Below are 139,079 nucleotides of genomic sequence, written 5' to 3'. Positions count from 1 at the left end.
TGCAATCAGCTTATGTAGACCTTTGCTATTAACAGCTATTCAATCCATGAAAGTTTTCTTCAGGAACAAGGAGGAAGCTCAGTCTCTAAGAATAGCCGACTTGGGTTGTGCAACCGGTTACAATACTTTAGCTACAATAGATATGGTTGTGGACGCCTTGAGACAACAATACATGAGCCAGTGTGGCTTCGAGCCTGAATTCGAGGCCTTCTTTTCTGATCTCCCTTCCAACGATTTCAATTCTTTGTTTAGATCATTGAGCAACCCTGGCATCTTATCTGACAAGAAAACTAAGCAGTATTATGCTGCTGGTGTACCTGGATCCTTTTATGCTCGTCTCTTTCCCAGAGGAAAGCTTCATGTCGCCGTTAGCTTGAGTGCCTTACACTGGCTTTCTCAGGTATACAATATATATATCAAACTCATACATAATCAAATCACTCTCTCCTCATATCACATGCAATTTACTATTCCATTGGCACTAGGTCGCTTTGCGAGCATACTAGCTAGCTACATATACATGTGAACTGGATCTCATATAAAACTCAACCGAAAAATAATAAAGATAGTGAATATCAATCAGATCCCAGATGCTGTTTTGGATAAGAGATCAGCAGCCTGGAACAAAGGAAGAGTGTGGATTGATGGAGCAAAGAAGGAAGTAGTGGAAGCATATGCGAAGCAATCTGAGAAAGACTTGGAGGACTTTTTGAGTTGCAGGAAAGAAGAAATAGTTCAGGGAGGAATGCTGTTTTTGCTGATGGGAGGGAGGCCTGCGTCGCAGCAGCCCAAGAACCAGTTAGGTGATCCAGACTCAAGAGCCAAGCATCCTTTCACCACTTCCTTGGATCAAGCTTGGCAGGACCTAATAAACGAGGTACATTACATTACATAATACATATATATATATATATATATATATATATATATATATATATATATATATATATATATATATATATATAGTTTTCTTTCTTTTGCTATGATTTGCTTCATTGGAGACATACGTAGGGCTTGGTCGATGAGGAGACGAGAGACGGATTCAACATTCCGGCATACATGAGAAGCACGGAGGAGGTGGAGAGGGCAATAAAAAGATGCGGTGGGTTTGAGATAGAAAGAATGGAATATAGGAGTATGGAGGAGCATTCACAGGAGAAGCAAAAGCAATGGATGAGGGATCCCATTTCCTATGGTAGAGCCAAAGCCAACTTAGTACGTGCCACCCTCGGACCCTTTGCTGAGGCCCACCTGGGTCCCTATCTTTCTCACCAACTCTTCATTCGCTTCCAAAATCGGGTCTCCTCTGATATTGCTCTTCTCCATAAAACCTGTTTCTATGGTGTTGTTGTTGTGTGTGCTATCCGAACGTGACACAAATTATGAAAACCTTCATCCGAGTGATTGAGAGCTATTCGCATTTGCTTATAATTCAGGACAATAGATTGTAGGATTATGTTTCAACTTGAAAAGTTTATTCGAATATTTACTTTGTAATACAAGAATTAAGAATTTATCGAATATATTCTTGAGAAGCAACTGCCTAGTACTGTGATTTGGAGCCAGACGTTAAATTAAAATTTCCTCTTTCTGGAATTGGAGTTGCTTTTCATTTTGAAACCCTAGCTAATAGTGTGCCATCTGTGCTCACTATCTTAAGACACTATGGAAAAAGAAGACATGCATATTCTTGAAAGTTATTATAATAATTAAAATAAATTTTGCATTTATTGATTTATATAATTTGACTATATGATGATTAATTTTATTTGAATTAGTAATAGTTATATATATTCATGCATACAAAGGTTGCAGAAGGATTCAATAATTTTACTTACAAGGGACAGAGCAAATTGATTACAAGAAAGGGCAAAAAAATATCGAAAAGGATTAGCACATAAAAAACTTCTCACCTGATCACCATTTGTGATCAGAGGACTCAGCTGGGAATATGGCACATAGTGGCTAGGATGGTGATGTGCAAGTTTAAATGCAATACAATGAGGGCTTTGGTAAGTCTTTGACGAGCCCACACGGCAAAGCGTTGTCAGGCATATTATACTCATCCCTCAGAGAGCGTGCTGGAGAAAGAACACTTACATAAAGCTGTTGTCCAAGGTAGGTTTTCTCCCAAAACTCGGACCTGTATTCCACATTCCTGCGCTGTCAAATGTCAAGAAGATGGCTGCCCAGGATTTGGGAAACACCTGAACTTTGGTCCTGCTAACTGCATCAAGAAGATTGCAGTTCTTCCTCTTCTCAGGAGTCCTTGTTCCAGGCTCCACGCTGTATCTCCAAAAGTTCACCAATTTACATTTGATTAAAATTTAGGAATTTTAATGTAGTTAATTGATCAATTGAAAAAATTACTTACGCTGCTGCGAAAGGAATACCCATCCAAGTGCCACGATTGCATGCTTGTCTCATGATTCTCAAAGATGATCTCCACGGAGTTACGGAAGGTCATGTTGAGGACATTAAGCTGTGTCACAATCTCGGCGATTTTAGCAGGAGGGTTGTCTTGAATTGTGTCGCACTTGAAAACCTTGTCTGCAATCCCGTAATACTCAGAAAGTTTAAGTGGGGTCTCAGGATCAGTGTGAGAAACACCATTGATGGCATAACGAAGCTTGCCCCGTGCCCTGCTTACTGAGTTAACGAGTTTGATAGTACAGGTGAAGTTAATGGATCCATAATGGTAGGAGCCCTGAGGATTTGGCCTGGCGGCACTGGTTGTGAGATTCCAGTGGAAGAAACGGAATTGATTGACAGCCAAGCCCATCTCACAGGTGCCTCTGGGAGCTCAGGCGATGCTGGTCCCTTGCCATTGATGTATCGAATGATGCCTTTACCCGTGAGGACCGTCTTTATGAATCGAGTGGAAGCGACCATATAGTAGTATTTAGGTGCCTGGTTTGCTGTTACAAGCACGCTCAAGCATTGACCTACATGCACGTCAAGGGACTCGTACACGTTTTGCATCAGACGGGAGCCCTCCATCTCGACAAGCTTCATTGTGTGGCCTTGGATCCTAAAATTGATGGAAGTCTTGAGCCCAGCATTGCATATCCTGTACTTGTATGTCTTTCCCGGCTTCATGATGAAGAGAGGCTCATCATTGCCATCACCCCTTGCGGTTTTGCCATTGATGAGAACACCATCCGGCCTGCTAATGGTCCGTCCACTATCCAAGAAACTCCTAAGAGTTTTGTGGCTCTTGATGTACCAGTCATTAACAATGACAATTTAGTCATCCTCAGGATCAGGATAAGGGACAGGGATTAGCAAACGGCTATTGATATGGATGCCACCAAAGGCACCACCTGCCCTGTGCAAGGCTGTGCATGCGTAGTAAAGGAAGCTTCCAATCTGGTCCTTGACTTGGAAATGATAGGTGTAGTTGGTTCCAGGGGAGATGGGGCAGTTGTTTCCTAGCACTCCTTCCTGCCATAAGTTCTTTCTTTGTTGGACGCCGCTCCTGTAACAATGTATTTATGGTATAAAAATTGGATAAAAATAATGAAAAGCATTAAAAATTGAAGAAATGAAGTTTGGGAAAATTTAATTAGACCTAATTCATTATAAATTCAATGCACAAATACATAAATTCCACCTACTTTACTATAAGTCTCATCATTCTTATTGCGTCTAGAATCAAAATAACGATATCTAATAAGAATTTCTCATCAAGTTTACCATGTCAAAAGGAAAGGCTCATCAAGGTTATTGAATACATTGATGACAAGGTTATTATTGCTTGTGGAGTTTATGACAGGCCCAGGAAATTGATTGTTGATGAGAATCACTTGTTGGGGAACTCCCAAAGGAGACAGGGTGCCATAGGTGGTGTTCCATGTGAAAAACAGATAAGGGCCTTCACCCCTGACCCCTAGCATTGCGCTGGCTGAGAGTTCAATTTATTAAGTTAAGTTCGAAAAGTTTTAGGCTGGCAATTAGAATATTGAAAAAAAAAGGGGATCAAAAGGAAATTTTGCTTAAGTGGAAAAGTGAAAGACCCTTTTTCCTCTTACAATTAACCCACGTGATTTTATCTATTCCAACAAATAAAATAAAATAAAAATAAGAAAGAAGGATGAAAGTGTTTAGAATAATAAAATTATATTTATATATATTATAATAAAACAAAAGAAGAAATAATTAAAAGTGCAATTGACCAATTTTTTTTTTGGAGAAAGAGAACAATCGGGAGCGTTCTAGATAAGGATAATAATAATAATGATAATAATAATAATAATTATTATAATTAAGAGAGGCACAAATAGGAGAGGAAAAGAAAGAGAGGGAGAGAGAGTGAGAGACACAGGGTTTAGCTAACCTGTTTTCTTTCCCTTCCTCTCTCGACCATTTCCCGCTTTCATCATCCCAACAAATCTTTTGTCCTTCCTTTCCATTTCTCTAGGATCAGTATAGCTGTTGGAATTTCCAACATGGAACACCGAAATTAAGCAAGGAAGGAAGATCCCCTGTTGTTGTTTATGCATTTTCGGCAACATGGATGCCCACCGAACTCTTCTGTTCTTCCCTTCAAATTATGAAGGTATGCTACCATGAATTTGCTAAATATATCAAGATATTTGTTTGTTTATACCTTAGAATTATAATTTGGAGCTAATTAAGTTTAGCTAATGATTTTAATTTTGAGCAATCTTAGTCATGTATTTAGGTAATAGTTTTATGAAAGATGTTGGAGGTAGTTGTTTTGTTCTTGGTTTGCTTATCATATGGACTTCCTAACTCTTAGAAATATAGTGGTTATATATGAAAGAATCCTGAAAAGAGATAAATGGTGAATTTATACTTAAAATGGTAGTAAGAGTTGTATACAGTTTGCCTTGTTGGAAAGCAAGATAAAATGCTTATTTTTACTGGATTAAGAAGAGTGCATTGTTAGCTTAAATTTGCTAATTTAATCATATGAAATAATTAAAATAATAAGTTTAGAAGGAAGAGAAAGGTTATAAATAAAAGGAGAAGGAAAGGGAGAAGGATGGTGAATAGGAGCAGAAATAAGGGTTGAGCAAGCATAGCAACTTTGTCTTCCGTCCATGTGAGTTTGGTGCATCCTTCATCGTTGATTTTTTGATATGTTTGAGGTCTATATGTCTAGAAGTTATGGTTAAAATTTGGTAATTTTTCATCGGTTGGATTTGGAGAAATAAATTGTTGAACATAGGCTGTCTGTATTGGGAATTATGAATTTTGGCTACTGAAATTTGATAAAAATAAATAGTTAGAATGTTTAGAAAATTATGAAATTTAGTGGAGATGATTTTTAGGATGTTGGGGCTATTGTGTTAAAATTTGGTGAATTTTGAATTTGTAGTTTATGAGATATAAATTATTTTGAGTGAGTTGTCTAAGTAAGTATTAGTTCTGAAAAATTCAGAATTTGAAGGGGTGGATAAATATGTTGATATCTCATGATGTAGTGATAATTGGATGCTAAAAATGGTATTGATATTGTATATGGATGTCTTGAACATATGGTTAAAATTTTGGATTTATCTGACGGTTGGATCATTATATATTAATTTGAATGTACAAAGTACTAAATTAGGTATTAAGGATTGACTTAAATTGAATAAGTGATTTTGATAGAACTAAAATTATTTTGAGATGGGATATAGTGTTCATTGAATTATTAAGTGATTGTAGAATATTTTTGAGAAATAATTATGTGTGTTTAGTTGGATTTTAGTGATATGAACATATTTTGAATATTTGGGTTGAGATTTGGGTATAAAATGGTGTCATGTATGATTCCTATGGGGCCTTTAAATTTTATATACTTAGTTGAGAGTGGAAAATTCATATTTGTGAATGGTTAAATTTGGGGTGAATGTGAGCATTGATAGTTGGAAAAATGATTTGATGTTTTTGGAACCAATTATAATTGAAGGAAGTAAATAACATTAAAATAGAAATTTGAGTTTATGGAGGAAGTGGTGGTGAAATTGTGACTTTAGTTATGCAAGTTAATCTGTTGATATAATTTTGGAATTGTGAATTTGAGTTTTATGACAGAGAGTTTAGTTAAATTTTAAGAGGGGATACTGTTGAATTTTCATTAGATATTTAATATGGAACGTGAAGTTTATGGTTGATTTTGATCATTAAATTGTTATGATTTAGGGGGAGCTTTTGGATTATGATTCATATGGATGGAAAAGTAGCATATGTAAGTTGATATCTTATGATACAGGCGAGTGGTATTTACAATATATAGTATGAATTTATTTCTCAATTAATTCTTGATCTTTGAATTCTGATATTTTGATTCCTCATTATGAGTCACCCTAGTTTTAAAATATAATTATTCATTTTTTACTCTAATTTATTTTATGCATATCAGCAAGTCTAAAGAGAGAAAGTCAGAGGTTACGAGAAAAGGAGAAAAATAGCAAAAGGCGATGAGATTAGTATCATGTTATGGAGAGATAACATCAAAGTTTAACATATATGGTTTAATATTTTGGAATTCTTTGAAATATTATGAGATTGTGGATTAATTTGATAGTGATATGGAGATTTTAGAATTGCATACATCCATGTTGAAATCAATTATCTATTTTATTCAACTTGTTCTAAAATTTTTATCATTGAATCTATTTCTTTAGCTTTTGTAGTCCTCTCTGCTGCATGATGTGTACTAATAATGCCAACTCACTGAACTTTTCTTTAGAAGCTCACCTCCCCCAACTCACTAGTTTTGTGAGTGATATAGGATGAACAGATGATTATCAGATTGAGGTTTTAGATGCTCCGATTGGCTAGACTTCACAGTCTTAATAAGCCAAAGAAGAATGATTTTCAGTAGAGATAGGGGTATTACACCCTCTCAAGCAAATATTTAACTGTCTCTGATGGAAGAAGTTATCTCTTTTCTTATATGTTTTGTTTTGCATCTCTATCTTCCCCTCTATACCTCCATGAGCAAAATACGATCCACTAAGTTTTCGCATATTTGGGTGAGCTGTAATCAATTTTCTGTGTTCCTCTTCATTTTATGACAATTTAAGCATTTTACTAAAAAAGATATTTCTATTTTTGACCTCCACTGGCTAGCTAAAATCTGTGTGTCCCCTCCTCTGTCAAGCCTAATTCATTGTTTTTATTACAGTAAACTACTTCAGTATGATTTACACTTATAAAATTAATTAATTTTATTAGCAGTATCCTTTGATTTTAATTTATATGGTAAAAAATCATAAATTTTAATTTGGGTATCATTAAAATCCTTAAGCTGCTATAACCGATTTATACTTATGGATAAATTTCACTCACCGTCCTGCACATCAATTTAAGTCGAGTGTCATACACATCAATTTGAGTCGAGTGTCATTCTAACTTTTAAGCAATACCTTCATCCATTTAATATTTTCAAATATTTGATTATTTATATATATAATTAATTTATTTTATTTGCATTTGAGTTTATAATTGTTATATCTAAATAATTAGATTAACCATGACATAATTTTTCATAAAAATATGGCCTAATTAAAGATATAATAATTAATTTTTAAATTTCTTATAATAATAAAATTTTAATTAATAAATATGTTATTTATAAGATTAAATAAATTTAATTTGAATTTAAATAATTAAGTTTAATATTTAATATGCACATATAAATTAGAACTAAAGGTATTTAATACAATTGCAACACATGCTTTAAAAACTAGCATATAATAATTATATAGTGTTATCAATTAATAATTATAATTTAATTAAATTTAAATGATTTAAAAATCGATATATTTTTTCATAATGTCAAATAAATCTTTAGCAAAATATGAATCAAAGTTGAGATAAAAGTAAAAATATTATACTAAATTTGACCAAAACATATTTTTGAATCCAACAAGAGGTTAGCTAGTGCGCACTTAATTTTATAATATTATTAAATATAATAATTATATTTTATTTAAATTTTAATTTTTTATATATAAATATATATCATAAATTTACTATTTTATATTTAATTAATATATTTTAAAAATAATCATTTAATTAATTTAATTAAAATTTCGTTAACTAAATTATTAAATTGATTACTTTATAAATATTAAAAATAAATATAAAAAAATCTAAATTTAACGCCTTTTTATTATAAAAATTAATTATTTAAATTTATGCACTTAACAATGTATAGGCTTTGTCAGAAACGGGCCATGATGATTATGGGCTTGATGTGAAGTATTGCACTATAATGGAAAAATAAAACCTTGGCCGGAGCTAGGAATCCCCAAATATACGGCTAATAAATAGATTCTCCCCTACGCCACGCCAGAGAGCGTGAATTTCATATAATTATAAGAGATGATGTATAATTTTATAATTTCTCCAACGTTATTAGTGAAGTAAACCTATATGATTGTTTGGAATGCAATGTAAATCAATTTATTTTCTCATGTTCTATTAGTATTTGAATTTTTTTTTTTTAAAGCAAAATTTTGAAGCAAGCTGATACTCTCAAATTGCCTTTTTTTTTTTCATTTTTTATATTTTCTTCTGATTCTAATTATTTTAAAAATTTAATAAGAAAACAACTCAAAATTAATATCAAGAGAAACTTAACACTAATAAATTAAGTATTAAAATTGCACATATTTAGAAACAAAGTAATAAACATATATTATTGTAATTCAATTTCCCCAAATCAACTGAGAAATATTGTTTCCGGTGAACTAAGTGCGTAATTACTTCAAGGGCAACCATGAATGAATAGAAAATAAAAACTTGTGTTCAGTACAATCGAGCAAATCTAGTTGCTAGCACCTCTGAGATTTGCTTTTATACAAAGGTTAGGAAGATCATCCTGGTGGCCAATGTAAGTCGAAGAGCTCTGTGGTAACATCCTCACACTGTGGGAGAGTTGGGCTTTGTTTCGTGAAATCTCTGCAGGTTGATGCTAGGTTGTGATGGGCGTTTGGCTCTTTTTGTTTGCTGGCAGTATGACTATCTTCGATCATGGTATAGAATCTCTGGTGTGACAAGCCTTAGGTGGTCGACGTTCTCACAGTTGTTTCTCATCATTGTATCTAGGTCCTCTAAGTCAAGAGTGAATACGAGGGATTGGGTTTGGTTGGTTTTTAGATGGTTTGATTTAACTTATTTGGGCTTTTAGTGTGGATTTCAGTTTTTCCCCTTTGTTTATTAGACCTATTTACTAGATAGATCTAAATTGTAACTCTTGCGTTTTATAGGTTTTTAAATGAAAGACTTGCGCAGGCGCGCACACACACACATATATATAATTATGAGCAGTTATTTATGGTGATTTTTTTTTTCTAATCAGTTGAGTCCTAACTGATTTTTCATGACTTAAAATTAAAATAAACAAAAAAAAATCGATTGGATTATTGTGTGCATGTTTATTAAGAACGTTGTTAGAATTCAAGTAATAAAATAAATAAAATTTTTATTTGGAAATAAATTGTGAATCAACTATAAGAAAAGAAAATTTTATTCGTTATTTAATTTCGTCATCACGTCAAGCTAATACGACTATGAATTCTTTAATAAAAGTGACATTGTTACGTGAGTGTATAGAATAAATTATATGTTTTTAAGTTTTTTTAATAAAATTATTTTTTTTTTTAAAGAAAATTTTAATTTCATTTCATTGCATAGAAGGAAACAAAAATTTGGTGGCATTTTGAAAGGGTTTGAAACGACCAAGTGATGATTGTCCCAACCACTATTATTGTGTGCCATCATCTATCCTGAGTTCTTGCACAATCACACAAATATGTCAAATATTTGATCCTTCCAGTCACGCTCCTCTATCACTATCGATCATAGAAAGTTTAATTAAACGCTGTAAGGTTGGGGCTTCGGCATGTCCTTCACTAAACCACATAGCAAAGCGTTGTCAGGCATGTTGTATTCATCCCTCAGAGAGCGCGCTGGAGAAAGAACACTCATATAAAGCTGTTGTCCCAGGTAGGTCCTCTCCCACAATTCAGACCTTAGGTTCCACATTCCAGCGTTGTCAAATGTCAAGAAGATTGCTGCCCACGATTTAGGAAATACCTGCACTGTGGTCCTGCTAACTGCGTCGAGAAGATTGTAGTGATTCCTCTTCTCAGGAGTCCATGTGCCAGGCTCCACACTGTTGATCCATTTTAATTCATTGTTTAATTTACGAGCTGTCAGTTTAATAAGTCAGGCATTGATGGATTTAAATGTATACTTACGCGACTTTAAAGAAGGAATACCCATCCAAGTGCCATGATTGCATGCTCTTCTCAGGATTCTCAAAGATGATTTCCACAAAGTTTCGGAAAGTCATGTTGAGGACGTTGGGCTGTGTCACAATCTCGCCTGTTTTAGCAGGTGGGTCGTCAGGAATGGTGTCGTACTTAAAAACCTTTTCTGCGATCCCGTAATACTCGGCTAGTTTGAGTGGGGTCTCTGGATTAGTGTGAGAAACACCGTTGATTGCATAACGAAGCTTCCCTCCTGCCCCGCTGGCTGAGTTAACGAGTTTGATAGTACGGGTGATGTTGATGGATCCATAATGGTAGGAGCCCTGAGGATTTGGCCTGGCAGCACTGGCTGTGAGATTCCAGCGGAAGGAACGAAATTGATTGAGAGACCAAGCCCATCCCACAGGTGCCTCTGGGAGCTCAGGTGATGCTGGTCCCTTGCCATTGGTGTATCGAATGATGCCCTTACCAGTGACGACGGTCTTCAAGAATCGGGTTGAAGCCACCATATAGTAGTCCTTAGGAACCTGGTTGGCGGTCACAAGCACACTAAGGCATTGGCCAACATGCACATCAAGGGACTCGTAGACGTTCTGCATCACATGGGAGCCCTCCATCTCAACAAGCTTCATTGGGTGGCCTTGTATCCTGAAGTTGATGGATGTCTTGAGCCCAGCATTGCAAATCCTGTACTTGTAGGTCTTTTCAGGTTTCATGGTGAAGAGGGGCTCGTCCTTGCCATCACCCTTAGCGTTTTTGCCATTAATGAGGACTCCGTCCGGTCGGCCAATGGTGCGTCCACTATCCAACAGATCCCTGAGAGCTTTGTGGCTCTTGGTGTACCAGTCATTAACAATGACAGTGTAGTCATCCTCAGGATCGGGATAAGGGACAGGGATAAGCAAACGGCTGTTGATATGAAGGCCACCAAATGCACCACTTGCCTTGTGCAAGGCTGTGCTTGGGTAGTAAAGGAAGCTCCCAATCTGATCCTTAACTTGGAAATGATAAGTGTGGTTGGCTCCAGGAGGGATGGGGCAGTTGGTTCCAAGCATACCCTCCTGCCAAGAGTTCTTCCTCTGTTGGACGCCGCTCCTGTAGCAAATCCAATCAAGATATAGAGATCCCAATTTCTATATGGTGAAAAAACAGAATAAAGAATAAACTAGTATACCATGTCAAAAGGAAAGGCTCGTCAAGGTTATTGAAGACATTAATCACAAGATTGTTGTTGCTTGTAGAGTTGATTTCGGGTCCTGGAAACTTATCGTTGATGAGAATAACTTGCTGGGGAACTCCCAAAGGAGACAGAGTTCCATATGTGATGTTCCATACGAAAAACAAGTAAGGGTCTTCACCTCTAACCCCCAAGATTGTTATGCATAGTAATATAATTAACATCACCCAACCCATCTTTCTTTTATGATTAATATATAAATATTTATATATAATATATATAATTTTTATACGATTATCTTTCGAGTAAGCTCTTCTTCTAAGGAAGAAGATTCTTTGCCTTCTTCTACATTCCTAGTTATTTATTTGGCCTTTCACTTTTATACCAAGGAATCCTATTCCATGGAGAAATGCTAACCATTCCTTCCATTGCGCTCTTCCTCACGCTTACTGTTTTTATTCCTGGAGAAACGCATGCTATTTTTATTATGTGGTTGACCCCAGCCCTTTTGTCCTTGAAACTCTTATTTAGATTCTGCGTATCTCAATTCTCTTTTGTTTATGCATTACAACAATTAAATTCAAATTTTCAATTCCAATTCATTATTCCCTCAAGTTCTCCTCAACTAAATCATTCAAAAACTTCAGATGTATATATATATTCAAAAACTAATTATACAATTTTGTTTTTGGTATAAAAGGTAACTCCATATCTATTTAAGAGTTCACAAAAGAATAATACCTTCAAGGTTTGGTTGTCCCTTTCAATAATATATTTTTTAATTATTGAACTTGAGTTTTCCTTTTGAGAGTGCAATAGACCTTATCACTGCACCTAATTAATTACATAAATTTTAGTTGTATGGTTTTTTTTTTCTTTATTATTATTTTTTTTTAAAAAAAAAAAAATTTAAGCTAACACATCAATGAATTAAAAAGAATTGCTATCATAAAAATTAATACAATGTACATATCGAAATTTCAAACTTACAAATTTATTATCAATTCGTTAATAGCTTATTCATTAGGGTGCTTGTTATAGTTTCATTACCTTAGGCCATGTTTGAATTTTCTTGGAGAAGGAATAGGAATGGAAATAGATGATATAGAACGAGGGAGGTGATACACGCCAATTCATTCCAACCACTGAAGCAGCCTCCTGACAAGAACACGTAGGGTGAACTTATTTGTTGATTTTAGTTTAATATGTAGAGAGTTTATAAATTAATTTGATCATTTCATAAACTTTAAAAAGTTGACATGTTTATTTATAATAATTTTTAATTTTATAAATTGAGTTTAGAACTAAAAATAAATAAATTTAGAGGGACTCGACTTTTTATTTTGGTATTTATAAACTTTATATTTATAAACTAGTTTAATTAAATATTTTATATTTTTATCATATTATCCTAATTTAATTTTTAAAATTTTATTATCAATCTTATTTAATATATTTTTTTATCATTTTATTAATAATAAATATGTTTATAAGCTATTTTTATTAAACACATTAACTACTTGTTAATCACTTATAAGCATTTTAATTAAATATATAACTGTTAAAAAATTTAAATATTTATAAGTTTCAATTAGCTGCTCATAAGTTAAATCGAACACCCTTTAAATTGAATCACGAGTCTCCTTCGATTTTAATTTTGATTTGATTTGATTTTAATTTTAATTTTGATTAAATTTAAAGATTTAAAATTTTTATTTTTTAAATAAAAAAATAAAATTTTATATAGAATTGCATCAAACCAATTTTAATTTTAATTAAATTGAATTAATCTAATTTCAATTCTAAATCAAATCATGACTGGACCTACTTAAATCCACATATTTATTTAATTTATAATTAGTATATTATTTAAAATTAAGGTGAGTTCTTCTAACAATTATAATAAGTTTTACATAAAATTATAATATATTAATTTCTTATTAAATGATTGTATAAATTAATAAAATTTTAAGAATATATTTTAAATTTATTTTAAAATAATTTAATAAAATTTAATGATAATAAAAAGTGTTAAAATGTGTGTTATTTTAAAAAACACAAGATATTTAAATATAAATATATTTCTAAATAAATAAAATATGGAAAATTAGTTTAAAAATGGCTTTAATTTAATAAAAAATTATGAAAAAGAATCTACTAAAAAAGTAATTTGATCCTTATTGTGTCAAAAATAACATTTTTAATCTATTAAAATTTATTAATAAATCAATACTTTAGCCTTTAAACATGAACTATAATTTTTCATTATTTTTTAGTCCATAATATGATAAATATTTGGTTTTTATTTATTTTATTTATATTTTTATTATTTTCAATATTAAATAAATTATTATTATTAATTATTTTAACAAAAGGGCGGACAGGAATTCTTATTTATTATTTATTTATTTAGGGTTTGGGGTCTGGGAGAGGAGCTAGGGTTTGGACTATTTATAACCACACAGCCGCAGGCTTTGCTGTTTGGATTGAAGAGCAGAGCAACTCAGCGGAAGGGGAGGTAGGAGAAGACTCTTCACAAAATGGTAAGATTTCTGCATCTTTTCTTTTCCTTTCGGCTTGTATTTCAAATTGATTCTCTACTTTACTTGCAACGAGAAACTTCTTCTCGATTGCTGAGAAAATTTAGGGTTACAGCGAGAAGAAGCTTCTTTCTTTAAGTTGATTCTTCTAGTTTGGATTTTGAAGTGGAGGCACATTACCTATTTGTAAATTTATTTGAATTATTAAACTGCTGATTCAGTTACTTGTGTTAGAAGATCAACATTAACAAGTTGCTCGAAATTTCCATTGAATCTTTAATTTTTGGTGCATTTCAGGCAAGAGGGCTGAAGAAACACTTGAAGAGGCTTAATGCCCCAAAGCATTGGATGCTTGACAAGCTTGGAGGTGCATTTGTATGTTAGCTAAACCTTGTGCTTATTTTATGTGATTATTTTCTGATCTTTCTCATTCTTTGAATTTACATTGTTTTATGATTTGTTGTACAGGCCCCAAAACCATCATCTGGGCCTCACAAGTCAAGGGAATGCTTGCCATTGATCCTTATTCTGCGAAACAGGCTGAAATATGCTCTCACATATCGTGAAGTTATTGCTATTTTGATGCAGCGACATGTTCTTGTTGATGGGAAGGTTCGGACGGACAAGACGTATCCTTCGGGTTTCATGGGTTTGTCACTTCACCATCACCATTATGAGCTCTTTTTTTTTATTTGTTTTAAAAAAATTAGATCTCTATATGGGCTAAAATGTCGTTTATTTCTCTTTATGAATTGGGGCTTGGGATATCAGCTGTACAGACTTCTTGATGGGAGGTGGTCATTGCATGTGATTAGCATTGAGGATACCATTTTGTCCATTGAGTTATATTAATGCGATCTCTTCTTTATGCATTTTTGTCCCTTGAATGATGTGATCTTCATTTGTATCACAAGCTGTGTTTTGTTCTCTATTAACAGATGTTGTGTCAATTCCCAAGACAAATGAGAACTTCCGTCTCCTTTATGACACTAAAGGCCGCTTCCGTCTCCACTCCATCAGAGATGATGAGGCTAAGGTCTTTCTGCTTTTGTGCTGTGAAATATTTTATCCTTCCATTACATTTTGCACTTATGTTTTTAATAATGAAAATACTGTGAATTATACTAGTATGTGGTGTTTTCTTGATAGTGCATGGCTTCTTCTTGATGCCATTTATGGGTTAATGCTTTTCAGTTCAAGCTTTGCAAAGTCCGATCAGTTCAATTTGGCCAAAAGGGTATCCCTTACCTAAATACCTATGATGGGCGCACCATCCGCTATCCAGATCCACTCATCAAGGCTAATGACACCATCAAACTAGACCTAGAAAGTAACAAGATTACGGACTTCATCAAGTTTGATGTGGGAAATGTTGTCATGGTCACCGGAGGAAGGAATAGGGGCCGGGTTGGGGTTATAAAGAACAGGGAGAAGCACAAGGGGAGTTTTGAGACAATTCACATTCAAGATGCCACTGGTCATGAGTTTGCCACTCGCTTAGGCAATGTTTTCACTATTGGAAAGGGAAACAAACCGTGGGTGTCTCTCCCCAAGGGCAGGGGTATCAAGCTGTCAATCATTGAGGAGGCTAGGAAGAGGCTTGCAGCAGGCCCAACAGTTGGGTAAAAATTTTCTTGAATTATTTTGTCTTGAAGAATTTTCTCATGATGGGGAAATTTTTAGTTGCTTTCCATTTGGTGCACAAGAATTTAATGTTCTATAGGGACAATTTTGAATTATGTTTGTCTAGATATTTTTTTTTTAACTATATTTATATTTGAATTTTAGTCTATTTATTCTTGTTATTGAGATGAAAACAAGCTTTTGTGTTTGTGAGCATTATGCAAGCGTGCGAGATTTTTCCTTTTTGGTGGGTGTTGTGCAGGCGTTTATGTTGTGCGGGACGATTGTTATTCCTTTTGGCTTAGGCTTTGCAGAATTGATATCAAAATTCTCCTAGGAAGTATGATATAAATTTATTTGATATGTAAATTAACTTTTCAAGAATAATTTGCTTTTAAATAATAAAAGACAATAACACTCATGTATAACAAATTAAAGGATAAGTCGATAAATTATATTATACTTAATTAAAAAATTACAACTTATCAAGTTTCACTTAATTTTCTTGCACGGGAAAATTAGAAAGTTTTACTTTTTTTTATTTTTTATTTTATTTAGTTATCCTCGACCAAAGAAACCCTAAGTAGAGTAGGTTGAAGCTTTTAAGAGCTTGGGCCATGCTTAATGTCCTCTTCTACGTATTGTTCATAAAAGAAAAATGTTCAATAATGTTTTTCTTAGCTTTGAATGGAAAAATGTTGATTTTTACACCAAGAAATTGTCAGTTTAAATCCTCTTGGTCTTGGATCCCAAGGAGCTCGGTTTGTATTCCATGAGGAGAGCTTTTATACTATTTTTATTTTTTGTTAATTTTATTTCATATGGTCTGTGATCATTATATAATCACTCGCTCAAGTCGCGCCCTTAATAAAGGATATGAGCAAATTAATCCCATGACTTAAAGCATATAAAACAATAATTTACTAGAAATTTGTTTGGAGAGGATTTCTGCTTGACAATAGCATGGCAGTTTCAAAAGCAATAGCAGCATAAGAATAGACTTTTAGGCGCAGTTAAAGAGAAGTCAACAACTACGAAGAGAAGCTGATCCAAGAGCCGACCGAGTCTTTTCTCAGCTTCAGGAATTTTTTTTTTTTAATAGAAATATTTCAACATCTCCAGTAGCCTTAGCATTTGAATAACTAGGCATTATTTTTTTTTACTAAAAAGTTAACTTGGCATTCTTTTTTTATTAAAAAAAAAACGCCCCACTCCCCAACACCAACTTCAATCGCACCATCCGCTTCTTGAGTTCAACAATATCGTCTAGCCTCAACTATTCATTCAACTGTTATGCTCTTAAGTTAGCTAATCCATCTACAAATCTATTTTGAAATTTTCAAATATCTCCAATGGCAATTAAGAGAGAAGGAAATCCAAACTTCAAAATGCCAATTGGTTGAATTTAGCACTCTTTCGAAGAGATTAATAAAAGCCTCGTTTGTGTCAATCAATATAAGAGCGGCATTATCTATCAATACACACCTGCACATGCAAGCAAACAAGAAAACGCAAAGAGAAACACAGGCAAGCTTTTCTAATAATTTTGAGTAAAGGAGCGGGCACAAGCATGCTCTTCTAAGGAAAATACAGTTAGAAATGTGGCTTGCTGCCCTAGAATAGCATTTGCGATCCCTAAAAGTTTTCCTTGATTTACAATAAATATCATCTGAACCTATTTCTAGAGTGTCATCAGCCACAACCTGAAGTGAGACTATGAAAGTAACAACATCAATTATATGCTGAAGGGTGGGGTCTTGGTGGCACGCAAAAAGAGTTGCCAATGTCTATTGTAGTATGCAAAAATGGGTTCCATCTATCAAACACAATTCGTCCACCTCGACCAATTCTTCCATGGAATCTGTATGGAGGTGTCGATGCACAATTCTTTGATGAAGAATCTACTGGTGGCACAATGCCTGCAGCTGCCAACTTTTCTGGAACAAGAGGCTTTGTGAACAACAGAACTGGCTCCAGAGGATCCTGCATTTACTCCAAGATATAAAATTCACCTATGATATTGGATATTCCAAGACAATGAAGTTAGGTTACAACATGCCAATGGCAATTGGCAATTGGCAAGGTCAACCATTGGCAATTTACAGCAGTTAATTCTTTCGAGAGTTTGGAGTACCATTTTATAGCAAATTGTACAATGAAAAAGCTTTGTGCATACCATTTTATTAAGCCAACCATATGGTGTATGTCGCCGCCTAAACTCTTGCTTCATGCTTCCTGCAGGCACTGTAAGGATAGAATCTGTTAAAGGAGGATTTTGAACTGCAGCAGTTTGGGCACGTGGACGGCTGCTTGCTAGATCATCTGAATCCACAAATTCATCTTCACTTGAAGCAAACTTGGAAGACAAAGGCGTGAATCCAGGAAGGGCCAAGCTGTACTCAAGGAGCTCAGTTTCATGCTGAGAAAATGCCACACCCCAATCAAATAGAAGATTTCAAACAAGACAATAGGCAAATAAACGGCACTGTTAAGTCAAGAAACAGAATAGCTAAGAAAAAAGAAGTCCATGCAGATTAAAATCTATTAGACACCATGCCTTGAGGCTACATGTGCCTGAAGGCACACAATTTAAAGCACATAAGAAGTCAGAAGGACTATCACTGGCTCTGAGAATATCTGCTTCCCAGCCTTTCCAAATTTTTTTATAACGAATTTCCTTTTAGTTTTTTTCAAATTCATTTCATAAAATGGTTTTAGATTTTTTAGTGCTATACAACTCTTACCCACATTTCTATAAACATTATTAACAAATCTTGCACATGCCATTCATTATGAAAAAATAAAATGAAAGAAATAGAGTAATATACCATTATAAAGCCAGATACAAATAGAAAGCTATGGGCAGGATTCTTGACTACTAATAGCAACTAAATATGATCATCATTTACCCTTCTTTCGGATAGTGTTCACCCAAAAATTTTGGATAATAAAAGGATGATCCAATAAAAGAAAAGGGAAAATAGAAAAGAACAAGAATCACAGATTATGCATGTGGTAACACAAACATACCTTGTACTTCATTTGGATTCTTTGGAGGCTCACTTCAGTCTCCGTCGCCTCTCTTTTTTTCTCCTCCCGCTGCATGCATATTTATTTGCAGCCAATGAGTGCTTCCTTTGACAATGAAACTCATTTAAAATTCAGAGATATTTGGTATTTTCCAATAAGAGATCACCTTAATAAGAGCCTCAAGTATTGTTTTAGCTTGGTTGAGGTTTCGCCTAACCTAAAAAAATAAACACAAAAGAAAATCAAAATGCAAATATACAGTAACAATATGAGAAGTGATCTAATTTATCTCATTTATTGTTTTGGAAAAGTAAATTCATCATTAACCATCACCAATTTGTTGAAACAGAATAAACAAAATCCACAAAAGCAATAAGGGGCTTTTCCTCTCCCTTAAAGGTTCTTTCTTTTCAAGTCCCCCAAACAAATCAAAAAATGCAAATGGGATCAAACTAACAACTTTCTTTTTTTCTGTAATAGGTGCAGAAATAGCACATCACTTGATGCACTGCGATTGCAGCAGGAAATGTGAGAGCTGATTTTTCCTTTTTCAGCTATTGGTATTTCCCCAGTTAACAATGATTTTGGTCCTGAATAGGATAACAGCTTAAAGGATATAGGATGTCCCGAATAGGATAATCTTTCTTGAGTAGTACCGATAGCACAAAAAAAAAAAAGAGGAAGAAGAAGAAGAAAGAGAAAAGATATGGAAGAGAAAAAAGAGGAAGAGAAAAGAGACCACCATTTAGTACATCTTTCAAACTACCTCATTATCTAAAATATTATGTTGGGAAGTACTACACTTTTACATGCTCTTCAGATACAATAAGTATCAAATACTATATTGATTATATTTTATTGATAAGCACTATACTTTTTTTGTAAATAATTAATCCAAATCACAAGAAAGCCTAAAACAAATTGTATAATTACTGTACAAAAATGTCAAAATTAAGTTTACAAAATTGCCATTAATGATGCATGTTTTTATTCAACTGCATTTTTATTGATTTACTCATTTCAAAATTTTATTTCATACCTTGGCAGAATCAAAACAAAAAAATTGAAGTGATAAAAAAATGAAATAAGAAAATTGCAGGCTCACAATCCCACTTCAGTCTTTAAAAAATGCTATCATATGAATAACCCTTCTTGCTTCTAAGGGGAAAAGGGAATTATGATAAAAAAGGAAAAAAATTCAACTTCATCAACGTTATCAAGTATTCAAAGCCCAGCATGCTAAGTGTACAATAATTTACTTAATATGTTTGAGGAAAAATTTAATCCTGACTAGAGTTCTTGGATTCAAGTCCAAAGACGACTGATTGAACCAGGGGCAAACTTAATCTATTAGGATTGTGTTATGAATCTCTTTATTTAGAAGGCTCAAGTCCTAATGATGTTCAAGACCTTACTCTAATAGGATTTTAGGCTATAAATAGGGTCATAATAATCAGTTTAGAGGCAAATTTCTCAGATAAATAAAAACCAGTAACTGGCAGATACATTTTTCTGGTTGTGTAACCAGAAATTCAACCTATTTGGTTGATCTTAGATATCTTAGTTCTCTCTTTTTCACTATTCTCTTGTCAATCTACAGCTTAATTTAGGGTTAAGATTACTACCTACATCACTGATTGATGTAGAAACAGCAGAGTTATGTTAGGGGTGAGAGACATTCTCAAAGGATAGAAAAACACATTCTCAATTGGAGGAGAAACACATTCTCCATTTTATTAGCTCAAAACATTCGTCAATAATAGCAAAAATCTCTCTCAATAAAATACCTAGACATAGGTATTTAGAGTTTATCAACTAGTCCTATTAGTAACTAATTAGGAATACTAAAACCAAAACAAATTATGAATACTAAACAAACTCAAACTTCCTAAATAAAATGCTAAACCTAATACAACTCTCAAATATTCGTAAATAATAACAGAATTCCAAAACAATAAAAATGTAAACTTTCTAATTCTTTAATGAATATAATTCCTAAGTTGACTCTTCTTCCAATACCGTATCACTGATTCTCCTCTCAAATTCAGTTTCATTCACAGCACAGTACTAATCTTATGTAGTTTAATATCCTACACTGTACCTAGTAAGGGACAACAACTAACCCTATCATCAATTTATTTTACCAACATGTCCACCATCTAGAAATCAAAATTATTGTATCCAATCCTGGTGAAAGTTGACTAACGAGAGTGTGAACTCAAATTATTTTTATATTTTCCAAGACCACATCCACAATTGATTTTCCAGATGAAGAAAGTTAAAAATGATTATTGAAATACTCTAGATGTTCACTTTTTATAAAACTTGGCACATATGTTTCCAATGTGCAGGAACAAATGTCAGCATAAGATACACATTGATAGATAGGGAAGATAAATAGACACCAGAAAAAATGAACAACTCAGGCTGCTGTGCAAAATGAAATTGACAGCCACTACCCCTCATGCTTCATGAATAAATAGTTTATTCATGCACTTTCCTTTAATCGCTTAGTGACTATTTGTTATTGAGAATGCAACTACTATCTGAAATGGTGATGTTTCAAATGAGTTGTTTCAGACAACTTTGGTTAGATGTTTTGGAGTTTTTATGACCAAGTCAAAATCTATATTAAAAACAATTTGTTTAATTGTGCTTAAGTCAATGTATTTAATCATCGTATTCAAATTGGAGCTCTTCTTAATAGCAGTTACAGCAATGCTGAACAGACTTAATATATGAAATTCATTGCCATTTGAAAGTATTGCACTTGTAAGCAACGGAATAAAGAACAAAAATCCCTGAATTTCAAATAAAATAGGAACAAATTCCATAATCAGAAATGTAAACTCAAAAACCAGTAATTGAAAAGGAACACATGTATAATTCACATAAAAGTTCTTCTATGGCTTTCTGCTTCAGGGGTTTTAAAGAGGTGTCCCTAGGCAATAACAGTGAGATTTGAGGGCTTGGCCTTTTCTTTTCCTTTTGTTTTTTTTATCTTTTGCATCAATTAGAGGAACTTCCTCAAGTAATTTCCATTCTCTTACTAATAAATTATTTCTTTTCATCTAAAAACAATTAACATTAGGTATTTGGGTTAGTAACCAACTGAAAACGACACACCAACTCATAGTATATAGTACAAACAAAAGACTGAAGCTAAATTATGTTTCTTTAAGAAAATGTGACAAAAGTACAAAACAACTATTGGTGGCACTGAACACAAAAGACCAAGCAGATACTTGCTTCAATCTGGATGACAATTATAATTCATGGGGATTTAGTCCTCTAAATCCTGATTAAGAACCAACAATGAAGCAAAGAAGAAATATAAGTTCTGACCTGGCGAAGCTTTTCAAATGACTGCACATTATTTTCCCTCCTTTGCATCTGTACAAGAGAACACTGACTTAAGACACCAACAAATAAATGAACTTATGCAAGGTTTAAGCAATGAATATCTATTATTCAAAATTCACCCAACAAATTCATAAAATGCAAATCACCTACCCTTCTTGTGTGGAGTCTGTGAGCTTTTTCCCTTGGCCTGAAGACATTGTACGGATTGGTGTCATTAACTGGTGGAGGAGGCTGTGACCAGAGGGGGAAAACAAAGAGAGAGAAACAATAAATACATACATGCATGTAAATGCACAAAACGGGATAAATGTTAGTTTTTAACATCTCACAACCAACCCCAATCAATTTTTGGTAACAAGATATTGATGGCTGCTTTTTGCAATTGAGACAGTTATGATAGATCACAATAGAATGCTGAGATCATTCGGCCACATAATTACAAGCAAATTTAGCAAAAATCCTAAAATATTATTAAATAAAGTCTTACCAAGCAAGAAAGACCAAAAATAAAGATGCCAATTAAGTGGGAACTCTGAAATGAATATTTTCTACTGTAAACATGTTGCTTGGACTAGATTGTGGGCATCTTATGTGGTACAATTACAAATGCAAGAGTTTGACATATGTAATGTCTAAACTCCACAGGGACTAAAAGCATGCTAGGTTTAGCAGTAGCTGTCAGCAGTGGCAGTAACCAATCAATGGCCAAGTGTTTATAGTCAACAGTTGTAATTGATTGAAAAACATTTTGTAATTCAGCAGTCGAGGTAATCGTCCTATCATAAAATTACCAAAAAGGAATTCTTAATTTTCACATGTTATATGACAAATTTTATTTATTATATGCAAATGAATTCTCTTTCAACATTTTAGCAATATAGATAATTAACAAACTTTATTTAATATTTTTATATTTTAATTAATTATTTTTATAATTTTAATGAATTAACATGTGCTTGGCTACTTAAATATACGTTTATACCAAAAAGGTTAAAAATTAAATTATTAATAAGTATTAGCTAATTATTTTGAAATTAAATGGCATATTTTTCTGAAAGCCAACTTTTGATTCTAAAAGCTTTTAAATTGCATAGTTTTTGCAGCTTTTAGTTATAAAAATCAATAGCCAACTTTTAGGGTTTCAATTACTAGCTTTTGTTTACCAAATGCCTATGGTCTAGCGATTGAAGTTTCAACAGTCAACCACTGGCTCCAAGAGTTAAACCAAATGAGCACAAAGCAACTGGGTCCAAATATTGAATATGAGCATGTGGATATGTTACATAGTAAAATAATATGAGGATGCAATACACAATTTCCACATTTCTTTTAGAACATACATGCACATACACTAACAAAAATATAATTGACAGATGAAGTAATTAAGGGGTTTGTTTCTTTCATAGAAAATATTTTCCAAATTTTTCGGTGCTTGGTTTTATAGGAAAATTGGAAAAAAAAAAAATCATTTTCCTTGATATTATGAAAACTAAGTCATTTTCCTCTCTGAAACCATTAGTCATCATCGATTGCCAGGAGTCAGAGAACACCATACTTGACATTTCAGTTTTTTTTTAATCCTATTAAGCTACAAATGGGGGGAAAAGGAATCATGATTTTCCTCATTAAATCAAAATTTATTTCTGCAAAAAAATTCAAATGCTAGAAAATCATTTCAAGATGATTTTTATAGTTACAATCAAATAAGAGAAAATATTTCAGTTTCTCATAAAATGTGGAGGGGGGGGGGGGGGATGGGGTTTTTGGGGCATGTGGGTGGGTGGGTCGGTGGGGGTGGGGGTGGGGGTAAATGGTTGGTTGTCGGGGAGGGAGAGAGTCTTAACGATCATACAATTATAATCAAATAACATAAGATGTCTTAAATCATGTACCAAGTACCAACAATCACATTTTGAATAGTATTCCAACGGTGAAATGTAATACAACAAAATTATTTACAAAGCCAAGTGATTAAACTAACCTGCAAGTGTCGCAGAATAGGCTTCTGCCATCTTTCGCGCTGCCCGAAATAGGAAAAAGATGAAGCACCACTTATCGATTTGATTTTTAAAAAGAAATAAGCAAAGAGAAGTGCACAAAATTTTTAGGTTATAATATAGGCAAAAATGAAACCCAAGTGAAGCAAGAAATCCCAGGGAAGACCAACAAAAAATAGTGCAGTCATAAATTTAGAAATAAAAAAAAAATTAAAGAGCACCAACACTTATATCCCATCTCCCACATAACAAAAGAATAAGTAAACAAATAAACGTATCCTGTTCAACTTGGATGCTCTGCAAAAATAGTGCCCATTTCAATATTAGAATGGTAAGCACATATAGAAGTTTCACATATGCACTGAAAAAGGTAGTGGCTACGACGAAACCATATACTTGGTGTCACTTATATGAAGTATGGAACTGTAGGAACTATTTGGACGTATGAGAACGAGCCATACAAATCATGCCATACCTTCAACCAAGCTAGGTTGAACTAGCCAAAAGCCATAATATTTTTTCATAAATAATCATATCTTGCTTCATTTGCAAGATCAAGAAGACCACATCACCACATAGCATTGTGAATTCTTAATTGTCAATGCATGAAGGACCTCATTCCATGTCATTCATTCTACAAACTATGCACACCTAATACAATTAAAAATGCAGAACGTGACTAGTACTTTCTCTTTGTCCAAACATAAGACCATTATCGCAAACCTTCCAGCATTGTTTAAATTATCAGGTAAAAAAATTCACTTTTTTTGCCTAAGATTTCATGGTTCAATGAGTAAACTCTACAGCAATTTAAAAAAAAAGAATACGTCAGAATACTGAATTTGATCATGAATCTTATAATTTCACAAAGCTGACTTATAATTCATACCTTTTGCTTCCAATAATTATAAACAGACAGTAAAACTGCATGTCGGGCGGACTGACCTTGAGCTTGCATGGCCTAAATATGTCAAAAAAAATTAATTGAAGAAAAACTCAGAAACAATAAATTAAAAAAAAAAGCATTTGTCTAATTATTTGACAAACAATCATTATAAGTGAAGGCATTAATTGTCAAACAACCACTACAAATAAAGCATTAAAAGAAAAAACAGGGGATTTCATTCTGAAGCTTTTTTATTAACTCATATATACATCTTTTGTCAGATATACACTGAAAATCAAAATGCATGAAGCCCGGCATAATATGAATTTGCAAGGAAAATCAAACCTGTATATTTTTCATTGCCAATCCTAAATATGGATACTACATAGTCAATATAATAAAATAGGAATTCTAGACATTATGAATGCAAAAGATTAAGACTGAAATATAGCATCAAAATTTGCAAGGAACCACTCAATGAAAACAGTAAATCACCTCAATTGCAGAATCAAGTTGTAGAAGTACAGGGATTGGTGAAGCAAGAGTGGGGGTTATAACCCCTGCTCTTTCCCGAGCTTTATGATCCAACACTTCCAACTTGAAAAGAAGATTTTCAAACCTACAATAACATGAAAATAAGAATTTCAAACCTATAATAACAAGTACACCGACACAATCGCAATACAAGAAGACAAAGAAAGTTCCAAGTGAATCAACAATCTAATGCAGAAATAGAAGTTGAAAAAGTTTTAGCAATTGTGTGGAAGTAGAAATATCAGTTTAAACACCCCATGGTTCAGGAAGCTGAATGTTAAACGAGCAATCTCCACTTAACACCTTATTGTCACTTTTCCCCATAGTTACTCTTTCTAGCCTCCAGAATAGATTAATCAATTTGTATGGAAAGGGAACAGTAAAAAGGGTGGAAAAGCTAGTTAGAGATTCCTAGTACTACTTCATGGCTAATATATAGTTAATTAAATTTTACAGATGCTTTCGCTTTCCGGAGTAGTGGCTATCCAACCACCGAAAAGCTTAGTTCATTTTTTACCAAAGGAACAGCAGATTAGTGTTGTAATTCATTCAGTTTTCTTATATAAATAGGCAGAGAATGTAGATAATTGATATTAATTACCTTTCAGGTGAAAGATGCTTCCTATCTTTATTGAAGTCTTGAAGCCAAACCTCATCCTCATTGTCGAGATCATAGTCAACAAACTCCCCAAGTTCTGCTCGAGCTGCAAATGATTGAATAGAGTTTGAGCATTTCACACAGACGCAAATCTGAATAAATGACTGTTTTGTGAATTGCAATTGACAAACCTCCCCTTGCACGTAGATAGGATGTGGGTTGAGCAAAAGTACGGGCATAGTCTCTTTCATATGTATCAACAACAACAAACTGAGGAGTGGGTATTTCAGGAGCTAGTTTCTTAGTAGGGATGTGGTGCACCTAAAGAAAGGAAACTTGAAATTAATTGAAAATAGGCATCCTCATTGAGAAACATATGGGCGTGTTTATGCAACTGTCACACAGCAATTCATTAGGAAAGAAAGCTCCAAGCATTTTAAAGGAAGAATAAAATAAACAAATAAAAATAAAATAAGAAGAATAAGAAAAGAGCACCTCATTATGAGGCTCAACAGCAGCAATTCGGAGGAGCTGAGAGTTGCGAGTAGAAGTGGGAGTGTCATCTTCTTCAAAATCCTTGACAGACTTGACAATTGGGAGCTTCTTGTGAATGTCTAATGGCCGAGGCCTGAATGAAAGCCTACTCATTATCTTTTCATGTACATGTGTGTTTCCTGCATTCCCATTGCCTATGCCAGTCTATAAAGTACATGAAAAACAAACAAACAAACAAAAACACATCAAACAGGAAACTACTAATTGTAGCTGAAACCAGGTAAAATTGAAAAGACGAAGAACCATAAGGAATTCAACTGAACATGAATGACGTAAACCTCTTGCTAATTCTGTAGAGTAAATTGGAGTCTAGGGTTCAATACAAGAAAGAACTCAAAGAAAGAGAATTATCCGCTGTGGTTTTGCGATTTATCTCTTCCTCTGGAGCGTGTGTTAGGGTTTCTGAAAGCCAGACACAGATCTCAAATCAAAAACCAAAGTGCATCTTATCTAATATAATATAAGCTCAACCTTACAGCAAATTATATTGATAAGCGTTTGATTTAATATTTATATAAAATTAATTAAAATATATATATAATATTTAAATATAAATATTTAATTTAATAATTATTAAATTCAAGCTCACGTTAAGTTCAGACTTTTATAGCCATATTCAATCAGTCCTTAATATTTTTGAGTCCGCTTCACTAAGCGGCTATAAATATTATTTTGTAATAAATTTAAATTTTATTGCTAATGGTTATAAATTATATTAATTGTAATTAAAAAATTTATTTTGAGTAAAATGAGATTTGAAGGCTAATTTAAATTTCCAACTTTTTTAATGAAATATTAACTTTTAGTTATAAATTGTGAAGTTATCGATGAAAAATACTCAAGGGTCCTTCTGGATAGATAAATTTATAGTTTGGATAGCAAGAATAACTTAGATTTGTTTAAATTATAAGTTAGAATGTGCAATTTCAATAAATTTCAAGTGTGTGAGAGACGTTGCAGCAACAAATAAGTGCTTCAAGTAGCTGTGGCAATGAGTCGACATTGATAATTACAGGTCGAAGATCTAATGGAATCAAGATCAAACGGATTCTCTCCCAATTTGATTTCAATGCAACCAATTTCAGATTTAGATTTTGATTCAATATAATTTCAATCCGTTTACTTTTCTCACCCACATTTAGAAGGATGAATCGTAGATGATCCATTATTAAACAAAATTATTCTCTATATATATACACATACACATATATTTCCTAGCCTCTCCTCCAAAGCTCAAACTAATACACAAAACTTGCATTTTGTATAACATTTCATTATCATAAGATATTGGCACATGCATGAGAAGGGGAGAACTATCCTGGAATTTTTACAACTGGAAAAACATAAATAAGATACAAGAGCATCATCGCCTAAATGCATTGCCATCACCCACTTCAGACCTTCCTTAAGAATAATGCGCTCGACGTCGGACACTCTCCTCTATGGTTGAACTTCCTCCCTTCTCAGTGCCATACATACTTCTCTGAGCTGCATCCAGGAAGTTCCTGTCACTAGATACGCTAGCACAGGTAGCTTCCTGTGCATCATCCTCAAGCGCTTCCATCTTTGCTCCTCATGCAACTCAGCATCCACTTGCATCTCCTGTAACTTGGCAGCTCGTTCTTCTTCCGAGAGTTTAGGAGCAACATTGCGGCGCTTACAGCGTGAATCATGGCAACTTCTGGTTTCCCATTCATTTCTATTGATAGAACTTCTGGGTTTCCCTTTCCTTTCTACCAGCATCAGATTCTGTCCAGTCTTCCAAAGAATGCTGCTCACCATTCAACTTGCCATTAGTCTTCTTGACTGCATCTTGACCATCACTTTGTGCCACTTTTGAGCTTGAGAAGACACGGGGAGACTTCTTTCTAAAGTCAGAAGCCTTGCAGCTGGTCTTTCTTCTTAGACTTTCTCTTTCACCTGATTTGTCATCCAAAACCATTTGTGCTTTATAATAATGGTCATCATGTTTAGAGCCCTTACGCTTGCCTGTCTTTCTCCTCTTTTCATTTTTGTCATAAGCATCTTCTGAATCTGATTGTTCTTTGGATGATGAATGCTTAAGATGCTTTGCATTACCATGACTGTACTTCTTTTGATGTTCCTTTTTATCAAGAGGCTTCTCTTTGTTTGCTTCAACCTATATGTATAAATAAATAAATCTGATTACTATATTATTGTATGTCGAAAAATTGATCATCACACTCTGGTTTCTTGTTTTATATAATTGCATTATTTTGACAAAATTCAAGCCATTACTGTCAGCTCATTACTCATCAAATTTCCCCCATGATATCAATAAATTATTTCCCCAACTTAAAAGATTGTTAGGACCATCATAAACTTGATACGTACTCTTAAACAGGAATAATTACTCAATGTTTCCAAGTTTAATTGGAGAGAGGACAGAACAAGAAACTGATTAGAAGATACACTGAAGTAAACAAACTATAGAGTAGACAATACATCATATTGAAATTCATTCAACAAAGCAAGCTAAAGCTTTAAATTTGTGCAAAGAACTCATTGATGAAAAGAAATGCTTTCAAGTTCTGGAATGCGTTTTCAAAGTGTAAATCAGAGTTGTAAAATAAATTTGCTGTAACCTATGAAATCAAAGTGATGCAATGCATGTCTTTCTCTCTCCTCATTGTTTTCACCTAATATAAAGGGAAAAAAAAAAGGTACTTTACAGATTTACGAATAAGGGCCATTTGAATGGGGTTGTTCTTGATGTGGGTAAGGGCTTCTTGCTCCTGCTGGCAAATCAAAAGCAAAGGATCAGAATGTAGTTTCCTCCAAGCGTCATTGGCAGAGTGTGGCTTGTCCTCGAATAAGGCTCCGTGGGCAGAGGATTGCTTGGCAGCAGAAGAGGATGCATCGGCGGCCTTGCTGCTGTTGGGAGTAGCTTCTTCAAGCGCCTTGAACACTACTCCTGATCCTCCAGCACAACTACTACTTCCCGTTCCTACAGCCAGTCCGGAATCGTAAAGAAATTCCAATCTCTCCTGCTTCCTGTTGTCCCCAATTTAGTTAAATTTTCGTGCAGAAGAAAAATAAAAACCTAAAAATAGCTTTAATTCATTCAAAAGGAAACTACTACAGAATCAAAACAGAACATACGGAATGAGACCGGCTTGTTCCTGGAGAAGGTGAAACTCGGAGTGCTCACATTCGTCCTGAATCTGCTTGCGGAGCTCGTCCAATTTCTTCTGCTCTGCCTCATGCTTCTGCTCAGCCTTCCACACATTCTCTATGTTCCTCAGGCCCCCTGTGTGCCATCCCTTCTTGTTCAGAAACTTTAACGCCATCTTTCACACCTTTTTATACACTCTCACATTCTCTCAAGTATTGCTTCTCTAAGAATTCCTAGATGAAACCAAGCAAAAATAGCAGAACAAGTACAGGATGCATTAGCACAAAGGTTTGCAATGATCTCTAATTCTCTATTCTGCTCTAACATAATCTTTAGATAAATACTAGAATTAGAACATAACAAACTAAACAATTGTATCTTTTGGGATAAGGATAATCACATAAAAACCTGAATGCAAAACTCTCACATTGATACAAGGACCAATGCTATTATCAAGATGCAGAATTAGCAATGCAAGTTCTGAAGATGCACAATTTGCATGTTTAGCAGTTGTAGAACACACAAACTAGAGTCATTTATACTGTACAACTACCCAAATCTAAAGTCATTTATGTGGCATTGCAAATTTTAGCTTTTCTTTTTTAATTTTAAAAAGCCCATATACCTAATGTCATTTATAATGCATCAAATTACCATTGTTGCAACTTAGATTTTAAAACTATGAATACTACTTAAAGCTTCCTCAGTATGGCCAAGTGAGAGATATGGACCCTGTGAAATTAAATCATTGACAGGGTAAAGCAAATAAAGACATCTAACAAATATATAAAGAAAAAGAAGTAATGATTGAGGAGAAGCTAATATCAGCAAATACAATGTCAGCAAAATTAATAAAGTGGAAAAAGAGATTGCTTACTTGAATGTCAGTCTCTTCTTGTGAAATGTCAGCCTTAGCTCCCCTAGGTTTTTATAGTGAGGCTTCAAACTGGTGCCAGCAACCAACTATTGCCTGTGGCATTAAATTTCCTTCCTTAGAATTGCATAGAATAATTGATATAGCGCCAGAAAAGGAACAAAGGCAAAACAAGGGTAAACAGAACTAATTCTCAATTGATAATCATACTCAAAAGTACTGAATAATAGAAAATAGCTATGTTGATAGAGGTTACAACCCTAATCAAATTAGGACTACGAAACCCTAATACATATCTAATTAGAAATATAAGATAAACTAGAAAATAATAGACCTAATAATAATAAACTTCCTAAACAATAAAAATAATTTCTTAAATAATAGAACTATTAAATTTTCTAATTTTACATTGAAAATAATTCCTAAATTGTATTAGGATCTTCATTTTCCTATACTGCATTAACAACAATCCTCTTTATATAGTTACTTGTGCAACTGCAAGTGCAGCACTTTGGTACCCTTTTTTTTTTCTTTTCAAAATTTTCTTTGCATTTTCATCTGATATCTAGTTCTTCAAAATCTTAAAATTTATTTTCCTATACAGCTTTTATTAACTGGTCATATCTGTCAACAGAAGATGTAGAAATATTGAGGTATTGATATATTTAATCCTGATTCAACTGGTAGCAGATAATGTCAAAACACTGAAGATTCTTACTATTATCAAGAAATTGGATTTTACCAACCAAACCCTAGATCAAATCCAACTATAGAAATAGAAGCCTATTTAGATTAATTAAAGACTAAAAACAACCCAAGAAAAATCTTTGAAGAGGATGAAAAGTCAAAAGCATATTGTTTCAGAGACATGCACTTTGGAGAACAAAAATACAAAGAAAAAGAGGCGATACAACAGTAAATACTGGAATAAAAAGCTGTAGAGCATTCAACATTACCTTTCAAATTATGAAGTGTTTTTATAATAGAAAAGCTGAAGACCTGCCAGAAACATTACAATATATGAAATTAGACTCAACCCACAATCCATCCCTCTCAAGTTTAGAAATCTAAATTAAACACAAGACAATATGCTACTGCCAACAGATTTGAGACTCGAAAAAATAAGCAAAACCAAAGACTACAAGTTTTAAATAAAAGAAGAAAAAAAAAATTCAAAGGGAAGGATACAGAGAAAGGGGATTTGAGAACGCTGTAGAATAAGCACAGAAATTAAGGATGAAACTGAGCAAATAATCTAATATAGTATGTATCAAAAAAATATAAAAAACGAAAGAGCAAGAGAAAAACTCACAATCATTCCTCTTTCGCCTTAACAAATTGCACCATTAAAAGCTCTGGTTTATAAGACACTTTCCCCCAAAACCCTTCTCCGCCTTTTAGAAAATCTTCTGCTCTCGTCTTCTAACGTTCTCTGTAGCGAATAAATCTACAGTAATAAAGCAAAAATTCCTAAGATCACAAGAGGGCGTGAAAGGGAAAATATACTAGATGAAGACCGAGACCGCCTCCATTTGTGTGTTGCGCTTTGTAATTACAGGGAGCACTATTCAATTTGGATCGATCGAACCTGTTAAATTGCATAATTCGATTAGTTTTTATAATGAATCGATTTAGTTTGAGAATTTTCAATTTTTTCAATCCAGTTTAATTTTAAAAAATAAATAGTAAATTCAACCAAACTGAAATATATTTAATCTAAAGGTAAACATGTAAAATTTCTCCCTTCTAGCTCAGTGGTGAACCATTATTTAAGGTCTTGTAAGCTTAGAGCTAAATTAAGTTAAATCAAACTAATTTATTTTAATTTAATTTCATCAGTAATAACATTTAACGAACATATCTGTCGCTAATATATGTAATTTTCATGTGTTCACCCCTCTAATTTTATTATTCTAAACATACAATTAGATATGACAGCAATAGAAAGCTGGGAATTTCAATTCAGAAAATCTCCAATGTTAATTCCCTTTAATTCCCTAGAATAGGAATTCTCCAATTGTTAGACAATAGATCATACGTTAGGCATTTCAATGCTTTTACAAGCTTGTTCCACTGTAAAAGGTTGCCAAAGATGCATTTATGGATGCATTAAGACACACTACAAAAGCTTTAGAATTTGTCTGGCGCATCCATAAAGCATAGCAAGGCACTCTAGCGTTGGCACTGCATGGAATTCAGGCATCCTTCTCTGAAAAAAGATAAAAATGTCATTCATGAGATGATGACTACATTTATCCTTGATAAGAAAGCCTAAAGTTAGGGGGGTGGGTTTGAGATCCAACTAGAACCAAGTAACCCATTCCTTACATGTCCAGCAACCGAGTGGGCACAAGCATTCATCCTTCTGGGAATATAAGACAATGACCAGCCAGAAAAAGAAAACTAAATACACTTAATATCACGAACAACAGTCTCTAACTCCCAAGGAATGAGAATTAGAGGAGAATTCATGCAAGAGATCAACCGGAGGTGATGAACCTTGAAAATGTTGCTTCACTCGTATGGTCTCACTTTTATTATTTTAGCCATAAGGGACTTGCAAGCGAAGAAAATGGATTAAAGGTCCACCAGAGCTGTCATAATGATAACTATTCGATGCTCAAGTTAGAGGGACAGTATTTTAATAGAGAGAGAGAGAGAGAGAGAGAGAGAGAGAGAGGGGGGGGGGGGGAAGAGAATGTCTAAAAGGAGAGATCATTTTTTATCGTTGCTTTTTTCTATTTATAAGAAAAAGTGATATGAATATATTCCTTACATATTTTAGAGAATATTTCTTAGAAGTATATTTTTAAATAAAAATGATATATATTATATGCGATCATCAGAGTCAATCAAATACAAACAGTGCTTGGGGAAAACCTCTACTACTAGCCATCTTGAGGGTTGCACAGAGTGCCAAACCTTCAACCACTAAAGGACATAAATAAGACAAAAAAAAAAGCAGCAAATCCACCAATAAGGGAACCAGTATGGTTCCTAACACTAATGCCACAACTGGCCTGTGATGATCTGGTTAAGAAAGAGGCATCAACATTTATTTTTACATATCCCAATTCAGGCGGTCTCCAAGAGACTGAAAGAGATAAAGATTGAACAAGCGGAGGATGGTGATGTGGAACCTCAAGATGAAGAAGCTTTTCAGCAGCATTTCTGGACTTTTTGGAAAGTTTTGATATGATCTGGATCGGTAGACTAAATGACTACCCCATTCTTAGCCTTCCAGATACACCAGCACAACAAAACCACAAAAACAATTTGTTGGGAATTACTAGAATTCAGAGATTCCAATAGTCCCTACTACCAATCAGAAAAGGAATTAAAACCAATAACATTTATAGTAAGACCCAAAGATGACCCAAACAAACTAACTTTCGCATGATCAGAGAACAATAGTAAGAGTTCTAAAATTTCCTCATGTTTTCCACAAATAGGGCACATAAGAGAGCCTGCACTCTTTCTCCAAAACAAATTAACTCTTATAGCCAAAGAATTAGAGCAAGCCGGCCATAAAAATAAATATACCATTGGAGGGATACGGAAAGACCCGATGCTAGTCCAGAAATTTACTTGAAGCACTCTCGAGGAAGAAGGAGAGGTTGCCATAGATGTAGACTTTTGGAGACTTTTAAGTCTAAAATAAACAGACTTGATAAATGAAATACTAATACAGGTGAAGTGCCAAATCAACAGCGGCTCTCTGTGGCTATCTTCCAATGGGATCTTAAGGATTTCTCTACAATCCTCTACTGAGAAAGAATCCTAAAAGATGTGCTCATTCCAGTGATTGTGGTCATCAATTAGATTTGCAATATAAATGATAGGAGAATTTGCAGGAAGTTTCACGTACTCAAATTCAACGCAATAGCTATAAATAAATGTAAACTTAAATAAAATCGAATTAAAATTTTATTTTTTAATTTTTTATTAATATATATATGGTATAAATATAATTTTAACAAATTTAATTAAATTTATTAATTTCTGAAATTAAATAACATAATACTCAAACTCGGCTTGTTAACAAATTCAATTAAATTTATAAATTTCTCATATTATAATATTATAATATTATCATACCCTTCCCAAACAGAAAAGAAACTTAAGAATTATAAACCATATTGCCATCTCCTGCCTAAGTTGCCAACCACAGAAAAACCGAGTAGAGATTGGAGCCAAACAACGCAACCCCGCAATATAAGGCGCTACCATAGCCACTCTTCTTTGCACACCATAACTATTAATTAAAGTAAGCCTCCAAAATTTCCAGAGAGGTAGCATGCTTAACTCCATATCGTGAAAGGGTGTAGTTGTAGAGCTCAATGCACTTATAAGCCAAGCAGGATAGCCTTCCCAACGTAGTGTATAAGCAAATCCCGAAGATGCTAAATAGCTAGATCTAAAGAAGCCCTCTCAACCACATGGAGCAAACTTGCTTGAATTGAACCAGCACCAACCGTTAGGTCTAAAACCCAACCCCTTGCAGATGGAAAGCAAAAACCTTTGAAAATCCCTAGCAGCGCCATCTGATCTCCTCCCATTGTCGATTTGTTCAGCTCAAGCACAAACAACACAACACACAAAGGTCTTCACTCAGAAAGCCTTTCGTTGAAGCACAAACCAACATGCAAACGAAATCGAACACAATCAAAAGCAGAATATACAACTTATCTTCGTATGGGAAGAGCACTCCCACAAGTCCATGCTGAAAACCAAAACTAGAAGCCTTCACTCTGCCTAAAGGCAGGGGAAATCAGAAGAACTCTCTTTGTTTGAAGAGAGAGAAAATTTCTCTCATTTTAGGTTCAATTTCCCTCGATGTCTCGGATTCGCCGAGTAGTTTCTCATCAATTTTTTTTTCCTCACAATAATTTATTTGCTCATTAATATCTATTAATCGAAAGTGTCACGTGGCACTTCCAAAAATTGACAGCTAATTAATCTCTTCTCTTTATTTTTATGCATCAAGTATATAAATCATTAATTTTTTATTAAATTTAATTTTAATTATTTTTCTTTGATTAAATTTAATTTTTATTTATTTTATTATTTTATTGTTATTTAATATTATATAAAATTTTCAATTAATACAAAAAAAATTTTAAATAATAAAAATAAAAAATAAAAAATTAATAATTATTGGGCACAAAAGAATGTAATAACTAACGTGAAATGTAAAGAGCAAAATTCTATAACTCGGCCTATTTCATTTTCTCTCCATTTTAATTTTGGTAAAAATGCTTTTTTAAGCCTTAAGAAAAATGAGTTAATAGTTATTTAAATTCTATAAGTTAGTTTTAGGAGATTTTGATATTAAAGTTTAATATATGGTTGACAAAAAAAAAATTTAAATTTTTTCAGTGTTTGATTGAAGTTAAGGATTTTTATATTTTTTAATAAATATTTTAAATATTTATAAATTTTATAAATTTATTTTAAAATTAAGCTTTTTTATTCGATAGGATTTAAATAATTATTTAATTATTTTTTATAGTTTAAATGTCTAAATTTTTAGATTATTTAACGAATGCTTAAGGTTTTTTTTTTTTAAATTACATGTAAACTTAAGTGACTATATAATCTATTTTGCCTTTAATTTTAGGGCTTCTGCTGCCGTCGCTAAACTCATTTGAGCCACCGTTGCTCTTCTCCTTTACGACCACGAACGGACCACGAGGTTCCCTATTACTGTCGCACAACCTTCATCTCAGGTACACGGAGAAGAATCCTTGTTTGTGCTCTTCTTCGATTGTAAACTGAATTTAATGTCTGATTTATGTGTTATTTTTATACCAAAATCAATGTAAGTTAGGATTCATTAGATTTGATAATGTCACCTTCCTGGCTTCCTTGGTCTGGAAACTTTGCAAATGTGATTAATTTGGGGCTTATTTTGGAGTGCTCTGAACAATTTTGGATTGCTGAGTCGTAGAAGAGTCATTGACGAGCAGCTCATTTTTGTGTCTTAAGGGAATTTTGGCTTTATTTTAAAGCATTTAATAGATGTTTTAGTATGTTTGCACACTCAAAACCGTTGAAGTTTGTAGAAGGTTTTGACTTGACTGTGAAAACGTGTTTATTGGTTTTTGAAATCTAAAAGCTTATTACTTATTGGCTCTTTTGCCTATAGTGGTTTTGAAAAGAGTAGAGTTGTTAGGTGAAATTGAGGAGAAGGAGAGTAAGAAGAAAAGGTATGTTGAGAATGTGAGTGAGTAGTTTGTGGTGGAGAAGAGGGTGAATGAAGTTTTTGGGTGCAATGAAATGGTTAAGTCTGCAAGTTAAGTGGGGAATGCAATTTTTTGAAGGCAAAATGGGGGTGTGGGTACTGAGGGTCGTAGGAGTGGTGCCACAGAGAAGAAAGTATATACTATGGTTTAGGAAAATTTGAGGTTTTCTAACAAGCATTATCTCCTTTTTTTTTTTCCCAAGTTTGTTCTTTGCAAAACTAGTCTGTTGCACTTCTAGTTTTTTTATATATGTGGAATTTATTATAGCTTTGACTTTTATTGCGATGTTTTGGGTTATATGCTTCTGTATTAGTATCAACAAATTCCTGCTTGTTTTTGTCTGATTACTTCTGGGGTTTATGCACAGCTGATTTGGATTTTGGTTGTGAAATGGGCAGGAAAGAGACAGTAGAAAGATGAACAAGAAAGAGGTACTAAAACTAGCGAAAGGTTTTAGGGGAAGAGCAAAGAACTGCATTCGTATCGCAAGAGAAAGAGTAGAGAAGGCCTTGCAGTATTCCTACAGGGACCGTCGGAACAAGAAGCGAGACATGCGCTCTCTCTGGATCCAACGCATCAATGCTGGCACACGCCAACATGGTGTAAGTTATTATTATGATTACAATTATTAATTTTAGAATTGTATTACCAAAACGTCTATTGCATTAGCTACCTTTTATGCTTTTTTGCATTAGCTTTTTAGTTGAATTTGTACAATTATTCTCAACATAACTAAAAAAAATGAAGAAAAGGATGTGGATGCTTTATTTCCTTCTTCGATGTTTTCTGAGCCTTCAGCTTGGTATCTGTTGCCAGTTGGTTTACTATATATTTGTTTGAAAGTGACTCACGAGACATGATACCTTGACTTAATTGCTGGGGATAAAAACATGCTTGTGGGTTTCTGCTAAGGATTGATGATAGAATTCAGTTACCTGTTCAAATATATATACATTAAGCCAATTAAAGTTTTGGTTTGCTTTTGTTTCTAGCCTTGAACGTCTAGGTAAGCTTTGGTTTGCCTTTGTAATAGTTGTTTAGGTTTCTATCTTCTGAGTTAATAAATTTTTGGGAAAGAAAAAGAATTGCATTACCTGTTGTCATAGTTATTAAAGGCTCAAGGTGTACTAAGGCGCCAAGGGGTCCTGGAGCCTAGGCGTAAGGCGCAAGGTGGAGGTGCACGCCTAAGCGAGATGAGGCGCAAAAAAAAAAAAAAGAAAATTCCATCAAACTTCAAATAAAATAAAACTAAAAATAATTATAACAAATAAGCATTAAAGTACTAAATTATTAAAACTTTAATAGTCTTTTAATTTTTCATAACTAAAGTTAAGAAATTATAAAGTAATTATATCTTCTTCATCTTTTTCTACACCTTTATCCTCTTAATATTTATCTTCAAAATCAATATTTTCATCATTTCCCTCACCTTTAAGAACTAAAGGAGTATTAACTTCTTTTTTTTAAAAAGATAATGAGTGGTAATATTGAAAATGAAAATATGAGAGATTTGTAATTGTGAGTATGTTAGTTTGATGAGATTTTGGTGACTAGTTATTACCAATGATACTAATTTTGAAAATTTTTAGATCAATAAATTTTGAGTTGGGTGGTAGTGTTTTTTGTCAATGGAAGTACTCGCCGAATGTAGAAATAAAAAAAGCGCCCCTTTCTAGCCTTGCGCCTGAAACAAGGCGCACGCCTAGGCGCATAAGGTGAGGGTCTGGTGAATGTTGTCCGCCTTTCTCCTGTAGAGGCGTTAGGATTGGAGCCTGGTGAGCTTGAAGCCTGAGGCGCGCCTTTAATAACTATGCTTGTTGTTTAGGTGAGTGAAAAATTTAGGAACTCAAATCTCTCCAGCACTTTACACTTTATAAAGCAATTTTCAAATTTAAATGAATCTGTTCATTTGTGGTGTTAACAAGGAGAAACAATAATCATTACACTTCATTTTGTTTGCAGAATAGAATGTAACAGGAATGAAATAGCTATTCCGTGGCCATGAAATAGCTTTTACTTATGGAAATTGTATGCCATGGAGTGAAAATTTTCTGTCCATGGATTGTGGAAAAATTATTTTACATTTGAAATTTGAATCAAATATTCCATGTATCAAACAAATCCTTGTACATCTAGCAAGTCTAATTTGTGGGAATGAGCTAATGATCATCTGATTCATCCCTAAGCCAATAAGACAAGCTAATGGCATCCTATATCCTATCATCGTTCTTCTTCTTCTCTTTGGACGTGTTTTGTTCACCTTAAAAGTGGATGGAAATTGGATTGGATATTTAGATCTAATAATTCTATTCTAAGTTGTTTTTGAAATAATTAAATAGAATTAGATGCTGACTTTAAAATTTATACTTGAAAGTATATGTCATTTCCATCTAAATTCAAATTATTCAGATTTTAAAAATTATTAAAACTTAAGAGGATTTATGCCCAATTTCCAAAGCAGATTGATTGGAAATTTTTAAAGGAAACCGGAGGCGTCAGGATTTGTCTGAAAGTGATTGTGTCATGTAGCAGGATTCTCAATCATAGAAAAGATTAGAAATTAGAGAGGAAATAGAGAAAGAAAGGGAAGAAGGAATAGAAGAAGAGAGAAAATAACAGAGAGAACAGTTTCTGTATTTAATATTAGTTATGCAATCCTTCTAGCTGTATTTATACTGCCCATTCTACTGTTACATTTAATTCTAACTATTCCAACCACTTGCTAACTACTGTAACTACTCCAGCTATAATAATAACTGCTATTAGACGACCAAAACTGCCACTTCAGATATCCCTAACTGAATTCCTCCTGAACCTATTCCTCCTGTATGTTACAGATTGATGAATGTGCATGTATAGGAATTCTTAGGTCTTCTTTCATGGTATTGTAAACACATTTATGATGAGTACTGACATTTTGCTTTCCCTTGGCCTATTATACTTTTTATCAGGTTAACTATGGTAACTTCATGCATGGTCTAATGAAGGAGAACATTCAGCTAAACAGGAAAGTTTTGTCAGAGCTATCTATGCATGAACCGTATAGTTTCAAGGCCCTCGTAGACATATCTAGTAATGCCTTTCCTGGAAACAAAAATGTGGTACTTGCTCCCAGGAAGGTGAAAATTTCAATTGATGTATAATTGGTAATTTTGGTTGCTCACCCTTTTACTGCCATTCTTACTTTTTCTTGAAAGAAACCTTTAAATAGTTGGCTTTATATTTTAACAATTAGCAACTCTTTTCATTTTTCAGTTTCTTTGTTTTGCTTCCGTTCACTTTCCACTTAATGTTTGTTTATGCGGCAAGATATTGAATATGTTATCTAGGAGACTAGCACAATCAGAACAGGCGAATGAACACGCCAAACTCTTCAACTCTTCAAAATGAAAATTGATGTATAAATCTTAAGTATAATAATTATAATGCCATGAGTTTTAATAATTCTGAAAACTAAAGATAGCAACAATGATTTACTCAATTGTAATAAAAGGAAAATCCAGGAAAAACTAATGTGTGAAAATCAACGTAACATGATTTTAATAATATGACTTCTAATATTCCCAAAAAAAAAAAAAAAAGACTTCTAATAATTTTAAGAACTAATGATAATTATAACAATTACCCATAGTATAATTAATAAAACTTTGAGATTAAGATACATATTATCAAATTTTTTTTATATTTTGATATATTTACAAGAAGATTAAAATTGAAAATAGAGAAATTAATTTATATTTAAATACTCACAAAAATAATAAAACTATAAAAATAAAAAATACAAATATAAAATTATTCACATTATTTAAAAATCCCACAATTAAATTTATTTTTTATTTATCATTTTTATTTATTTTTGATTAAATTCTTTTTAATTTTATAAAAGAAATTGTCTTTATCAAGCACCAAAAGAATAAATGCTAAAACATTAATTTATCATTCTATTTAAATAAAAAAAAATTAAAGGAGCAAATATTAATTTCTAAGAGTGAGTTTTAATATTTTAATTAAAATTAATATGCTATTTTCACAAAAAGTAAAGGTCGGCAATTGCCCCCATTTCATAATAGTCAAACACGGGCCAAGTCATGCCAACATTATTCAACTCTCTACTAAAGAACAAATGAATTCCAAAAATTAAAAAAAATAAACAGTTTTCTCATTTGACCAGCACATGGTAAATGCCAATTTATTACTTTATAACATTTAAAATGAATAAAATACATTTTCATTTTTAATATCACAACAGTGTCCAACAGACTACATAAGGATTGATAGCAGAAAAAAAAAAAATTTAAACAAATTCACTTCAACAATTGTTATGAGAAAACTAAATTACTTAGTATATTTAAAGACTAAATTATATTTTTTTTATTCAAAAAATAAAACTCACATTGAAATAAAATATCAAATTTAAAAAAAAAACTAAAATCAAAATTATCAATTCAAGTAAATTTTTTTAAATTAAATTTATTTTTTTCAGTCGGTGGTATAATAATCAAATGAGAAATTTACAATTTAGTTCTTGAATTTTCTCCTATATTATATTTTAATTCTTAAATTTTAAAAATTTAATTATTTAGTCTTTAAATTTTATATAACATTACACTTTTTATCCCTGTAATTACAATTTATTTTTTTGTCAATAAATAAAATTATTAAAAATATTAAAATTACAAAACTAAATTATTCTATAAATTAAAATTAAAATTAAAATTATTAATTCAAGTAATTATTTTAACTTAAATTTATTGATTTTCAGTCGGTGATGTAATAATTAAATAGGAAACTTTCAATTTGACTCTTGGATTTTATTTTATGTTATATTTTAATTTTTAAATTTTAAAAAATTAATTATTTAGTCTATAAATTTTATACAACATCACACTTTAGTCTATCTAATTATAATTTATTTTTTTTATTAATGAATAAAATTATTGTAAATATTAAAATTATAAAATTAAAAAAAATTAAATAATTTATTTCTTAAAATTTAATAATTAAAATATAATATAATATAAAATTTAAAAATTAAATAATTAAATTTTTAAAAACTTAAAAATTAAAGTCCAATATTAAGTAATATCTAAGGATGAAATTATAAATTTCCTAATAAGATACACGGAACAGTGCAGTCCAAGTATTGGGCTTTAGAAAATGGTGTATTGTGTGAGGGAAGGTAAAAATCCTTGGCATAGATGAAAATCTGGATTGAGGTGGGCCCACACACCAGCTCATTCCATCGCCTCTATTCTGTTAGGGATCACTGCATCTCTACTGCTTTTTCTTTTTTTTTTTTTTATTATTTTTTAATATATACATATATATAAAATAGAGGGAAGCTGACACATCGCACATTGACAGATACCATAGACACCACCCCACACATTCTGAGAGATAGGGTTACGAATCTAATCCTCAAACCAAAGTCTCTCATTTGTCTACTAATTCGCCTTCCGCTGGTTTGGCTTTCAGTTCTTTATTTTTTTTTTTTTTCATTTTGATTGTTTTCGTAGTTATTCCCTAATTTAGTTGATCTTCTCTCTCTCTCGATTCAGCTGCTTCTCATGGCGTCCAATTCGAACAAGGATGTTCCCTCTGGTATGCTATTCTTTTTCTTGCTGAATTACTAGTTTTTCTGTTCAAATCTGTTGTCTTTTTTTTTGCTTTTCTTTTTGGGATTTTACTTTGGTTGTTTGCTATGGATTTAGGGCTATTAATCCCTTTTAAGGATTGTAATCTAATCCTTTGTACATAATCGCAATAAGAGTTTATTCCAGCACTTGAATTCTAAGTCCTTCAATCTTTTTCTTATTTTTAGTAGGACTGTGTTGAGTGTAAAACACTAAGAAATAAGATTTATTCCATTCATTTTTGTTTACTGTACATGCTGTTTGATCTTACAAAAAGCACTTTGTTATATTCATTATTTGTTGCTTGCTATGGATGTTTCCTGCAGCGTATCTTAATTAGCCTGTTGAAGTCTTGTGCTTTGACTATATTTGGAATCAGTTACCTGCTTTATTAATTTTTCTCACTTATCTCTTAATCAGTTACCTGCTTTATTAATTTTTCTCACTTATCTCTTACCTTTTCCTAGGTGAGAAAACAGGTTCTACTGAAACCAAAATCCCTAAATCAGAAACGTCTTCTGGGGAGTCACAGTCAGGACAAGGAAGATCTCCCCCTTCGTCAGGACCTGGATTTCCTCCCAATGTTTTTGATTTCTCAGCCATGAGTGGTCTGCTTAATGTATGCTATCCAATTTCATATTATTTTCATTTTAATGTCATCTATGGGTTTTTTTTTCTTTTGTTTTGCTTGCTAAGATGCCTCTCTTGGGGTGTTCTAATTCTTGCTAGTTTGATCAGAAAGTGTTGAGAGAGTATGAGCAGATGATTTTAGTTGTTAAAATGCAGCTGGTGTAATTTATAGTAAGGCTGCCAATTAGTCCATTTCAATTTGGCTATTAATCAACCAGGGCAGTCAAAAGCTCATGGTCATGCGTTTAGGTGAGGAGGCACAGCTTTAGCTTTTGACATTCCAAGCGAGGTGTCTCATACAAGTGTCTGCTTTATTCACGTAACTGTGCACACATTGCCAAGCTTTGGCATTGTGCACCTCACATAAAAATTTGGTTTTCATTTCCAGTTCCTAGAAACAAGGACACGTATAAAAAGGTTATTTTTAGGACAGGAGTGTAAATCAGATTTAGATTTTTTGAACCCACAGATGCCATTGATACCATCATCTGACAGTAAGTTTGCCTATTTATTTTTTAATCGTTTCTTTTGTTTTCTCTCCTCTCTACAATTTCAGTCTCTCTGTTTCCATTTTTGAATCCGGTACTACTTCCTTTTGCCTCTTCTTTTGGTTTTTAAATCTCACTTCTCCTGTCTATCTACATTCTTTGCACCTTCTCTTAATCTAATATTTATAGCATTATCATCATCATCATCATCATCATCATTTTGTGAAGTCATTCTTCTTTGTCTCCACTGTTTCTTCTCTAGGCAATATTTGTAATCTCGTCCCCTTTATCTTTCTTTACTATAATTTGATTACTCTACTTTTTTTTCTACTTATTTTGAACTTGTTTTTTTATTAAAAAAAAAAAAAATTTGTGCATTCTATAATTGTGTTAGAGCTTTCTTTGCTATGGAATGCTGCTAATATATTATCCCTTTGCTTACTCTACTTGTACTTGTTTTATAGCCTTGGTTAGGTCATATAGTCAGTTTCAAAACCCACATAAAGGAGGCTTGTGGTAGGTGTCAACCAGCTTAACTTTGTCACTTCCCATGGCGTCAATTCAAACAATATATAGTACATTTTGTTGGGCCTGGCGCCTCAGGCAATCAGGGAACCTATTGCCTTATTTGCACCTTTTGCTTTTGAATAACTTGAGCCAACGGATGGGACTTGATGAGAGAAAGTAATGTGCGAATTGAATTATCTGCAGCAAAAGTTATATATTTGTATGGGTCAACATTTGTATAGTTATTGCATGGCACAACTTTTTTATATAACTAAGATATGATGGATACTTAATACTTGTTCCTTGTCATGTAGCCCTCATGATTTCTTCTTGATCTTTAGGTTCACAATTTTTTTTTCCCTTTGTGATTCCTCAATGTGTATGGCTTGCTATATGTAGGACCCAAGCATCAAGGAATTGGCTGAGCAGATAGCAAAAGATCCTTCATTTAACCAGATGGCAGATCAGCTCCATAAAACTCTTCAAGGTGTAGGAGCAGAAGATGAGATCCCTCAGTTTGATTCACAACAATACTATTCCACCATGCAACAGGTTATGCAGAATCCTCAATTTATGGCTATGGCTGAACGCCTCGGCAGTGCATTGATGCAGGTATATTTTGGACTCTAGCTTCATGTAATTGCTTTTAATGTTGTTAGAAAACATTGAATCCTTAGTAATTTGCATTCCAAATTACATGATCCAGATTATGTATTGTTAGCAAATTGGAATGTTGAAGTTTGGATTTTGAAATGCAAACAATAATGAATGAGTTGATAATCAACCTCTCTCAATCACATAAATCTCAAATAATGTTGTTATTATTGTTATCATCATTATCGTGGCGTAAATTTGGGATTTGGGTTTTTTTATGGTATTGACTTAGTTAAGTAGAACGAAGACAGAATACATGCATTGTAAGTTCAGTGAAGGCCAAACTGGTGATAGGGAAGGAGTTAGTTTGAATAGAGTGGTAATGTCCCAAAGTAATCACTTTAAATATCTAGGCTCAGCCCTTCAAGTAGATGGGAGATGTGAGGAGGATGTTAGTTATAGAATTAAAGCCGGATGGTTGAAGTGGAGACGTGCCACGGGAGTTTTATGTGATCGTAAGATTCCCAATAAGATAAAAGGAAAATTTTACCGTACAGCCATACGACTGGCTATGTTATATGGTAGTGAGTGTTGGGCACTGAAAGAGTCGTATGCGTCTAAGATAAGAGTTGCAGAGATGAGAATGTTAAGGTAGATAAGTGGCCATACTAGACTAGATAAAGTCCGTAATTAGAATATTAGAGAAAAGGTAGGAGTGGTGCCAATTGAAGATAAGTTGAGAGAAGGGAGATTGAGGTGACTTGGTCATGTGAAGCGTAGACATACGGAGGCTCCAGTTAGACAAGTAGAGCACATTAGGTTAGAGGATAGAAAGAAAAAAAAGGGTAGACCTAAATTGATTTGGAGGAGAGTAGTACAACATGACCTAGAAGCATTACACATTTCTGAGGATTTAACCTAAAATCGTTTAGAGTGGAGAAAGCGAATATATATAGCTGACCCCAAATTTTTGGGATAAAGGCTTAATTAAGTTGAGTTGTATTGACTTAGTTGACATAACATTTTTAATTGAAAACTATTTGTCATACTTATAGGGTAGCTGAAAATCTTTATTTTTATTCTTATTCCCACCAACTAAGAAAGTTGAACGAAACATTCCTCTCATCATACCACATTTTTAGATAAGGATGCTTTATGTTCCTATTTTCTTTCCACATGCTAGAGCAATCAATGCTCTAGGTAACCAAGATTGCTTTCTTTTGGGGTGTGCGTGTTTATGTTCATTTATGTGGTGCATATATCTTTTCTTTTCAATTTAAATTCTGTCCACTAGATTGAATTTTAGTTGTCTTTTCTCAGGATCCATCTATGTCTCAAATGCTTGAGAGTTTGGCAAATCCAGCACAAAAAGATCAGATTGAGGAACGAATGGCACGAATTAAAGATGATCCTTCTTTAAAACCTATATTAGAAGAGATAGAGTCCGGTGGTCCGGCGGCCATGATGAGGTTTGGATTTAGTTTGATATTACTATGAAAGTGTAACTTGCTTATAGTAGTGGGCCAAAAATTGGCGTATATTGCACCCACTAGTGATTGAATTTTGAACTAAATTTTAGGATGGTCATTAATAATTAGTTGGTTCCAATTTTATTTTTATCTCTAAACTTCTAACTTGTATATGATTTTGGTCATTGTTAGAATGGCAGAGATCCTGGTTTGTCACATATATGTGCCTTGATGAATTGGAATTGCTACTTACACATGCTTTTAAGCTTACTTGTGTATTATGATGATTTAAGTTTTATATTTAATTGTCAATGATCACATTTTAGTAGATTTATGATCTTTATTGGTTGACATAAAATTTAACCCAAAGTTCATGATCAATGGTGCTGTTCACCTCAAAAAATTATTCTTATTTGTGTGTATCTCCTTGGCTTGTGGTGTGGCAAAATATTGCTTTCATAGGTATTGGAATGACAAGGAAGTTCTACAAAAGTTGGGTGAAGCAATGGGTCTCGCAGTTTCTGGAGAAGCAACCACTTCCGTAGAAAATCCTGGGCTAGATGAAGAGGAAGAAGCAGGAAATGAGGATGAGTCGATAGTTCACCATTGTGCTAGTGTTGGTGATGTTGAGGTAGTGTACAACTTGTATTTATATTTGCTTGATTGTTGGATTCCTTGTCGCTTCTACTTGCTAGGGTATTAAATATTGTTTGTAGTGGGTGAAACATAATGGAATTTGAGGGCACCAATTCAATATTTTCCATTTCATATAAACAGAGTTGTATTGGCACAAATTGGTTGAAACAGAAGGGTGATTTGAAATGAGCCACATCATTGCGCGCATAAAATATCATGGGCTACTTGATATTTTGGGTTGCTGTCAACATCTTTTTTCCGTATTATATATATATATATATATATATATATATATATATATATATATATATATATATATATATATATTTAAAAAAATAATTTCTGGTTGTAATTATATATATTTAGATCTGTAAGATTTATATACTTTTTGAGGAGTTTGCTTTTATCTACAGTTTTTAGTGTCTATTATTGAATTTCAGGTATTTAATTAATCACTCTATTTAGGAATAATGATAGATGACAATGGATATTTGTTTGAAAATGTTGTATATATTATGGGTCATGTGCAATTTGTCTAAATTTAAAGTTTTCATAATTTTTAGATTTTTCAATTTATTACTATGAATAATTTATAGTTATTTAAATTATAGAATTATTTAACATTAATGTTACAATTTCTGATTTATATAATAAATATATTTTTAGATTTTATGTTCTCAATAATTTATGTTTGAAAATGTATAATTTTTGGATTTTTTTAATCTATTGATTTTATGTGTTACGTTTTGAGTGCAATCCTTGGCTTACTGTTAATTTTGGTCATTTTACTAATGGTTTAATAAATTTCACGGTGGTGATGGCAGATCTGGTTTGTTTTGAAACAATTCAATTTGATTCCATTATGTCGTTTTGATACCATTTCCAAAGCCATTTCAGAAACTATTTCTGATTCCATTATTTATTTAAAAGTTAAAACCATGCTTCTTATCTTTATTTTTATTTCTATCATAAATGGCATCTTGATTTTGTTGGTGATATTTAAATTGTTCTTGTGATAACAAGCTCGTGATAACTAGTTTGTGATAACAAGTTCTGTTCTTGTTCATTATCAAAAAAATCTTATCTTCTAAATTTTTTAATTTGCATTAATTTTTTTGTTATTATCTATATTTTTTATTTGTAATTCTGTCTAACTTCAAATAGGACATTCTGTGTAAATGGAAATTAAAGTTCTCTCCATTATCAATTAGGGTTTGAAAAATGCAATGGCTTCTGGCGCTAACAAGGATGAAGAGGATTCTGAGGGAAGAACAGCACTGCATTTTGCTTGTGGATATGGAGAGGTATGATTATAAACTCACTTATTTTCTTGTAGTTGTATGCATGCATGCATTTTGGTTTTCATTTTGTTTTATCTTCTCTCTCTCTCTTTTTTTTTTTTTGGGGGGGGGGGGGGTGTTGGGGGGGTGTGAATGTTTGGAATTTTTATCTACCGATCAATGAAATATCATGACATATATGGGATACCTCAAATCCAATTTAGTGAAATGATTTATTAGCATAGATGATTATTCGGGACTTAAATTCAGGGGCCTAGAACTTCTATGCTATGTTGCAGGGAGGGAGTGCTTACTTAATGAATGATGAATGTCTGCATTTGGAAGCTTGCAGCATGCCAATTATAATATGGCTAGTTATTATCGATAGATAGCAAAGCATTCTTGTTGGCTTTCAGCCTTCAGTTTATAGGAGAAAGTGTCATGGCATGCAATAGTAAGAAAAATTATAAAAAGAAATCATAGCAGTAATGGGACCTAAATAGGCGTTGTTGGAATTGAGAAGCATAGAAATTAAATGATAAAACTAAAATTTAGTGTTATCAAGGTGAAATTTGACACTAAGGCAACATTATACCTTATAGTCTTAGGCGGGGGGCAAGGCGAGAGCCTTTATGAAGGAAGGCGTCATTGCCTAAATTATATATATATATGTACTTCTAATAAATTTTGTCATTCTATTAGCATAAACAAAAATCATATCACAAATTCACATTCCTCATCTAACAAATTGCACATCACAATACCCATATAAATGAAACAACAAATTAACAAGAAATATATCTAACAAAACAACTAAAATAAAAAAAATTAAACAACACCCATATAACAAACAAAAAAGCAATACCCATATAACAATAATAAAATTAACAACAAATCCCATATAACAACAAATTAACGAGAAATATGCCATATCTAACAAAACAATCAGAATAAAAATCTAAAAATAAATAAAACAATACAACCATCAGAATAAAAAGAAGAGAGCAGATTAGGGCTTCTGTTTTGAACTATAACAGAGTATAAGAGTAGAGAAAAGGATGAGACTCTGCTGTGTTGAAACTTGAAAGAAGAAAAACATAGAAGAAGAGAAGTGGAGAAGAAATAGAAGAAAGGAGAGAGAGAGAGTGAGAGAGAGAGAGAGAGAGAGAGTGAGCAAGATGAGAGACATATCTGTTGTGATTCAAGAGAGCCGGATGCTGTGAGTGAGAGAGCTTCTGTTTTTGGTAGTGTGACAAAATGGGTCTGTTCTTTAGGGTTCATTTTTTTTTGTGTAAAAACAATTAAAAAAGAAAGCAAGAAAAAAAAAAAGAGCTTATCCCTACCTTCTATAAGGCGTTGCCTCATCAACTGTACCTTATTGAAGCAAGGTTAGGCGGAGCCAAGTGAGGCGCTAGAAGGTCGTCTCGCCTCGACACCTTTCTCGCCTTTAACAACATTGCTAAAATCACTAATACAAATTTTTGTAATGCACACTTGGAGGTCACGGGTTCAAGCCATGGAAACAACCTCTCTGTAGAGCAGGGATACGGCTATGTGTATCAACTCTCCCCTGAGTTCACAAGTGTGGGATACTTCATGCACCCTTTATGCCTTCTCTGGCTAGGCTAAGTTGAATGCTTTTTTATGTTCTCTAAAGCCACGTAAATGTCTATTGAAAACTTTAGTTAACAAAATGAGTTGTATGCCATATTTGGCTATAAGAGAAATCTTGAAGAGTATTGTTCTTTTTACTTTGGAAAGGCCAATGTTCAGGAAGAAACATATATAGTTTGAAAGGACATGTCAACTTGTCTTGCCCATGTGTGTTAATCACTCAAGATTTATTTGCCCTTAAATTAATTTTGACAACAATACTTTAAATTTATGAGCTTATGTGTATTAATCTTTTATTAGTTTTAAATCAATTCAACCTGGTCAGTTGTAGTGTGCTGAGCACACTGACTCTTTACATTCATAGGCTTGCCATACTGCAAAACATGAACAATATGACAAATGTCGCAGATCTGTGGCTAACATTTAATGCCCACCTTTTCATATCTCGAATTCCAATTACACTTGTGTGCTTTGCATGCCTGATGAGGTGCAGTACAGGGATTCCTCCTTGAACCCTAGGCCATCCTAAGGCAATGCTGGTTATTTCTTGATGTAGGCACACATGTTGTTTGTATATCTATTGTGCTGTCAGATGTGTTGGGAAGTTATGGAAACGCACAGACAAATGGGCCAAGATTTTTTTGGTTGCTTTGAAGTAAGCAAATGCACTTAAATTTATTTTCATTCACTATTTTTCAGGTAAAGTGTGCTCAAATCCTTCTTGAGGCAGGAGCAACTGTTGATGCACTGGATAAAAATAAGAACACTGCACTTCATTATGCTGCTGGTTATGGAAGGAAGGAGTGTGTAGCCCTTCTGCTAGAGAATGGTGCTGCTGTGTAAGTCTTTAGCATCAGTTATGCATGATCTCTCATGGGCTTTTTATGATTTTTGTTCCTCTTGATTGACTCTGCTTCTTGGTTCATTATCAAACTGTAGCACCCTTCAGAACATGGATGGCAAGACTCCCATTGATGTTGCCAAGCTAAACAACCAGCATGATGTACTAAAGTTGCTTGAGAAGGATGCCTTCCTGTAGCTAGGAGTATGAGTGGCATGTGCCTGTTGTAGGGACTCAAGTGTGATAGGCGAATTTGTTCTCTATGCTGTCTTTGCGGCTGTCAGTTGCTACATCTTACGATTTTATAGTCAGTACCATAAAAAATTTTTTCTCCTTCTCTTTTTTTTTTTAAATTAAAAAAATATTTGTGGGATTTCTAGGGCATGTCATATCATGTTTTCTATTTCCTGGTTCCATTTAGTTACTATTAAAAACTACTGTAAACATCCGCTATGTGGTAATGTTGGAAACATTCTATGTTTCTTGTTTGATCATTTGAATGATATATTTCAGTATGTTTTTCATATTTTTGTTCATGGTGTGGTACTTTTGTTACAAGGAGCAGCTTAATTAACGATCATTGCTTGGATGTTCCAAGATGAGACTAAATACTGGACTAGTTGGAATGCCCTGAAATATTATCTAAGGTTGCATATGGGAACTCGAATGTCTGATTGCTTAGTTAAACAGAGAGTCGTATGGGTGTTGGATAAATTGCCTTTCCATCCATTTACCTTATTTTCCTGCGTAGGCTGAAAATGGCCAATTTGAGTCTTGTCATTTCAAACGGCACTCACATCACAACTCACGAAAATGATGCATCTACACTGAAAACCCTAATCATCCAATGTGAATTTTGAGAATGAAACATTTTATTTTAGTGTTTTAACCAAGTTACAATAGGATTTACGATAATAATAAAGAGTTCGCTGGGTGGAAGAAGAAAGAGAATTCTGGCTGGGTAGTGTACAGGTCTTGCTACTTGTGACGACAACAAGATCCTATGATTTGTATAAATTTTAAGTTTAATAAAGCAAGTAGCACATGGTCAATCAGGCAGGAGGCATGGTAATCATAATCCATTCGTCCTCTCTACAGAAAAAAAAAAATTTAAATTTTATATTAGTTACTGTAAAAGTGTATTTATAATTAGTAATTACAAACTAATTACGAATCTCACAGTTTTGGATAGCTCTGAAAACTATTCCACCTTTATAGCCCTAAAAACATTTCAATATCATTGAGTTACAATTTATCAGTGGTTAAGTACATGTTTTTTTATAGTAAAGAAAATTGAGATTTTTTCATTTCATTTAAAATCTCTGAAAAGCTGAAAAAAAAACGCTAGAATTTGATAAAAAAAAGAATTAGAATCATTATAATTTCCACAAAGAGTGTTAGTTCTAGGCTCAAAGGCGATCCATGAAAAGTTTTGCAACTCTCTCTCTTCGATGCCGTTGATGGAGCTAGGGTTGGTCAACTAGTGTAGTAGTTAAATTGAAGCAAGCAGCGAAAGAAGTTAACAAGGAACTTAATTACTTAAAGTTGAGAAAAGGGAAGATTATCCCATCCTCACTTAAATGGCAACGTGCAGGTAACATGCCCTTTGCTGAGAAAGACAGCAAGAAAGGAATATGGAGCCAAAAAATAATACAAGAATACGACAATCGATCAAACGTTACATTATTATTTGTTCTTGGCAGGATTTTTAACTTATAAATCTCATCTTCTTGTCCGGTTAACCCACCAAGTTCCAACTGAAAAATGGAGGAGAAAAAATCATCCAGAGTCTCAGACATTGGAGCTTGGGCTATGAACATTTTCAGTTCCATTGGACTCATAATGGCCAACAAACAACTCATGTCCCCCACCGGTTTTGATTTTGCTTTTGGTGAGTTCTTTTTTTCTTTTCTTTTTTCTTATGTTCATCTCATTGGCATCTTGAATTACTTTCTTTTATAATGTTTGGATCTTGCCACTTAATTATTAGCTTATACTTTGATCACTGCAAGCTATTGAAGTGTAATTTTTATCAAATTCAAAATGTTTCTGTTTCGTGATTAATCTTCATTGTGAACTTACTCTAAATTTCTGATTCCTAATTTCCAGCGACGACATTGACTGGTTTACACTTTTCTGTGACGGCCTTCGTTGGCTTGGTTTCAAATGCTGCTGGTTATTCTGCTTCTAAGCACATTCCCTTGTGGGAACTTGTTTGGTTCTCAATTGTTGCCAATGTTTCAATCACAGGGATGAACTTGAGCCTCATGCTCAACTCTGTTGGATTTTATCAGGTTTTGTAGTCCTTCAACTATGCATATATACACAGATACATGTCTAATATATTAAGCCTTACGATTCTGCAAATGTTTTCTCATGTGTAGATTTCGAAGTTAAGTATGATTCCTGTGGTTTGTGTAATGGAATGGTTTCTTCATGGTAAACACTACTCCAGGGAAGTCAAGATGGCTGTCATGGTAGTGGTTGTGGGTGTCGGTGTCTGCACTGTTACTGATGTCAATGTTAATGCTAAAGGATTTCTCAGTGCTTGTGTTGCAGTCTTGTCTTCCTCTTTACAGCAAATTGTGAGCTTTCCTCATCATCTTCCACTTGCTTTAATTGTTATGATAGCTTGTCAACTTAATTAATAAGTGGGAATTGAACATCTGCAAATTCTCAACTCTTCTGATTCTCAATTAAAGAGTACCTAATCAATGTTCAGTAGTTTATTTATTGCCTAAATCACTTGTCATAGTCATATTAGTCCTGTCAGGATCTGTAAGTTACAGCTGCTTTTTATCATTTCGATAGGATTCAGATAGCAGATATGTTCATCTGATAGATTTCCAAAATAACAAATGAACTTCCGCATAGTTCCATTCTTCTTCCTTGGATTGCGAAATGAGAATGCTTAACCAAGATCTGAAATGATAATCTTTAATTTTTGCTTGTGAGAACAGTCAATTGGCTCCTTACAGAAGAAGTATTCAGTAGGCTCTTTTGAACTGCTAAGCAAGACAGCTCCAATACAAGCTCTCTCTCTTCTAGTCACAGGTCCATTCATTGATTACTTCCTCAGTGGTAAACTGATATCAAATTATGCATTATCTCCAGGCGGAATCGTATGTACTTGCCTCTCCTAAAAAAATTACAAATCCTTCTGCACCCTCTTTACATTACATAATATATATTCATGATGTGATTGGAAATACTTGGCAGTTCTTCATACTAGTCTCATGCTCCTTGGCTGTATTCTGCAATGTGAGTCAGTATCTCTGCATCGGACGTTTCTCAGCAGTATCTTTCCAGGTTTTGGGGCACATGAAAACTGTGTGTGTCCTTACACTGGGGTGGATCCTGTTTGATTCCGAAATGACCCTGAAAAATATAATTGGGATGGCTCTTGCTGTTGCTGGAATGGTGGTTTACAGCTGGGCAGTAGAGGCTGAGAAGCAAACAAGAACCAAGTTCATTCCTGCTTCTAAAGGCAATTTCTCAGAAGGGGACATGAGATTTCTGACAGAGGAAAAGGAGGAGACTCCATTGATTAAGGATGTTGAGCTTGGCCAGTCTAAAGTATAAAATTAATAATGCATTGTCTGGATAAAAAGAATTACGTCAATTACAGTTGCTTCAATATTCTTTGCACCTACTTCTCTTCCTATGTGAATCACCTCTTCTCTTTTCCTCCATTTTTTGGTCGGCTGTTAAATTTTCTATTGGTTGTTCTGAGATCATGTACAAATTCAGGAAATAAATGAAATTAAAACCAGTTTCTTTGAAAATATATATATAATTTTAACGGAGCTATCTCTGGAACTACAAGGTTAAAGTTTAAATTAAAAATTAAAAATTAAAAAATGGTTGGTTTTCTAAAGAAGGAAAATAAATAAATATTGGTTGGAGGAGAAAACGACAGCGTGGCGGTAAGGAGCAGACAAAAAGTGAAACAAACGGAAAGGAGAAAGGATTGGATTAGAACGGATCAGAAATAGGCGCGCAGACGCAGTATGGAAACCTTATTCCTCCACCACCACCCTCCTATCATCTTTTCTTCTGCTTCTTCCTCTCCTTTCTCTATCCCCACTCTCAACAAACCCAAGCCCAAATCCGAAAGGAACCATCTTTCCTTCTCTCTTTATTCTAATTACAAACTCATTAGAATTTGCAGAGCCCTCCCTGAAAGCGGAACAAGAAGAAGACAACCATTTTCAAATGAAGAAAAACAAGATCAAGATCTAACCACCACAACTACTGGAAATTCAAATTCTGGTGTAATAATATCCTCTTGCGTTGTGGGGGTCCTTACTGGAATTGCTGTAGTTCTTTTCAATAACGCTGTTCATGAAATTCGCGACTTTTTCTGGGATGGAATTCCCTACAGAGGTGCCTCCTGGATGAGGGAGGAGCCTCTCGATTCCATCTGGGTTCGGGTCATCTTCGTCCCCGCTTGCGGTGGTTTTATTGTCAGCTTCTTGAACGCCATTTCATTTCTTCTGTTCAATGAAAATCCTTTCCAGGCTGCCTTCCGTCCCTTCTTTAAGGCCATGGCTGCTTGTTTCACACTCGGCACGGGAAATTCCCTTGGCCCTGAAGGTCCCAGTGTTGAGATTGGCTCTTCCATTGCCAAAGGAATTGGTTCTCTCACTCTTTCTTCTCGAGATGCCCGAACCAAGCTCTCTCTTTTGGCTGCTGGCTCTGCTGCTGGAATCTCTTCTGGTTCTTTGCATTGTCTAATTGTCTGTTATGTTTCTCTTTTTTTTTTTTTTTTGTCTATAAAAGGCAAATGAATTGAAGTAAATTCATTTTCGCAGGATTCAATGCTGCTGTTGCTGGTTGTTTCTTCGCCGTGGAGTCTGTCTTGTGGCCGTCGTCGTTAGATTCGTCTGCTTCTCTCACAAACACTACTTCCATGGTTATACTTAGCGCTGTAATAGCTTCTGTTGTGTCAGAAGTTGGCCTTGGTTCTGAACCTGCCTTTAAGGTCCCAGATTATGATTTCCGCTCCGTTGGTGGTAAATACTTTCCACACTCTAATAATAAGACCCTTGCTTCTCTTTACTCGCATCTTCTCTTGGGTTTATATGGTGCCACTGCCACCCCAACTTCATCTGAAGCTATTTCCAACATCTTGATTGAATATATCTTAATACTTTCCATTCTTGTTGTCATTGCCAAAAGCCTTCTGTACTTAACATTTTTAGGGGTTAAAATTTTTCATCAAGGACAGTGAGGCCACCACATTATTTTGGAGCTTCACTTTATTGATTGCTGATGCTACTTTTGTCTAGAATTACATTGAATACTCCAAGAAATCTGATCTTTTTTTGTATATTTGATAATTAATTATACTAGAATGAACTTTCCCAACGGCCTTGATATTTATTGATGTAAACATTTGGGCTTTGATCAGAAAATGAGGGTGTTTGCTCCTAAAGTTATTCATCTCATTTTCAGAACTTCCGTTGTATCTGTTGCTCGGTACCCTTTGCGGCTTGGTTTCATTGGCCCTATCCAGATGCACATCATTTTTGTTGTTAATTGTCGACAATCTTCACAGGGATGTTGGCATACCGAGGGCTGTGTTTCCTGTACTGGGTGGCTTAGCAGTTGGGACAATAGCATTGGCCTATCCTGAAATCCTATACTGGGGTTTCGAAAATGTTGACATTTTACTGGAATCTCGGCCATTTGTGAAAGGCCTCTCGGCTGGTCTACTGCTTCAGCTCATAGGAGTGAAGATAGTTGCTACCTCTTTGTGCCGGGCTTCTGGATTAGCGGGGGGTTATTATGCCCCATCCCTTTTTATTGGTGCAGCAACAGGAATGGCATATGGGAAACTGATTGGTTTTGCAGTTGCTCAGTCTAGTCCAATACTTCAACTTTCCATCTTGGAAGTGGCATCACCGCAAGCTTATGGCCTGGTACCATTCTTTGACACTATTCTATCATCTAGATAATTTTTTTACACTTACATTTTAAGGTCTTGAATGCTTATATTTTGAGGATAGTTTTTGTAACATGTTTTTACATTGTCCTACTAATTTCAGAGAAGATTTAGTGAATGAAAACGCTTTCTAAATAAACTTCAGACTTCCTATAATCTCACAAGTTGATCAAAGAGAAACCAGGTGGTATTTAGGTTTCACTTGTGAACCTGGCGTCTATTTTATGTATCAAAGAGAAACCAGGTGGTATTTAGGTTTCCCTTGTGAACCTGGCATCTATTTTATGTCCAGACTTTAATGTCAACGGTAAAACCTTCATGTCGTTGTTGGAATCTGTAATGCCATCAAGTTCATTTTGTCTAGCTATCATTATGAAAGTTTGGGATTAACTACTCTCCTGTTGTACGGATTGCAACAGGATTTAAATTTGTTGACTAGCCAAAGAGCCATAACCCGGTAGGTCTACAGCTTAAGCAGGCACCTCTAGGGGGCATGTTCCTCCATCTCTGGGTGAAATCTCGCATTTAAAACTTGCATAAGCACATTTCTAGCCAGAGTGAGAAGTCTAAGAATGTACCATCACAGCAGGTGGTGGCCCCTACCCTTCTGATTTCTGGCTAGCCTTCAAGAGCACTTTTCTCTTAACATGGATGCTATTGTCTCACCCATTTTCACTAATTGAATTTTGATGATTTAAAAGACACATCTGTTTTTGTACATAATGTAGTTTATCGCCTTTTCAGAATTGGCCATTGGCAAGTGCTGCAGCTGATAACCTTCTGCACTTGCCAATTCTGAATTCTAACTTTTCAATCGACTGGATAGATTAACATACAGAAGTGTTGCTGACCCAAAGAAGCCAAAAGTTGAAGCACATTTCAATGTTGGCCAATTTTTTTTTTCAATGAAAAATAGTGGCTATGAATTTAATAGTTGGTAACAGTTGTGGCCTTGAGTCAATTTCCTCTCTAGGAAATGTGACTTGCTGATATAAAGTATGTTGATAAATTCCTATGTTAACTGGGCTTTAATTAATATTATCCCACATTTTTTAACGATATGAAAAAATAAAAATCCATCAAACCATGTGCCACCATTTCCATGAAATATTGGTCTTACTTTCCATCTTTCTAGAGATTCTATCTACTACTGTTCTCCGTGCTGAGTCTCTGAAAGCAAGACAGAGAGAAACAGAGTACAAAACGAGAAGTACAAGCAATTAAAGGATCCATCTGCAGTCCATGGCCACAGATTGGGGGACCAAAGTAAGCATTGGTGAAAGCTCAAAGCAGACGAAGAACCATAAATTGAATTTTAAAAAAAGAAAAAAACTCATAAACAGAGGTTGGATTGATAGTGGATCTTACGATTCATTCCCTCCCTCTCTCTTGTTAATATATTTTCAACACAATGACCAAAGAACTGTGAATTGACAAGGGAGATCATTGGTTCGTGAAAATGATGTTTGGTCTAATGAATTTTAATTTTATTTTTCAATGACATTAAAAAATAAGGGAAAATGCCTCCATAGGCTCAGCCAAGCGATGCACCTCTCAACTCGGTTAAGGTCCCAACTCCAAGTTCAATTCCCTTCTCTCTCCCTTTGTAACAAAAAAGTGGGAAAATATTAACCGAAGCTCAGGCAACATGGTCTTAAACCAGTCAGCAAATTTGTTAACCTATACCATGTTAATGTGTCATGTCAGCAAAGCATGCTTCCGCAACTGAGAAGCTAACCGAAGGCCAAAAATTGTTACCAATAATATGTTCAGTCATTATTAATAATTTTAAAAGAGATGGCCCAAATTTAAAAAGTGCTTATAGTTTTGCTTTTTTCTGGTCCTTATTACCAATATTACCAATATGATATGGCTGGTTACTGGTAATTTCGGATTGCAGGTGGGAATGGCTGCAACACTTGCCGGAGTGTGTCAAGTCCCCCTTACTGCAGTATTGCTGCTTTTTGAATTGACGCAAGACTATCGTATAGTTCTTCCACTACTAGGAGCTGTAGGGCTGTCTTCATGGATTACTTCTGGACAGAGTAGAAGAGATGTCAAAGAGACCAGAAAAGTCAATGAAGGAAATGCTCTTCCAACTCAACAACCTGAAATATCTGTCATACGTGGACTATCTTCTGGTTATGTACGTGCGGAAAAAGCTCCTTATTCAAGCAACCTTTGTGAAATTGAAAGTTCTCTTTGCGTAGATGATTCTAGTATTGAAAATGAAGGGTTCAAGAAGAGAATTTTTGTTTCAGAAGCCATGAGAACACAATATGTAACTGTTTTCATGAGCACTTTGGTTACTGAAGCACTAAGTCACATGCTTGCAGAGAAGCAGTCTTGTGCAATGATTGTTGATGATGACAATGTTTTAGTTGGTTTGCTGAATCTTGGGGACATTGAAGATTTCATTAAAACTGCAAAAGCAAAAGCTGAGAGACCCAAGGTATAGAATTCGTCTTTTAACAAACATCCAAGATTGAAATATTTTTGAATATTTTTTTTCTGCAATCTTTTAAGGTTGTTAGGCCCAAAATGTAAGAAAATTTCAGTTGAAAATTTTAAAGTAAATCAGAAGGGAGAGGATGAAAAAAAAAATGGAATTGTTTTGTTGTGTCCTTCAAGCATATGGTAAATGTAGTTGGACAATATGGAAGTCATAATCTATGTGGTTTCACGCATTCTGCCTATACACTTTGAGGGTTCAACTGTTCAAGTTTAGAATTCTAGTCTTGATTTTTGGAGTTCCTAAAGTTCCAGATAAATCAATAATATATCGTTTTTCTCATCTTATCTCTATAACCATCCAATCTTGAATGTTATAATTCTTTTCATCTCAGGAGCTTTCAGTATGTGACATATGTTCACAAGATGTTGAAAATTGTCAAGTACAATGTACTGCTAAGCCTAGTATGGACCTTTTCTCTGTTCAAATCATCATGGATACGTATGGTCTGAGTCAGGTTCCAGTCATTTCAGAGCATGTTGAAGGACACAAAGGACACCCAGTTGGTCTTCTGGACAGAGAATGTATCAACATAACTTGCAGGTTCCTTAGCAAACTTTCTACCCTATCTTAGTTGTACTTCCCTGAGATAGTTGCTAGAGTATTATATATTTCCTATATTCACTGTTTTGTTGGGTGCCATGACATAAGTTGTGTACATTTAAATTTTTGAAACTTGTTGTGCGTTACGTCATGCTTTATACTATTTAATTTTGTTTCCCATTTTCAGTTGTGCAAATATAAGAGTATATATATTGTGTTAAAGAAAAATGGGCTGGTCTAACTTGCTCCTAAAAGCTAACTCAAGGGGAGAGAAATATCCAAGACCATATAAGAGGCACATTACCCCTATCTCAAATCAACGTGGGATTTTAAAATACCCCCCTCACACTTAGAACCGAACATCTAGAGTGTGAAATGCTTATGGGAGGCTCAAATATTGATTGGGGAGACTCTGATACTGTCTTAAGAAAATGGGTCAGATCTAACTCACCCCAAAAGCTAGCTCAAGGAGAGAAGTGCCTAAGGCCATATAAGGGGATATTATCCTTTTCCTAAACTAGTGTGGGATTGTCTCTCTCAATATAAATATATCTTAAAATATTTGCTACTCTTAAATAATACTATCCTTTTTATAATGCATATGATAGTGATTTTTAACACTATTAATATTTCTGTTAATATTAAAATAAAAATATTTTTACAAGGATTTTTTTTAAAAAATTTTTAAAATTCCTTTTATATGTTTAAATATATTAATAAGATAATGTAAAGTTCTTATCAATATATCATAGTAAATATAGAGATTGGATATAAAATCTGCAAAATTTATACTTTTCTTCTATTAAGTGTATACTTGTATCTTTTAAACTTCAAAATTATAGCATATTTTGAAGGTTTGAACATATTTATAATGATAACTGATATTTATTTTTTATAAGTTCAGAAAATCCCAAGTCATTTATATATATATATATATATATAATATGAATTGAAGTACAATTTAGGATAATTTGTAGTCAATAGACATTTTAGTACAATTATTAAAAAAAAAAAGAGTCCTTCCTGTAATGAATAATATATATATATATTTTTTTTGTCTTTGTAAAAGTTTTAGCAACATTCATACTTCTATAAATATATTAATAAATTAGTTTTGTAACACAAAAAGCTTGATAATAGAGAGAAGAATGGATAAAATCTGGTTTTTATATATGTCTTGTACCTTATTGATGACAAAAACTGACATAGGGTTTTCTATTGATTTGAATGTCAATAATGAACGAATGTTAGGGTGAAAATACAATTATTTTTACGTTCCACATTGAAATTATCTGAATGTGACCATGGTCTTAACATTTTTGCTGATATATATATTTTTCAATATTTTCCTTCCTTTTTTCGGATGGATGCAGAGCTATTGCAACCAGAGAATCCTTCTCATAACACTCCATGCCATAAAAGCACAGCCACTAAATGAAGATGAAGAGTAAGCATCTGTGTGAATATGCATTGATATATCAGAAATTGAACTACCTACCTCCGTCATTGAGTGATAAACATAGATCCAGGGATCCCAAATGGGTCAGCATTTCAAAGTGCTCCTGAATCCATCGGCAGGAAAGAGAGAATTCTAGCTCAAGTGAAGATTAGTGATGATCACGTTGTGCTTTAAGTTGCAGCTGGGCCAATACATATGGGAAACAGGACTGTTCTTTTGTGAAGAGACTAACCCAGGGGACATAAGTCAACTATTAAGAGATGTGGCAGGATGATAACTTATGCACGCAGGGATATGAGCTGGACAGTTTTTAAGTCATAATTGTATGCAAATAATATCAGGGAATCTCGAAATATAATGTCCTTGGTGGCCAGTGTTGGATTCTTGTTGCTGAAAGGTGATAGGTATGGAAATTGTGTCCACGTTGGGGTAGTTCACATTATTTACAGAGATTTTGCTGTAAATTCAACTTGGATTTTTGCTGCACTTCATGTACCTGTTGTGGTTCGCTCAGCTTGCTTTGTCAACAATTTATCGATGTCCTGGTATGTCAGTGTGATGCTGCTTTAGTTCATGTCAACGGAGCTAGTTCCTGCATCGCCCTTAACGAAAGGATGCTGTTAAGATACCCCGTATAAATTGTCCAAGTGAATGCCAACAGCAGTACACAACAGTTTCTGCACAAGCTCTGAACAGCAATAATGGTAAGAAAAGCATCATAACACCCTTAACGTGAAAGATCAATTAAAGTTCCCTGTGAGAACCTAAAGTTATTAAATTAGTTCTTGAGATTCACTCGAGTTTTCACAATGTGAATACAACTTGTTCCTTTAAATAATCCATATTGAAAACAAAATCATTTCGGTTCTCGTGGCTTGTAAAAGCTTAAGATTAATCCATGAACGACTCAACAATGCTTGCACAAACAAATTAGCTGATTTGGACTTATGATTTGTAGAACACAGAATCAGATGTCTTGTTCACATTTTCACGTTCAATCTTTACACTCGATTCATCAACTTGCATTGGACCCGCATCTAATGCCTGCAAGCAACAATAACAGAAAAATGTGTTAAAGAATCTCTGTAGTGTATTTTGGTCCAAGTATAGTATGTGCACATTTCCATGAATGGATTTTGTGCAAATGCTTATGTTTGAAACTATACCTTAGTACTTGTGGTCTCATCTGCTGTTGTTTCCGAGCCTCTAGGATGTACAGCAATTCCTTTCTGACTCTCCTGAATAAACGGAACTAAAAATTATAATGACAAACTCTATTTTCACATAATTTAAGAAAATGTGGTTAATATAGTTGAAGTAATAAATTTTGTTTAATCTTTTCCTAATATACCCTCCACTCATATTGCTTTGTTAAAAATTTATTAAATCATATTACTAAGTTATTATTGGAACTAATGAATTTTATTTTTTCAATGCATATTAAATAGGAGCATATTAGTAAACTGATAAATAAATTATTTTAAAATAGAAAGTAGCCTATAATTTGGGACAAATGAAAAAGGAAAGTAAGCCTATGGAGGGAATAATAGATTATAAATTTGGAAAAATCCAGTGATGGTCCATAAACCTCAGGGTCTAGCATTTATTGAATACAGAGATGCATAAGGTACACTGAAGATGTCATTAACCAGTACTAAATGTGTCTGATATAGTGTATATCACATTAATAAACCCTATATTAATAATGTCAAAGTATATCATCCAAATTCTTCTATATTAATAATATATGGTTTATAAATTGGCTTTTGCATATATATACTCTTGAGAATTGAGCTCTCTTTAATATTGGGCTTATTAAAGAGAGCTCAATTCTCAAGAGTATATTATCCAAATTGTTCTTACCCACTCAGAGCATTACTATAAACTAAAATATTATCCATATCCGACATCCTAAATCCAAGGCAAAAGACAATCAGAACAGAGCATACCAGATCTTTTGTTTCAGTCTTAATTATTTCTCTCTTTGCTCTGCTTGGTCAAGGCTTGCAGCATAAAATGCAAGTTAGATAACATCAAATATGAAAGAAGGGGGGAAATTTTATTTCAGTTTTCTTCAAGGAGAGTAGGGTGAGGAAACAAAATAAAATACCGCTCATCATCAACATCCATGTCAGAACTTGGATCCCATCTCTCATCCCCATCATCCTGATCTTCATCCACCTGAATCAATCAATCACAAGAGATAAAAGTTCATTATCGATAAGCCAAACCTATGCAACTAGTTAACCTAGACTATCATGAATTAGCACGAAACCCAAGTTAAATTGGAATACAAGAAGCTAAAATATAATGGATGCTTGGTAAACTGTAATGATTCACAATGGAATGGAATAATTCTACCACATCTTAATTCCATAACATTTCATTACAGTCTACTAAAAATGTTCCAAATTTGTAGTTGTGCGAACAAATACTGGCAGTGCTATCTATTTCTGCATTCCTGTGGTCACTCATAGCAACAGCTTCAATCTATAGTGGCACTTTCATATGCAATAAACACAATAAAATAGAAGAAAAATAAAATGTTATACCAGCCAAACCAACTATGCCTCTTATCAGATTTGGCTGCTAAAGGAGCTCAAAACAAAAAGTTGAATTCAGGTAGTAAAAATTGATGCCATTACAGCTTCGATATCAAGTAGAAATTTAAGTTAAGATGAATTCAGAAGAAATGCATATACTCAAGGGCCTAGTTTAAAACACAGAAAAGCATCATGCTACATAGTCGTCAAAATAATATTGTATTATTTAATGCCAGTCATCAACAAAAAGAATATTATATCATCCAATAAATATAACATAATATTCTACTTGTGTGAGTATGACTACTGAATGCCATAGTTTTGAAGGACAGAACAACCAATAGCAAGAAAATTGAAGAACTACAACTTACAGAAGTTGCAAAATACATACCTCTGGGAGCTCAGTATTGGGTGGTCTTTCCTGAAACTGGACACTGGGTGCATGTTGAAGCTTTGAGAGATTATCAAGAAGGTTGGACCGTATTTCATCCAGCAATCGACGTGAATTCTTATTTTCCATATTACTAGGGGCAACATGGAGGGTATAGTCTGGACCAAAGTATTCATAATACTCATGCTGTGGCATCTTGTCATCAACTTCCATTCCAAGAGCAACTCCAGTCTGCCTTACATAAAACATATTAACCAAAAAGTAATCAGTTCAAAGAAATCATTAAACGCAATTACATCAATACCACATACAATATATTCAAGAATGTTCTCTTCAACTTGCAATATGTAAATCAATAACATTGATAGAAAGAAATATGTACCTCATAGCACCAGCAGCGAGCAACATTCCGAATAGTATAACCACCACCACCCAATAGCAATAAGGGCACATTGAATGATCTCATAAATTTCACACATTCTGCATGGCCCTTGATTGAAAGGTTGAAGCATCCTAATCTATCCCCAGATAATGAGTCAGCGCCACATTGAAGAATCACAGCACCAGGCTTAAAGATTTCCATTACTTTTCCAATTATTGGTTTAAATAGGAAATGGTAGCTCTCATCATCTACTCCATCATCCAATGGAATATTAAGGGAATAGTATTTCCCTTTCCCATGTCCAATATCACGTATATCCCCAGTACCTGGAAAATAATCTCCAAATTTGTGAAATGAAACTGTCATGACCCTATCAGTGGTGTAAAATGCCTCCTCCACACCATCACCATGGTGAATGTCAATATCCACGTAGAGAACACGCTGCAAGACAGATAAAAAGAAACAATAAATCGTGAAATAAGATTACATAAATGGACATTAACATACTAAAAATGTAGTTGTTAGAGTTATATGATTCTCCACCCTCAAATGATTTAAGGTTGGCATGCAAGTCAAAGACAACCAGAATCATAGACAAGTCTACCTTTTATAGTTTATATCCTTCAATCGATTCAATTTTGCAGTTCTTACAATTCAAAAACTATGTGGACAATTTCCCCTTCTTCATTAACTATTTCAATTCCCTTCTGCAATCTCCTCACCATCTCTCCCTCCTTAGTCTCCAATTCTCTCTCTCTCTCTCTCTTCTGCTGCGCCGCCCCCCTACCAACCCACACCACCCCCTCCCCACCCCAAAAAAAAACAAACCCCCACCAATATACACATATGCTTGAGGGGAAAGAAATGAAGCAACTATTACAAATTGCATCTATCAACATATAAGACGAACACATAAAAAATGAATAAGAAGGCCATCAAATTCTCAAAAATACATGACATGGTAAATTCCATCTCCTGCTTATAAAAAGTGGTTCAAGAAGAAATCTTACATGTGGTGAACAATATGCCCCAATGTTTTAAAATTACTTTCATCAAATCATCAGCTTAAAATTATCATCCATTATTCTATATCAGATTAAATCTGGAGAAGGTGACATGAGTAGTGATAACTTACAGCAACAATAATAACAATATCCAAGCATAACGAACGTGAAAGTAGAGGCATAGAAATCAAAACTGACTGTCCATAGACTGTTACTGCATTTGGATACTTGATGACTGATGCAGATGATTATGACCAGTGAATTAACGTAACAAATAAAAAACAAAATGAAGGGTAGGCTATATGCAATGCAAGAAGGAGCTCGTGAACATCAATTGCTGAGATAAAGAGCATTGACGTTAATAATGTAATAATGCATCATATATTTTTAAATGAGTTATTAAATGATTTATATTTTCTTGTAAAAAGAGAGGGGGGTACACAACCACACGCAATAGGATATTAGACAAACCTCATGCTGTTTAAGAAGCTCCAAGATTGCAAGGACAATATCATTGACATAGCAAAAGCCAGAAGCTTCACACTTCTTAGCATGATGAAGGCCACCAGACCAATTGATAGCAATGTCACAAAGACTATGGTTTAATTTGACAGCACCACCAACAGAGCCACCGGCATAAGTTTGACAGAAGGAGTAGAGGCCATCAAAGACAGGGCAATCTTCACCCACATTAAAGCGCTTGAGATGCCTGAGCTGGTCCTGCTGGGTTTCAGGCGTAATGCTGCGGAGGAAAGCCACATAATCATCAGCATGGAAGCGGCAAAGATCCCTATCTCGAGCAGGAAAGGGCTTAAGGACCTGCATGTGCTGAAGCAAACCATAGTGGGCAAGAAGAGCATGGGTCATTCGAATGCGATGCGGCTTCATGGGGTGACCCTGTCCATAGTAGTAATTGCCCACCTCTGGGTCATAAAAATAGCAAACCTTTCTCTTCACTCCATCAGGACCAGACGGCAGAGAATTGCCACCAGTCTCCATTTCTTGTTTCAATAATTTTACAATCACTATTTTCTACCAAATCACCAATTCTGAACAGCTGCATTTTGGACAAAGTAAACAACCCTAGATAGTGAGATTTCCAAGCTTTCTGGTTATGCAAAGAACAAGATATACAATTTATTAAAATAACCAAAACCCATATGAGACAATACAAACTCCAAGAATAATAAAAAAACTGAAAAGCTTATAACTTGGAGAAGAATTAGTCCCAATAATCGAAACCCATAACAGACAATGCCAAATTGTTTTAAAAACAAAAAGCAGAGAAAGAAAAAAGAAAGAGATTTGTTGCTTCACTATACCTGTATAAAGCAAAAGCTTCAGAGTATTAGACTCCTAACTCTTTCTGTTTCTTCTTCTTGCTTCTTGTATTCTCCCTTAAATTGCTCGAATCATGATATTCTATCCCAAGAATCTTTTATGTATGCCATAAGTTTGTTTTTTTGACCAAGTAATTTTTAGTCTCTTAATAATTATTTATTGTTAACTAAATTAATAATAAAATAAATTGAGTTTTTTTAAAAAAAAATAAATTAAGTTGAAAAACAAATAATAAAAATAAAAGACATTTATATAGAATAAACATTTATTAATAAATATGTATATGATAAAATTTAATTCCTTTTAATTAATTATCTTGCGTTTAAATTTTAAATGATATTTCATTATAATATTATTAATAATAATTTTTTAATAAATATGTATAAATTAATTTATACTAATGATCGTATACTCTAATATACAGTAATCATAAATAGAAATATATTATAAATTTTCATATTTATTAATTACAAATTGTATGTGATTAAATTTTTGTAAAACTAATATATATATATATATTCCTTATATAAAATAAAAATCGAATTATTGTACTTTATTACAATATTTAATAGCTATAACATTAAATTATAAAAAATAAAATTAAAATTTTAAATATTTATAGTTATAGTAAATATTAAGTATTTATAAATTAATAATAAATTATAAACTCCGGTTGTAAAACTAGTATTTATATTTAAAAATGGCTTAAAGCCCACTTTCACTGCCCTCTGCTCAATTTAGTTGATTTTTAATTTTTTTACCTAAATTAATTAAAAAAATCTAAATTTAAATTTAATTTAACATAAAAATAAATAAAAACAATAAATTAAATTTCTTCATTTTTAAATTTAAATTAAGAAATTAAGAAATTTAACCTAAAAATTAAGAAATTAATTATTTTTTATTTTTATTTTAAATTAAGAAATAAAAAAAATTTTGATCCACAATTTTTAATTTTGAGCTAAATTGAGCTTTGAAATTCTTAAATTAATTTGAATAAAAAATTTAAAAAGTTTAAATTAAACTTTCACAACAAATACAAGAAGCATTTTGCCATTTAAAAGATGGATGTTCTACTTCAACTCTAAACTAGCCGTTTTGCCTGTACTTTATGCGAAATATTTATTATTTTAATTTAATAATATAATTTAATATAGATGTCTTTATATTCTATATTTTCATAATATTTTATTAATGATAAAAGTTTTAGTCAATTGTAATTTTTCAATTATTAATATATAAATTTTTTAACAGTAATTGATATAATTTTTTATTTAATAATGTATTATTTAATTTTAAATTTTGAAATACATGATTGGTATATTATTTTATATTTTTTTATAAAATAATTGTCATATATCAATAAAAAGATAAGCAAAATAAAAAAAAACATATATCATGTTGCAATTTTTAGATTATTATTATTATTATTATTATTATTATTATTAATAAAACTCTTAAATTTTAAATATAAAAAACATTTAAAAAAATAAATATTTAAATTTTATAAAAAATTTTCTACTAAATAATTATTTAAATATATATCTGAATATAATTTTTTAAAAATAATTCACCCTTACTATTCTAATTGAAATTTTAATTAAATATTTTCTTGAAAAAATTTCTTTTAGGGTATGATAAAATTTTAGCAGTTGAAATTCAAAAATATTAATACAAAGTTGATTTATTTGAAGTATTAAAATATAAATTTTAATAGTAATTAATATAATATTATATTTAATAATATACCATTTTATTTTAAATTTTGGAATAAATTAAATTATTTTTTTATTTTTTTTAAATTAATTGATTTTATTTCATATACCAATAAAAAGATATATAAAGTAGAAAAAAAGTATATTATATAATATTATTATTATTATTATTAAATAAATGTTGAGATTTTATAAATTTTTTAGTGAATAATTATTTATATATATTAATATATTTTTTAAAAAATAATTTATCCTTTTCTAATATAATTGAAAATTTAAATTAAAAATACTATTTTTTATAATTACTTTTTTAGTAGCATATAAAATTTTAGTTATTAAAATTAAAAGATATTTAAATAAAAAACTGATTTTATTTAAAATATTAATGGATAAATTTTTTAATAGTAGTATATATAATTTTATATTTGATAGTACATCATTTAATTTTAAATTTGAAAAAAGTTGATTATTAGATTATTTTATATTATCATTTAAATTAGTTATCATAATTATTTTATTTTATTTGCTTTTGTTTGGATAGAAAATGTGAAAAATAAAGAGAGAAAAGAAAAGTATAATAAATTTATAATTTTATTCCATATATTTTATAAAAAAAACTTTAAAAATGGTTAATATTATAATTTTCATGTGTAATCCTACACTTTTATTATTTTTCTATCTAAATTAGAGAAAAAAGAGAAAAATAAGAGTTATTTTTCCTCCTCTCCTTATTTTTTCTTCATTTTCAAATAAAAAAAATGTGTTAATCTCAATTTATTTTCCCTTGTTTATTTTCTTTCCTCTCATTTTTCTCGTATCCAAACAAAGTGTAAAAATATAAATAGAAAAATATATATATATATCGCAATTTTTATATTTAAATTATTATTATTATCATTAAAATCTTTAAATTTTAAATATAAAAAAATGTTTTTAAAATAAATTTTTAAATTTCATAAATAATTTTTTAGTGAATATATATATATATATATATATATATATATACATAAAACTTTTCCATTAAAATATAAAAAAATATTGAAAATTAACTTAATTATATAATATTGTGATAAGGTGTTAACTCCATGAAAAATTACGTACTCATCGAAGTATATATTTTAATATCTAATTTTAACCCTATTAATCACGTAATCTACAGGGACGGTGGGAAGCAGGCAGCCCATGCCCTTCATTACACATCCTATCTAAGCCCAAACCATTACTGGCCCAACTAATGATTGTCCACATAACAAAATATCACTATTTTTTGTTTTTGAAAAGTACATAAATTATAAAACTACCTGATTTATTGTAATGCCAAGGCAACCACAGATGTTTTTTGAAAAATATCATCGACTAGAGGTGTCCAAGAGACGACATATCTTGTGATATGGATGCGTGTGATATGATGGTAGGAAGCACACAACGTGGAACTGAAGCCTGAAGTAGTGCGAGACCCTACTGTAGCCCTCACTCATATGCCATAGTTTCTCATTTCCCAAAAGGACCACACTTTCTTTCTTTTTTTTTTTTCCTTCATTTTTACTCCATCCATAAAATTTATGGAATTATTTCACTTGGTAAGAAGAGAGTTCTTCTTCTTCTTCTTATTATTATTTTGTTGTCAATTACATTCTAACTTTTTTTTTAATAGTATTTCCAAATTATTTAAATAATTAAAGAGTTTTATGAACTGTTAGAGATATATGTTGCAAGAGCACCAAGTAATATCTCCATTCTTTTATACAGGGGCGATTGAGTTTTGTTATCTTTCACTACCACATCCGCTTAAAAGTACATGTAGTACGTATTGGAGGTAAAATGAGAAAATATTGTTTTAGATGGTTTGGTTATATACAAAATATAGAGAATCAAATGTGTATGAAATGTGATAAGTTAGCAAGGAAAGGGAAGAACGAGGGGAAAAGGGGGGGCTAAGATGACAAGAAGAGAAGTAATATATAATGATTTATAAGTTTTGTATATTAATGCAAATCTAGTGTGTGACAAAGCTGAATGGCAAAGAATGATCATGTTTAACCGACAAGATTAACTGTTTATATAGCTGTTAAAATAAAAAGTGTTCGATAAAAATAATTGTTGAATTAGCTGTAAAGTGTAAAAAATAATGATATAATGTTATCAAACACTTCCTTAACCTCTATAAGTTAGGAGGTAGTTTTCCAACCACATAAATAAGAGAGGGAAGTAGTCAACCCAACTGTGTTTTTTTTTTTCTTATTAACCCTATCAATAGAAACCAAAACATAAACAAAAAGAAGAAGAAAAAAAAAAAAAAACTACCTGAGAGACCGTTTACTTCAAAGTTCAACTATATATTTCCTGTTCAGATAATCAAAATTCTAAAGAAGCTCATCTGGGTTATGGCTTGGACGAGCAATGCCTTCTTTTCTTATTGATCTGACCACCTGTGAGCTCCATTTCTCTCGCTTTCTTAAATTTTGGTTTCAGCAACTATCCTTTTCTGCATTACTACTACTGGTTGAATGCTGCTCTATGCAACCTAGATACAAGAGATGTCAAGTTGTTTGATTGATGTAGAGCATGTGATGCCACTACTGTTAAATTGATCAAATATTTCATTAATTACTTTCCATAAGTTTCGTACAATCAATAATGGCTCCAAGAAATACTACATTCTATCTGCTTCTGTTATCCAGTTTAATCAACATACTTATTGATCTACATAATTTTTTAGCAGTGTTTTTGCAGCCACTTTTCCAGCACTTTTTAGATGGATATTGCAGATTTTAAATGTCAATTTATTTCAGTTTGTTTCTTTTCTTATCATAAATATTCATCCTTGATCCTTGGCTGTATTCTCAGTGTGTATATTTGGGATTGTGGTTGTGATGGTGAAGTGAATTCTTTACTACTTGGTTCACATTTCTTCAAGTTGCAGTTAAATTTAATATAAATCTTATAAGTTAAATTCAATTTAATAAGGAATTAATTCTTCCAAATTTCAATCAATTCCTCGCTTGTAAAACAACCTTTTTTGTGTTTTTATGGAAGGCAGTCTCCAGTTTCGTTGAGAAGAGTTGAAAAATGGAGAAAGAGAAAGCAATGGATCAAGAGAATTTGAGTTTTAATGGCTCAGCATTATCTGCAAATGATCAATACATTAACAGAGAAGAGAGGAGATCAATTGAGATCTTTGATCCACCAGCAAGTAATGTTGAAGTTGGACAGCCTACTTCTGCTAGCAGTAGTAGGAGTCATGGCATTGATACACAAGCCTATATTGAAGGAGGATCATCAAAAAATTTTAGTTCTAGTAGCAGCAGCAGCAGCAGCTGGGAGCCTGTGAACAAGTGGATGGCATTTGAAAGAGAGTGTGCCATTAAGTCTAAGATCACTTGTACTGATGCAATAACAGAATTGAAGGGAAATAATGTTGCAGCCACGTTAACCGAAACAAGCATAGCAGAAAGGACTGCAGAATGGGGACTTGTTGTGAAGTCAGATGTGGGGGAAGGTAGTTTCAAAGCAATAAAGATTTTATCTGGACATGGAGATAGAAGCAAATACTCATCGAAGAGATTTGCAGCCGAGTCAACAAGGACGTCAGGGGAATCAGATGCAGGAGCCTTTCCCAGGGTATCACAAGAGTTGAAGGATGCTCTGGCAACCCTGCAGCAAACATTTATTGTATCTGATGCCACCAAACCAGACTGCCCAATAATGTATGCCAGTAATGGATTTTTTAGTTTGACTGGCTATTCTTCAAAGGAGGTTATTGGAAGGAACTGGTAAGCATTATCCTTCTGCTTCAGTAGCTACGCTGATCAGTGCACAGCTAAGTTTACACAGAGAGGTAAGCATTTTCTGTTTGCAGCCGGTTTCTCCAGGGGCCAGAAACAGACAGGCAAGAAGTGGCAAAGATACGAGATGTTGTAAAGAATGGGAGAAGCTACTGTGGTAGGCTTCTTAACTACAAGAAAGATGGCACTCCTTTCTGGAATCTGCTAACTGTCACCCCTATCAAAGATGACCGTGGCAATGCAATCAAATTCATTGGGTTAGTTAATTAAAGTATCTATTACTCTTTCTTGGAAAAAGGATTAAGTGACCAAATGTAAATGGAAATTAATTAGTAATCTATCATCTTTGTCAAAATGCAGAATGCAGGTAGCAGTCAGCAAATATACTGAAGGTATTAACAACAAGGCTTTACGCCCTAATGGATTGCCCAAGTCTTTAATCCTCTATGATGGTAAAAAATCAAGCATATTAGTTTGGGTTTACTACTGTATGATATTTGAAAATTTCCATATTTCTAGCTTCTACTTTTTTATGTAAACTGTCATTTTTATATATATCATTCAGCTCGTCAGAAGGATAAGGCTCTAGATTCCATCACAGAGGTTGTTCAAACTCTCAAAGATCACAAATCTCACATTCGAGCAATGATTCATGACACATCCGTAAACCTTGATTATGTTCTGCCTAATTCTGTTGACTCTAATACCATCAATTCTGGTACACCTGGAAGACAAACTCCTCAGTTGGACTCCACAGATGATGTTTCTCAGGAAGCTGCCAAGAAAACTAGAAAATCATCCTTGATGGGGTCAGTCTCCTTCCTCTTTGTCAACAAATAGAAATTACTTGGCTGAAATAAAGAATCTTGTTCAAAATTGGTTCCATGTATATTCTAAAAGACGCTGACATAAGCTGTGTGATAATTCTCCTGCAGGTTCAAACCAAGGTCTCTAGGTTATGCAGGAACGCAAGATCCACCACCACCACCACCACCGCCAAATGTTGAAACAGACGTTTTGATGACCAAAGAGGTAAAACTCTGCGACAGTTGGGACCATGCTGGAAGAAAAAGGGACATACGCCAAGGAATTGATTTGGCAACTACACTGGAGCGCATTGAAAAGAATTTTGTGATCACAGATCCTAGACTTCCTGATAACCCCATTGTAAGTCAGATTTTCACGACCATGACGACTTTCTTGTCAATGTTTATCTCACTGCGCAATGCTTCTTGTATTGGCAATGTCGCAAGGTTTTATTGTAGCCGGATGATTCCCACCAAAATGCAGAAGTGAAGAGTTCGCCACTTCCACTTTAATTTTTAATTTCGAGGGAAATTAAAAAAAATTATTAATTGTTTTTTTTTTAAATTTAAAAAGTCACTTCTAAAACATAGATATTAGGTTAAGGATTCGTATACGTGTTGCGAAAGTGTTAGGCACTCCATGTTGTCCCTCAACGAGGGGCAAGTAAATTTAATGATATACTCTTTATAATTTCAAGCTAATAACCTTGGGGTTAAAATTACGATGTTGGTTCCCAATATTTATTTTAGGAACGCTTGGTATTTCACTGTCCCCAAGAACACGAGTAAATGGGGATGATTCTAAAGTGAATTGAGATTGTGTTTGTTTAATTTTTTATATATTTTATGAAATTCCTCTCTCTCCAAATTAGGACTCTAATTCCGAAGATGTATTATTTGGCCCTAGAGATTCACAATGAATGAGGAGGACTCTCGGCTAACCCATCATTTACCTCGTTATTGGCATACAAATAATTTGAGGGCGTGATGTGTATGAGAATTGTATTAATGCGGGTAAGGACTTTCATTCCTTCCAATTAGGACTCTAATTGAAAAGAAATGTATTAATTATAGCCTAGAGAGTTTTCTTCATTAATGAGGACTCTCTGTTAATGAAGAAAGATCCCATCATTGACATAATTATTCATAAGGCATTACAGGCATCAATCCACTTCTAAATTGTTTACGTGTTTTTAAGTTAATTAATTTCAAAAGTTCTTTATGGGAGGACTCTCCCTCATATTTAGATAGATCACAAATGCAAGGGGACCAAGAAGGACTCTCCATTGGACCCAGATAAAAATTTATAAAGTATGAGGCTCACATAAGGACTCTCCTAGTATGAGGTTCACATAAGGACTCTCCTGTGAACCCATAATGTTGAATTGCAAAGTTCTTAAAAACTGTTAGAAAATTCGGTGGAAGAACTCTTCCTCTTTTGAGAAATTTTAGAGAACATTAACGGATGTCCACTCTTATAAATATGAGCTCCAAGAGAGGACTCTCTTCCTAACTCTCGTTATTATTCTGAAATGCTACAGGCAGATAACAGACAGGAATATTTATAAAATGATGTAAAAAGTAGGACGGATCTACTTGTTGATTCTTTTGTGTGAAATTGCACGTTATTTTCCAATCTCTTTTCCGTTATCCGAACTTTTCTCCTACTCTCTTTATTTCTGATCTCTTATTAGTCGCTCGGACTCTCCCTGTTCGTAAAAACCCTCGTACTCACCATTTTCGATCTTTAATCGAATATGAATTCCTTATGTAAATAACCCCACCCCCCCCCCCCCCCCCCCATCATTTCTGATTTCTCTAATCAAATCAAACTCCCTATATCATCTCTTCACTTATGATTTTCGCCCTTTTGAAACTGATCCAAACTCTCCATGTCAACATCTCTTTTCACTTATTATTTTGGACTTTTCGTCCATCTTGATTGAGCTCTCCTCTCCTAACTCTAAACCTCATTATTATTACCCGAACTTTATTTCTATACTAAAAAGAAACACACGCTTTTCAAGATAATGAAATCACGTAAATGCTATTATAATCGAAAACAGTAATATTTGTGAGGTATACCAGTCTAACCTTAAACTATTCTAAAAGTTAGGCATGTTTAGACATTTTAAAAGTCCAGATTCTAGCTTACGCCACTAACGCAGCCTGATTGTACCTAATAAGAAAAAGTACTTTTGAAGTGATAGGAGCGATGGAGACAGGATCTTGATGACTGAAACCCCAAAAATAGACCACTTAGCTGCTGGATGAATCTATCAAAGATGGGGACCAGGGTGTATTAGGATTTGCAGAGTCTAGATTCTTTAGAAAACATGTTTCTAAGCCCCTCTTTAGCGACTCTATATTCAGGTGAAAAACAAATGAGCTTAAGATTGGAGCTAAAAAGACTCAAGGTTCAAGACCGAAAGAAATCTCCAATAAGTGAAGACCAAGAACTCTAGATTTTAGCCCCAAAGACGCCTTCTACAGTGAAGATTTTAGGTATTTATAGGGAACAGGGTTCTTCCAATGGACGGCTAAGATCTTTGATGGCAAGATTGAAGGGTGGAGATTTCGGAGAATAAGATCTGAGGGTCAAGAATTTAAAGAGGTCAAGAAGTGAGGGCCAAGATTTAACTTAGGACTCTTTTGTCCTTTTCTCTTTAATCCAATGGCTGGGGATTCTGCCTTATAAAATGGATCAAAGGGTTGGGAATGAAAGGTGTTGAATCTGTTTATTACTTTTAATCGAACAACCCAAAATCGATCCTTACAAATGAGATCAAAGATGTAGATTGGGGCATACCAGAATGCTTTAACTGCCTAAGATCCGACGGTTTATATTTGTCCTTACGACATGGGTGAATGGTGGAGATTGGATTGTACCCCAAATGCTTTAACAAACTTAGATCTGATAGTGGGGGAGTTAATCTCGCGTATCAAGGGTCATGGTTCGAAGTAACTTCTGAACTTATGATTTCCCCAATCTTTCGATCTTTATTGGCCATTTTCAAGTTTTACCCGATCTCCTTATTCGCTCTCTCATTATGGTTGGCAACCTAAAACTTTCTTGCCGGATCTCTCTTATACCAACCTTTTCTACGTCTGACTTCTTACCTTCTCGATCTTTTTTCTATCTGCACTCTGTATCTGGTCTATGTCGGTGCACATCGAATGCCGGAAAAGCATTAAATTCTTCATTAACTGATGAGCCGCTTTGAGTCTTGCGAGCACCTACATATACCAGGGGGAGAGGCTGTCATCCTCACATTTCCACTTTTCCTCTCCGGTCAATCTCTGACGTGTTCCTCCTCCATGCTTTACATATCCGGCGCCGATTTTCATCATGATAACCATCTTGATCTCTTCCCGATAACTTTCTTTGCCTATCACCTGAAAATGGATGACACCGACAATCAGAGAGTGATAAGAACGTCATCTGATGATGGTAAGAAAATTGGACTAAACAACCGATTTGGGACTAAAATAACCACCCTTCCGATCTCTAGTCGGCCTGCCAATCTGAGCCAGAGATCGATCTTGAGCAAGGGGACTGCTAATTTTAATCTTGATATCGATGACTGCCTCTTGAAGTTCATTTGGCTCTTAACCATCTCAAGGGAACCGACTAAAGCTCGATTCTTGATGATGACATCAACGATGACAACGAGCTTTCCATAGTCTTAACCATAGTTGACAAGAGCTACTCTCCCGATCTCCACGTATCTCTTAAATAGTCTCTTGAGATTGAGAGGTATCCAAACTGTGGGAGCAAGATGGGTAGAATGTAGATACATCTGTAATTAATGATTGGGTTGGGGATGATCGTCCAATGATTTAATTGATCTTTTGGAAATAAAATGGACTTTTATTTAAACTCGATCTTATTCTATTTATTTATTTATTCTGTTTTTATTTATTTATTATGTTCTTTATCATTTGCATTGCCCTAATCGTCCTTCCGATTCCTCTACCTAATATCCTCTTCATTCGATCTCTTTCGTTCGGACCCCTTCCTATCCAATCTCTAGTCACGACTCTTTCGATCGATCTCTTTCGTCCGGACCCCCCCTCTATTGATTTTCTCCTAGTACACATTGAAAATTGGGATATAATTAAATTTTTCTCTAATCGATGCACTGCCTCAAGTCTCGAGAGCATTTAATGCCCGAACATTTATAAATAGGGGAGGGGCTCAGTCATTTTTCACTTTTGCCATCACATTCTCCTCAAGCCTTTCGACGATTCTCTCAATTTCCTGGCCTTTTCGACACAGATCTGTACTCAAGTAATAGTTTTGATCTTTTTCTGGTCATTTTTACCTTCAATGCCTGAAAATGAGCATCACTGATGGTCAGAGAGTTACAAGCCCACCTTCTGTTCACATTTCTTAGTCCTCCGATGAAGGTGATGAGGTTGAACTAAGTGAGCGATTTGAAACTGTTAGAGCTACCGTTCCGACCACTAGTTAATTCGTTGGGTCAAGCCAACAGCGGGCTCTGGTCATGAGGAGGGAGCTTATATTCGTGGATGAGCTCCCTTCAATCCTTGGGATGTTCAATCTTGAACTCATAAGCTAGGAGTTCAATCTTCCAACCGACTCATTTGAGCTGATTCAGTGTCACGGGGATCTTCAGGCCAATCACTTCTTCGAGAAAGTAGATCTGATTATAGTGTACGAAGAATAATTAAAGGCCGGGCTATGGTTTCCTCTGGAGCAATTTTACAAGGATGTCCTAAAGTACCACCGAGTTTGCATCGCTTAAGTACATTCGAACTCCTGGCGAACTCTGGTGGCTTTCAGAGAATTATGTAGAGCTAAACGACTCGAGCCTACTGTGAATTTCTTCGCCGAACTACATAGATTTGCTTGGCGAAAAGACGACGAATTTTAGTTCTTCCAAGCAAAGTCGAACTGTGAGCTCTACACCGATCTCCCTTTCTCTTTAAAAAATTGGAAAGACCAGTTCTTCGTTCTTTGAAGTAAAGATCCTCGTGGCTACGAGGGGATCCCATGAAGTTGGAATTATTTAGCGAAAAGGTCCAAGAAAAAGATCGCCTAAATGATGTCGAGAGCGTCATGGTAAAGGAACTTAAAAGCCAGGCGATCTCTTATAGGTATTCATGCTTGGATGTGGTCATGGCCAAATTGAAGTGGTGGATGATGAAGGTGATAGCCCATGAGAACATCCAACTGCAACTCTCTGATTTCGGCCCTGGGATAGGTAAAACCAAACCTTTGTCTTTTAGTCCTAACGATCTCACTAACTTGCTTTTCCGTGCAGAGATGGCGAGAGGTGATGCTGAAAAGGAGACTCAGAAGTGGAAGAGAGAGCTCGTCGGGAAGGTGTTGGAAATGAAAGAAGTTGTTGCCGCTGCTGAGGCCTAGAGACGGGTTCAGGTGAAAGTGCCGAGCTTGCCGAAACGAACTGACATGCAATCGACTTCGAAAGTGCAGATCCTTGCTGTGGAGCCTCCCACTCAACCTGTCGAGCCTCCTTCCCGACCACCGATCTCTTCAACTGCAGAGGGCGGATCCTTATGGCAGGCGACCCCGGCTAGGCGACCACTCTCCCAAGATGCTCAAGTCTTGCTTCAATCACTGGAGAGGAACCACTCGGTATAAGGGAACACTGACTTAGCCAAAGTCTTAGGCGCTTCAATCTGCTTCCCCGATGACCAAACTCAGATAGGTCCGGAGAGCATGGAGGATCTCCTTGCTCAAATGATGAGCTTAGGTTTAGAGGCAGTTGTGAACCAACAGATGCTCAGAGAAAAGGCCCATCTCTTAAAGAGGGAGATTACCAAGGCGGTTCAGGACTCAGCGGCTATGAAGAGCCAACTCTCTGCTACAAATGATTGGATCATCAAACTAGAGGGACAAGTGAGATCTCACCAAGAGAGACAGCTCAGCTGGAGATGGAACATGAAGAGGCTCGGGCCCATCAAGCTTCTAACCTGGTGAAGTTCTTTGAAGAGATTATAGCAAAAGAGGATGAAGCTTTGGTAAAGGAAGCTGGTGCTTACATGAACGCCCATAGTGATCTCCTAGATGAGCTAGTCAAGCGCTATTCCGAAGAAGACTTCACCTGGCTAGAAAAGCTCGCCCCTGGTGTTAAAGCTGAGAGTGAAGATGAACCAGAGGGGAATAATGGTGTGAACAATGAAAATGCAACTGGAGATCAGGCTAGGGAAGACCCACCCGCTGAATGAATGTAATAGTTTTTTAGATAAATAATATAACTCTTTTTGCATGAGCCATCTAGTACTTTCTGATAGTGAATAATTACTTAAGAGATTGGATAAAACATTAACCTTTATCAAAACAAAGTGTTCGCACAATTAAGACCGGATAACAGAACGCAAGACATCGCAATTTAGAATTTTGAGGTATTTGAACACAATGTTATTGAGATCGGAAAGCAACAGAACGTAGGATCGGATAATCCAAAGATTAGATATTGATCAGAATTGGATGAATAGAGAAGAAGAGATCGAAAACCGACTGAACATAAAAATGCATAAGATCAGATAATCCTGAAACTTGAACATATGAACACATGATGTAGAGATCGGAAAACAACTGAACATAAATGTGCATAAGATTGAATAATTTCGAAACATTTATTTGGAAAGCAACTTGGACCATTGCTGAGTTCAGAAGAGTAACCTGTGATCGGGCCACAATTAAAATAACTTGTCAAGGTCGGGTAATGTTTAGATCGGAAATCCATCCTAGAAAATTAGTAGTTCTATGAAATTAAAACTGCATTACAGCTTTTAAAGAAAAAAAAATTGTATATTAATTACACAAATTATGAATTTAATGGTTGACCAAAATATGGTGTGAACATAGGAATATGCCACCTAGTTTACTAGTAACACCTACTTGCTTTCGTACTAGAGGCCTGGATTCAAAGGCTTTCTTCATTCTAACATGCTAAATCAGCTCATTTCCCATAATTGTCCTTGTTTGTGATGTGGAAAGATCTGCATCTTTCCGTGGTTTCCATCCATGGCTTCCAATCACTTATAATGCAATTAGCTTTTGTCACAGCGAGCTTGTTTTTTGCATGTGCACTTTCATGTTCCTTATGTGATAATCGAGCACTAGGAAGGTTTTATGGAGCTATGATCAGTATTTCCATTTATGTTGAAACTATCATCAAGCAAGGAGTTCAATTCTCTTCTATGTCATAGTATAAAATATGTAGTCAGTTTTGCATCATATTTCATGATAGAAAACTGAAAACATATGCAGTTTAACATCATGCATATTATATTATTTGATTCTTTCTGTGCAGATATTCTCGAACTAACAGAATATACACGTGAAGAAATCTTGGGAAGAAACTGTCGGTATGAAATTTACTGTTTTTTATATCTTCATTTTGTGACTGTCTGCACTGCTTTTCCCCATCTACCTCCCATTTTATAAGCCTTAAGTTACGCCACATATATTGTACTAGAACCTTCTTTGTTTCAATGTCATTTCTAGTTTTTTCTTTAGGTTCTAGAGCTTTTCTAGTTTCCATGACAAGTCACAAGTATCATAAGTGCGGTCCATTATTCAGTTCCTTCATAAATTATGTGAGCCCAAGAGTTTCTTTATGTGTTAATCCTCCATAAATCATCGAGGAAAATGCCCCATGAAACTGTAACTTCTAACTTCCATCTAATATTTCAGATATTGACAGTTTAATCCTTACATGGGTTCTGCTACAAAAAAGTTATGAAATTTCTTTGGATGTTGTCAAAATATCAGAACTGGTTTAAGGGTGGCCAGTTCCAATTCTCAGGGCAGATGTACTGTAATGTTCTTGACTTGTTATTTTCATGTTCTAAAGAAACCATAGTTGCTACGAGTTGGACAATTATAAACTAATTTCATGTTTTGGAATGAACGACATGAAGTAACAGTAACAAAAGTGTAGGTAATAACATTAGTTTCTGGATATTCTAGGCACTTGAAAGTAATTTCTGCAATACATTGGTTTCTTCAAGGACCTGAAACAGATCAAGCAATTGTCTCGAAGATAAGAGATGCTATCAGAGAACAGCGGGGAATTACTGTTCAATTGATCAACTACACCAAAAATGGTATGTGATTGAGAATTTCCTTTGATGCCAAAATAGTGAAAACTACAAAAATTACTTGTCCACTGCACCTATTTTACTTGAAGGTTAAAGAAGGAGAGAGAGAGAGAGAGAGAGAGAGAGAGAACCATTTGCCTGAAAGTTCAAGATATATAATTTTTTGAAGGATAAATTTGCCTCTTATTAAAAATGTAGTTTCTCAACTTTTTGTTATTACATTTATGGATTTACATGGTTTCATGATTTGCAGGAAAGAAATTCTGGAACTTATTCCACTTGCAACCAATGCATGACCGAAAGGTGGCTGTGTTATTCTAGACAATCATCTTCATTTTCAAGTTAGCTATACTGCATCTTCTCATTTTCTTTATCTATTCTCACAAAGCCCTTGTTATTTGTTTAGGGTGAGCTCCAATACTTCATTGGTGTTCAACTGGATGGAAACGACATGTGGAACCCCTGCGAAACCGCCTCTCGGAGAAAACTGAGTTGGTTTGTAGTTTTACTGTCATTGGTGTTTCTTTGTCAGCGGATATCAGAGTTTCCATTAAATCATTTACTCAGGAAATTAGCTAAAGCACTAATTAATTGAAATAATCAGAATTTGCTCATGTCCTCCTGTGGGCACACATGACATTCAAAACTCCATTATCATGGTATCAACAAAGAAAAAATGTAGGGATATCTAAGGAGCGCATAGCTAAAAGAGTAGTAATGACATTTGTTATCTATACACATTCTAAGAATTCGAAAATTTTCATATAAGAATGGTATTTCTTATAGTAGTACTTATCAAAGGAAAAAATTTCAAAGCAGCACTTAATATTGATTTCGTTCAGGCCTTGTCATGCAAATCTTTTAACTTCAATAGGTTCATTTCTGAATCCAAACACTAAAACACAATAATTTGTTTCTAACCATTTCGAAATTTGGTTTTTACCAGGTTAAAGCTACTGCAGAAAATGTTGATGAAGCTGTTAGAGAACTTCCTGACGCCAACTCGGTAAGGCACTCTTTTCACTAGTGTCTGGCTGATAATTAGCTGCTGTCTTTTTCCATTTTGAGCTTTCAGGTCTTTTTTTTTTTTAATGATAAATGGCGTACTGCCAAGGATAGCATATCTAAATGCATGGTCACTGAAGTTTGATGACCGAAAACCTCAAATTTCCTAAAAAGAATAAAGTAAAATTTGGAGATGTTTAAAATGTCTGAATATAATAGGCTTCAGAATTTACTTGGTAAATATCAGACAAAAATTTACAGGAACCTCAATTAGTGCACCACACACAGAAAATCCTTATGCTCATGGATTTATGATGTTCTCTAAGTATGCATTGTTTTGCAAGTCGTTTTTACATGCAAGTTTAGTTGATTTGGTAGCTATATTCTTTCACGAGCAATGAAATTTTCAGAAAATCTATTGGGATCATGGTGTTGGATAGCCTTGTGCAAATGCTTATATGGATATAAATGCAGCAACAATTAATTTATTCTTTAGTTTTATGCTTCTTAGTCTTACTCCATAGAACTTATTATGTCTTGGAATGATGAAATTTTATACTTTTTAAACAATTATATTGCACATAGCTCATGCAAGCTTATACATAATGCTATTTTCCAGACAGCAGACGATTTGTGCGCATTGCATTCTCAGCCCATATTCCCACGGCCTCACAAAAGGGATATTGCTTCATGGATAGCAATACAAAAGGTGCCAGTTATTGAACCTAACTGTACCAGTCTACCACCCTGTAGTACCATGCAGTTCCATACTTAACCTATTTTTATTATATTGATTTGCAGGATAAATCTTTAAGTAAAACTCTCTGATTCACAAGTAATCTAATTGACTCACATATTGTTTGCTTCATAAAAAAGATCTATGGCTAACCTTCCCAAATTATTTTATTGGATGCTTCACTTATAAGAGACATTTACAATTATGGCTCTATCACACAACTATTTGTGTTCCTTCTAGTTATTCTCAACTTCTTGTGGTTGTATGTCTCCTTGAGTAATAAGTCATGACATTAAGGTTCATCGTTGTCTCCGCAGATCACTTCCTGCGGTGTGAAAATAGGAATACAACATTTCAAGCCCATAAAACCCTTGGGTTGTGGTGATACTGGCAGGTATAGTGCTAAGGTACTTGTCTTTGTGTAAATATTTTGTTGAAATAGGTGATTTCCGTACATGAAACTTGACTATTTATTACTTCCAAACTATTACTGGAGTTAACTATACCATTTTTATTGTTGCTTTTATAAATATACCGTACATAGCATTCTTTCAATTCATTATAATTGTCAAGAACTTTTTATTTTTTATAGCATTTATGGTAGTTTATGTAGATTGACAACGAATAGCAGAAGAAAAGAAAAAAGAGAGGCGTTATTTTGCTTCATTTTTAACCTTTCCTATGGCTGCTCAGTACCGTTCATATTCTTGTGCCACCACTGATCTCTTTATTATTGCTTCTTTATGCTTAGAGGTCAGCCTTCCTTAGAATGTGATGTTATAGATCCTTTACATTTACATTAGTTTTCTATTATTCTTGTATTGGTTGCAGTGTTCATTTGGTGGAACTGAAAGGTACAGGACAACTGTATGCTATGAAGGCAGTGGAAAAATCTATGATGCTGAACCGTAACAAGGTCTGAACAGTGATTCTTGAAATTCCAACCACTTTCTTTTTCTGCAAGTCACTTAAACCTCTGATATATGAACACTTGATACAGGATATATTTTCATGGGAAAATAACAAATTCCCTCTAAGGTTAGGCATGATGTACAAAAATTATACTGGGAAGCTTGGAAATTGATTAAAACTGACTGAATTTTCATTCATAAAGTATTGTCACTATTTGATCATGATAGGACATAGGACTGACCTATCACCTAAGCAGACGCAAAGAGTACTATACTATAGAGACTTTCTTTTTTCTTTTATCCTCTCAAGTCTTTATATTGATAGGAACACAAAATTCTTTTATAGTTTGTGTTCCATTCAGTTTAGTTTAACTTCTAAGAAAATATGTAGAAAATGGAAAATTACAGAATTTCCCCTAAAGAGGTAATAATTCATGACTAATGACAAATGATGTAAAGGTCATTTAAAATTATTCATTTCATTTACTCTACAGGTACACCGAGCATGCACTGAAAGAGAAATCATTTCACTTCTGGATCATCCTTTCCTTCCCACGCTATATACTTCCTTTCAGGTATTTTTCATTTAAGATGCTACATTGGGATCTTGAGCTCTATCTACTTGCAAATGCCTAACCACTAGACAGTCCATAATACTATTTCAATGGCAATGGATGGAAACTTCATTATTTCGCAACCTCACATTATTGAAGTTGAAACTGCATGATTGCTGCTGCTGCTGCAGAATCATGATCGAAGCCAGTTACTTGAAAATATCATATGAAGAAGTTATTTAACTTAATAATATCATATGAAGAAGTTATTTAACTTAATAATATCATATATTATCCTTAAATTTGATACTCTCTTATAGTTAATATTTTCAGTTTCCAAGTAGAATATCAATTATTTGAGGGATTTCTGTATTTGCTTTCTTGGAGAAATCCCATTGAAATTTGTTGCTTGTGTGTGATGTTTCTTCAGGAATTAATGTGGAGAAGGGCCTGTCGCCTAAGTTCTTGGGTTGAATGCTTTCACATATATAAATATGTACTGACACATTTTTGTTTGAGTGTGCATGTAACTAGGAGTTCTTAAGAGAAAAAGAAGGAACTTGAATTCACAAGACTTGTAGTTGGTCACTCAAAACTGTAATTCCTGTTGTTTTCTTGGTTTCTGTTACCATATTTTGGCAAGGCACTATTTTTGTTACAATTTAGCATGCTTCATTGATGAAGTACCATAAAATTTATCCCCTATCAATGGGATTTACTGATTGACTAGTTCACTGATGTTTCTTTGTTTCCTCAGACTTCTACACATGTTTATCTGATAACAGACTTTTGCCCTGGAGGAGAGCTATTTGCATTGCTTGACAAGCAACCTAAGAAATTATTCAAGGAGGAATCTGTAACGTACTCCCATTTTTCTGATTTAACATTTTGCAGCAACAAAACCATTCTTCGCTTTACAATTACCACAATGGTATTTGCTTGTTGGCAATGCAACCTTCCCCCAACTTTTTGTAGAGAGGCTGTTTCCAGGACTCAAAACCCTTTACCTTCCGTCACAAAGGAGCAACCTTATGGTTGCACTGAAGCTCGCCCTTTCAAGTGACTCTTCATAAAGAGTTGAAATGATTTCAAATCCACAACAATCATATAGTAAGAGTTGCCATTTTCATCACATCTTAAAATTTCAATTTTCTACTTCATTGTTTTTCATAACTACGTCTTCAGGTTCTATGCAGCAGAGGTTGTCGTCAGCTTGGAATATCTTCACTGTTTAGGTACTTTCATTAACTGAAAACATACACTTGAAAAAATTGTTCTTTTTGGTGCTTATTTTTACCTTTTATTAATAATTTTACCAGGAATAATTTATCGAGACTTAAAGCCAGAAAATATTCTACTACAGAAGGATGGTCATGTCGTTTTAACCGACTTTGATTTATCATTTATGGGGTCCTGCAAACCACAAGTAAGTCATTTTAATTCTTTCTGTTACAAAATAATATGATTTTTGGCTAAAACATAAACGTACAATCTCTCGTGAAAAATGTTATTGCAGATAATAAAGCACCTGCTGCCTAATGATCAAAGGTCTAGAAGTCAACCACTGCCAACATTTGTTGCCGAACCAGCAACACAATCAAATTCTTTTGTTGGAACTGGAGAATACATTGCTCCTGTAAGTTGAATATACATATTTTTTTGCACTTGATAATTATGTACTTCATTTGCTTGAAATGTTATAATTAATTTTTTTTTTTTTGTATTATCTGCAAAATATGTTAGACTCCAGAATGGCTAGGGAAATTCTGCAGAACAAATTTCATGGATTATGCTTGTTCTGGAGTGGAGTTGTTTAATGTCTATGTACTGGGGTTGTGCTAAAAGAACGGTTTGGATTAAAGGGGTTAGAATAAAATGTTAAAATAATGTCTGATGTTGTTTTCTACAATTAAACGCTAATATGGTTTTATAATTATTATTATGGAAGTGAGCTTAAATATTCCCCATTTTTTCATTTATGTGAAAGAATTCTTTCTTGTTTCTTTGAATTCAGGAAATAATCACAGGCACAGGCCACAGTAGTGCCATTGACTGGTGGTCTTTTGGTAAGCACAAATGCATCATAAATAAGCATCACGCATCCTGATTAAGCACGTAATTAAAATTAACATATGCAGCCCTCAATTTTTGTTTGATACATTCTTTGTTTCTAAGTGTGCTTACTTATAATATTTGCTAATTGAGCACTTCATTCCAAAAAAAAAAAAAAAATCCTGATGAAGATGAACCATTATCTTTTATTATTATTATTATTATTATTATTATTATTATTATTATTATTATTATTATTATTATTATATGACTAGCGAATTATCACCATAAACTTGAAATTTTTATTTAAATTTGGACATCAGGTATTTTGTTGTATGAGATGCTATATGGCCATACACCTTTCAGAGGAAATAACAGACAAAAGACATTTGCAAACATTTTGCACAAAGATCTGACGTTTCCGAGTAACATACCAGTAAGAACTATTTACAATCCTGGAAAAATCCTACAAATAAGATTATATTTGTGATATTAATTTCTTAAGAACAATTATTTAGTGGCGTTAATGATGATTACCAGGTTAGTCTTGCTGCCAGGCAATTGATTAATGCACTGTTGAGCAGAGACCCAGGCATTCGTTTAGGATCAAAGACTGGTGCAAATGAAATCAAACATCCTTTTTTCCGTGGAATTAACTGGCCTCTTATACGCTGCATGGTACCTGTTTTTCAATCTTCTTTGAAACTATAAATTTAATGACAGAAATTCGAGAGTTAGAGAAGCTCCTAGGAAGTAGGTATATGCTAATCAAGAGTTAGATAACTTTCTATAAACTGATAGCACCTTAGGCTAACAATGTTTATCCATGGTTGCATCTCTTGAATGCTGAATACGTGCAGAGCCCACCACCACTGGATGTTCCTCTTCAGTTAATTGAAAAAGATCCTAACGCCAAAGATGTTACCTGGGAAGATGATGGAGTGCTTGAATCGTCTGAATCGTCTATGCATATGGAGATTTTTTAAAGGTTCTTATGAATTAGTGTCATCAATTCAGAGAAGCATTATTTCTGGTTAACAGTTCATAATTTTTCAGCGTCAAATTGCTTCTTTTCTTTCGCATAACTCACATTTGGCGCTGCTCCAAGCGACATCTTATGATATGATTGCTATCTTATTTGTTCATGTCACGTCAATTGTGCTGGATCGCCAAAATGTGATTTGTAAATGGGAGATTATGCAGTTTGTACCAATATCTTGTATGTTACGATAAGGCATTGTACAGGTTTGACTCAGCTTATGAAGCATGAAACTGCAGTAATGAGAACGAGATAAATAGACTACGCATTCAGAAGCACACAAGTGCATGGGAGTTGAAATGGATTTCTATTCAAGTATTCTGGACCTACATTCTAGGAAACCCTACATTTAATAGAATCTCATTGACTGAACGACTTCTGTGGCATAAATATCCCCACATTTTCTTTCTAGTCCTCACAGACAACCCAATAATATTGGTAAGAGGCAGAAAGATAATTAAATGAAATAACAAAATGAAAGGGAAAGTTAGAATGGCAACCTAATGTAGTCTACCCCAGCCAGGCAAGAATGTTTATGTTACATGACAGCTACGTGCACAAGCGCTTTAACTTGCCAGGAAATCCACTTGTGGAGGTAGCATGATGCCATTTTCCAGGCTCTCAGCAACACTATGTTAAACTTTTTAATCCCTTCAAAGAACATAAGATGCTGCCTAAAAAGAACCACACTAAGTCATCAATAGGTAAATAGATTCAGACTTGCTGTAATATACTTTGCAGTCTGCTGAAGGATAATTTAATCTGATGAAGGATAATTTTGCTCTCTACCCCAGCCACAGCCAGGCAAGAATGTTCTATATTACATTACAACTAATGCAAGAGCTCCAACTTGCTAGGAAAAGCTCTAAGGAACGTAACATACACCACAATGCCATTTCCTGGGTTCTCAGTATGTTACACTGTGCATAATAACTCTCAAGACCAAATGATTCAGCCTCATTTAATCCTTCAGGATCTGACGACGGTGTATAATTTATTATGTTTTCATGGGCCATAGCCATTGTGGCCACAACAACATTAGCCTGCCTGCTCCCCCGCTACAACTACATACAATATTACTCATCAGAAAACAACCTACGACAAAATTGTTAGTTGTGTTTCTAATGCCCCACTAAAAGAAATTAGAGTGGGAAAAGTTTATCTAACACAAATTTGAGAACCCAGGTACCTGACTTCAGGGGAAAAAAGTTCCATCAATCTCTGTCAACAATGAGGTAGCCTCTACTCAATTAGTATTCTAGCATTTAATTACAATCACTGCCAACAACATTCACACTTTCACAGAGTACTTGAGTTAATTATCAGTTTCAACTGATAGAGGCCCCAATCATATGAATCACATTTGAAATATAATTCTAGGTGAATCACAATAACTATCCAGTTTAGTAAAATACAAGCATAACATATATTTCACATATCAAGAAGAAAAATTGCAAATACATCAACCAATGACAGCGCGGCATTTCAAAATCAACCAATACAAAATACAACTGCTCTTTCGTATCTTACTTGGTGGCCTGGGCAATAATGTTACTTATGGAACTGGCCTGCTCTTTTGCAGTCTCAACCAGTGAATCCTACAGCTCAATGAATAATAAACTCAGTAAACAAGGAAAAATCTACAACTGAAGACACCAGAGGCAAGAAAAGCTATACCTGTGCAGCTATTAGCCTGGCAACTGTTTTTTTGCTTGACTCTTGAAGCTCGCCAGCAATCAAAAGCTCATCCAAAATATAGTAGGCCTTCAATATTAAAAGAAACAAATGACTAAGCAAAGAAACACTCATATTCATGTGTACAAAAAAACAATAACAATCTACTTTAATAACAGAGGCATATTTGGGCTAACCAATTGTAGCACAAATTATCAGCGGCAATCGTAATACACCAAATTTAATTTTCAAATGATATGCTAAAGAAAAAGGGGTGTAAATGAAACCCTATACAACGGAGAAATCCTGACTGGAAGATATACACATACCTTGTGGAAGTTGAAGATCAAGTCCAACTCACAGACCTGGAAGCATAAAAAGAATTACCAAACAATTAATATGGAATGATTAGGAGTTTAAGACTCCATTTGTTTCATACATAAGAGTTCAAATATTCTGAGTATTTTTCCATTCAGAGAAAATTTTTTAATTAAACTCATAACACCAAAAGAAATATAGTTCCCAGGAGTTTTTCAGTGTACAATAAATCACATCATAATTCATTTTCTCAAAAAACAATTTCCACACGCAAATCATTTTTCAGGAAATAAAGCAAGCCTAAATAAAAATAGAGCGTCCACAGGGTTAGGTTTACTCACACTGCCAAAATACCGGTCCAAAATCTCAACATAATGATGAATTATTTCAAGGACCTCTAATTCGTTGTCATCCTGATCAATGCACATGCAGAAATAAAGACTAGCATATCTGTAAAATTCATTCATTGGAAGCCACACATTGATCAGATCTAAGATGGCAAAAACACACTTCACTGATTCTCTGCATAACAATAAAGGTGCTGTCATATTCTTGCATTACCTTTTATAAACAACTTTGTATCCTCTCCATTCAACAAAATTACAAAGCTTAGGCCCTCGAGTCAGAATTACTCCGCTTAGCTCACGAATAACCTTCTCACGTGTTGACATACACAAATAGATATTAGTAATGTTAAAAAAGCACAACATTTTCAGATAATTTTCAACATAAAATAGTACCACCCGAGACCAACAATCCATCATCATGGTGGCCTTTATAAGTATATGTTTACTCAAAATCCCGAATCCAGAACCAACAGAGCTGAAAGAAGATAAGTTCCGATAACTACCTTATTTCTTTCCTTCTGAGAATATGGCGAATACCATTTGGTCAACCTCACTTTTCCTTGTCGACTAATAAGGAGGACAAAGTGAATCTGGTACACATAGTAACAGAAACCATCAATGTTTGTATTCACATTACTAAATCAATGACATGAATTTGTAAACCACTGTTAGGTAAAGAATTTGGAGAAAATTAGAAGATATAAATGATTGGATTTCCTTCTTCTTTACAGAATGAAATGAATTATCGCAATGATTTTCGATAATGGAAAGCTCCCCCTTAGATGTAAAAAATTTGAAATCCAAACATGGCAAGGCAAAGAACAAATAGTCTCATGATTTGAAAATTTCCAAAATCATAACTCAAGTCATAACCATCAAAATTCAAAATCACAAAAAAAAAAAAAAATCATCACACAATGAACCATTGTTTCTGTTAACACAACTGGAATGAAATAGCGCAGCAAATCCAGATTACAGAAATGAAGTATTAGATCCAAACCCCAAACGATAAAAAATTTTTGAAATAATTTCAACAGATCTAATGAAAAAGGCAGCAACCAAAACAAAATTGAAAAAGCTTACCATGTTCTCTGCTTGATCTTATCAAGAGATCAGTTCACAACTCCGTCAAAACCTCTGTCCAAGCTTCTATACCACGGCTTTTTTTTTTTCTTTTTTACCCGAATATGCAGTTATAGAATTGAAACTTGAACTTAAATAAATAAAGTGCAAGTTGGGCCAGATACCCTGACCCTGTGACTGCACCAAACCCTAGAAATGAGAAAGCCCAACCCAAAATCCCAATTAATTTCATTTTATATTCTGAATAATTTTTAAGCACATAATTGTGACCAAATATAACATTTAATACACTGCTAACTTTAAATTAATATGATAAAAATATTCATAGACATTATTTATAATATTTTAAAATAATTTTAAAAATAGATGAAAATAATAATATATCAATTAAAATCATTTGTCATTCTAAAGTATTATTTTTTATAATAGATAAATATTACAGAAAATGCTTAAGTAATATTATTAAAATAAATTGAAAATGTTACTATTTTTAAAAATAGTGTCCACAGAAAAAAATGTAAAAAAAATATTTATAATTTTTTTTTTATAATATGCACATGTTAGTTTTTATTAAATAATTTTAATATATTATCATTGGTAATAATATAAGCATTCAGTTAATCATAATTTAAAATGAAATTTAAAAGTTAAAAAATATATATATAATTATAAGTTAGAATTTTTAAATTTAAAATGAGAAAATAAATTAAATTGGTTGTTTTATTTATATATATAATTTTATTCAATTTAAGATTACTTGTTAAATTAGAATATTAATAATTATGAAATATTAAAATTAAATATATTAATATATAAAACTAATAATCACATTTTTTATTAAGTTATTTGTTTATTTCTTTACTATTAAATAATTATAAAATTTTTTAAAAATTTTTATTTTTTAATATTATTATATGAAATAAAAAATATATCTTCAAAGTATATAAAAATTTCTATATAAGTAAAAAAACCTTAAACTTATGTTATAAAAATCTAATAAAATTATATAAAAAATAAAATTAAATAAAAAAATAATGAACTCATTTACAATAATTAATATAAATATATTGTCTTTTATATTTATTTTAAGCCTTACAAAATTAAAATTTTCACATAAGAACAAGGCGTTTATCACCAGCACGACTTACCAATGATTCAATCATGCTTGGGCCAACCGGTGAATCAAACCCATAAAACCCGGTTCTTGTACAGCTAGGTCGTTCTCGTTCTGGTTAAGCTGAATAGTGAACACTGTATACGCCTTTTTTTCCTTCCCTCTTGATTCACCATCTCATCGAATCCGGCATACTCAAGTCCCGGCGACGGCTGGACGTTGAAGATTCTACAATACACATACGGTATTAATACCACCTCTTTCTTAACCCTTTTCATGTTTCTCTATTTTATCTTCTTTAATACTCTTCATATTCCTACTGTTCGTGTAATTGTTTGAATCTTAATTTGGTTTGAATGTTTTCAAGAGAACGTGGAGTGCAAATTATGTGATGTCAGGTCATTGATATCCAGTCTGGTTAGTTTAACTCTCTTTTGTGTCTCTGTGCAGTTCCAATCACTCTTCTAAAATGTCGTCTTCAGCTTTATCAAGATTATCCAATATCCAAGGACATCTTCACCCTTTAGACTCAAACTCCAAGGTAAGTCCTTATAATACATAAATTTCAGTCCATGTATCTGTATTTTGATAAATTCTTTCTCCTTAGATTAAGGAAGTTGATAGAATGCTTGGAATTTGTCTTTTTTTTTTTTTTAAATCCTTTTTGTGTATCAATTTTTGCTCTATAGGTTGGAGAAGGATTGGTGAAGCTCTCTCCAGAGGTTTCTCAAGCTTTGTCATGTGGGCATGCTGTTGTTGCCTTAGAGTCCACTATTATTTCCCATGGTAATTCCAATTCACTGCATTTTGTGTTTTTATGTTACTCTGATTACTTTGTATACTATCAATTTTAATTTGTGAAGAATATCTTGATTGTTCTTTCTTTTCCTTGTTCTGTTGGAGATGGGAATCTAAAGTTAATTTGAATTTTGGTTCGACTTTATTTTTTCCTTGGAACTTGATAATCCTGATTTCTAGGTGTAAAGTTTCTACATAGCGAAATCTTTAATATCCTCTAAAATTTCTTTGGATTAATTTCCTAATCTAAAAAATTTAGTTTTTTGAACAAACCATGAAAAGGCTAAGAGAACGCTCGAAAACAGACCCCCCAAAAACAAAGTTTCTACAGTGTTTAATACATTGTTAATAAACCACCAATTTCTTTACTTCCACAATACTCTCTGAATTTATTCGAACTAATGGTATTTGAGTTTGAAGAATACTATAGTTTACTCACTGTCATATCAAAGCTTTTCTTATTTGTACAAAATGAATAAGGGTTAGTTCAAACCTTGCAAGTTGTTTTTATTTTGCAGTTTATGTCTGAATATGGCAAAATGTAGCTTATGTTTTTGGCTTATGTTTAGGGATGCCATATCCTCAAAATTTGGAGACAGCAAAAGAGGTTGAGGCAATTGTGAGGGAGAATGGAGCAGTTCCTGCTACAGTTGCAATTTTAGATGGCAAACCATGCATAGGTTTTAACATTAAGCTTCAGTTTTGCAAATGCAATTACATCGATCTTGTTGCATCTTTCTATGTGTGTCTCATATATATTTTTTTTATTTCATCAATATCCATGGAAAAACCTGCCTATGGGTCCAAAATGGCAATGACAAATATTAAATCATTGCGTAAATTGGAATCAGAGCACAATGTTTGTTAGCAGTATTATAAAGTTATAGCACAACTTCTTATCACATTAGGTAAACTCTAGAGGGAAGCTTAACATAGAATAGCATGTGTTCAATGGGCTAATTAGAGTATTATGTGTTAATGCAGAAAAGGATTTAGTGCCTATTTTCAATTTATCTCTTGAGCAGCCTTAGAAAAAGGCAAGAATGAAAGAAAGAATTGTTAAAGCTTCTTAATCAAAGGCATCGTGGGAAGAGAATGGAATAAAGATAGTGAATTATACTTCATTTTAAATGCTACATATTTTTTATGCTGATTCTCTTGATTGTGTTTTGGACACTCTGGGCTTGCTGTTCCCTTGGTCCTTGTTTTACCTCTGTAATTCTGGAAGATTTATTGTTTTATTTGTTTCAACATGATATATTTCCAAAATTTGTTATGTAAAAATCATTCATGTTGCTAAGTTTAGGTTTAAGCATGGAAGAGTTGGAGAGACTTGCTACTCTGGGAACTAGAGCACAAAAAACTGCTCGGAGGGACATTGCTTATGTGGTGTGTGCCTTTGAATATTACTCAACTGTTCTTTTCCTATAGGCATAGACTTTCTTAATTGATCTGTTTGTGCAAATTGCGCTGTGGCTGCTTTTATATATATAATATGTCCTAGAAATGTTTATATTAGGAACATTGATATTTTAGATTGTTGCATGAAAGATCACCATGTTTTTTAAATGATTGAGTTGATTAGAAAGGCTAAGAATTTTTTTTTTCTCATAGTTATTTAATGAAAAGAACTAAAGAAATGCATACTGGTGCACTAGAAGAAATTAGATCCCAACATTTATTTGATGGAATAGCATTGATGATTTATAACAGTTCAACGAAGTATGTTAGTGTTAAGAGTTCCTAAATAACTCAAGGAAATGTTGCAACAGTTTGAAATGACTCATTTATGAGTCTAATCCTAAATATGATTGTTCATCGTAAAACTTGTGAATCATAACATGTCTATACTCCATTGCAAAGAAAGTCAAATGTATAGCATTTACATTGCAACAATGAAACTAGATCAGCACTGTTGGACTCAACAAACTAATCTCATGTCTAGTATATAAAAGTAAATCTTGATTGCAAATAATTGATTAACTAAGTTGTCTATCAAGTAGAAACTTAATCCTTGGAGTTATTAGCTATAAAAAGTTTTCAGATGAGAAATGTTTTATGGAACTGGGAAATTCCTATGCTTGTGCCCTATAGTTCTCTATGTCGGGCCCATAGCAGAGTATATCCATTAAGTATTTTCACATGTTTCTTTATTGTAAGCTTCTATAGTTTTTGACGGCAGACTACTGAGCTGTTATATTGAGATGGCTGCATCAGCAACTAATTTTGATATTTACACCTTAGTTAATTGAGCATGTGTGATCAAATATTAATTTGATACCTGTATTATTATTGTTCTTTATTTATAGATTTTGGTCTGGTAAATTTCTTTAACCAGTGCTAGTTTTAATTTGCCTGTCAACTTTTGCTCTCTACGATTTTTTCTTCGTAGGTGGCCACCAGAGGAAATGGTGCGACTACTGTTTCTGCAACCGTGTATTTTGCTTCTATGGTTGTGATTCTGAGTCATAAAATTTTATGAATACATTTTTTTTCTCTTTTTTTGTGCTTGTTCTTTTCTTGTATTACATGTATAGCTTTCGCTGAGATTCAGATATTACAACTCGTGCAGGTTGGTATCTCTGTGTTTGTTACTGGAGGAATTGGAGGAGTACATAGACATGGCGAAAATAGTATATTTATCTTCCTTCTGTATCCTTGTGATAGATTATTTGGTGAATTTTACTGTTTTAATTTTTTTTTCCTATAACTGTATGTGCAGACCTTATCCCTAACATAAATGTTGCATTCTAAATTGTGAATGGTAAATTAGTTTATTCCAACTTTCATGGTCCATTTAATGATTTGGAATTTGCTGTAGATGGATCATTAAATAGGCAGTAAGAATCGTTCATTTTGGACAATCTGGATCTGATATCGCCATTATTTTTGTGCAGAAACTAACAGAACTGATGGCTTATTCATATATCTGTGTTTTAGTTTTGACCAAGTGATGTGATGTGATTGTTTTTGCATATCCTAGATCTCTTGAAACATCACCAAATGACTTAAAGGTTGTCATTGTGTAAGACTCTTGTACAATGTGGACTAGAATTAAAGTTGCCATTTCTATTATTTTATTGCTATTTTATAAATTTCAGCAACTGAATTTTTCAAATCCAGCACCTATTTTCTACTTGTAAATCTCCACTAAATGGGTTCCCATAATCCCATCCTATTCAATTCATTAGTTTTACAATCTTTTTCTAACTGTGAATTCTAATACTTTGATACAATGTAAATTTGAATGACTTGATAACATTTCATCTATTCAGTCCCAAATCAACTGATATTGCACAGTATATGATGCATGCTCTGTTGTTTTATAACAACCAACAGAAAAATGATATTTATTGTTCTAAAGTTTATGAGGGAAATTAATTGAAGGAGATAACAGCAATTTTGAAATGCTGAGCAATTCCGATCATTGGTGAAAGCCCTGTCCAAAGGGAAGATCGAGGGCAAGATTTTAATAGTTAAAATCCTAGCACAATGAACAAGAAACAAAGTTAGAAGTAACTAAATTTCAAAATACTAATGGATGATGGCGAAGTTTCACAAGAGCATGATGAATTTGAAGTTGAAGAGAAACTCGTTCAATTTCCCAGAGATATTAGCCTAAATAATGCATAATGAATGTAATGGAATGTAAGGGTTTAGTAAAGAATAGTTTTTGAGCATAACAACTCAAAGTTACTTTTTCAGCTTGGGAAGCCTGAAGGTACAATAAGAAGTAATTCCCCTTGCATCATTATTATTTTGTGAAGAGGAAGTCAAATTGAGAAAGTTTACAATTTTCCTACATGTGTATGTCAGAAGTTGGAGAATTTTACAATTATGCTTTATATAATGTCAGTTTTGGTAGTTTAGGGTTCATCATATGGGACCTTGTACAATGTGACATTAGGGTAAGCTCCCATAGTTTTGTAACTTCAAAGTCAAATTATTATTATTATTATTATTATTTTTGTTGGGGTTGACATTAGGGTAAGCTCCCATAGTTTTGTAACTTCAAAGTCAAATTATTATTATTATTATTATTTTTGTTGGGGTTGGGGAGGGGGATCTGCTAGCAAGGAGTGGATAATGCAAACTAGTCTCTGTCACCATGAAATGAGAGAATGTGAACTGACATCATTAATAACAATATTTGGCACTAAGGTTCTTTTCCTATCATCATTCATCAAAAAGAGCAAGCTGTTCATTACATGACTTTCAAGAAATGAGCAATGCTTTTGGCTTGTTCGTCAGTCGTGATATAGAGACACAAACTTTCATTACAAACCCGTTGTTGATCTCATGAATTCCCTTTTTTTCATTGAAAAAAAAAAATGCAGCATAGAAAAGTTACTGTTATTCAAACCTTGATTGTTGAAATTGACACTTATTTACTTGTTTTCCTGGCAGCAATGGATATATCCTCTGATCTCACTGAGCTTGGCAGGACTCCAGTTGCTGTTATCTCTGCTGGAGTGAAATCTATATTAGATATTCCAAGGACCCTTGAATATTTGGTATATGTAACATTTTTCTTCTGCAAATGATATTGGAAGCTATTCACTTTTGATCATGAATCTTACTACCTATTTTATCAACACAGGAAACTCAAGGAGTATGTGTTGCTACTTATAAGACCAATGAGTTTCCTGCTTTTTTCACAGAAACAAGTGGCTGTAAGGTAGTGGTCAAATTTTTTCTCTCCAAAATACGCTTGAGTGACAGTTAGGAGTGGGCTTCACCTAAGGAGAAGTATGTGGGGGACAACAGAAGTTGTTAGATTTGTGAGGACATATACAAGTAATTCACACGTGAAAAATAAGCCTGAAAATATTGTTGCCCTAAAAAAAATCATTAGAAACATGCAAGGAGAAAATAATATAACCATAAAAAAATTTTGAATCATTAGAAACTTGATTTTACATTCACTTGTACCTACTAGTAACATAAAGTTTGTTTAAAATGATATTTCTTCTAATAATTTTGCTGTTTGATTTGTAACTATCACATAGGCAACTTGTCGTGTTGACAGCCCAGAGGAATGTGCTCGGCTGATAGGTAAGTGAAGTTTTGCTCATCTCATCATTATCTCATCCTTCCCCAATCAAAATTAAATTAATTGTGTTTGATTTTTGTTAATTGCAGATGCTAATATGAAACTTAAGCTTGGGACTGGAATTTTGATTGCTGTTCCGATCCCAAAAGAGCACTCAGCTTCTGGAAATTTAATTGAGTCTGCCATACAAAGTGCCCTTAGAGAAGCCAGGTTGATAAGTGTATTTAGCTAATGAAATATCCAACTCCTAGGTTTGTTTCCTAATAACTGTGTTATTTATAAAAAAAAAAAATGGGCCTTTAATTTGCATACAATTGAACTGGGTCTTCAGGGATAAGAATATAACAGGCAGTGCTGAAACCCCCTTCTTGCTTGCAAGAGTGAATGAAATAACTGGAGGTGCCTCACTGGCATCAAGTATCCTTCTATTAGTCCTAACATATCTTAATTTTTGGAAATTCTTTATCTTTTAAAAAAAAATTATTCTGTCTGTAGTATCAGATAGGCAATGAAGATGATTTTTAAACTGTTACAAGGTATATCTGAAATAATTTGTTTATTTTTGTGTGTAAAGAAGTTGTACTTTGTAAAGTTTTTAATGATAGAGTTGTTGATCTGGCAACATAATTTTCTTAACTAAATCTCAGATATTGCACTTGTAAAAAATAATTCTCTTGTTGGCGCAAGGATTGCAGTAGCCCTTGCTCAGCTTAGAGAGCATTCTAATAAAGGTAACATTTAGTTCTTTTCTCCGTAATTTATTTCTTGATAGCAAGTACTGGAGGATAATATAGAAGGTAGCTGAAGGGAAAATAGAATGGTGTTGTATATTACAGGTTGTTGTCTTATGATTTATGCTTTCTTGTGTCGTCTTTGGCATATTAGCAATTACAAAACGGTAAACCAGTTAAGCTGAAGGAAAAGAAGAAAATTGATAGTATGCATTGTCTAACTAATGATTGTTAACTGCAGTGGCCTCTTAGGGTGACTAACTATTAGTATTTGCATTAGTACTATAGTCAAACATGCCATTGGGTCTTTTGTGATTTATTTTTTAAAAATTACTTAAAAATTTAAATGATTTATTAAAATTGTAAAATGTTTAAAATAATGAAAATTAATAGTATTGTCTTGTCAACTATATATATTGTCAAGGGGGATCAATTGGTCGAAAATAGAACATTTGTATCTATTTGAACAAAATAAATCATAGTTGATGGTACTTTTATATCAGAAAACATATTTATGTGAACAAATATCCACAACTCTAATAAGCTTTGTTGGAAGCAAATTCTTCAACTTTCTCCATTTATTCGCTATCAAATCTTTGTTTGTACTACGTGAACTTAGGACTCCTAATGGATCAGTTTACATTATCAGTTGGTTGAATATAAAATTACCTTCGCCTAATCATGATTACATTTTGCATGCAAATTTTAAGAACACAATGGGGGCAAAAGCATGTAAACCATGATAAGAGTGGAAGATTATATAACGAAGATCTATTATATTATGTTAAAATTCAAAATTTTAAATAATACTAGTGAAATGTTTATATGAAATTATTGAGCTAATTTTATTATTATTTTCTTTAAATTAAATTTATAAACAGTGTTGGCAAGACAGTAGGGGTATGCCTTTGTGTTAGATCCAAAAATCATGAGGGGTCAAATTGTACATTGGATGATAGTACAAGAACCTAGAGATGCATTTGGTCTATTATTTTAGATAAAAACATATTTGATTATACATCCAAATATCCAGAATTCAAATATGTTTGATGCAATCTCTTTAAGTTTCTCCTTTTATTCCCTGACAAAATTTCTTTGCACCACATGAACTTGGGACTCATCTTGAAGTAGTTTCAATTATTGATTATTGAATAGATATTTACCTTCACCTACTCAGTAATTATATTTCTCATGCAAATTTCAAGAACAATAGCTACATATAGGTGGGTGTCTTCTTGTTGTGGCTTTTCTGTGATGTAAGAGTTATTGAAAAGGGATGCAGTCCAAAGACATGTATCTTTTAATACTTACAACAAGTGGTACTGACAAAATCAAGACCACTTGCTTTGTTTTATGAGGAAACTTGCATATACCTATTGCATTTATGGTTCCTCCACAGGGAAGGCGTTTTGAACATTAACAATTCCATATAATGGTGAGATCACGTGGTTGCCACAGGATGATAGCTACTTCGGCAAACAAATGATGCCCTTGCTTGCTAGTGTTACCTTTCACCCTGTGTTTTGATCTCCAAGTGTCTGGTATGATTTTGTCATTGACTCTGTTTTTCATTTTATGGAATCGATTTGGTCCTCTATCCAGCTATATTAACTGATGACATTCTCCCAGTGGCTGCATCCCCCCATTTCTTTCTCTCTGTCAATAATTCATGGGTTGAGTTACAACTTTAAGACTAATGTTGTCTTTCCCAAATTAAAACCTTGTCTGTTGAGAAGTGTTTTTGCTTAACCTTATTGTTACACATTTCTATATCTCTTTATTTTCGTGTGTTTTCTAGAGGGTTGTGGATCTATATTGACTGGTTTTGAGTTAGCTGTGATTGCAACTATTGTAACTCAGGCTGTTTGCTTATTCTACATCAGTGATTTCTATTTACTTTGGTGCTCTTTTGTTGCTACTTTTGCTGTTATATTCCCTTTTTGTCATTTCCATTAGATGTTAAATTTGAATCTACGAGTTTGATTTGCATGTGCTTGGTTTTTATGTAGGGGCTATTTTGTTGGAATTGGGTTATCTTCTCTTTAAGTTTTGTCTGTCTGTGGCTTGAAATCTTTATTCAAGTTTATCAATATGCTTTGTGTTTTCTGCTTCTCATTGATGTTTGCGGCTTAATACAATTTCAATGATGATTGATTATGAAACTCTTGATTTAAGAATATTCAATTATTTTTCATTGTCAAAAGAAGAGTTGTATTAATCAGAGCGCTGTAATCTTGGCATGGTGTCAATCTATGTTGGTTCTCACTAAGTTTTACTACCTAGTAATACTTTATCTTATGTGCATCAAATCTAAGTTTTCCTGCTATCTTTCTCATTGTTTAGACAATGTAGAGAACTCCAAAACAGTAAATTGAAAATATAAGAATTTTCCATCATGTGTTAATCCTGCAGTTTTTGCACCATTATCTTAGCCCATTGCAGCATTTTAATAGGGTGTAGAAAATAGCAAGATAGATTGCATGAATCATGACATCTATTCTTTATGGGGTCAGAAAATAGCATGGCAATAATATTTTTTTTTTTAAATCTTATGTTTATGGTATCAAATTGTCAATTGTGATATTCTAAAAGCAAGTCATTAGTTTTCAGATTATCCTTAATTACTGAATTTTGTGTTTGCAATTGCAGTATGTTTGTCTTTTGAAGACAAGGATGATTGAAGATATTTTACCTTGTGCTCTAGGTCTTGTGCATTAACTTTTTCGTATTGCAAATTGCCAAAGAATACTTTACAAACTAAGGCAAACATTTTTAATTTATTTTTTTTTTTAATTTTTAATTTTGCAATGCGGGTTAAAATTTGCCTGCGGTTCTTGTCTCTCCTCAGTCATTGCAATTCTTGCCTGTCATTATTGTCACTCCAGATTTGTTTTAGAATGCACAAAATACTCTTTTTAATTGCGATTTTTATTCAGTTTCCCCCTCCATTGTTGTTTTCTATGATTGATTTTTTTTTTTTTTGGCTTATTTGTACTCTTGATTGGAGTTCAAACTTCTTGAAGGCGATTTTAGTGGCATTAAACTGGAGTTACATAGGTCTATAATTTTAGCAGCACGTTTAATCATCCTCATACTGGTGAAGAGATCCGTGCAACCATGGCTAGACTTGGAGTCTATTGACATACCATTACGTAAAAATCTTGTTAACTGTGGCCTTCTCATTGCCAAAAGTATAAAATCAGCCTATGGGCTTTGCAAATTTGTTATCTGAACCACCCCCATAAAAGTCGCCATGGAACCCTTAAACGTAGTCATTGTTCTTGAATTCACCTCCTTGTCAAGAATGGGTGGGATCTTGAAGCTAGATGTGTAAAGTTTCTACTCCTATAAAAATATTCGACTTGTTGCCGTTTCTAATAATAATAACAAGAAAAGATACCAATTAGATGTTACGTAAGCTAATTCAAATCAATGTCTACAAACATGCATCTATCAAATATGTTTTGAATAAAGAAAGAATTTTTTACAGTAATCAAACCAAAGTAGATGTTAAGACTAATTTGAGGTATTTAATACACAACTATTTAGTTAATTGAACATGTCCTAAATTAAGAATTTTCAAATAAGAAAACATCTATGTTGAGATTAGAATGTAGGGGAGAATAAAGAGAAAATATCAAAAGCCCACTTAAGGAACTAGAATTTCAGTTGAAGGGAAATGAGGATCTGCAGAGTGGACAGGTAAATTGGTGAAAATGGAACCACTTGTCAATGCAATCCAAGTGGAAGACATGTTTACACCTTGAGAGTTGGGTGACTAAATCTTCAGACCTAAAATCCACCAGGCAAATGGAGCACATAACACTCTCACCATCACTATGACTCATCTTCTGCAAGTCTTGAAACCTGGCAGCTGCAGGGAGGCACGGCAGGAAAATGTTTGATGATGAGAAATTGGAAATGTGGTGGTTGTGCCCATATAATAATCTATTCAAGAAACTGAAAACACTCTGCTTTAGCTGACGCAGTGGAATGAGAATACAAGTGTAGAACACAATTGTAGCCATGCAAATTTGAGACCCTGAATACACCATTGAGATCATTTTGCCTGACTTTGGCTTGCGTTTGTTTCTTCTTCTTCTGAAAAGGCTGTGAGAGAATTGATGATGAAGGGGAAGGCCTCTAGATATATATATATATATATATATATAAAAAGCAGGCAGCTAGCCACACTTTCTTATAAAAAGAAAAGAAAATTAAGTCAATGATTAATTTTAATTAATTAGTTAGTAATAGAATGAATGTATTGACTTTTGGTAGAAATTTCTTAATTAATTAGAATACAGAAGTGTCTTCATTGGAAACAATTTAGAAAAATAGAATGCAGGAAAGTAATATGCCCGGTAGTGAAGGGCCGGTGCCGACACCACATATTCTCCTAGTCTTCCTCTCCACTCATTCTACTTGCGTTCCCTCGCATATTTTACTAGTGTTCCTCTTGTTTAAGTCTTTATTTGTTTCGTGGAATATAATTTAAAAAATATTTTTTTATAAGAATTCTGTTTTAAAAAATAAAAATTATTTTTTATTATTTGATTATAATATTAAATTAAAAGTATATTGCTAGAATGTAAGATTGTTAAATCTCATTTAAAAAGAGAATTTTTATTTAAAAATAATTTAATTTATTGTTAGAATGTAAGATTATTTTTTTTTAGTCTTAAAATAGAACACCAAAACTTGACATCTTAATAAAACCATGATAATTTTATCAAGACCCCACATCTCATTATTTACTCTCATTTAAAAAGAGAATCTTTTTCTTTAAAAATAATTTAATTTTTTTAATTATAAAAATATTTTTCATAAATTTATTTTTTAAAATATTTTGAATTATGTAAAAAAAATAATTTGGTAAAAATAATAATCTTATTTTGGCTCCAGATCACTGAGTATTATTCTATTTTACTTGATTAATAATCTTATATTTATTCATAAACTTAATTATTTAATGATAAATAAAATTATTAATTAATTTTATAAATAAAAAATTAATTATGTGGTACACTTGGAATAAATTCATGATATATATAAAAAATTATCATTCATAATTCAAGAATCATTATGTATAAATCACATATTTATATTAACGATTATAATAGCATAGCATCATTTTATTGGTTCAGCCCATACGTTATGCAGTAAACTTACCCTACATATCTAAGAAACAACCGTTAAAATTAAATATTTTATATTGATTTAAAATTTGATTGACTTGAAATTTTAATAAAAATTCAATAGGAAATTGATCCATATAGCAACACGCAAGCTTAATTTGCAGGCATAGATTTGCATTAAAGAAGTAAAAGAATTGGGGTTCACAAAGTAGAATAAGATCCAAGTCAATAAGCGAAAACAAATGATTAGCACTTAGCACATGTATACATCCTATCAATCCAACATAGAAACCACATGCTTACTTCTCTTGTGCAACATAAAAACATGAAAGAAATAAATTTCTTTTAATATGCCATTCCTAGTGCAGACATGAACTTTGTATAGCTCAAATGGCCATGCAAAAGACACAAGCTACCTAGAGCTCAATTCGATTAAAACAAATATGTGCCACACAACACCAAGCCTTTGAGATTTGACTAACGTAACTAAGCTATTAAGGAAACTATGGAGAAGAAAATTAATTAATACCGACCAAATCCCAAGGATCTTGTAAATGAGAAAGTATTGGCAACTGAGTTGGTGTAAGATGTTCCCATGAGAACATGTACATCTTCATTTTGCAACACCATAATAAACAATAACCGACCATTTGCTACGCACAACACTAAATCCTCTTTTGCTACGTTGTTTCTATTGCAAAACTCTTAACTAAGGACCTGCAGAAACAACAATGACCTCACCCACCTCACCCATAGTGCAAGTTAAAGAGTTCATATTCCCTCCAAGAATTTTCAAAGTACCAAAAACAAATGCCTAATAAGTCTACGCAAAGCTGGAGGTCATATGAAAATCCAATTTCCATTGTTGGATTTGCAAAATTTTAAACTACCAACCAATCACAACAGGATGTAGTTGTTAAAAGTACAAGTGTTTTTATGCAGCTCTCTACATGTCTTGAAAGAACAATGCTTATGCTTACAAATGCACTTTCCCCCTCATGAATTTCAACAAATTCAATATTTTCATCAACACATTACACTAAACAAATATAGAGAAAAAAAGCATTCATGAAATGACATGGCACAGCATGAGGTTATCACTAATAAATACTAAATAGAAACTAATAATCTCTAAGCATTATATAAAAGAATGTCTAACCATTCATTCACATAGTTTTAAATAGATTAACACTGCAGACCACATATCATCAGTGTTGATGCACATTCTCACCAGTGGCTCAAAATCTAGTTAATTTCTCAATAATTACCATTGATCAATAATTCGTAAATAGATAAGAAATTGAAGGGAAAAAAGCAGGTTCATTGATGAAGATGAATACTCCTTGAATGCTATCTCAAAAAAAAAAAAATTTGTGGCAAGTTTCGGAGAGAAAGACAAGGAAACAGAGTAAAGGCAGAACATAAAACACTTACAAGGTGTACTAGTACTAGATGAACAAGAGAATGGAAATCAAAAGGGTTTTGATGAGGGTTTCTTGCCAAATATAGCCTCCCAAAGTGAAGAAGATAATGGTGCATTTTTATCCAAGAACTCTCTTATAGCTTTGTCATTAAGGAAAAATCCCTTTTGCCGCAAAGCAGCAATAACCCTCTGGGCTTCTTCAACGCCCTTCTCTCTACATAACCCATCAACCAAACCCACAAAGGTAGTGACACTGGGAGAATGACCAGCGTCCAACATTTGGAAGGAGAAATCAACAGCATCATCAAGCAGCTTACATTTATACAATCCCTGAATCAAAACTGTGTAACTGAAAGCATTAGGAGCTATGCCATTATCAAGCATTTTCCTGAAAATCCTCTTGGCATCATCGAGCTTGTGGGCTTTGCAGAAGCCATCAACAACTGCTGTGTAAACAACAACATCCGGCATGGTACCCTTCTCGCGCATCAAGCCAAACAATTTCATGGCTTCCTGGACGAGGCCATCTTTGCAAAGCCCATCAAGCATGGCTACAGCATTAGGGATGAGCCCAGTTTCCTTCATCTTCTTGAAGATGTCCTCGGCATCTGGAGGAGGCGAATCGATGCTTTTTCCTTCTTTAGTATTAGTAGCAGCGCTAGCATTTAGACGAGGCGAATCGATGCTTTTTTCTTCTTTTATATTAGCAGTAGCACTAGCAGCAGCAGGATTGTTTGGTAGGGGGATTTCGCTGTCCTTGTTTCTGTCAAGGCGGAGCTTGAATTTCTCGAGAAAAGCATCATCTGATGGGTGATGTTGATGTTGATGTTGATTGGTATTTCTAGGCGAGCCAGAGAGCTTAACATTTCTGGGTCCTCTCGGAGTAGGGTAAGACTCAGACCGAGAATTGTACGAGGGCCTCTCGCCCCTGTCGCCTCTTAAGGGTCTGTTTGGTATGGGATGAGGCGGATTCTGGACTTCTCTTGCATCATTATCTTCATCATTGGAATTGAAATTGGAACCGAAACCAGTTGTCGGCTCTCGCTTGTAACTAAAATGGCGTAGATTTTTGGAAACGAAGCGGGCAAACTGGGAATGGGGCTTCACTCTAATCAGCTTCAATGATCGACTGTGCGAGGACGCCATTGTTGAATAGAATGAAGGGATGGATCCTGCTTCTGCACTATATGATTTCAATTTCGAATATGGAGAAAATGCTAGGGTTTTAGGGGGAATTAGCTGAGGTAGTGCTAGTACCCTGCTAAGGTCACGACGAGGGCATTTTGGTCTTTTTGTGACCAAAGAAAGGAATTGATACTATAAATAGCGTAACATCGAAAGACATGAGCCGGCGGCTCTTGGTTGAAGAAGATAAGGCTTTTCTTTTTCTATTTGCTGTTGATTACCCAAAATTTTCCATGGCTGTGCACCTTATGGTTCTGGTCATTCCCAATTAGAAAGCTCTTTGCTTTTGCTCGCTCGCTAGGTAATTCTCTCTCAGTCCTTATAGATAGCTAAAATTCCTTTTCTTTTTTAATGAGCATTTCATACTAGTTTGACATCAATTGCTCTTTCTTACGCAATTTTCTTTGTGTTTATATTCATTGGTAATAAACAAATTATTTGCAAACTTGAAGTTCATGTCACTGAGGATTCTGTTAGTTGTTGATCTCTGAGGTTTCAAGTTTACTTATTTCATATAATAGTTCACTTTCCCTCATTAGAATATTCGATTTCATTGCCTTTTAATGCACTTTCTCTGTGTCATTTGCTTATCTGAGCCATTATTCATTTAACTTTTTACTTGAATGATAAAGTGAGTTGTTTTATTGTATATCTCACAAATATTTGTAAATCAATCTAATAATTTGATGATTCTCAAGATTAGTGGTTGCTGGTATTTCGTGTGACATCTGTCCAAACTAATTGGAGTTCTATTTCTATCTTAATACATTATGCGCACAAGTTACAGGCATAGATTGACCTTGATTTGCTTCATTTATCCCTCAGGAAATATGGAACTGGCCAGCACTTCAAATGCTAGTAGCATTTTGTGGTTCTTCAGGGATAGAGGTTTTGATGATAAGAGCATTCATGAATTGTTTAGAAAGTGCAAGCGCCTCGAGGACATTCAAAAGGAAAGAGCATCTGAAAATTGGTCTTACCTGAAAAGCATTGGCATTCAAGAGAGAAGGCTTCCTTATGTTATTTCGAAGTGCCCCAAAATCCTTACTCTAGGCCTCAACGAGAAGCTCATCCCAATGGTTGAATGCCTTGCTACACTAGCCACAAAACGACGTGAAGTTGCTTCTGCCATAACCAAGTTCCCTCACATACTTTCTCATAGTCTTGAAGAGAAGCTTTGCCCACTTTTGGCATTCTTTCAGGCACTAGGTGTTCCTGAAAAGCAACTTGGCAAGATTATATTGCTCAACCCACGGCTAATTAGTTACAGCATTAATCCCAAGCTAACAGAGATTGTGGACTTTCTTGCTGGTCTTGGCCTTAACAAGGACGGAATGATTGGTAAAGTCCTGGTGAAACACCCCTTCATAATGGGTTATAGTGTCGACAAAAGACTACGTCCTACGTTGGAGTTTATGAAGTCTGTTGGCCTGACAGAGTTGAATCTTCAAACAGTGGTCATGAACTTCCCTGAAGTTTTGTGTAGAGATGTGAACAAGAGCCTGCAGCCCAATCTAACTTATTTAAAGAGATGTGGATTTGAGGATCGACAAATAGCAGCTATCGTGACTGGTTATCCCCTTATTCTGATCAAGAGTATTAGAAATTCTTTGGAACCTAGGATCAAATTTTTGGTAGAAGTAATGGGGAGACAAATTGATGAAGCTGCTGATTATCCCAGCTTCTTTCAGCACAGTTTGAAGAAGACTGTGGAGTCTAGGCACAAACTTTTGAAACAGAAAAAAGTAGAATGTAGCTTGAGAGAGATGCTGGATTGTAATCAAAAGAAGTTCTTAATGAAGTTTGGTTTAGACTAGTTTGTTCTTGCAGTTGCTTTTATCTGTGAGTAAATTCAACTTGTACATGGATTTGCGCCGATCTATGAGAATTCAAGTTTCCTGGCTCCATTTGGATGGATATGTGTTCAATGTTTATCTTCATTTTCAGAGAAAGTTCTTGGCATGTTTGTGAGACGGTAATCTCTATGTATGCACTCTGCAGACTGCAGGATGTATCAAAGTAATAAAAATATCCTGATACCACTTATGGATACTATTCAGGTATCAAGCTGATCAAATATTTGGAATTCTTAAGGTACAACCATGAGATTCCCTTTTCATCCTCCCAGCCTATGAAATTTGTAACCAGTTTGGCACACTAGAGTAGATGACACATTGTGAAACGGTGGCATGCATCCATCCCTGAAACATAATCTCTCTTTCAGACTGCTTTTGAAATGCTGACAACAAAACTACAACAAAATCAATCTTTGAAAATCTTGCATTTTAGGTACTGTTTGGACGGGTGAGGGAAGGGTAATTAATAGGAGGGTGAGAGAGGGGAAGGAGGGAGAAGGATAAGGAGAGTTATAATAAAAAAAATCTTATGTTTGGAAAAGGGTAAATTAATGAAAAGGTGAAAAGAAGTAATAAATATTTTTTATATTTGAAAAGAGGTGAAAAAATAGTAAATAATTAGTAGAAGTATAAATATACCATTTTCTATTAAATAAAAATTTATTTTTTCGAATGGATTATTTTAAAAAAAATTTGATAATTGAAGCATAATAATTGCAGTAAACTATTAAAAGAACAAATGATTTAACAACTGAAATTAAATAGAAAGATACAATTAACCTTGTTTCTGCAATAATTTGAAATTCACGAAAGAGAGCAAAGAGATCAGGTACAACCATTTGAAAAAAAAAGACATTTGTTTGTATTGGCAAGCTATGTTTATTTTCAATTGATATAATTAGATTTTTAATAAAAAATTAAGGATACAATAAGAAAATAAAAAATAAAATTATTATTCAGCTCTCACCTCTCCCTGCTAAGAAAAATTGAGATTTGAGGGATAAAGGAGGATAAATTTTACCCTTACTTACCCTTACCCTTTACTAAATCACCTCTTTCCAAATATGATATAATATTTATCATTTCCTCAACCCATCCAAACAAAGCGTTAGTTGCAACATGCCTTTCCTGTGGGATGTGAAATTGATAAATGTTATATTAGCTCAAGAGGACTGGATAGGACAATAAAATCTCCCCATTCTGGTTATGGTTTGGTCTAATTTGATAAAATATAATGATTGGAATTTATTTTTTTAATTTCAAAAGGATAAAAAAAAATCCAATTTTGATTTGGAGGGTTGATTTCTCTTTGACTCAAAGCGAAATTTTGTCAAGTTGGTTCAAACCAATTTCGGATGTAGGTTAGACTAATTCGATTTTGGTCCTATTCAAGGTGAGATCCTAACCATAGTCATGCCTAATTGTTATTATTAGCCCTTATCATAGTCCGGTTTCAATCCAATTCTATATCAAAATCAATGGTTGTAGTATGTGGAATCGAATGCCCAAACTATATAGTAAAGCTTCAGTTTTGATTTCAATTTCAACTGTGATTTTGATTCAATTATAAGCCCAAATCAAATTATGACTAGATCTACAACATTACTCAATCACCAACCATTATATAATCATTATAATCACAAATTTGTGGCCCATAACTTTATTTTTTTCCATGCATAGAAACCAAATTTTAGGCAAATTTCATATTCACCCATCTTCTTCAAATGCAGTTCCCTCCTAGAAAACTATAATTTTCTTTTTTATAAATTCTCAATTCTTTTAGATTCTTAAATTTTATAACACTGTTTTGAGAAAATAAGGGTGGGATTTCTGATTCTTTGACTTCGATTCAAAAAATTTTATTAAATAAAAAAAAAAATGGTTGTTGACCGGCGCACCGGTGGGATCCATGTGCTTCTCCTCTCTCATTAATACTGTTGGAATTTACAATGCACCGACACTTCATCAAAACCTTATGCCAGCTTTCCAATCTCAGTATCACACTCTTTCAATTAATTTTAATAGCTTCCTCTCCTCTCCTCTTTCCTTTTCTCATTTACGTCTCCCTCTTCAACAATCAATGATGAGTTTCTTAGTAATAGCTATTTTTAGATTAATTTTATTTATTTATTTTTTAATAAATATTGATTAGGAATGAATATGAAATTTTTTATCTATTATTAAAGTTCTAAGGTTACATACTGTTCAGCAGATGAACTTTGGAGAGAGCATTGATCCATTCTGGAGGCCTGAACATATTCTTTTTAAGAGATCTGATAGATCTGGTCAAAGATCCAAATCGTCTGTAGATGTTGTATGGACTGAGAAGAGTAAGAAGAGATTTTTCAACCTAAGCATCTTCAGGTAAAGTGGATATTTCCACGAGATTATCAATTCTGGAGGATAGTGTTCTTCTAAGTGGTGAAGAAAAAGAAAGAGAATAAGTGAAGTTAACAATCTCAGAGGGAGAAGGGGTCTGAAGATGAGTTTCAGAAACAGGGTTAGGTGTTTGACAAGCCATGTTTAGTACGTGGCGTTGTAACTAGAGATCGTTCTACCTTCTAGGAATGAATCAAGCAGTTACTAGTTTCCAGCCGATATACTAAGATAAGAGAAGATAGCAGAAAATAGTGATACCGAAATTAAAAGAAATACCAGAGTTTGAAGGTTTTATTTATTTTTTATTATATTTAATAAATTATTTAATAACTTAAAATACAATATAAATTATTGATTGGTTTGATAATATGATTTGTTCTTTTATTCACTTTTGATAGTTTAATCTCTTAGGAGCTATAAAATTAGTAAGTTTTAAAAAAGATAGCATCGTAAAAGGTTATATTATAGAAAGTTTTTATTTTTTTTTTTATAAAAGGATTATATTATACTTATTTTATATATTTATTAATAAATTAATAAAATTTCAATAAAAAAATAATTTCAATAGCTTTAATTTCATTATATTAAAACTATTTTTAAAATTAAGAAATTTTAAACTTATTTTTTTTATCAATTTTATAAACTTTTAGAATAGAGAGTATGGAGATTTATGAATAAACAAAATCAATTGAGAGATATGTGCGTGTCTCACATTTTATATTTTGTGTTAAATTGATATAATTTTATCAAATTTAATTCATAATTGACGTAAAATTTACTTTTATATTTGATTAAACTTCCAAATCAAATTTAAACATTAAATTGACCTTTAATTCAATAATGTATTTTTAAAATTTGATTATAAGTTTTACTTTATATCATTAGTTAATTTTTAAATTTTAAAAAAATTAATTATTTAATTTTTAAATTTTACACTATATTATATTTTAATCTTTAAAATTTAAAACATTAATTATTTAATTTTTTTAATTTTAATATATATATAATAATTTAATTTTTATAAATTTATTATTTATAATAATTTTATTTATTGATAAATAATTAAATTATTTTATGTATTAAAAATATAGGGATTAAAATTTAAGAATTAAATAATTAATTTTTTAAAATTTAAAATATCTCGAAATTATATAAACAAAAGGAAAGATGTGCTTGGAGACAGTTGGAAGTGTCGGTGACTATATTTTGGAGGAGTCCAATGCCAATCATTACCAGTCAGAATGACACGTCATTTTTCCCTTTTTATTTATTAAAATGCATTTAATGAATTTTATAAATAAGAAATTATAAAATTTTAATAATTTCATTTTAATTAAATATATATAAATGATTTTTTATGAAAATGTATAAATTATATTTAATAAACTGCAGTATTAAAACCGATTTAAAAAAATAATAAGGTTAAATTTATTAAATTAAGTGAACTTTATCTGTATAATAGAAATTTAAATCTTAAAATTTTTATTGTTTTGAGGGTTTTATTTAAATATTATTTTGATTAAAATTTAAAAAGTAATATATTTAAAATAAAAAAAAATAAATAAAGAATACATCATCACATGAGCATTAAGAAGGGCCCCAAAGGGTGGGGGTGAGAAAGGGGATGTTGCTTCATGTAGCAAACTGTATGATTTTAAAAGTTTTACAAACTATAGAAAATGACATATATGAACAAGAAAGAACAACTAATTTTATATTATAAATTGCACAATAATATTGTAAAAAATACAATGAAACCCTTCAAAAAAATATAATCAAACGATGAATAACAATAATAATAGAATAACAACAATTAATTCTACTATTAATTAACTTTTAATTTTGCTGCCCACCGAAGTAAAATGACATTTTTCAAATAACACCACCAACTTCTTCAAACTTGATTTCCAGAATTCATCAACTTCATCTCTCTTTCTCTATATCAATTGGATCCGCTCAAACTTGGCAAAACCCCACCTTATACAAAGCAGAGTCACCGGTTGAAATCCGTTCACCGGCCGGCTGACTAGGAAAACCAACACAGGCCTTTAGCAGGATATGTAACAATGGTGTATGTATGCAATTACAGCCCAATAAGCTTGATGGACGAACATTATAAGTGGGGAAAAAGAATAGAAAGAAAATGACATACAACGACAAGAATCCTATATGTAGAGATATAAAATATCCTTTCTTGAATCTTATTGGATGTGGAAAGGTTCTTGATGATCTTGAGTTTGAAGCTTATTAGCTTCATTGAGAAATCTTGATTCCATCATCGAAATTCTTGGAGTAACTGAAAGAATCATACCTGTAAGTTTGAGGAAGGCCAACTTTGTCATTAGATCTCACAATCTTTCTAATCTCTGATCTAGCTTTGTAGAACACATGTCTCCAGCTTCCTTTGTTTTGGCAACCAAGAATCCTAGTTTCTTCTTCATTCATTTCAAGATCTTTAGCGAAAACAGGCTTTCTTGAGAGGATCCAAGACCAACCCCAATCCCACCATTTCCTGATGGAGCTTCCTGCATATTCTCCCACAGAAGACATAGATTTGGATCGCGGGAAAGACCAGGAAGTTGCAGGGGAAGTAATGGGGTGGATTTTGAGGGATAGAGAGGAAAGCCTTCGGCGGAGGCCTTGATCTTGGGAGGATGAGTCAGTATGGGAGAGTGGGAGACCATGGCTTGATGTGCATGCCTTGTGGAAGGTCTGGATAATGGAGGTCATTGTGAGAGGAGGAGGAAGAAGTAGAAGAAGCTATGGTTTGTGTTAGGAGGAAGGAGAGGAATGAAGAGGAAAAAAGAGAGAAAGCTGAGGTGAAATGTAGTGCTCACAGCTCTATCACAGGCTGGTTTATTCGTTTTTTGTGCTAATGGGTCCACTGCTCTATTCAGCAATTACAATTACACCTAAGTTTTGTCATGGATGTTGTCTTCTTTTTATTCTTGGGAAAATTATTACCTCATTATTCAATTCAATTACGTGTTCACTTATTTCAAAATTTTCATAATAAATTTTATATAATATATAAAAAATTAGAATATTATTGAAAAAATATCAAATTCTGAATCTGATATTCTTTCTGCTACCGAACAAGTCAAATTAGATTTAAAAGAATATGATTTGATATTTCAGACAAAGAATACTTTGAATGTATTAATTATATATTATTATAATTTATTTTTAAATTAAATTTAATGTATTTTAGTAATAAAAATTAAACTTTAAAATAACTAAATAATGTATACCAGAATGGAAGTTTATCATTGTGTAGCTTTTCCAAAGGTAAATAAGTCCTACCAGTATGGAGAATTTCTGCTAGATTAGACCTGGCAGACGGTCCAAGCTGGGCTGGTTTTAGACTGAAACTTTGGATTCTGATTTGTCACAGCCAATTGAATTTGGACTCAAATGTTTTATTTGAATCTCCATTAGTTTTAATTAAATTTAATTATTAATTTTTTTATTTTATCTTTTAATAATAAAATTTTTCACATTAACTGATTAATTGATTTTGATTAATTTCAAGACTAATTTTGACATCTGAATAATTTATTGGCTTGAAACTCAATTACACAGGTATTTATTGAGAAAATTTAATTTAGGTTATTTCAATTTTTGGTCTAATTTAGTTTAAAAAAATTTTATTTTAAGCTCAATTTAACTTAAAAAAATAAACTTCTTAATTTTTTAATTTAAATTAAAAAATTAAAAATTTTAGTCTCAAAATTAAGAAAATGAATTTCTTAATTTTTTTATTTAAATCAAAAAATCAATAAATTAAGCCCATAAAATTTTAACAATTTTTTTTAGATATAGGACACAATTAACTATTAAGTTTCTGAATTTTTTTTTATAAAATATTGTAAAAGAAAATTCAAAATTTAAAATTTTGACCTCTTAATATAATCATCTCCTCAATGTTAAAAAAAAAACCTATCATTTCAACTTGCTATATCTCAGGCTTTCTCCTTAAAAAAATGTTTGATAAAAGGTAATCGCATTCCTTTGGTATGCTTAAAATCAAATGAAAATTTAAATTTTATTTATTGGAATTATGAAAATCCTAATATTTATTATGAAAACCTGTTTGGGATAAATATCATGTGGTAAGTATGAAAATCCTAATATTTTTTCTTAAAGAACAAGCAATATGAAATATGAATATGATTGGTAATTAAATTTTTTTTTTTTTGATAAGCTTTCCTCAGAACTCAATTAAAGAGCAAAATCATAAAATTAAACAAAAGTTTTATCTCAAAATCAAACAATCAAAAAAGCAAGGGGTATGTATATATATATATATTCAAATCCACCTAAACCAATCAACAGCTTACACACACAAAACCGTAATTATATGTACAATAAATATATTCTAATAGTTAATTATAATAAAATTTATTCTATTAATTATAAAAAAAAATAAAAATTATAGAGCTTTTTCCAGACAGAGATTTTCTAGGGTAAGAAGGGTTTGGTGGGACATTAGTTTTGAATCCATTCTTATATAATTTTGGTTTTTGGAGATATGTGAATAATTAAATAAAATTCTTTTATAAGTCTAGTTAGGACTAACAATAAGCTTTGGAGCTAACTATAGTTTTTAGCTTTATGCGTTTCAACTTTCAACTTATGGTGTTGTTCTTTTCTCTGGGTTAGGCTTCAACTGTGCTCAGGGGTGAATTATCTGCTGTGGATCCTATTGGACAGGGAGCAATGGTGATCACTGTTCATCTACTGTCTGTATTGGGTAATTTCTTGAATTGACTATTACCTTTCATTCTCCTTGGATTTCTTTTAATACCACAAATCCTTCAACATGGTGTTATCTATGAATCTGGAATGACTTGGCACTTTATTCTTTGATTATGAAACTATACTCTGATTTGGTAAACATAGAGAAGGCTTTTGCTTCTATGCTGTAATCTCTCTACAAATAAACTACAAAAAGCTTAGAACAAAAGCATACCAAAAGAACCAATCTTAAAGACTGGTTATGCATTGAAAAATAATTTGGCTACTTCACTTGAAAGCAACAAATACATGAAACCAAGCCTATATATAACTATCCTCCTTCCTCTCCTTCATGCATCTACTCTTCATTCTTCTCAATATCAATTTTCTCAGCCTAAATGGCTCTCTCATTTTCAAACATTTCCATTCTTACCTTTTTAGCATCTCTCTTCATCTGTTCAGTTGTAGCTCATGATTTTTCCATCGTTGGTTACTCGCCAGAGCACCTGACTTCCATGGAGAAACTCAGTGAGCTATTTGAATCATGGATGTCTAAACATGTCAAGATCTACAGAAGCATTGAAGAGAAGCTACACCGGTTTGAGGTTTTCAAAGTTAATTTGAAGCACATTGATAATAGAAACAGGGATGTTACTACCTACTGGCTTGGACTGAATGAATTTGCTGACCTTACCCATGAAGAGTTCAAGAGCAAATACTTGGGATTGAACACAGACTTACCAAGGAAAGGAACTTCCGGAGGCTTCAGTTACAGAGATGTCGTCGACTTACCCAAATCTGTCGATTGGAGAAAGAAAGGAGCTGTCACTCCAGTTAAGAACCAGGGTTCATGTGGTAGCTGTTGGGCATTCTCGACAGTTGCTGCTGTGGAGGGCATAAACCAGATTGTAACAGGAAACCTAACTTCACTTTCCGAGCAAGAGTTGATTGATTGTGACACTGCATTCAATAGTGGCTGCAATGGAGGCCTCATGGACTATGCATTTGAATACATAGTAAACAATGGAGGACTTCACAAGGAGGAAGACTATCCATATCTCATGGAAGAAGGCACTTGTGAAGAAAAGAGGGTGAGACATCATTAGTTAACAAGCATTAGATGATGGTTTAAACTAAGCTATATTAAATTGTCAAAAGATTGGTAAAACTCCATCTAATGTTTCTTCATCTGTCGTCTTCAGGAAGAGATGGAGGCAGTGACTATCAGTGGTTACCATGATGTGCCACAGAATGATGAAGAAAGTCTCCTGAAGGCACTAGCTCACCAACCTCTTAGCGTAGCTATTGAGGCTTCTGGGAGAGATTTCCAATTCTGTAGCGGGGTAAGAAAATCAACATTCCACATATCTAAAAACATTTTGTAGCAAGGAAACTGTCATCTAAGCAAATTTCAAACACTTCCTAATCAAAGATGGATTGGGTTATTGGTTTTGCAGGGGGTGTTCAGTGGACCGTGTGGAACAGATCTAGATCATGGAGTAGCAGCAGTTGGATACGGATCATCAAAAGGGCTAGATTACATCATTGTGAAGAACTCCTGGGGACCAAAATGGGGTGAAAAGGGCTACATAAGAATGAAGAGAAACACAGGAAAACCAGAAGGGCTCTGCGGCATCAACAAAATGGCTTCTTACCCTACCAAAAAGAAGTGACACAGTAATGTCAACGGGAAACCGTTTCCGCTTCTTTTGTGATAGCTACTTCCGTGATTCATGAAATTTCCCTGTTCTAATTCTTGTCAGTGCTCTCTATCAATAAAAATGAGATGAAAATTTATGTCCAACAGTTCCTAGTACTAATTAGTAGATGAAAATGGAGCTATGTGAGTGACAATGCAAGCTAGGCAAGCACATATGCACATGCGCACACACAAACTATAGAAAAGAAAAAAAATCATGTCTCTAACAGAGATTCAAAATAAAAAAGATGTGTATCCACAGATACATGTCTAGAAAAATGAAAATGTATTAATCAGTTTCCGTGCTTCTTTATTATTGAATGAACAGACTTTTGTTCACAGATGTAAATTCTTCCAAGTGATAATGACCTAAAATATATGTGTCTATTGAATAATTGGCTATGAACAAATGAGTTAAAAGTACAGATATGAATAAAATTATTAACTCAAAACTTCATTGTACTTGAAAACGCAATCATAAAGCCGTCCTCCAAGAAACTGAGCAACCTCTGGATGTTTCACCTGATTAAAAAAGGATAGAAAAATGCAAAAAAAAGAGAGATTCATCATGAAATTAATCAAATCCTAAAATCAATGGCCATTTATTAATATCCTCAGAAAAACAATAGTAATATAACTTAAACAGCTACCATTCCAATCTTGAGAGAATCACACTTAAACTGAGCATAAAGATTGGTCTCTATCCCACAACCCTGCCACAAGCAACAAATGTTTAGGTGCAACATGTTGGACAATTCAACATTCTAGCGACTATTTATTCATTCATAACCATATATTAGAAGTTCCTATCCTAACATTTAAGGGGGTTTTCTTTCATTTTCCTTGGTCAACAACAACACCTGAATTCCTCCCAAACAAAGTTGTCAATACCATTTCAGAGGCTAATCTAGAGTTTTCATTGAAGTGAGCTATGTCAATACTGGTGCCATCCTGAAATTATCACTAAAATATTACTTAAAATTGTGGGTTAATGACACAAAAAATCAACGTTTTGGTCAAAGCATCAGTTGTGATCAAAACTCGTTTTTTTGTATACTCATACCATAGCTAATTTAGAGTGTCTGCCAAAGCACTTTACCTGTGACATGGACTATTTCTGATGCATGAAACATATAAAATACTTGTCAATGTGACATTTTGGATGTGTAATATTTAATAATCAATATACCAGTTAAGACTTAAAAAAAAAATTGAAAAGAAAAATTACTTTTCACTTGTCCACATTTCAAACACCAACTCTTTTTCATATTTCATGCATGTAATATTTTCTATGTCAGCACATGAGGTGTGCTCATGCACCTCTTTTACGTTGGCCATAACCACTCCTTTTTCATATTTTATGGACATAATATATTCTATGTCAACACATGGGATGTTTTCACAAAGCTCTTATGTTGGACACAATTGATATCAAGGAGTGTATAATAGATTAAAAAGAAAAAAGAATAACCATAATCGATACTTATGCTGAAGTTGTGGACATCTTGGGTTATTATCTATAAAATTATTCAAATAATTTCTATAAAAAATTATCCAAATTAAGCATGGTGGTAGCCTTCCTTGTTGCTTGACATTTGATCAATATGGAGGAACATAATTAGTCATCACAGCCCATCCCATTTTGTTTGGCTCTTGTCATTTTGTGGTAAATGTCTCTAAAGAAAACATAAAACAAGAAGCTGGCTTAGCACCCAAGTAACACAAAGAATACAATACGTCTTACCTCTTATTATATTAGTATTGAAAAGACAACTCATTTACTTGTTTTCAAAAGAGATCTTCACATCACTCTCCTACTAATTTCCACTCTTTTTGTTTACTCTCCCTAACCCAGAATCTAGATCTAAGATCATAAATCTCTCTCCAAACCACTTCCATGCTTTTTATATTTTGGCTGTGAATCTCTCTTAAGCCCCTCTTATTGCGCATGCTCTGTATCCTCAATCTTATGGCAGCTCCTAGTTAATAAGTAATAACCAAAGCAATTGGTCTCTTAGGTAAATACATGATCTATGTTCTGTAAGAAAAAATATTTATATGGACTGTACAATAATGCAGTAACAGGTAATTTCTTAGAAGAGAAATTTTCAGTTTCCTTAAAGCTTAACCCAGGATGCAATATTAGTCTGAGATGCATATGCTCCTTAAAGCTTAACCCAGGATGCAATATTAGTCTGAGATGCATATGCCAACTGGAATGCCAATTTCTGTCCAGAATATAGTCGGAATGGCTAAACAGGTAACAATTAGGCCAATATGGAATTTAGGGGCTAAGAATTCCCTTCTTCATCATCGTAATGAGAAATATTGGCTGCTTAGGCAGGATCAAAACAAGATTAATAACTTTGACCAGAACACTCATCAAACTCAGTACCTATCAAGTTGGTGATTTCTTTTGCCTGCTTCACATCAGTCATTAATATGCTATACATTAAAAAGAAGCCTAGCAAAAGCTGGGAAACTTTCTCAAATTGCCTATTTGATTTAAAGGGTGGCTTTGGTGTAACGATAAAGTTACTTTGCTTGTGATTTGGAGATCATGGGTTTGAGTCAAGGAAATAGCCTCTTTGCAAAAAGCATGGGTGAGGTCGTGTACATCAACCCTACGTAGAGCCCACAAGTGTCGGATACTTTGTGCACTTGGTAGCTTTGAAATTTTAATAAAATTATTAGAGAAAAGCTCTTGGATTTCCTATTTCATTTATGTTAGAGAATATAGTATTTAATGGTTTTACTTATTATTTTATTCTTTAGGTATTTAATAAAGAGAGGATTTGTTATTTGTTTTGACTACTGATAGCATCCTTTGATTTCTCAAGTGGTATAGTTGTTGATAATCTTTGGCATTCAATTCATAGCATAACTATGAGGTTTTACTTTTATTTTTTTATTTTTATCCATTTACTTTTATTGTTGGTTGAATAAATGTACCGCGTCGTGATGGTAATTCAACCTAGTACGAGAGGAACCGTGATTCACACAATTGGTCATCGCACTTGGTTGAAAAGCCAGTGGCGTGAAGCTACCGTGCGCTGGATTATGACTTAACGCCTCTAAGTCAGAATCCGGACCAGAAGTGATGCCTGTGTCCGGCGCCCGTTTGCCGACCCGCAGTAAGGGCCATTCAGCCCCCAGAGGCACGTGCCGTTGACTAAGCCCTAGCGGCGAACGAGCCGCGCCGGCTGCCTTGTTTACTATTCCCACCGGGCGTCAGGCAGAATCCTTTGCAAATGACTTAAATACGCGATGGGGTATTGTAAGTGGCAGAGTGGCCTTGCTGCCACGATCCACTAAGATTCAGCCATTTGTCGCTCCGATTCGTATATAATACGACCCACCATGTTATATGGTAGTGAGTGTTGGACACTGAGAGAGTCGTATGTGTCTAAGATAAGAGTTACGGAGATGAGAATGTTAAGGTGAATGAATGGTCATACTAGACTAGATAAAGTCCGTAATGAGAGTATTAGAGAAAAGATAGGAGTGGTGTCAATTGAGGATAAGTTGAGAGAAGAGAGATTGAGGTGGTTTGGACATGTGAAGCGTAGACATACGGAGGCTCCAGTTAGACAAATAGAGTACATTAGGTTAGAAGATAGAAAGAAAATAAGGGATAGATCTAAACTGACTTGGAGGATAGTAGTAGAACATGACCTAGAAGCATTACACATTCTCGAGGATTTAACTCAAAATCATTTAGAGTGGAGAAAGAGAATCCATATAGCCGACCCCAAATTTTTAGGATAAAGACTTAGTTGAGTTGGTTGAATAAATGTATTTTTATAAGTCGAATTATTTTTGCATTTAGATATTATTCTATTTTTTATTAGAATATAAGGATGAAAAATAGTTAATATATAATTTTGTTAATTTTCGACTAATATATTTATTTAATGAGAAAAAATACAATATTAAATTATAAATTTATAACACTGCATATTGTGCAGGTTTGCTTGCTAGTTGATATTATTTGAGAAAGAACTTACCATTCCTTCCAATATTATGAGGTCTGCATCACTAGATAAATAAGCTAGCTCTTGCGATACGCTTGCAAGATCAATAACCTGAAATTAATGGAAAAACAAGGGGCTTGTTACTATGCAGCTATAAATACAAATCATTCAATTAATGAAATATATTCATTCAACAAGTAATATAATTTTTGCATAGTGTTTCTGTTCCTTACTGGCAAATCATTTCCAGAATTGGCAATCAAAAGATTAGAGGTATCGACAGCCACGGGCTTTCCACTTCCATCTTTCCACTAGAAAATGGGCACTTCAGCCAGAAAACCAACAATGCAACATCCCCATAGTTTTTATTTTTCTCACCTTTGATATAAACTCTATCAGTTCAGGGTATGTGACATCATTAATAGAAGGCAAGCTATTAGCAGCCAACACTACCTGGAGAGAGAAAGAAGATATGGAGAGAAAGTAAGCTTACGATGGCGAAGAGTAAACAATCTAGCAACTATGTGGTCAATTATTTGGTTCAAATGGCCAAAATGAACAGAACTTAGACCAAATTCATAGTTTAGTCTGGTTTGACCTTCAAAAGACACAGTTCAATTTGGAGAAATAAAAATGTATAGTCTACAGTTTTTGTTTAGCCTAATGGTCAAAATTATCCAAACCTTTATGCAAATTATCAATGTGTACCTCAACCTTTCATATCAGTATTAATTTTAGCCAAATCTTTTAAGCTTACATTAGATATCAAAGCTTACATTTAAAATAGACCAAGAAATAGCAAAGGCATAGAACTTTTTGAAAAATGGATTTTCTCGTGCCCATCAAAATATCTGAGGGCAGCAAAAAGTTAAATAAGCAACTTCTCAAATTTCAAAACTTAATAAAAACAACTGCAAATAAACTCAATATATATTTTCCAATGTACCAAATAAAAAACCTCAATATAGGTATATACAAAGATTCAGTTCAAAATCAAACTAGGTACGGTTGTTCAAAATCAGTAAATTTTGGATTGACATAGAAAATTTTGAATGTTGCCTTTTTCATGGTTAAATAAACATAGCAATGCTGACACAAGTTTCTAAATGTTCAAAATAAAGTTTGACTACATTGAAAGTAAAATTTAAATTGAAGTATTCAATTACCTAAAATAAGATCATCTGAAATAGGTTAGGAAAAGTTTGCAAGTTCATGAACTAAATCAAGATATTAAATAATAATCATTACACAGTATGATGGCTGTTCTCTGATGGTTTTGGCCAACTAATACTATTTTGAAAGAATATTTGATAATCACAAGTGAAACAAGCTGTTATGGCCATTATGGCAATGGCATTATACCCATTACCAGCCACCAATCCTTGATGTTATGGCCACAACACTGCTCCATCTTTTGCAAGTTAATTATTTTAAAAAAATTCACAGTAGCACTAGCCATGACCACAATTTAAGACCCTGGACTAGGTAGAATTTGATCAGAAATGTACATCAGCAAATTATGCATTGGTCATTAAAAACTTTATTTTTCGGTTAGTTGCAAATATGTTTCTAAATGAGAACATACCTGAGTTCCAGGTCGGAGCAGCTCCCTTGCAAAGGGCAAAATACCCAAAATTATATCTGCACCAGAATTATCAACAAAGATCACAGCCTGTTGTGACAAAAAAGAAAATGAAAGAGGTGAGGACTACTTCTGGCATGGATGGTAGTGCCAACTCCTTTTGGAGATGCGCTGAATTTGTAACTACTTCAAAAGGAGAAATCACAAAAAGAAATCGCAAGTGGAACTTGCCTTTTTCCAAGATTTCTTGCTCCATTTCACTTTGAAGGTGTCTAAATCATCAAAAACCCAAGGTCGAGAAACAAGATTTTGACAACTAGCCAAAAATGACATTCTATCCCTTGAAAAAACCTCAGCAAGCTTCAAGAAATTGGAAACAATAGATACATGAGGAAGTTGAACTGAGAAATGAACACATGTTTTGACATAAATTATCAGCAGCAGGCAGCAAGTTATCAATTTGAAAGAACCAAGACATAGTATTTTTGTTGTTAAGATAAGAATATACAGAAACTTGCTAGTTTTGAACCTCTTACATAAACAAAATAAAAGCTTTGTTCCGTAAGCAAGAAAAGGCAGCCATTTGAAGAAATTATTTGAAGGTGATGGCATCAAACAAATGAAATAAAAATAAAAAATGGTCCCGCCATGAGCAGAGTATATCAATGCTCCAAAAAACAGAGCATGACACAAATTTAACGTGTCTCAAGGAAGAGGAAGGTCAAAAGAAACTTGAGTGATTAAAGTGAGAAGATGCATAAAACATGATCCTGAGTAGAGAAAAAGAGTTATCAAAGTAAAGGAATCAAACACAAGTAGGTTGTTTTTGTATAAATGTAGCCACTACTTAAATCCATCAGTTACAAGAATTAATATCTCGTTAAAGAAACAAGAGAGGGTCACAAAAATCATAAAATCTTCTATGAAATATTACAAACCTGTGCAGAACCAAGGTCAAATATGTTTCCTGCAAATATTCCTTTAACCAGATTCTCTAGACGCCGGGTTCCATCTTCAATAGCGTCATTAAGACGAACAACATCCTCAAATATAGATATAGCTTTTGCATTCTCTTCATCCTCTTGCATCACAAGAAGAAACATCTCTTCAAGTTAAACGAAATGGAAATATCATCACCGCTGCTTTGATGAGCCCACAGTTTTCCTTCATTAAACCTACTACCACTCAACAACCCCCTGCCATTAAAAGTAATACGACAATATTTTCCTTCTCACATAAAATTACCTTGACTTTTTTGAATGTCTCTAAACCCCAATTCTCTTAGTACTTGCTCCCTCAGTCTGCACAGAAGCTACATTTTTAAAAATGACCAAGAGAGAGAATAAAAGTCAGAAGTAAGAATAAAATCATCCTGCTGAAATGGTAACATAAATTAAATTAATTTATCAAATTTATCATACAATGCAATCAGAGGGACCACCATGATTTTCAGGATCTTTCTTCAAGTCCTCAAGGATCTCAGAATACCTATCAAAAAGCACGGAAAATGCACATATCATAGTTAGGGAAAAATGTAAATTTTGAATTCATTGAAATACCACCATTGAACATTCATTTGGAAAGGAAAAATGAAACGTATTTCTTATTCATTTGGATATATATTTATATATAACATATGAACCAAGAATAAGCACCATGCAATAAGCCAATAACAGAAAGATAAGGACTTCAGTCCTACTAAATTCAATATCAGTAAGCAGCAAAAAAAGGTAAGTTACCATTGAGCAAACTTTTGAGCTTTAGCAGGAGCATCCGCAACTGTAGTATCACTTTCAGCACGTTTCCTGAAGAAGACACGTTTACATAAAACAGAAGCCGCTATGTAACGAACCAAATAATCTGAATTGATAAAGAGAGAAGAAGAAGAAGAACGTACTTGAAGGAAGGGATGGAACTGTAGAAGAGGTCGATCCATTGAAGCTCAGTAGTAGTAGGCTTTCTGGGATTATCAGAGGGAAACCTATAAGGAATAGTGCAAGCTCTATAGTTGGATGTGATTGGCGTCATTAACAACGGGAAAGGTACCAATTCCGATGAGCTTTCCATTGTTTTTCTTCTTAGAATTGCTTAATTTGTAATCTGTATTCTTTTTCTGATTTCTGATTTATTAGAGAGACAGAGAAAATGCGTATCCCATCTTCTGCTCCTCCGCATCGGGCTTGGGAATCCATCTGCCTTAAGCCTGATTTATAGTTTTTTATTTTAATTTATTTATTAAACATTCATACTTTTGGATTCAAATGATATAAACGTTGGGGCGTCCTCTACTAACGACGCGCTACATCGGAGCCGGGTGTAGTGATAAATATGCAAGGGTGTAGGGCGTTCACCGAAAGCGACGCGCCATGCCGGCGCCCGGGTGTGGTGTTAAGTGAGCAAGGGTTCCCACATCATGGACGGGTGTGGGTAAAAAGTTAGTCCATAGGACAGATAATAGAACAAATAGTGGAACAGAACACAAGATAGACATAGAAAATAATAGAAGATATCACAGAAGGAGACCAATTAGGAAGGAGCAGGATAGGAGGAGGATCAGGGTTGGTACTTGGAATGTTGGATCACTTACAGGAAAATTAATGGAGCTTGTGGATACCTTGGAAAGGAGAAGGGTGAATATTACTTGCATTCAGGAGACTAAATGGGTAGGAGAGAAAAGTAAGGAAGTGGGTAATTCAGGTTACAAATTGTGGTTTACCGGAAAGGAGAGAAACAAGAACGGAGTGGGTATAATCATAGACAGGACATTGCACGACGCAGAGTAATGTGAAAAGAGTAGGAGATAGAATTATACTAGTAAAGCTAGTACTAGACGGAGAAACAATAAATATAGTTAGTGCTTATGCCCCACAAATAGGACTAGACAGTGAGAGTAAACAAAGGTTTTGGGAAGATATGGATGATTTAATGCAAAGCATACCGAATGAAGAGAATGTTTTCATTGGTGGAGATTTGAATGGACATGTAGGAAGTGATAGGCAAGGTTATGAGAATGTTCATGGAGGTTTTGGTTTTGGCAGTCGAAATGAGAAGGGAAAAAGCATCCTGGATTTTGCTATGGCATACGACCTAATACTAGCAAATACCTACTTTATAAAAAGAGAGTCACATTTAGTGACTTTCAAAAGTGGGCAACATAGAAGCCAAATCGACTTCCTCTTAACCAGAAGACAAATAGAGCTCTATGCAAGGATTGCAAGGTCATTCCAGGAGAGGCTTTAACAAGTCAACATAGGTTGGTGGTCTTGGATGTCAAGTTTAGGAACAATTCAAGTAAGGTCAGAAGAAATAGTGTAGCTCGAACAAAGTGGTGGGAGTTCAAAGGAGTAAAGCAATTGAAGTTCAAAAATGAGCTTCTTGAGTCCAAGTATGGAAGCTAGATATGGAGGCCAATGATATGTGGATACAGATGGCATCAAAGATTAGAGAAGTAGCTAGAAAAGTACTTGGGGAGTCTAAAGGACATGGACCACCCTCAAAAGAGAGATGGTGGTGGAATGAGGAAGTACAAAAGGCGGTGAAGAGAAAAAGGGAATGGTATAAGAAATTACCTAAATGTGATAATAATGAGGCATATGGACAAGACAAGATAGCAAAGAAAGAGGCAAAGGCGATTAGCCAAGCAAGAGCACAGGCCTTTGAAAAGTTATATGAGAAACTTGGAACTAAAGAAGGGGAGAAAGATATTTATAGATTAGCAAGGAGTAGAGAAAGGAAATGTCAAGATCTCAATAAAGTTAGGTGCATTAAGGATAAAGAAGGAAAAGTGTTGGTGAAAGATGAGGACATTAAAGAAAGATGGAGAAATTATTTTAATGATCTCTTTAATAATAGTCAAAATGGAAATAGCGTGAATATAGATTATAGAACAATAGAAAAGAATGTAAATTATACTAGAAGGATTAGATCTTTAGAAGTAAAGGAAGCACTTAAGAGAATGAAAGTAGGTAAAGCCTGTGGACCCGATGAAATACCAATTGAAGTGTGGAAGTATTTGGGAGATATGGGAGTGGCATGGTTAACTAAATTATTTAATAAGATTCTAAACTCAAAGAAAATGCCTGATGAATGGAGGAAGAGTATTTTAGTACCTATTTTTAACAATAAGGGAGACATACAGAGTTGCTCAAACTATAGGGAAATTAAACTCATGAGCCATACTATGAAGTTGTGGGAGAGAGTTGTGGAGCATCGACTACGTCATGATACTTCTATCTCTCTCAATCAATTTGGTTTCATGCCTGGTCGTTCAACTATGGAAGCGATCTTTCTCATTAGAAGCTTGATGGAGAAATATAGAGATGGGAAGAAAGATCTACACATGGTTTTTATTGATTTGGAGAAGGCTTATGATAGTGTTCCAAGAGAGGTCTTATGGAATGCGTTAGAACAAAAGAGGGTATCTATTAGGTACATACAAGTATTGAAAGATATGTATGAAGGAGCAACTACTATTGTGCGCACAGTGGGAGAGGACACAAGAGATTTTCCGATCTCAATTGGATTACACCAAGGATCAGCCATAAGCCCTTACCTTTTTACATTAGTTTTAGATGAACTGACGAAACATATACAAGAGAGTATTCCTTGGTGCATGATGTTTGCGAATGATATTGTTCTGATAGATGAGACACGAGAAGGAGTCAATAGGAAGCTAGAACTTTGGAGAAGTACTCTAGAGTCAAAGGGTTTTAAGTTAAGTAGAACGAAGACAGAATACATGCATTGCAAGTTCAGTGAAGGCCAAGCGGTGATAGGGAAGGAGTTAGTTTGAATGGAGTGGTACTGTCCCAAAGTAATCATTTTAAATATCTAGGCTCAGTCCTTCAAGTAGATGGGGGATGTGAGGAGGATGTTAGTCATAGGATTAAAGCCGGATGGTTGAAGTGGAGACGTGCCACGGGAGTTTTATGTGATCGTAAGATTCCCAATAAATTAAAAGGAAAATTTTACCGTACAGCCATACGACCGGCTATGCTATATGGTAGTGAGTGTTGGGCACTGAAAGAGTCGTATGCATCTAAGATAAGAGTTGCAGAGATGAGAATGTTAAGGTGGATAAGTGGTCATACTAGACTAGATAAAGTCCGTAATGAAAGTATTAGAGAAAAGGTAGGAGTGGTGCCAATTGAAGATAAGTTGAGAGAAGGGAGATTGAGGTGGTTTGGTCATGTGAAGCGTAGACATACGGAGGCTCCAGTTAGACAAGTAGAGCACATTAGGCTAGAGGATAGAAAGAAAAAAAGGGGTAGACCTAAATTGACTTGGAGGAGAGTAGTACAGCATGACTTAGAAGCATTACACATTTCTGAGGATTTAACCCAAAATCGTTCAGACTGGAAAAAGCGAATCCATATAGCCGACCCCAAATTTTTGGGATAAAGGCTTAGTTGAGTTGAGTTGAGTATTAAACATTCATACTTTTATTAAATATATATTTATTTAATTAAAAAATCGTATCGCACAAAAAATAACTACGAAAAATTCTCGAAACACAAATTCGTGAAATCCTCCTACATTTCTGTTTGGCAATTGCAGAGGGTAACTGGATATTTGTGAAAATTATTTAAATTTTAATTTAGTTAGTTTTTTTAAGATTTAAATACATCTTAAATTTAATTAAAATTTATTTTTAATAATTTTTTCAATTCACCTCAAATTTAATTATTATTATTAATAAAATACACAATTATATTTAATTTTATATATTTTAATTAATAATTTATATAAAAAAATTTTATCAATAATTTATATTTTAAAATTTAATAATTTTATAAAATATTTAAATTTTATTTTATTTAAAACAAAAATATAAAAATTTATAAATATTATTATAAAAAAAAAGATATCTTTTATATTTCATAAAATATTTATATACACATATTCGGATAATTCAATATTTAAAATTAAATCTGACCTAAATTTATCACAGGTATAATTTTTCGAACTCGAAACCATTTCAAACTCAATTATATATTATCTAAATCCGTCTATTAGGTTCGATCGAATCAGATACCTACAAAAATCTGATTTATTACCATTCTTATGAGTAATAGCTTTTAAAATAATATTTAATATTTTGATTATAGCTAAAATATATCTTTTTTATTTATATATTCAGTAATATAGTATTTTATATTAGTGTTTAAAAGATTAAAAGAGTAATTTATAAAAAAAAATTACTTTTTCTCTTTAACTTTTAGAAATTGAAAAGTATTTTCACAAAAAATTAATAAAATAATATAATTATTTTATATTTAATAACTAATTTAACATCAATTCTTATTGAACATTTTCCCTTTAAATAATAATATAAATAATCATTATCGATTAATATTTAATCGTCAATAATTATTAAAATAATTAATATTATATGACAAATCTTAATAAGTTAATTTTATTATATATTTTATTTTTTAAATTTATGATGAATCAAAATAATTATAAAAATATTAATATAAATTTTTTAATTATATTAATATATAAATTATTATTTAAAATAAAAATATATAAGATATAAATAAATTTTAGCTCATTTCAAAATTATAATATTTAAAACAAAATTATAACAAGATCGATTAAATTGCACGTGTCTTTTTTTTTTTTATTAGCCCCTTAATTTAAAATAATATTTAAAAATCCATAAACTTTGAATTTTCTTCAACGCCATGTTTTTTCATCAATCATCAGAAGCTCTTGTCTTTTTATTCAGATGGTTGTCATAAAATAATTTTCAAATTAAAAAATAATATTTTTTTTAAAAGAAATTACATAACTGTTTATTAACAGTCTGGTTGGCCACTAACCATTATGTTACAAGAAGTTAAAAACGAAGTTTCCATTAGCTGGGTCACAATGCAACTAACGGTGTGGTTTGAATCGTGAACGGGATCGTGATTGATTCGGTTTAAATTGGGGGCTGGACTGAATCAATGTTTTCGATCTTTAAATCGTACCACAACCGCTTTAAGGGGGGGCTAGTTATGGTTCCCTATATCTGAATTGACTCAGAATCAGTCGGTTGGATTTAACTTTTTAAATTGAAATTAGTCTAATTTAAAAGTTATAAATTTTTGTTAAACATTTTTCCTAGACTACATAGATGATTTTAAGCAACTTTGATTTTTGAACCGTTCTCAAATAAGGTACATAATGATTTTTATGAAATTTTGAGGTTAATTAGCAAATTTAGATTTTTAGGTTTGATTTGAAATTTTTAATTTTTTTAAGCATTTTCCTAGATTATTTAGATGATCTTGAGCATATTTAATTCTTGAATCATTCTCAAATAAGGTACATAATGATTTCTTTAAATTTGTAAAGGTAATTAGCATATTTTAGATTTTTAAGTTTGATTTAAAAATTTTAAAATTAAATTTTTAAAATTTTCTTGGATTATGTGGATTATTTTAAGTATTTTTTTAATTATTGGAGCAACACAATAATTTTCATGAATTTTTGAAATTAATTAACATATTTTAGATTTTTTATTTATTTTTAATTTTAATTAAGCTTAATAAAATAAAAAATATGCTATTGAGGGCATAAGGTATAAAATATCTAAAAAGGAGTTTCTTTTTAAATTGTGAATTTTTATGAATTTTATTATATTATTATTATTATTATTATTATTATTATTATTATTATTATTATTATTATTTGTAGAGAAAATAATTTGCATAAGAATTTTTTTCTTAAAGGAAATGAATTTGTTATGACTTAAAATGCCATATTGATGCATGTATATTATACAAAATATGTTTGTGTGAAAATTGAAACTTTTATATAGTTTTTAAATTATTTATGAAAAATTATATATATTTTAAATTAGATGAAATCTTTTAGTGAATTTTAGTAAATAGATATAAAGAAAAAAAATATATGAAAAATTTATTGATATTATGAAAAAATTTATTGATATTATGAAAATTGGGAAGTTAATATATATGATGCAGTGAGATGAAAGAATATTAGAATAACATTATCTAATTAAAATAAATTGTTAAATTTGGTGATTCATAAAGAGTAAATGCATATTTTATTGTTGCTAATTAAAATTGGTTATGATATTAAAAATAAGATTAATGAGAATAAATTATTACTTTCGTGTTAATTAAGAAATTATATAGTTAAATTATATACAATATTTATGTTTTAGCAATTTTTTTAATTTTTATTTGTGTACTTTATTGTAATAAATTTATATATTAATAAAAATTAATGTTTATCTTTTATTTATAATTTTATTAAATTTAAGAATATTAATCGAAAATTCATACTGAACTAGAATCAGAATTGAAACAGAAACACAACTATCTCGAACCAGATTGAAGTCCAACCAAAACCATAACCATCAAACAGAGCGGGAACCACTTCAAAACCGAACCAAAATTAGCCTGAAACAGTGAACGAACCCGGTGAACCGGCTACTCAAGCCCAGGTCTAGCTATAAGCCTGGCTTGATTGCGTTCACAAAGTTCAAGAAGCTGCATGGCATTGCTGACTTCAAGTTTACATTTAATTCTCCAACTTCATTTTAAATGCTAAACAGAGAAAGAAATGAGAAACCTGTGAATTGAGCAAGAAATAACAATAACACCCAAACTCGCATCCCATCCAAATTTGCCCTCAAATAAAATCATTAAAAAAAGGTGAAAGAAATAATGGCAACAGCATTACATCCCACGGATCATTAACCCTTTCTTCATTGACTTAAATCACATGGCTAGAGGCATCACCACTTTATGGAGTGCTGATACGCACCTACATGTAACCATTTTACGAGTTCAAAATAAATCAAATGCCATATTATCAAAGTGTCTAAGGAAAGAATATATATTACAGTCATGGAGTCTCGTCCCCTTGTCGCTTCCTGTTGGTCCTAGCCAAGCAGAACAGGATGTGGTTTTTCTTTGTCCTTTCTACCAAAGCCTATTTCTTTGCCTTTGCAAACCTTAGGCATCGATACTTTTCGCCACTTACAGTGATTTCAAGAGCTCCATCCTGATTATCCTGATTTGATGCAGTTCCCATTAGAACACTTTTCTCCTTCTCAAGATTTTCTTTTTCCATCTTCAGCCTTGCTTCTTGGCGAGCAATCTCTGCCTGAAAGAAGCAAAGAAATAATGTTTGAGAAGTTAATAACAGGAAATGATCATATAAAGACATAGCAAGATGATTAAGCAGTTTCCTGACAGACAAACAAATTTTCAACTACATACACACATATGCGACTCTTCATTGCACATATTAATTTAGCAGGCATCAATAGTTACTTGACAACAAGCATGCTCATTTAGTTGTGGAACCATCAAAACTAGAAAGGAAGAGACTCCATTTAATATCAGCAGTCCAGCACTCCATGCATCGAGAAAAAACTAATAAAGGTGTAATTGATTTTCAACAGATGTCAACCAGCAACAAAAGGCAATGCTGCTTAAACCCAATAGAGAAACACTATGTTGACATGATTCCAAGAACACAATAATTGGCACAGCTGATGCGGAGATAAGAACATGTGTTCGTTCTGTTGGATAGTTAGAGAATATAGCTATAAGAATAAGTTTTTTTTTTTTTTTTTCTAATAATCATTGACAACATAGCATCTGATGCGGCACAATGTTTGATAAGCATGCGCTGCGGCGAAACAAGCACATAAATGTAACATTTGATAACAATGAATATGTTATTCAAAATTATGCTAATTGAATTGAATATGTTTTAAAAAGTATCCCAATTCAAAATCATACTTATCAAAAAAAAAAAGAAAGAAAATTACATGTTGAAATATAGAAACGAATCACTACACCAGAGAACTAATAAAAAAAGAACCTTGCTGCAGCATATTAGGATTCAGAACTTGTTTCAGCAACCTAAAGATATTACACCTAAAAGCAGTCAAGTTGCAAAAAGCAACTGCTTTGTGTTAAAGTACCAGATGCTGGTAGTAGCACCCTAATGTTTACCACTATATCTATCCAACGAGGACAGCTTACTCTTATTGAAAACACTTTCTATGCTCCTTGTATACTTCACATCACTCTCCCAGCCCTTATCTAATGGAGAAAAAAAAAAGTTATTCAGAAAAAGATTCCTTGAGCTGATATGGAAGAGAAGTTGTAGCATCATACTAGGTAAGACTTTAGATGGTTTCACTTCACATGGTTGACAAATAGTTTTTTGTCCAAAGATAAGGGTTTCTTCAGATTGGAGGTGATTTGAAAGGGATGTGAGTTCCAACTAATAAATTGCAGCTTTATAAACCACAATCAAAGAACACCCATTATCAATATCGATTGGAATTTGGAAACCCCCTATCAATTTCATTTAAGCCAAAAAAAAAATTGAAATACTTGAGTACAAAAATTGACATAAATCCGGCTTATTCAAAAGAACCCTTCAAAACCCAAGATCTTTCCAACAACCAAAACCTGTTATTCGAGGCAACAGTGAACCCGAGTGGTATATACACAATGGTAAAGAGAATAAAAGGAAAAAAGAAAAGAAAGAACCTCGCGACGAGAAAGCTCAGCCTTCCAAGCAGCTTCGCGCTCGGCGACTTCGCGTTCTCGTTCTTCAATATAACTCTGCATCTCTCTCTCCTTCATGATTCTATCTTGAATATCGGCATCTAGAGCTTCCTTTAGCTCCTGAACGAACTTGTCTACCACCGCCTTAATCCTCAGCGACATCTCTGTTTCGACCCAATTGGAGAAGCTCTACTGATGTTTGATTGTGGGTATCATAATCAACAATTACTTTTTCATCTGTTTCATTTGCAAGAAAGAAATGCTAAGGAATCGAGAGAGAGGGTCCAGCTTACGATTCGTGAACGGAGAAGAAGGACCCAATTTTTCCAATGTTTTGTTTATTTTGCGGGCGATACTAGCTAGCAATTTTACTCCTTTGCTTTTTGCTTGTTCAAAACTCGCAGAGAGGCCTACTCGCCTATTGCTTTTGGGTTCGCCACGTTACCAACCATTAAAAAATATAAATTATAATACAGCCAATATTTTCTTTCTTATTTAGTCTTTAAAATTTAATAAAATTAATAACTTACATTTTTTAAAATTAAACAATTTAACACTTTTTTTATAATATACGTAAATTCACTTTTTTTTTATTTAATTTATTATTAATTATAAAAAATAATTTAAATATTTTTAATTCTATCTTAATATAAAATAACTAAGACCTTAAAATTTCATTTTATTAAAAAAAAATTCTTATTTTAAATTTTATATTTAAAGAGCAAAAATAAATTTAAGTGTAAACTATAATAAAATATATTTATTATTTAAATATAAATATAAATTAATTAATTATTTGATTAATATATAATTTTTTAAAATTAATTCACATATTGTGAAGGGATAATGATAAAAATAAAACAGTGATAATGGCGATATTGAATCAATTTGAACTTTTATATTTTTTAAAAAATAATTTTTAATTATTTATAAAAATTATTTAATTTAATCCAATAAAAATTTATTTTTCTCAATTTATTTACTTAATAAATCGCGTATGAATATAATTTTTAGACTTATTTTATTAAGATTTATACCTATTATTTATTTTATAATATTAAATAAGATTTTTGAATTTAAAAAATACGAATATAAAACTAAAGACTGTCAAAAGAAGGTGAGAGAAGGAAAGGGCACGTGATGTGAGCCAAGTTAGGAGACGAAACCCAACACATTAAACGGTGAGTTTTGCCATTTTGCTCTATCTCAGAAGTAAGGAATAGGGGAGGAGAAGGAAGAGGATGGTGACGTCATCGATAGCAGCAACATCCATTCCACCGGCTAAAACATTTCTATGGAGAAGAACAAGCATGACTGTGAATGCGAAAGGCAGAGGTGACAATCGAAAGCCCTTGCAGAAAGGCAGGAACCTCAGCATCGAAGCTATTCAGGCTGTCCAGGCTTTGAAAAGATCCTACTACAATTCCAATCAATCCCATTCTTTCCGCCATGTTTTCCGCTCCAAGTTCAGCCGCTTGTTGAAGCTCGATATGTTGGCCGTTCTCCGGGAACTCCTCCGCCAGAATCACTGCCTTTTGGCCCTCCAGGTTTTCTATTCATCTCTTTATCTATCATTCATTATCTTATCTATTTGGGAAATATAATTTACAATCAAATTCATGGCGAAGGATTATGATCCTGTCATCCTACTATGAACATCATTGAATTGATTTGGCCAAATGCTTTATTTTTCCCTTCAAAATTGAGAGATGTCATTGCAACCTATTCATCATATTGAATCCTTTAAAAGAATGATCTTTATAATCAATCAGCACAAGTTATTCATGAAAGCTCCATTTATGTGTTAAGCCATTTGACTTCTACGTTGCAATTGCTGATTTTATAGTTGCCTAACGCAGGTTTTTGAAGATATTCGAAAGGAATACTGGTATAAGCCCCAGCTCTCTTTGTATAATGATATGATTCAAGTGATGGCAAGTAATGGGTATTTAAAGCAAGTTGAAGTTCTTTGCATTTACTTGAAAACAGAAAGTAATTTACTTGGTGAGACTGAGGGATTTAGTGCTCTGATGACAACATTGATAAATTTTAAACTAACCAGACTTTCCATGGAGTGCTATGATTTCATGAAAGCTCTAGGATATGAACCTGACAGGCCAACCTTCCGAATGCTCATAAATGGTTTGGAATCAATAGGTGAATCTGGTGCTTCAACTATTTTAAGGCAGGATGCACAAAATTATTATGGTGAATCTCTGGATTTCTTAGAGGAGGATGAGGATGAGATGACAACAAGCAATAGCTCTGATGGCAAGTTGAATTAATTTATCATTTCATGCTTTTTGAGGGATCAAAAGCCATCTTTATATTCGTTCATGTGCACCACCTTTCACTTTCAGAGAACCTCTTGGAGTGTCATTGAACCTCTTCTAAAGTTTCTGGGATTGTTTACTGCAATACGCTTGATGGTTCAAAATTTTCCGGTGTTTTACAGAGCAATCTAATGGTTTTTCATCACCCCATAAGATTACTTTCCACATCATTCATTCATTTGATCATCACTTCTATTACCGCCCAAAAGCTTTGTAAGTTTTCCCATTAAGGCTGTTTTACTTTTACTCATTTAATTTGTGGTAGTGGTAGAAAGAGGAGTGACTTGTACCATTTTTTCACTTTCATGATGACGGTTCTACTCTAGCTGTTCAGTACATGTGGTTGGAACTGATTGCTTATTAGATACATAGCCCGTGGTCATGATAATCTATATTTGCTTTTGGGAGAGCTAAATTTGTTAGATTGCTGAGCCACATAAGACAGCCTGCATGACGGGTGAAATCACAAAATTAATTCAAACATATAATTCAAATTTTTCATCAAGGCAGAAATTGTTGTTTGCTCGAGTTGTCTATGTCATGCTGCACTGGGCAGCCATTAGTGTTGCTTTGTCATCTTTGTGACGGCATAAATTCACTCCTTTGGCTGCTTATTATCTATCCCTACATTTCAATATTCCATGCATATCAGAAATAGAAAATCATTTCCTGCGTGTACAAGTACATTAACATTTGTTTGGGAGTAAAAAATGTTTTTCAGTGTTGTTAAGTAGTGTTTAATTTGCTAATTTGTCATGCCAATATACTTCTCCAAAGACAGCCTAATTCAAAAGGCAGGGATTGCCTTTAGAGAATTGAAGTTTACATACCTCTGCTTTCTTTTCTTTTTTTTTTTTTTTTTTTTTGGGGGGGGGGGTGGTGGGGTGGGGGTTGGGTGGTTGTTTGGTGGTTGTTTTGGGGGAGGGGGAGCTCTGGAGTTGGAGTAGATTCCCCAACTTTTTAATAATTACACATTTCGTCAGTGATTAACTTTCTAATAAATAAAGTGTCGTAAGGAGACAAAACTGCGACCTGTGTTTCTATTCCTTCTCAACTTTTCTCTACAGCTTTCTCACCCTTTTTGACCAAGGACTGGCTTTATGGCATAGAAGGAAAATGAGTGACATGTATGATGGTTGTGTGAAACATATAGATGGAGATAATACTGCTAATCCCTTCAGCAAGGCCTCAAAGTTTCAAGTTGCTAATCACATATTATACTGGAACTTGAAAGTCTTTCATGCTAGAATTGTTTGCCCTGGAATGTTTGATCAAATTGCCAGTTTGCTGGTGCAACATTGTAAGATGTGAGTGTTCTTCCGCTGCTAGTAGTGACTTCAAAAGAAAGAGGCTGTCCAACATTGCTGGGGGTTGGGTGGTTGTTTGGCGGTTGTTTTGGGGGAGGGGGAGCTTTGGAGTTGGAGTAGATTCCCCAACTTTTTAATAATTACACATTTCGTCAGTGATTAACTTTCTAATAAATAAAGTGTCGTAAGGAGACAAAACTGCGACCTGTGTTTCTATTCCTTCTCAACTTTTCTCTACAGCTTTCTCACCCTTTTTGACCAAGGACTGGCTTTTATGGATAGAAGGAAAATGAGTGACATGTATAATGGTTGTGTGAAACATATAGATGGAGAAAATACTGCTAATCCCTTCAGCAAGGCCTCAAAGTTTCAAGTTGCTCGTCACATATTATACTGGAACTTGAAAGTCTTTCATGCTAGAATTGTTTGCCCTGGAATGTTTGATCAAATTGCCAGTTTGCTGGTGCAACATTGTAAGATGTGAGTGTTCTTCCGCTGCTAGTAGTGACTTCAAAAGAAAGAGGCTGTCCAATAAGGTGGACATTTGATTGCCAGATCTGGCCCCAGTTTCTTGCCATAGGTATCCATCCTGTTCTTGATCCCTTCACTTTCACTGCAACCACTTCACCATCTAATCCTACATTGGTAATGAGGACCTGATAGAAGTGAAAACTGCCACTCGCTGTGAATCTCAGCCCACCCTTCCTCTCACACTTCACCCTGCACAAAATTGGCATAGTAGTGTTTGCTTATGTAGGGCGTTAACTGTAACTCTTTTGCAAATTATTTGTAATTGCATTCATTATACCTCCTGTACTGAACTGGAATAATATCGGCTTTTCTTTCAGCAATTTCAGTGAATGCTGCCTCTGACATCTCAAAATGTTCTTTGGGGAAATTGCACCAGCCACCATAATCTGCTGAAAGCCCGTAATTTGGAGGACAGAAATCTGTGGCAGTGAGAATGATAGAGGGGCTACCTTGCAGGCACCATAGGATGTGATCTACACATCTGACCTCAAAGCAAGCTCCACAGGTACTCCCTTTGTTGAACAACATGCTACTCAATCCAGCACTGTACTTACCATAGGTGGCTCTGTGAAGATCACCATACCCACAAGCTCCTTCTGCAACACCAAAGATGCCATTTACACACTTGCAAAAACTGAAAATATTCAACTCAACTCAGCTTAACTGAGTCATTATCCCATCCTAGCTGAAATCAACCATATATTTTTTTCCTCATTCCCAATTAAAACTGAGATGTGTAGAACATGAAGCCCCATTATGACTTGAAACAGTGGAAGATGTACCCATATACTAGGACCAGTAGTGAGAAAAATTACCTATAGTGATTGACCCTTCTTTATCTTTGGTGTAAGTTGCAGTAGCCGTCTTCCATTCCTCATCAGTGGCATTAGTGGCAGTGATCTTGCTTGTCTGTAACATGATCAAGTACAGAACCAAGGCTTTAAGAGCATCCATTAGTGATAATGAGGCCTAGGAGTCGTCTAACTTGTACTTAAATTTGATTCTTTAGTTCTTATTCTTTGCCTTTTCTTTCCTTTGTGGGATGCTGTGGAGGGAACTTTTCTTTGGGAAATGACCTGAATCTCCTTTGCTGAAATGAAAGTTATCTTTGCTTTGCTGGTTAGATTGGACACTGCATAGAAGATACTGTTGAAATTCTCAAAAAGCTACCCATGGAGGCCTTGATTCACATTGTGGGGACAGGCAGCAAACCCAAGATCAAGCGTAGTTTAGTCCATCCCAGAAGACAAAGGTAGAACCTTCAAGCTGGGAATGGAGACTCTGAGCATTTGGCTATATATTTGAAGCATTGTGGCAGACACAGATAGCGGAAAGCCTTGGAATAAGAAAGAAGAATCCAAAACTTTTGCTCAATTAGGGTTTGAACTTTGAACCCCCAATTTTTTTATTAGGGATTTTTTGTGTTGGTTTGGCTCTTCTTTTGAGAAGAAAGAAGAAAAAACTTAAAAGAGGTGAGACCCACAGCCTGAGAAAAGTCATTGCATTCACACTAGTGGGAGGCTCAAGAGGCTTGTTGGTATTTGCAAATCCAGGACTAAATTTTTGGACAGTTCGCTAGGAATCAACACTTTTCATTTGGCAAGTGAGTTCGAATGATAGATAATGATTTGTTTTGGCTCATGTATATATATAAAAGTTAAATCGCTAAGAATTAAGATTAAGCTCTATGAATTATTATCCAAACATTAGTTAGAATTATAATTTTAACTCTTGAGATTAAAAAATTTATGGTTTTTGAATTCCTGAGATCTATACATTCCCAAAATCCATGTTTCAATCATTTTTTTTCTCTTTTCTTGAGAAAACATTCCATTCATCTTTTCATCTTTTCTTGATAAAACAATGTAACAATCATTTTACACCTGTAATCAATGTTAAAATCATGTTTTTTCTTTTCACATGCTACGATCATTTTACGGTTGTAATCCATATTCCATTCATG

At 33.4% G+C, this 139,079-nt stretch overlaps 19 protein-coding genes, 1 long non-coding RNA gene and 3 pseudogenes across 27 annotated transcripts in view; 12 read left to right on the top strand and 11 right to left on the bottom strand.

Annotated features, from left to right (window-relative positions):
* Window positions 1-1,521, top strand: part of LOC110632246 (gibberellic acid methyltransferase 2-like) — a 1,821-nt gene extending 300 nt beyond the window's left edge. Inside the window, exons 1-3 of the mRNA XM_021780395.2 lie at window positions 1-400; window positions 584-877; window positions 1,012-1,521. The exon at window positions 1-400 is cut by the window's left edge and continues 300 nt beyond it. Of these exons, the coding sequence (XP_021636087.2) occupies window positions 1-400; window positions 584-877; window positions 1,012-1,374 (1,057 nt within the window). The 3' untranslated portion in view covers window positions 1,375-1,521. The remainder of the gene's footprint in view (window positions 401-583; window positions 878-1,011) is intronic.
* A 325-nt stretch (window positions 1,522-1,846) lies between these two features.
* Window positions 1,847-3,917, bottom strand: LOC110632282 (L-ascorbate oxidase homolog; annotated as a pseudogene).
* Window positions 3,918-4,256: 339 nt separating this feature from the next.
* On the top strand, window positions 4,257-6,599 carry LOC110632267 (uncharacterized). The gene is made up of 3 exons (XR_002490645.2): window positions 4,257-4,558; window positions 6,154-6,199; window positions 6,374-6,599. It is a non-coding gene; the product is annotated as an uncharacterized LOC110632267 (long non-coding RNA).
* A 3,081-nt stretch (window positions 6,600-9,680) lies between these two features.
* On the bottom strand, window positions 9,681-11,648 carry LOC110632265 (L-ascorbate oxidase homolog). Its single transcript, XM_021780421.2, has 3 exons — window positions 11,410-11,648; window positions 10,224-11,330; window positions 9,681-10,138 (listed from the first exon to the last, which is right to left on the bottom strand). Exons 1-3 carry the CDS (start codon window positions 11,646-11,648, stop codon window positions 9,838-9,840), a joined length of 1,647 nt encoding a protein of 548 aa, XP_021636113.2. The 3' UTR covers window positions 9,681-9,837.
* Window positions 11,649-13,808: 2,160 nt separating this feature from the next.
* LOC110632266 (40S ribosomal protein S4-1) lies at window positions 13,809-15,791 on the top strand. The gene is made up of 5 exons (XM_021780422.2): window positions 13,809-13,955; window positions 14,250-14,327; window positions 14,421-14,601; window positions 14,891-14,988; window positions 15,147-15,791. The coding sequence occupies exons 1-5, from the start codon at window positions 13,953-13,955 to the stop codon at window positions 15,576-15,578; spliced, it is 792 nt and encodes a 263-aa protein (XP_021636114.2). The 5' UTR covers window positions 13,809-13,952; the 3' UTR covers window positions 15,579-15,791.
* A 1,298-nt stretch (window positions 15,792-17,089) lies between these two features.
* Window positions 17,090-27,032, bottom strand: LOC110632264 (uncharacterized). The gene is made up of 13 exons (XM_021780420.2): window positions 26,817-27,032; window positions 26,479-26,682; window positions 26,175-26,304; window positions 25,987-26,089; window positions 25,347-25,470; window positions 24,855-24,926; window positions 23,950-23,988; window positions 22,119-22,199; window positions 21,951-21,998; window positions 18,772-18,822; window positions 18,606-18,674; window positions 17,752-17,994; window positions 17,090-17,558 (listed from the first exon to the last, which is right to left on the bottom strand). Exons 2-13 carry the CDS (start codon window positions 26,629-26,631, stop codon window positions 17,307-17,309), a joined length of 1,365 nt encoding a protein of 454 aa, XP_021636112.2. The 5' UTR covers window positions 26,632-26,682; window positions 26,817-27,032; the 3' UTR covers window positions 17,090-17,306.
* A 598-nt stretch (window positions 27,033-27,630) lies between these two features.
* LOC110632263 (uncharacterized) lies at window positions 27,631-33,131 on the bottom strand (annotated as a pseudogene).
* Window positions 33,132-36,116: 2,985 nt separating this feature from the next.
* LOC110632262 (uncharacterized) lies at window positions 36,117-40,047 on the top strand. Its single transcript, XM_021780418.2, has 3 exons — window positions 36,117-36,277; window positions 37,192-37,395; window positions 39,745-40,047. Exons 2-3 carry the CDS (start codon window positions 37,210-37,212, stop codon window positions 39,934-39,936), a joined length of 378 nt encoding a protein of 125 aa, XP_021636110.1. The 5' UTR covers window positions 36,117-36,277; window positions 37,192-37,209; the 3' UTR covers window positions 39,937-40,047.
* A 2,057-nt stretch (window positions 40,048-42,104) lies between these two features.
* On the top strand, window positions 42,105-51,009 carry LOC110632260 (ankyrin repeat domain-containing protein 2B). Its single transcript, XM_021780416.2, has 9 exons — window positions 42,105-42,255; window positions 42,352-42,394; window positions 42,894-43,045; window positions 44,451-44,663; window positions 45,966-46,114; window positions 46,577-46,745; window positions 47,962-48,054; window positions 50,344-50,483; window positions 50,584-51,009. Exons 2-9 carry the CDS (start codon window positions 42,361-42,363, stop codon window positions 50,681-50,683), a joined length of 1,050 nt encoding a protein of 349 aa, XP_021636108.1. The 5' UTR covers window positions 42,105-42,255; window positions 42,352-42,360; the 3' UTR covers window positions 50,684-51,009.
* Window positions 51,010-52,162: 1,153 nt separating this feature from the next.
* On the top strand, window positions 52,163-54,303 carry LOC110632261 (UDP-rhamnose/UDP-galactose transporter 2). Its single transcript, XM_021780417.2, has 5 exons — window positions 52,163-52,376; window positions 52,595-52,779; window positions 52,870-53,070; window positions 53,446-53,607; window positions 53,705-54,303. Exons 1-5 carry the CDS (start codon window positions 52,250-52,252, stop codon window positions 54,065-54,067), a joined length of 1,038 nt encoding a protein of 345 aa, XP_021636109.2. The 5' UTR covers window positions 52,163-52,249; the 3' UTR covers window positions 54,068-54,303.
* A 125-nt stretch (window positions 54,304-54,428) lies between these two features.
* On the top strand, window positions 54,429-61,784 carry LOC110632258 (chloride channel protein CLC-e). The gene is made up of 6 exons (XM_021780413.2): window positions 54,429-55,204; window positions 55,300-55,500; window positions 55,943-56,409; window positions 58,333-58,884; window positions 59,279-59,487; window positions 60,861-61,784. The coding sequence occupies exons 1-6, from the start codon at window positions 54,496-54,498 to the stop codon at window positions 60,889-60,891; spliced, it is 2,169 nt and encodes a 722-aa protein (XP_021636105.2). The 5' UTR covers window positions 54,429-54,495; the 3' UTR covers window positions 60,892-61,784.
* On the bottom strand, window positions 61,680-66,747 carry LOC110632259 (histone deacetylase 19). Of its 2 annotated transcripts, none has more exons than XM_021780414.2 (8): window positions 66,589-66,747; window positions 65,738-66,323; window positions 64,263-64,703; window positions 63,881-64,111; window positions 63,057-63,127; window positions 62,896-62,935; window positions 62,113-62,184; window positions 61,680-61,990 (listed from the first exon to the last, which is right to left on the bottom strand). In XM_021780414.2, the coding sequence occupies exons 2-8, from the start codon at window positions 66,263-66,265 to the stop codon at window positions 61,892-61,894; spliced, it is 1,482 nt and encodes a 493-aa protein (XP_021636106.2). In that variant the 5' UTR covers window positions 66,266-66,323; window positions 66,589-66,747; the 3' UTR covers window positions 61,680-61,891. The 2 variants fall into 2 exon arrangements, 1 of the variants encoding a protein (XP_021636106.2); XR_002490643.2 differs by having other exon boundaries at window positions 61,822-61,990; window positions 62,896-62,949.
* Window positions 66,748-70,633: 3,886 nt separating this feature from the next.
* Window positions 70,634-87,577, top strand: LOC110632300 (phototropin-2-like; annotated as a pseudogene).
* A 1,040-nt stretch (window positions 87,578-88,617) lies between these two features.
* Window positions 88,618-90,849, bottom strand: LOC110632304 (AP-1 complex subunit sigma-2). Its single transcript, XM_021780478.2, has 7 exons — window positions 90,730-90,849; window positions 90,150-90,236; window positions 89,861-89,952; window positions 89,641-89,749; window positions 89,311-89,346; window positions 88,985-89,071; window positions 88,618-88,905 (listed from the first exon to the last, which is right to left on the bottom strand). The coding sequence occupies exons 1-7, from the start codon at window positions 90,730-90,732 to the stop codon at window positions 88,834-88,836; spliced, it is 486 nt and encodes a 161-aa protein (XP_021636170.1). The 5' UTR covers window positions 90,733-90,849; the 3' UTR covers window positions 88,618-88,833.
* A 1,047-nt stretch (window positions 90,850-91,896) lies between these two features.
* LOC110632302 (pseudouridine-5'-phosphate glycosidase) lies at window positions 91,897-101,373 on the top strand. 4 transcript variants are annotated; one of them, XR_002490649.2, is made up of 15 exons: window positions 91,901-92,087; window positions 92,294-92,384; window positions 92,533-92,629; window positions 93,211-93,321; window positions 93,948-94,030; window positions 95,034-95,093; window positions 95,214-95,274; window positions 97,049-97,155; window positions 97,242-97,319; window positions 97,651-97,696; window positions 97,784-97,904; window positions 98,026-98,111; window positions 98,342-98,425; window positions 99,825-99,966; window positions 101,075-101,373. XR_002490649.2 is itself a non-coding variant. In XM_021780474.2 (14 exons), exons 2-14 carry the CDS (start codon window positions 92,313-92,315, stop codon window positions 99,836-99,838), a joined length of 1,020 nt encoding a protein of 339 aa, XP_021636166.1. In that variant the 5' UTR covers window positions 91,900-92,087; window positions 92,294-92,312; the 3' UTR covers window positions 99,839-100,321. The 4 variants fall into 4 exon arrangements, 1 of the variants encoding a protein (XP_021636166.1); XR_009144293.1 differs by lacking the exon at window positions 95,034-95,093 and having other exon boundaries at window positions 91,899-92,087; XM_021780474.2 differs by lacking the exon at window positions 101,075-101,373 and having other exon boundaries at window positions 91,900-92,087; window positions 99,825-100,321.
* Window positions 101,374-104,809: 3,436 nt separating this feature from the next.
* LOC110632301 (pentatricopeptide repeat-containing protein At4g38150) lies at window positions 104,810-106,132 on the bottom strand. The gene has a single exon (XM_021780473.2). It carries the CDS (start codon window positions 106,130-106,132, stop codon window positions 105,035-105,037), a length of 1,098 nt encoding a protein of 365 aa, XP_021636165.2. The 3' UTR covers window positions 104,810-105,034.
* Window positions 106,133-106,329: 197 nt separating this feature from the next.
* Window positions 106,330-108,144, top strand: LOC110632303 (transcription termination factor MTERF6, chloroplastic/mitochondrial). Its single transcript, XM_021780476.2, is given in 3 exon segments — window positions 106,330-106,440; window positions 106,442-106,472; window positions 106,997-108,144. Coding segments are annotated over 3 exon segments (1,134 nt in total). The 3' UTR covers window positions 107,989-108,144.
* Window positions 108,145-112,095: 3,951 nt separating this feature from the next.
* LOC110632331 (uncharacterized) lies at window positions 112,096-113,274 on the bottom strand. 2 transcript variants are annotated; one of them, XM_021780530.2, is made up of 2 exons: window positions 112,718-113,274; window positions 112,096-112,432 (listed from the first exon to the last, which is right to left on the bottom strand). In XM_021780530.2, the coding sequence occupies exons 1-2, from the start codon at window positions 113,134-113,136 to the stop codon at window positions 112,363-112,365; spliced, it is 489 nt and encodes a 162-aa protein (XP_021636222.1). In that variant the 5' UTR covers window positions 113,137-113,274; the 3' UTR covers window positions 112,096-112,362. The 2 variants fall into 2 exon arrangements, with proteins under 2 accessions (XP_021636222.1, XP_021636221.1); XM_021780529.2 differs by having other exon boundaries at window positions 112,096-112,504; window positions 112,718-113,273.
* A 2,228-nt stretch (window positions 113,275-115,502) lies between these two features.
* LOC110632254 (cysteine protease XCP1) lies at window positions 115,503-116,947 on the top strand. Its single transcript, XM_021780410.2, has 3 exons — window positions 115,503-116,234; window positions 116,346-116,486; window positions 116,601-116,947. The coding sequence occupies exons 1-3, from the start codon at window positions 115,542-115,544 to the stop codon at window positions 116,814-116,816; spliced, it is 1,050 nt and encodes a 349-aa protein (XP_021636102.2). The 5' UTR covers window positions 115,503-115,541; the 3' UTR covers window positions 116,817-116,947.
* A 180-nt stretch (window positions 116,948-117,127) lies between these two features.
* LOC110632253 (damage-control phosphatase At2g17340-like) lies at window positions 117,128-124,615 on the bottom strand. Of its 3 annotated transcripts, XM_021780409.2 has the most exons (12): window positions 124,296-124,611; window positions 124,138-124,203; window positions 123,820-123,886; window positions 123,644-123,710; window positions 123,337-123,479; window positions 122,630-122,758; window positions 122,402-122,488; window positions 121,195-121,269; window positions 121,050-121,127; window positions 120,850-120,927; window positions 117,493-117,555; window positions 117,128-117,364 (listed from the first exon to the last, which is right to left on the bottom strand). In XM_021780409.2, the coding sequence occupies exons 1-12, from the start codon at window positions 124,463-124,465 to the stop codon at window positions 117,284-117,286; spliced, it is 1,104 nt and encodes a 367-aa protein (XP_021636101.1). In that variant the 5' UTR covers window positions 124,466-124,611; the 3' UTR covers window positions 117,128-117,283. The 3 variants fall into 3 exon arrangements, with proteins under 3 accessions (XP_021636101.1, XP_057992509.1, XP_057992510.1); XM_058136526.1 differs by lacking the exon at window positions 117,493-117,555 and having other exon boundaries at window positions 124,296-124,615; XM_058136527.1 differs by lacking the exon at window positions 124,296-124,611 and having other exon boundaries at window positions 123,840-123,886; window positions 124,138-124,209.
* Window positions 124,616-131,103: 6,488 nt separating this feature from the next.
* LOC110632325 (uncharacterized) lies at window positions 131,104-133,364 on the bottom strand. The gene is made up of 2 exons (XM_021780521.2): window positions 132,928-133,364; window positions 131,104-131,521 (listed from the first exon to the last, which is right to left on the bottom strand). Exons 1-2 carry the CDS (start codon window positions 133,105-133,107, stop codon window positions 131,348-131,350), a joined length of 354 nt encoding a protein of 117 aa, XP_021636213.1. The 5' UTR covers window positions 133,108-133,364; the 3' UTR covers window positions 131,104-131,347.
* Window positions 133,365-134,071: 707 nt separating this feature from the next.
* LOC110632292 (protein THYLAKOID ASSEMBLY 8-like, chloroplastic) lies at window positions 134,072-138,876 on the top strand. The gene is made up of 5 exons (XM_058137005.1): window positions 134,072-134,492; window positions 134,805-135,216; window positions 135,306-135,491; window positions 137,434-137,621; window positions 138,241-138,876. Exons 1-3 carry the CDS (start codon window positions 134,187-134,189, stop codon window positions 135,326-135,328), a joined length of 741 nt encoding a protein of 246 aa, XP_057992988.1. The 5' UTR covers window positions 134,072-134,186; the 3' UTR covers window positions 135,329-135,491; window positions 137,434-137,621; window positions 138,241-138,876.
* On the bottom strand, window positions 136,771-138,071 carry LOC110632291 (expansin-A20). The gene is made up of 3 exons (XM_021780454.2): window positions 137,932-138,071; window positions 137,394-137,712; window positions 136,771-137,305 (listed from the first exon to the last, which is right to left on the bottom strand). The coding sequence occupies exons 1-3, from the start codon at window positions 138,068-138,070 to the stop codon at window positions 137,002-137,004; spliced, it is 762 nt and encodes a 253-aa protein (XP_021636146.1). The 5' UTR covers window position 138,071; the 3' UTR covers window positions 136,771-137,001.
* Window positions 138,877-139,079: the final 203 nt, after the last annotated feature.

The sequence above is a fragment of the Hevea brasiliensis genome, chromosome 15, assembly GCF_030052815.1.
Source record: "Hevea brasiliensis isolate MT/VB/25A 57/8 chromosome 15, ASM3005281v1, whole genome shotgun sequence".
NCBI classification, from domain to species: Eukaryota; Viridiplantae; Streptophyta; class Magnoliopsida; order Malpighiales; family Euphorbiaceae; genus Hevea; species Hevea brasiliensis.
Note: the sequence above shows the minus strand (reverse complement) of the source record. Positions and strands in the feature narration are given on the sequence as shown.

Bases quoted from the DNA above. Each gene is read 5' to 3' on its own strand.
- LOC110632331 (XM_021780529.2), bottom strand. From the start codon at position 113,136: ATGACCTCCATTATCCAGACCTTCCACAAGGCATGCACATCAAGCCAT. The intron at 112,505-112,717 runs GTATGATTCTTT...TCGTCCATCAAG, and splicing joins GGCCTTCCTCAAACTTACAG to CTTATTGGGCTGTAATTGCA.
- LOC110632302 (XM_021780474.2), top strand. From the start codon at position 92,313: ATGTCGTCTTCAGCTTTATCAAGATTATCCAATATCCAAGGACATCTT. The intron at 92,385-92,532 runs GTAAGTCCTTAT...TTTGCTCTATAG, and splicing joins CTTTAGACTCAAACTCCAAG to GTTGGAGAAGGATTGGTGAA. The intron at 97,905-98,025 runs GTTGATAAGTGT...CTGGGTCTTCAG, and splicing joins AGTGCCCTTAGAGAAGCCAG to GGATAAGAATATAACAGGCA.
- LOC110632254 (XM_021780410.2), top strand. From the start codon at position 115,542: ATGGCTCTCTCATTTTCAAACATTTCCATTCTTACCTTTTTAGCATCT. The intron at 116,235-116,345 runs GTGAGACATCAT...TGTCGTCTTCAG, and splicing joins GCACTTGTGAAGAAAAGAGG to GAAGAGATGGAGGCAGTGAC. The intron at 116,487-116,600 runs GTAAGAAAATCA...TTGGTTTTGCAG, and splicing joins ATTTCCAATTCTGTAGCGGG to GGGGTGTTCAGTGGACCGTG.
- LOC110632325 (XM_021780521.2), bottom strand. From the start codon at position 133,107: ATGTCGCTGAGGATTAAGGCGGTGGTAGACAAGTTCGTTCAGGAGCTA. The intron at 131,522-132,927 runs GTTCTTTCTTTT...TGCTTCTTTCAG, and splicing joins CTGAGCTTTCTCGTCGCGAG to GCAGAGATTGCTCGCCAAGA.
- LOC110632266 (XM_021780422.2), top strand. The intron at 14,602-14,890 runs GTTTGTCACTTC...CTCTATTAACAG, and splicing joins GTATCCTTCGGGTTTCATGG to ATGTTGTGTCAATTCCCAAG. The intron at 14,989-15,146 runs GTCTTTCTGCTT...AATGCTTTTCAG, and splicing joins TCAGAGATGATGAGGCTAAG to TTCAAGCTTTGCAAAGTCCG.
- LOC110632264 (XM_021780420.2), bottom strand. From the start codon at position 26,631: ATGAGTAGGCTTTCATTCAGGCCTCGGCCATTAGACATTCACAAGAAG. The intron at 22,200-23,949 runs GTTAGTTTAATC...CTCTGGTCACAG, and splicing joins CTATTCTGCGACACTTGCAG to CCTCCTCCACCAGTTAATGA. The intron at 18,823-21,950 runs GTCAGAACTTAT...TTATTTTTTTAG, and splicing joins CATTTGAAAAGCTTCGCCAG to GTTAGGCGAAACCTCAACCA.
- LOC110632259 (XM_021780414.2), bottom strand. From the start codon at position 66,265: ATGGAGACTGGTGGCAATTCTCTGCCGTCTGGTCCTGATGGAGTGAAG. The intron at 63,128-63,880 runs GTATGTATTTTG...TGATTGATTCAG, and splicing joins CCAATACTGAGCTCCCAGAG to GTGGATGAAGATCAGGATGA. The intron at 61,991-62,112 runs GTATAGTTTCAA...TGTTGCTTGCAG, and splicing joins ATGAGACCACAAGTACTAAG to GCATTAGATGCGGGTCCAAT.
- LOC110632253 (XM_021780409.2), bottom strand. From the start codon at position 124,465: ATGGAAAGCTCATCGGAATTGGTACCTTTCCCGTTGTTAATGACGCCA. The intron at 123,480-123,643 runs GTAATTTTATGT...TTGTGATGCAAG, and splicing joins AGACATTCAAAAAAGTCAAG to AGGATGAAGAGAATGCAAAA. The intron at 121,270-122,401 runs GTATGTTCTCAT...TTCTCTCTCCAG, and splicing joins TGCTCCGACCTGGAACTCAG to GTAGTGTTGGCTGCTAATAG.
- LOC110632261 (XM_021780417.2), top strand. From the start codon at position 52,250: ATGGAGGAGAAAAAATCATCCAGAGTCTCAGACATTGGAGCTTGGGCT. The intron at 52,377-52,594 runs GTGAGTTCTTTT...CCTAATTTCCAG, and splicing joins CGGTTTTGATTTTGCTTTTG to CGACGACATTGACTGGTTTA. The intron at 53,608-53,704 runs GTATGTACTTGC...AATACTTGGCAG, and splicing joins CATTATCTCCAGGCGGAATC to TTCTTCATACTAGTCTCATG.
- LOC110632292 (XM_058137005.1), top strand. From the start codon at position 134,187: ATGGTGACGTCATCGATAGCAGCAACATCCATTCCACCGGCTAAAACA. The intron at 134,493-134,804 runs GTTTTCTATTCA...TGCCTAACGCAG, and splicing joins ACTGCCTTTTGGCCCTCCAG to GTTTTTGAAGATATTCGAAA. The intron at 135,217-135,305 runs GCAAGTTGAATT...TTTCACTTTCAG, and splicing joins AACAAGCAATAGCTCTGATG to AGAACCTCTTGGAGTGTCAT.
- LOC110632258 (XM_021780413.2), top strand. From the start codon at position 54,496: ATGGAAACCTTATTCCTCCACCACCACCCTCCTATCATCTTTTCTTCT. The intron at 56,410-58,332 runs GTACCATTCTTT...TTCGGATTGCAG, and splicing joins CACCGCAAGCTTATGGCCTG to GTGGGAATGGCTGCAACACT. The intron at 58,885-59,278 runs GTATAGAATTCG...TTTTCATCTCAG, and splicing joins CAAAAGCTGAGAGACCCAAG to GAGCTTTCAGTATGTGACAT.
- LOC110632301 (XM_021780473.2), bottom strand. From the start codon at position 106,132: ATGGCGTCCTCGCACAGTCGATCATTGAAGCTGATTAGAGTGAAGCCC.
- LOC110632260 (XM_021780416.2), top strand. From the start codon at position 42,361: ATGGCGTCCAATTCGAACAAGGATGTTCCCTCTG. The intron at 44,664-45,965 runs GTATATTTTGGA...GTCTTTTCTCAG, and splicing joins TCGGCAGTGCATTGATGCAG to GATCCATCTATGTCTCAAAT. The intron at 48,055-50,343 runs GTATGATTATAA...ACTATTTTTCAG, and splicing joins TTGCTTGTGGATATGGAGAG to GTAAAGTGTGCTCAAATCCT.
- LOC110632304 (XM_021780478.2), bottom strand. The intron at 89,347-89,640 runs GTGAGTAAACCT...TTATGCTTCCAG, and splicing joins TGGACCGGTATTTTGGCAGT to GTCTGTGAGTTGGACTTGAT. The intron at 89,072-89,310 runs GTATGTGTATAT...TTAATATTGAAG, and splicing joins TGATCTTCAACTTCCACAAG to GCCTACTATATTTTGGATGA.
- LOC110632291 (XM_021780454.2), bottom strand. From the start codon at position 138,070: ATGGATGCTCTTAAAGCCTTGGTTCTGTACTTGATCATGTTACAGACA. The intron at 137,713-137,931 runs GTAATTTTTCTC...TTGGTGTTGCAG, and splicing joins AGAAGGGTCAATCACTATAG to AAGGAGCTTGTGGGTATGGT. The intron at 137,306-137,393 runs GTATAATGAATG...AATTTTGTGCAG, and splicing joins ATTCCAGTTCAGTACAGGAG to GGTGAAGTGTGAGAGGAAGG.
- LOC110632262 (XM_021780418.2), top strand. From the start codon at position 37,210: ATGAACAAGAAAGAGGTACTAAAACTAGCGAAAGGTTTTAGGGGAAGA. The intron at 37,396-39,744 runs GTAAGTTATTAT...ACTTTTTATCAG, and splicing joins CTGGCACACGCCAACATGGT to GTTAACTATGGTAACTTCAT.
- LOC110632265 (XM_021780421.2), bottom strand. From the start codon at position 11,648: ATGGGTTGGGTGATGTTAATTATATTACTATGCATAACAATCTTGGGG. The intron at 11,331-11,409 runs GTATACTAGTTT...GATTTGCTACAG, and splicing joins GAGCCTTTCCTTTTGACATG to GAGCGGCGTCCAACAGAGGA. The intron at 10,139-10,223 runs GTAAGTATACAT...ATGGATCAACAG, and splicing joins TATTCCTTCTTTAAAGTCGC to TGTGGAGCCTGGCACATGGA.